This window comes from Aythya ferina (genome assembly GCF_964211825.1).
Source record: "Aythya ferina genome assembly, chromosome: 21".
NCBI lineage: Eukaryota > Metazoa > Chordata > Aves > Anseriformes > Anatidae > Aythya > Aythya ferina.
In genome coordinates, this window is record NC_140319.1 from 2,409,020 (window position 1) to 2,538,296 (window position 129,277).

Consider the following 129,277-nt stretch of genomic DNA (forward strand, 5'->3'; position numbering starts at 1 on the left):
GCATCATCATATAGATAAATGTGACAAGGTTTAGAAGGCGTGCTCTGCTGATCCCCATTAAGGTACAAAAGGTACATACATGTACTTCATTTGTGACTTAGGTAACTGCATAACACCATGGACAAGCTGCAAATAGTTCACAACAAGCAAAAAAATCCTCTGGACACAAATCTGTGCTCTCAGACCAAAATCTGCAAATTAGTTTCTTGTAGATTTGACAGCAGTGCATTTGAGGACCAAAAGTTGTCTTTGTACAGCATCTGAGTGATGTTGAAGTGTGAAATACACTATTTATTCCATGTTTATTTTTGCCTGTTTATATCTGTGTGATAATGCAGAAGAGCTGTTCAAAGTAGTTCAAAACAGGAGTGGAATGATAATTAATCATGGGTTTTATCAGATGTTGTAAACTTGGGATCTTATTATATAGTTTAATAATAACCAAAGGCAACATGATTATTGATAATTTAAGGTTCTGTAGATAAAGCTGGACTTCTGTAGTTAACAATGATTTAGAACACCTACGCTCACATTTTTTAAGGCACCCGTCTCCCTCACATAATTAGCTGTGGTGGGTGACCGGTGCTGTTTGTTGATAAGAAACCTGAAAATGATTTGGGATGGGGAAGGTTTGTAAAACATAGTTCTGATGTATTCATGCAGTACGTTGGCTGCTGCTTTGGCCCGTTTGTCACTATGAACCTCTCTTTGTCAGACTACAGTTTGTTATTTAATCACTGCATGAAATCAGGAGCCAGCTAGGTATGGTAAGCAGGGCAAGGTCATTTGGAGCTGAGACTTTATTGTCAAAAAAATTGGTGTGAAGAAGAACTGGATGCAAACAGATCCTTTAACATTTTAGAATACAAATGGGAATATTTTGACATTTTCACTGTAAACTTAATTGCTGCTTCAGAGGTTTACGTTATCATTGATCCTTATCTTGTCAGATGGGAATTAGCAGCTGTTATAAAAGATTTCAGCTTATAGGAGGTAATGACTTCCACCAACATCCATGAACTCTGGATCAGATAATTGTTACTGGCTCTAAAGACCAAAGAATCATTTCAGTTGAATGCTGAACACAGGCTTGGCAAGTGTTAGCACAAAGCAGCAGGGGTGGAAATCAGGACATCTGTGGCTGGTGATCTCACCGCGTGGCTCCACAGAGTTCACAGAATGTTAGGAATTGAAAGGGACCTTGAAAGATTACCTAGTCCAATGCCCCTGCCGGAGCAGGAACACCCGGATCACGTCACACAGGAGTGCTTCCAGGTGGGTTTTGAATGTCTCCAGAGAAGGAGACTCCAGAACCCCATGGAAAGCCTGTCCCAGTGCTCCATCACCCTCACCATGAAAAAGTTTCTTCTCATATTTAACTGGAACCTCCTACGTTCCAGCTTGCACCCACTGCCCCTCGTCTTACCAAGCTCTCTCAGTGTGTCAGTCTCTCACTGGTAATTGCACTGGTGTCCTACATTGTGTTAGAAATTCTATTTGTATCTTCAATGCGGATACAAACCTTTGGTGCTCTGCCCTTATACCTGGGAACGGGATGGCTATTTTCAGGGGAAACATTTATTTCCCTTCAAATCCTTTGTGGTTTGGTTGTTTGTTTCTTTTTGTGCTATGAGCATCAGTTCAAATCACCGTGATTCACATGTCCTGTTCTTCCTTTGCACATCAGGGCAGTGGCATACGCTGCCTTCAGGGAAGCCTTTTTCCATTGGCCTTTTTTGCCACTGTGGAAATTAGTGTTAGAAAATTGAATGCGAGACCCTTTTTGGTCTGTAGCAAACTGATTTTTTTCCTGTTCACGCTTATTTTCAGACGTCATTTGTTGACACCCATGTACTGAGAAGCACAGAGAGGTGAACCCACACATCGTGTGATACGGAGGATGAGGGACACTGCCTCTTGGTATCTTCAGGTCATCTCCTGACTGATGATAGCAAACTCTTACTGGGTGTGACTTGAATGCCCTTCTGGAGTGGGTGTTGTTTGGTATCGGTCTCACTTGGGAAGAGACCAAGTGTCTTGGGCAAAACTGCCCATCTTTTTTCCTTTGTAATTGGGGTATGTCATGGCTCCCGTCCAGTTCATCTTTGCCATCTTATCTTTAGGACAGCCTGTTCTTTCCTCGCTATCTGGTCGTTTGAATGAGAACAGAGTGCTGCGCAATTAGTGCACACTTTTCCTTTAACCCTTCTACCTTACTTTGATGCGTTCATGCACAGCATGTCAAGGCCAATATGACTTGTTACATGCCTCTGGAGTGCAAGTCATCCACCAGTGTGGGCAAAGAGCTCAACTGGAAAATTGTCCACGAGCTGAAAGACTTGGCGTGATTTTCTGAGACGGCTTTCAGGTGAATACCCGGGCCATCCTTTGTGTCTGAAATAATATCATTGAAGAAGATATTTGTGTTTAAAACTTCCTGCCTTTTCCCCATTGAAAAGCTTTCCTTGGTTTGGCTGTTGGTGGGTGTTATTACATACGTACTCTGCAATTGCTGTACAAATCTATGAGAAGAAACAAAGCATTTGTTCTCCTTGAAGGTTCCTGTTCTTAGGTAGAAAATGGACCTGTTTTTTCCGAGGCACAGGGGGACAACAGCTCCTTACCCTCTTCATCTAATCCGTTTTATCTGCTGGTGGGACACACTGTCCATATATATAGAGAAATGCATATGTATAGTGAGCAACTGGGGTCCAAAAGTTTCCCTTCTTAACGAGCGCAAATATTTACTACAGCCCTGATCCAAAGTCTGCTGAGACCTGTGGTACTCTTAAAAACCTAACGTAGCTAAAGCAAGCTCCTAATTTTTTCCAGTTTTATTTTAGTTGAGTTGTAGGGTATTTTCTTTGCAACTAAGTTAGTTTTTCTTTTAAATCAAGGAAAAAAAGCCCAGCACATTACTTTTCTGCTTTCCTCACTGACTCACTTGTACAGACTCCCTAAAATGCTTTCCCAGCTGTAGTTCCTGTTGGGAAGCTGTGAAATATTTTGATGGCAATTATTGGAGAGGAATTAAAACACAGAGTCAGTGAGCAATTAGCATTATTCAGCTTTAATGGACACGTTCCATATATTAAAAAAAAAAAAAAAAAAATCGTGTGTGGTATAGCAGAACAACTGACAGATTCCTTTTTATCTTTGGAAGGAGAATTTGTGGGCATCTCCAACGGGCAATGTTGCACGTAATGTGAAGAGAGCAAGAAGAGAGGTGGTACAGGCAGCCAGATAAAGGGGTTCAGCTGAGAGAAACTATTTCTGTGCTCCATAAGATGGGGCACTTGGAGTGTCATCAGCTTTTCAGAGCCTTGCACTTTGCAAGTTGTGAATGTAACAATTAGAAATGTTGATTTTGCCTCTTCCTCTCTAGTTTCAAGTGCAACGTGAGATGACATCAACTGATGTTCCCTTTTCCCGTTCCCACCCCTGCTAACAACCTTCTGGTCAGGGATCCAGATTAATGTGATAAACTCTGTTAAAACTACCCTCTCGCATTAAGGCTAGGCATCCAGCCCCAGATTTAGCAGTCTAATTCCCCACGTTGTCACAAGGAAAGATATACCTGTGTTAGGAGTGGGAAAACACAGTGACAGCTACAGATTTTCACAGGGTACAAATGTCACACGTTTCAGCTAATGTTCTGCAGTAGAAATTGGAGAGAGGATGTGAGCAGGACTAAAATGACGAAAGCAAAACAACAACTATTCATCTGGGATAAAAACCGGCTTACAATTTTATCTTACAAATATCAGCATACAAGTATTTTCCCGTTTTCAGTAATAAAATTAAACAACACTGCATTGCCTTTGAGGCTTAGTGGGATAAGTTCAACACTTCGAGGTTCTGATGTGAATGTTTGCTTTCAAAGTCCAGTAACTGCCTAGTGCTCCTGATACTCGGCTGTGCAGGTGGAACCAGTCATTATCTCGAGGCAGCTTGTGCTGTTTCAGGCAATAGCAGCGACGTGGGTCTCCTTGTGGCAGGCTGTGAGTGAGTTGCCATTACAGCTCCAGTAGAATTTAGGAGTGCAGCAAAGCACCATAGACATGAGCAACCCCAAAGTAAGCATGACAGAAATTACCCATTTTATCGTCCCCGAGTATATGAACGGGAGGATGAGGATCGTGAGAATCACCAAAAGCAGCAGGAGCAGCACAAGTCTCTGGATAGCCAGCCTGTTGTCTGCTGGAACATTTTGGTCTCTGTATAAAACATCTTGGCTGCTCTGAGCCCAGCTGCTGCTGTCCAGCCCCGGGGGAGAGATGTGTACCTCGAGAGCTGTGTCAGGATGTTCCAACTGGTCCATGATTTCTTCTTTGTTTGGAAGCGTGCGGATAAATCCTCCTGACACAGGCGTGTTTTTTCTGCACAGGGGGCAGGTGATTATCCAGGTATCGTCTTCTTTCCTGAGGATAAGCTTGAGGCAAACTGCACAGAAAGCATGCTGGCAGTCGAGGAGCTTTGGGACTCTGTACACGTTGTACTTGTTGAAGCAGACCAGGCAGTCCATGTCTGCAATAGATGGTGTGGGTGAAGGCTGGTAGCTTCTTTTGGAACCGTACACTTCAGGAGAGCTTGAGTTTATCACCATAACAAGCGGCTTTGTGTTTGGATAGTCACTTTCCAAAAATGCTGGCTTAAAGGTATCAGGACCGTCTGGCTCTGTGTCCAGAGATCTCTCCATTTCTTTCAGATGTTCTTCAGCAAACGCCAGTCCCTTCGCATCGGCAGCGTTTTCTGTGAGGGGTCCTGCCCCGCTCATTTCTGCAGCACCTTCTGCAAAGGGCGCAGGACCAGTCTTCTCAGCCTGGGGTATCCCAGAAGCTGTCGCTCTGTTTTCGCTGCTTGGCTTGTCCGTGGGTTTCTCCATGGAGATAAACCTCGGTGCGGTTTGTCTTCCCGTAGCTGAAGGGTCTGCGGAGTTTCTGGCTCCTTTTATGTGCTCCTTTATTCCTGTTGTGTGCATGATCGAATGACAGCTTTAAGCGTGTTGTGCTCTTACAATGTGATGTTTTTATGAGGTGGTGACCTGAGTTAACGATTAACTCCGTGGCTAAGACACTTTACAACGGCTGATATCACTGAGCAATTCCTGTCCAGAAGCAGATCCCGTGGCGTTAAGAGTCTGCAGCTTTGTTCACTGTGACAGCCAAAGGGACAGAATGGCACTACCATTATTACCAAATTAGTACTTAATTTCTTAAAAGTGATTTCTCTGTGCCCTAAACACAGCCTTGTTGGACAGTGGCACATCCAAAAGAATTATCTGGTATGAAGTGGTGTACGCAGTGCTTTGATTAGAGAGAGCATGGGACAGAAAGGCAGGAGAAGTGTCCTGCTTCTCTCTTGCACTGGCTTTCTGCATGGCCTGGGTAAGTTGTTTCATTCTCCTCTTAGCTGTTGGCATAACCATGGCGAGGAACGTGTCATCTCGTGCTGCGTCGCAGAGCCTTTTACCTTGGATTGACAGGAGAACCCAACATCTGTTAGCCAGGCATGGCAGAGCTGTCACAGCAGTGCTGAACCCTCCAGGTAGGAGCTCTGCTCTTGCTTTAGCACTGCTTGCTGCACCCGAGCTGCTCCCTTACAGCATAAATATGTTAATGTTGAGTGTTAAATGTCGGATTATTATCAATTCCTTATTGTAGGAACGTTCCTGTTGGTTTTAGTCATCAGAGGGCTTCAGGCACTAACTGAAGCGTGGTTTGGGATCCCCGAGGTTCTTACAGAGTCCATGGGAGAGATCTGTTGGTAGGGCTCCTCCTTTTCTTGCTGTTCACAGGACAAGCTCATGCACTCCCAGGAATGCACTTCTGTTAGGTGGTTTTGTGAATATTCAGCTCATCTAAAAAAAAAAATAAAATAAAATGCACAAACACAATCCCTCATTCTCTAACTTCTTTCTGCCTTTCTTGAGGTATAAAATACAGGTTGTTTTCACAGCAAGAATCCCATGGAAGGAAGGAAGGTAGAAAAGGAAGGATTGCCAATACCGGAAGGCTAGACTAGGTCAGAATTCCTGGGAGAAGACATGCAGTACCGATTCTGTAGCCTCAAGTGCACCTGAGTGCTGGAGCAATCTGTGCTACCGAGTCCCAGCCCCTCTCTCCAACAGAGCAGCAGCAGAAAGAACTGAAACAGCCGCAATTAGAAGGGGAAGGAATTCAGGAGGGCTCTAATCTCATGAACTGCTGGCAGGGGGATGAGGTGAGAAGGTTCTTTGCTGAGAAATAGTAAAAGGTTTGTTGTTAGCAAACTTCATAGAAGTGTCTGGGTGTTCCTGCTGTACTGCTGCTGACACAGGATATAGCAGTGTTTGACAGACTTCGAGGTGACCCCAGATTTTAGGGAGCGTGAAGATTTGCAGAAGTGAGACTCATAACTCATATCTGAAGTGCAAGAATGTTTGGAATTGGGCTTGGTGCACTGCAAGGCTTAGTTATGTTTAAAAATTGGATAATTTTTCTATTGCATTTCACATACCTTTTAGTAAGTTAATTCTGTTAAAAAAGAAAAGATATGGGGGGAAAAAAAGACCATTTTTAAAATGCTTTTCAAGTTCATATTTAGACTGTTAATTCCTTTCTTAGTGTCTTAAAACGTAGAGATTCTCAGTGAATCAGTGGACAATATGAAACAGTTTTGCATTGCAGATGTTGGGAAACTGGAACAGACACCAATGGGGGCAGCTACACTGCAAACTTAAAAACTCAGTGGGATGAATCCATGCCTTTGCTGTTGCTCTGTCTTCAGCAGCGGCCGGGAGTGACTTTCCCTTTGAGCACATGTCCTGGAAACCCAGCTGTTGGAGAGGTGTTGTTACTTTGCTACTGATGCACGTCAGCAGCAAGGACGACTCACTCGAAGGAAGGGAAAACAGAGCTCGTCACAGCTTGGCGAGGCCCTGCACTTCTCCAGCCTGAGCTGGTTTTGGCTGGTCAGGCAGCGGGTGAGCTCTCCGCCCAGTTTTATTGGTGATATTTAATTAAAGATGCCTCTTCATTGTTGTCCTCCACTGGTGACGTTTTCAGCCACGTGTTCAAAGGACCTGTCCAAATTTTGTCTCTGTTTTGTCTTTGGCTGCATGTGTGATGTTCACTGGCTTGTAGATATGTTATAGTGAGCTGAGCTGACTATAGCTCTATAATGCTTCGTATGCTAGTTACCATTTCATTAATCATTTGCAGTCAGTTTGCAGACACATCCTGTTTTCCTGCTTTTAGAATATTTGCATACGAAAATGTTTTTCCTTGGAATGTCTCCTCTCATGGATTTGTTTATGGCAGGAAATGGATACAGAAGAGTAGTCACATCATTCCAGGTTAATCTCGGAGTGAGACACCAGCTTGCTATCACAGAATCATTCAGGTTGGAGAAGACCTCTAAGATTATCTAGTCAGCCCATCAAAGCTATAGAGCCTTCAGCACAGTAATCTTCAAAATATTCTAGGAGATAATGTTTCTAGTCCCTCGAGCTTCTTCCTGCTCTCAAGTTATATTACAGCTTCTTGTGACTGGACAAAAGGAACTTATAGATATATACGATATTAAATATTATCTTGATGTGGAGCCTCGTATGGTATCACCCGTTAATGGGCATAAGCGTGAGTAAGAGCAGAGAGCTGCAGTGCCTGGGCAGTCGCCTTCAGACTTGCAGCACATCTTCTGGCGTGGCAGGGAGCTTCTTACACAGGGGTTGAAAAGCAGCTTGGAAGCAGCCTTTTTACCTGATCCTAACCAAGGCCTGTTTGACCTCACAAATGTGACCTGAGAGCCTCTCAGGGGAATCCAATGTGGCTATTTGGTCTTGCCTTGTTTGTCTGCGATGTGCTCTTGTATCACACCCGTAATGCTTGTGCCTGGGAAGTTGACTCACTCTGTACGTCTGGGTCTGTTTCCACCTTGGGAGTGTTTTTTCAGCTTTCACCAGGAAGCTGTTTGGATGCACTGCCTGAACAGAGCTAGGAACTGGGATCTGACAGCATCAGGCAAACTGTCTTGTCATACCTGCAGGGCAAAGTAGGGCAAGAAAAAAAATAAATGGGTAACCACAGATGGGTTAAAATGGACCCAGTGATCGGGGGCAGCACTGGATGGTGTTAATGGTGGGCTGGTTTTGTTGCTCGCTGCCAGAAGGGTGGCAGAGCTTGAGGCTAACAGATCTCCTGGTGCTGAGCCTTCAGCTGCAGCTGTGGTCTCAGTTTGGGGCTCGTAACCAAGCTCTGGAGCTGCCCCAGATGTCTTACAGCTGCAGCACCAGGCTCGGTGGTGGTGCTCCCTATGGTTTAGCAGCTCCCCATCCACTTTGTGCCCAGAAAATGGGTGAAGAAGCACTTTTCCTAACACACCTGAGGTTCACTCCCAACTGGGCAAACCGGGAGCGGGTCCCAGCGGGTCCCAGCAGGTCCCAGCGGGTCCCTTCTCCCTGCCTGCTCCTGGCTCAGACACAAGCTCCCCGTGCAGCCTGAGGAAGAGGAGGGAGGCACCGAATCGGGCTCTTTCCAACCCTTTCCAGGCTGCACTCGCAGGACGCACCCTCACAGGGATTTCCTGACAGAAACTCGCCCTGGCCTTTCCCTTCTGCAGAGCTGCCTCAGCACATCCCTTGGCGGCGCTGCTCCGCTGCTCCCCGAGTGCCACCTCGCGGGCTCCTCTTCTCCTCCTCTTCCTCTTCCTCCTCCTCCTCCTCCTCCTCCGGAGGCAGGGAGCGGGGATGTCCCGCAAGCAGGCGGCCAGGGCCCGGCCCTCCGGCCGCAGGAGAGCCCCGAGCCCCTCGGCGGGCGGAGGCGGCCTCGCCAGGCAGCTCCGAGCCCTCGGCCTCAAGCTGCGGGAGGTGCCGGGCGATGGGTGAGTGCCGGGGCCGGCCTTGGGTCCCCGACCCCGGGGGGGGTCGCTCCTTGCTCGTCCCGAGTCCCCCAAAGGCTGTGAGGGGGTCGTGGGTCCCCCCCCGCCTGGCACCCGCTGCGCCCAATCTCGTCTCCTGCTGCCCAGGCTGTGTTTTTTCCACTTGTACACAAAGGTCATTGGTTTAATGTTGCTCTCTGTATAGCAGCACTTCAGAAACGCTAACATTTAGTTTCTCTCCCCTTAGCAATTGTTTGTTCCGGGCCCTTGGTGACCAGCTTGAGGGACACTCCCGAAACCACCTCAGACATCGCCAGGAGACGGTGGACTACATGGTAAAGCAGCGGGAGGAGTTCGAGCCCTTTGTGGAAGATGATGTGCCCTTTGACAAACACGGTACAGACTCTGCAGACGCTAATAGAAGGGGTTGTTCCAAAATGAGGTTACATCTCCTTTGAGTACCTCTCCACTAAACCGTTTCTCATCCCTGAGCTATGCTGTGGCCACTCTCTAGATTTTAGAAACAGCAGTGAGTTTGCCTTTCTCTTTGTTATCTTTCTGTAGAAAGATGAGCTATTAAACTTCTCCTGGAACTTGTTTGAATGTAGGAAGAACTCAGAGAAGGAAAGAAAAAGAAAGTCTAGAAGTAATAATTTAGTGTTTCTAAAAGGAACTTGTGAAAATGAAGTTTTCTCAAAACTTCAAGGGTGAGCAGTGGGTGTTGCGTGGCTGATTTCCTTGTATTTCTTTTTCTCCTTGACGCTTGTTTTTTCGTAGTGTTAACCCAGGGGAAGATGGAAAGCAGAGACCAGCGCAGCCTTTGTTCTAACAGCTTTGGGTATGTGCCAGCTGACATGCAGGTGCTGCATGAAAGTAGCCTGGTCGTTCAGCACATGGCACCTACCTTCAGAGCTTTACACAGAACTGATGGCTTTGCATAATGAAAGGGTGTACTGTGCTTTTGGAGGTTTATGTGGCCATTTAAGACTTAGTAACCTCCGTTGCTACCAGATTGTTGCCTCTACGGTTACCATTTAATAGCTGGGATTTCCTTTCCAAAATTTCTTGGGCCCTTGTTGAAATTTATTTACTTGCTAAACGTCCGGTGCTTTTTGAAGTCTCAGAAACCAGTTCTTCATCTCTTCTGAATGTTTGTTTTCCTTTAGTTACCAACTTGGCAAAGCCGGGTACCTTTGCTGGCAACGATGCTATTGTGGCCTTTGCAAGGAACAATCAAATGAATGTGGTTATTCATCAGCTTAATGCTCCACTGTGGCAGGTGAGAAACAAAACTTCCATATTTTGGCCTAATTTTCAGCTGATGGATACAAACAGTGTTGAAACTTCCTGATCTGTTCACAGAAAACAAATATAGTGGTTGGCAGCCATAGTTACCTTGGCTCTTGCTTTTTGAGCGTTGAAGGAAACCTCAAGTTCTCTGTGGGATTTGGAATGAGGAGTTGGTGGTTCTGACAACTGGAAAAATGAGGTTCTAGACTGGGCAGGAGAGGGAAAAAAAGGTTTTAAAATCTTAAAGTGGTGTTTAATCAGCTTCTGGAAAAGACTGTGCACTGTGGATTCCTCTTGCAGCTGGGGACTGGAAGAAGTAATTCATTGGGTCTCTCCTGCTTTCTTTTTTGTTGTTGTTTTCCTGTGGCAGATCCACACTGGCATGGGTCCGTACTTGATCTCTGCCTGTTCATCAAGCAAGTGAGAGCCTACATCCAAGCCAGGATTGTTTCTTGACATTTTTAATGAGGGTAGTAGAGGGTTTAAGTGCTAAGCTGAATTCACAGAGTACCAATGAAGTATGTAGGTGAAACAGGGCAGTAAAGAAAAAAGACCAGGTAAAAGCTGTAGGTGGTGTCTTTGGAAACATTTGAAACAGTGTTAGATGGATTCTGAACCCAAATAAGTTTAAACCTGTATCTATGTGGCAGCAATGTGCAGTAAGACAGCTCACCTATGTATAAAAAAAAAAAATCAACTGCTTGACCTGCGAGAGAGAACAGAGGTAATGGAGGTAATGACCCTGCAGGAGAGGTCATGGAGGTGCTGTTCATGTGTTGTTGCTGTTTTGAACCAAATACTTTCCTCAGTGCACTGAACTCTTATCGATCTTTTTGCACATCCTCTCAGAAAACTCAATCTCCTTTTTCCCATTCATTGACCTTTCCTGGGCTGTAAATACCACGTTTATGATGAGGTTCCATTTTGTGTGCCTGAGTGGAGTTTTGTTAGTGAGGGTGTGTCACGAAAATGGCATAAGTAGAGAGAGCTGTCAATAATTGTAATGTACGGAGTCCCCTGCCCACACAGAGGAGATCACAACATGGGGACAGTCTTACCGAGTTGCTAATTTTCCATATTCTACATCCTTTTTTTTTTTGAGCCCCACCAGCATTTTGGAAAGACTAGATTACAAAGAGAGCATTTCCAGAGAAGCAGATCAGCAAGATGCTTTAAGCAGATGGTGTGAATCTCTCTGTTGGTCTCAACTCTAAAGCAGATGGTGCATTATCCTTTAACTTTAAGAGAGCCACTGGCATGTGCTGAAGCTAAGGTGGAGAAATGTGAGCAGGAGAAGTGTTCGGGACCTCCAGCTGTTTCTCAGACTGTTGGAGCTGGGCATTTCTATGCTGACTTCTTAAGGCTTTAAGCACCCTTTACCTTTTTTTTTTTTTTTTTTAATATATATTTTGATAGTGACCGCAAATATAGAGATAGAAGTTAGCATAGATGTATAAGTTATTTTGTTGGCTTTTGGGGTTACTATTCACCTTTTCCCTGTGTTTTTGCTTTTTTTTTTTTTTTTTTAACTGCAACTACCTTTTACTTACAATTTCAGTGTATTTTGGAAAGAGCACACACAAAGAAGCTTCGGTTTCTTTGTCAGTAGTTGCCAAATTTCAGAACCTTTCAAGAGCTTCAGCATTTGTTAGATACCTATTTTGACTCTGGCAAATGAAAAATATTGATGACAGATCTTACTGAAATCCAACGCAGCGAACAACTTAATAAGATAAAAGGCAGGAGTTAAGTATAACCAGGCACCGAGTTGGAATTTACAGGTGAGCAAGTGTAAAATAGATGAATGAAGAATATCTATTGTGAAATCTGAAGTTGTTAATGTAACTCAGAGTGCAGACGTAGTCGAAAGGTGACTTGGTGTAAATTCTATAAGTTGGGAAAAGACGTAAAAGGATTGGGAAACTCTGGAGCCCTAAAGCAAACTTTTTTGTTGTTTGCTTACTGTCATCTTCTCCAGCAAGGGTGTCAGATCTTTGAACTCTGGCTCGACAGGTAAGCAAAGGAGATTTGCAGGTGTGTAATTTTCTGCATTCCTTGCAGGAGTTGAAATGCTGCTGGCTTTTAGCTAATAGCTTGAGACCCTTATGATCGGGGTAGGAATTGTTCTTGCATCAGTATAGATAATACCACAGCGAGAATTATCTTACGGAAGCTGCTGTAATTGATGCTGACAAAGCAAAGGAACATCTGTGCTCCTAAGTGGAGTTAATAAATTTTCATGGTTTGGCTTTATTGGTCTTTCTTTTAAAAGCAAAAAATGTCAGCTTCGAATGTGAATCATTAAAACACCATCTTGTCACAACAGCAGAACAAAGCTTACTCTGGGTGAGGGTTTTCACTGTGGTCCTGATGTGACCAGACTCATGTTCCTCATATTTGAGGGGAAAAAGGCATCGTTTATTGAATGGAGGCTGTTGCTGAAAATGGGGCTGGAAGAGATGATCAGAAAATTGTAGAAAACTTAGGAAATCGCTTTGAGCTTAGCCCTGAAGTATTTTCATATCATGTTTTGTTTGTAATGATGTAACTTCTGTGAACTGACCCCATGCTGTTTATCTTATCCTTGAGACAGAAGTTCTGTTGATACTGTAGGCACATCTGGATTATTAGGTCAACACTTCCTGTGTAAAGATACTCCAGTAGCTACGTACTTTGCTTCCTAGCACAGTGTTTCTCATTGCTTCAAAAAATAATACTAAGAAAAATCCGATGCTGAAGTTAAGGCCAAATCCTCATTTGTGGTCTGCTTGGTTCAATTAGATTCGAGGCACAGACAAAAACAACGCGAGGGAGCTGCACATTGCATATCGGTATGGAGAGCACTATGACAGCGTGAGGAGAATCAACGATGACTCAGAAGCTCCAGCATATCTTCAGATGGAGGTTGGTTACGACAGAATGACCTGAGATGGCTGTGGGGATAAATAACAGCTGACTGTTACTGGTTGATTTGCTTTCTCACTTGCATTGCGATCGAGAGAAGAATTTGGTCCCTGTCTCATGTGGGGATAGAAAAATTCCTAACGTGATTGTAATTAGTACTGCCTGATCTCTTGAGACCGTATGTGAAGTGCTTAAATTACTGGGCTGGAAATCAGCCTTGAATGTGGTGCAGTGATACGGGCTGTAGGAGTCTTGAAGCAACCCCATCTAAATTACGTACTCATCACCTCAAATGCAAAAACAAACGGGAGGGAGGAAACGGATGGAAAGGCAACAGCCAGATACAATAATTCTCTTAATATCTCACTTTTTCCTGTTAAGGAATAAGCTGTGCTGTCTTCAGAGTTCTATGCACACATTTCTATGATGTGTGATATTGTAAGAAAATGAATACTTCATTTAAAAAGCCAGTGATTGTTGGTGTACATGATCTCGTACTACGAGAGTTTGCTTGACAGTGTATGAATTGTGGGAAATGGTTCCAGAGCAAACAGACGTTACACAATATCCAGGACTCTTTGATACAGGATGTTTCTGAGAAATTTGTGCCAAAATTAAATCTATGTTAATGGCAGATTTTTTTTAAAATTGTGTATGATGAAATAACGGTACACTTTACTTTTCCTTTAGATGCTTTCCAAAAGTGAGGCAAATGAGGAGGAAATGAACCCAGAGAAGAGTGGCTCTGAAGATGAGACTGAAGATGAAAAGGAAGCTGCTATACAAAAAGTGTGCAGTGCAACTGGATGTTCAGTAAGTATTGAGTACCCTTTCTTCCTTAAGAAAAATTCCAGAGAGTGTTTGTCCTGGACAATTTAATTACTACAGTCACAAATTGGAATGCATTTTGTCCTAGACTCAAATGCATACTGTGTGTGAACATTGAACAGTTTTGTAAGGTTTGTCTTGCAGTCTCTCAAGAAAATTTACTTTGAAATTTTACAGAGTTTGTTTCACAAACTGTCTAGTCATTCAGGATGTTCGGTTTTAGCTGTGGTCACTAGATAACCTGTGTACTTACTGCAGGTTGTACTGTGCAAATGCAGAGAATGAAAAGGATCAAGAGTGAAACAGTTATACTGAAATAGTATAGTCCTTTTTCCTGGGATCTTTGAGATTTTGAAGTTTTTTTCCCTCACTTTCTTGAGAAATGGAGTATGGGCTGATTGGAGGTCATGAAAGCAGACAGCAGCCCCCTCCTAGTGGTGCAAATGGTTGCTGAAGAGGTGTCTGTATGTCACTGGTTGGAACTCTCTTTAACGTTATCTTTCTCTCGGACAGGACATTGAGTTAGTAAGCCAGGTTCTGAAAGTGGAAGACTACAACGTAGATTCTGCAATATTTGCCATCCTTCAAGTGAAGGAAATGGAAGGAATTGGTAAGTACGTGGACTTTGTCACTTGCTAACTTCAGACAGCATTCTTCTGAGGCATCGTTCACTGTAAACAGCAGTTCAACAGGGACAGTAGCAGTGGAAGCTTCCTGTTGGCTGTGCTGCTGCCTCAGCCTTTTTGTGTTCGGGAAGGTTATGAGGGCAGATTTTGTGCACCTGTGGAGCCTTTCAGTAACAGTGCGTGTTGTGAGACTGACCTGGCACTGTTGAAGGCACTGAGCTAAGTTCATATGAGCCACTGAGCATACCATATCCTAATTGATCTGTTTTGCATTTGTTCTGCTCTACAGTCTTGAAAACTCCATGTAAGCTTAGTAATCCCTGGAGCCGTTCTGCGGCCTCCTCACCAGATAACTCAGGTTTACCAGTATCTCAGAGCATGTTCCATCCTAGATCTGTTCTCTGGAGAACCTGAAGTACAGGTGTAGCCTAGTTCTTGAGCACTAGAGTCCCTGGCTTTTGTGACATAGGGTCCTCTCTGTGAAGTTACAAGCAGACATTACTAGACCTTTACACTGAAGTTCTGTAAAATAACAGCATGCCACTGGATTAGTGTGGAGTGTCCCCTTTCCACATTCCAGCAGATGAAGAATATGTTGTCCTATGTGAGCAGACAGAAGAGGCTACTGAACTTTGTCTTTTTCCCTACTCAATCCAGCTTCCAAAAAAAACAGTTGCAGAAAGCCTGGAAGAAGGAATTGGCTGACACAGAGACAGCTTCTGTGTATAGAGTGTCTGAGAAAAAACTCTGTTGTTGGTAGGTGCTGAGGAGCAGCGCGATCCTCAGAGCAAAGGTCAGAAATTGTGCACCTCAGCCCTGTGGGAAGATAACAGAAGTGGTTCAAGAATCTTCGGAAATCAGAGTTCTCATCAAGATGAAATAGAAAACCACAAAGGACTGGCTAAATCTAGTGAAAATAGTCGATCCAGCAAAAACCCAAAGGTATGTGAAGGGTCGTTTGACAGTGATATGTGGACATCCTTTAAAGATTAGAGCAGTTCTTAACCAGCAATTGTTCTCTTGTTTGAAGTAAAAAGTGCTTCCACTTACTGGATTTTGTAGCTGCTACAGTTGTGACTTTTCTCCAAGTCAAGTGTTTATTAGTGACGTACAGCACTTTTTCTAAAGTGCACAAAGTTCAGATAGTCTGGAATAAAAATTTTCTGGCAGCTGCTTTGGTATCTGCTTGTCTCCCTTCCAGTGTGCTATTTTTCCCCAGCTGGGCAGTAAATGGCTGTTTTCAACTTTGTTTTCATTCTTCCCTTTTCAGGTATCAAAAAAACAAAAGAAGGAACAGCAACGGCTGGAGAAAAAGAAGAGACAGGAAGAAAGGCACCGACAAAAGGTCTTGGCCAACAAAAGTAACTGTGCAGATAGCAACAGGAGAGAGACAGACTCGGATAACCAGATCACCTTGGTGAAGGCCATGACAGCTCTAAACATATGACTGATTGTTCTGAGCATTCTGGAGAGAAAAGGAAAGGAAACTGATCGAGACAAAACTCCTCTTAAGCAAATTTCCAAGCACCCGCTGTCATCTGGAAATCAATTTCTGCAGAAATCTCTGAGCACATAAGAACTTTGTTTCTTCAATTGCAGGGCAGTTACTCAATAATTCTACGTCAACTTGTGTGAGAGAAGAGAGCTTTAAACTTAACAAATAAGTAGAGGTTTATTTTTGTTCTTATGGAGTTAGGTTAAGGTGAGAACCTTTTCCTCACACAGCAATGCCAGACTTGCTTTGAGATCTCTTTATATGCTTAGATTTGTTATAGCAACTTTGTGCTTAGTTATGCTTAGAGGAGATTTATTTTACCTTACTGTCAGGGAAAGCGTTAACAGTTCTCAACTCAGGAACACACTTTTTTTTTTTTCTATTTAAATTTGAAAAGCAAGGGAACAGAGGAACAGAATCCTTCCGAAAACTAAGTGTTAGCCAACACTATCAAACATAATATTCCTGTTTTCTTTCTCATCCAAGAGAATTAAACAAGTGGGCTCCTGGGACTGCAGAGCCATTTCTTCTGATCTATAAAGTCTACTGAGGTAGCAATATGATACACTATAAGCAGGCATGGGATTTCTGCCGAGTGCTGTTACTCGAACATCTGGAATCTCATCTCCTTTGCCATACTTTGGAGCTGTAGGACCACTGCAGAGCTTTAGTCCAAGCCAGGAACTTGATAGTTGATAGTCTCTAAATGAAATTTGTATAGCCAACGGATTGAGAGTTCTGGGAACAAGCTTCCAAGCAGCAGTGATCACTGGGATCCCTGCCTGCTTCACTCTTCATAAATCAAGCTTTTTCCAGAATAGGATTTTCATCTTAAATTCCTCTCGCATATGCTCACCAGGTACTGTGGAATGTATAGCTTGAATGCTGTGGTACTTTTATAGGGAATTTAGACTGAAGTGTAAGGACTGCAGGATTTGGCCCTAGGTTTGTGGCTTGCAGTATTTCAGCCTCACTCAGGTTTTGGACTTGTATCAAGCACTAAGCTTTAAGAAACCATGTGCACTTACACACAGTAAACAACAGGAGGCACTTCATAAGCAAGGGCAGAGATGAAATACATTTTTACAAAGTAAGGAATGTTGTTGTTTTTCTTCAGTACGTTGTTTGAAGCTTCCAAATCGATCTGGACATGTAAATGCCTTTTTTGACTGAAATGCCAAAACCTGAGGTAGTATTTCTTCATATGCTCTGCTACTGCTCTTAATAGAGCATTTGAACAACAAAAAGGAAGGAGCTGTGCTTTAAATACTGAAGGTGTAGGCAAACAGGCTTGAATGCTTGTTAAAAAGTTACTTTGGTTCCTGTAAAGAGCTTGGCAGAAATAAAAAGAAATATAAAATAGCTCTTATGCTTTATGGAGGGACAGTGTCTGGGAAGTGAAGAAGCATTTTACTGCTGCTGTAAGTGCCTGTGGTAGGCATTAGAAATTACTGCAGAGGGAAATCTGAATAGTATTTGGTAGGTAGGAGAACATGGATGAGCCTTGAATTTTCAGTGTTGTTTCAAAATCAGTAAAATCCATTTTATGCTAACCATTAGATGACCTGTTAGCAATGGTACTTCTGGAATTCTCTTTCCCACCTGACTTTTACAAAAGTGGAAAGAATGGAAAGCTTCAGTGGGACAAAGTGCAAGTCACTTCACTGGTGTGATGAGACTGGAAGGCAGCAGGCATGTCAAGGTAGTTCAGGTAAATGTATCACCTTTGTTTTACCCAGGCATGGAGGGATGTTTTGTTTTTTTTTTTTTTGGTTATTTACCAACAGTCGTGCCTCATCTGCAATACTTGAACAGCAAAGAAAGTCATCCGTGGTATCCACATGTGCAGCAGCATTCTGGAAGGTGGCTTCATTTTCTGTTGGGTTCTGCTGAAACTACACAAGAGTTTTCTTTCCCTTTCCTTTTTTAAATGCTCAGTGGGGCATACACTTCTGTTACCAAACCAAATCCCCAGTTTTGGGTATTGAGTGCAATAAAGGTTTTAAAGAACATAGAATAATCCTAGAATCATTAATGTTGGAAAAGCCCTCCAAGATCATCTGGTCCAGCCATCCCCCTACCACCAATGTCACCCACCAAACCCTGTCCCCAAGCACCACGTCCAACCTTTCCTTAAACACCCCCAGGGACGGTGACTCCACCACCTCCCTGGGCTACCCATTCCAGTGTCTGACTGCTCTTTCTGAGCAGAAATGTCTCCTCATTTCCAACCTGAACCTCCCCTGGCACAACTTGAGGCCATTCCCTCTGGTCCTATCACTAGTTAGCTGTGAGAAGAGGCCGACCCCCAGCTCCCCACACCTTCCTTTCAGGCAGTTGCAGAGAGCAATAAGGTCCCCCCGAGCCTCCTCTTCTCCAAACCAACCAGGATGCCGTTGGCCTTCTTGGCCACCTGGGCACACTGCTGGCTTGTGTTCAGCTGAGCATCAACCAACACCCCCAGGTTCCTTTCCCTGCACAGCTTTCGAGTCACTCTGCCCCCAGCCTGTAGCACTGCATGGGGTTGCTGTGCCCCAAGCGCAGGACCCGGCCCTTGGCCATGTTGAACCTCATCCCATGGCCTCTGCCCATCGACCCGTCCTGCCCAGGTCCCTCTGCACCCTCGGGTGTGCCAGCCAAGCTGGGTGAATGGTGTTTTGGGGAAAGTGTGGGTTAAAAGCAAAACTTCCAGATTATTTTAATGCATCTGCATCTCTTCATTTTGTTAATAGGCAGGAAAGGCTGGGCATTGAGTGGTCGTGACCAGAACCATTTCTGTGGATGCCCTCTGGCTACTGCGGCACACGCTCACCTGTCAGCTTTCGTGGTGTTTGGAAACTTTGACAAAGGTGGGCAAATTGGGTCATTCTTAATACAATCTTATTAAGGCGATGTGTGCACGTGTCACTCTGTGCGTGTGTGGCTGAGCCTTGCTGGTGCCTGGAGCACAGCCTGTTTGCACACACAAACCTTAGAGGGCAGCATTGACTTAATCAGCTCTATCCCAGCTCATTTCTCTCTCATCTTTCCTTTTTGATAGAAATGTTTGGTTCACATTTCTGACTGAGGAGAAGCTTAGATATAACTTGAAGAAATCCTCTCTCTAACAGTGGAAAGCCATTGAGTGACCCTAGGAGAAAAAAACAAATATATATATTTGTTTATATACAATAATTTATATATATATATATTTGTTTATATTTTAATATAATATATATTTGTTTATATTTTGTTTTAATATATATATTAAAACAACAACCTTGTAGAAAAATTATTAAAATTATAACCTTGTAGAATCACAGAACCATCTAGGTTGGAAAAGACCTTCGAGATCAAGTCTAACCATCAGCCTGACCCACCAAGTCCCACCACCAAACTGCGTCCCACAGTGCCCCTACAGAGTTCTGCACCCCACAGAGGGTGCAACCCCACAGACGGGTGCCAAACTGAGCACAGTCTTTGAGGCCAAAGGCAGCATGGAGGCACTTCCACCTCCCAGGTGTGATGAGCAGCTCTTCATTAGGGCTAATTGCTGCTGCCATGCACCTCCTGGGGGACCTGCCTCATTCCAGAACCCTGTGAGGAGCTACTCAAAGATGGGGGTGCAAGAAGAAGCCACTCCGAAACCCCTGTGATGCTGGAGGAGCTGCTGGCAGTGCCCTGTGCCCTAGTAAGTACTAATTGCTTAAGGAGTCAATTTGTGAGCAGGATGGGGCCAGTTTGCACCCGTGGTCTGGTCGCCCTGGGGTGCTGGACTCATCAGGTCTCTGGGGAGAGCTACAGGTTTCCCACCCACCCAGGCACTGAGCCTTGAAACAAGAAAACACATTAGATGCATTTAGAAATTGTCTTTGAAACTTATTTTTATTTGAAGAAATCTTTTTTTTTTTTTTTTTTTTTCCATGATGTATTGAGTTACAAGGAGTGGGTGGGCTTTCCTTGCGCGCAGGTTCAGGGTCTGGCCTCCGAATGACATTTTGGTGCAGCGGGGGCCAGAGCTGTGCCTTACTCCATCTCACTGCAGGAGAAGAAATCAATTTAGAGCATTTCCATTTGATTTCAAGGCTAGCTTCTGTAGCAGCTGGGACTTGAGCCCTTGCACCGAAGGTTTGAGTAATTGCTGTAGCGTTTGTTGTAGGTCCTGAGGGTCCTCTTGAAGCACTCTGCTGCTGCCTTGTCACACTCACAGGCTGTTGTTTGGCAGGTAGTCCCACCTCCTGGGGGGGGGGAAAAGGAGCAAGAGTTGGAGGTTATCTTTTGAATCATTCCCACTGGCATACGTAGCCGTCAACTCCGGGTAGTCAGCCCTCCTGCCACCATCCTACCCCAGTGCACAGAGTGGCTACAAACCAAGCATGACCCCAGGGGGAGCTTTTAATTTCCTTTACATCTAGCTCTGTATAGATACTTGTCCTGGTCATGAGGACGTGCTTCTTTTTGATTTGCCCCCCCCCCCAAATGGCAGTGTTTGTTCTGGGTGGACGGAAGGATGATCAGGAAATTGGGGTGACAGCACCACGTCCCCGTCCAAGTCAGGTCACCTCAAGTGTTCTGCATCCAGCTTGGTCACGTCGTTATCTACCCCCTACAGAAGGGCAACCCCCATCCTTTGGGAGGTCTCCTAGCTCTAAACTTCACCATTATTTGCATTATTCCTGGCACCTTTCCCCTCTTTCCACCCCCTCCAGGTTGATCTAAAGGACACCAAGGAAAAGAGGTTCCCCGAGAGCGTGGCTTTGGCCTCGCGCTGTCTCTTACCGCAGACAATCTGGCTTCCCCGGGTAGAGTATTTGTAACTGACCAGGACAGGATTACAGCCAGGGGATAACAATTTCAACCTGCCGTAGCAGCAGTCGTGGGCATGGCAGCACCTGGTATCACAAAAGGCACCATGCCATCAGGGGAACAGCGGGGAGATCACTGCAGCGGCTACCACCCGGTGGCTCCTGCAGTGCCTGCTCCAGCTGCACCCTGGTTTGAGCTTTGGGAGGAGAAGAGGGCTGGGAGCATCCTCTCCATCTCCCCCAGCTCCTCACTCACCAGTCCGTCGCATCCAGAGGTTGCTTGCCTCCCCCCAAGCCGCAGTAGCAGCCGTAGCCATTGTACGCCAGCGGGTTCTTACCCGTCTTCAGCTTGATCATCTCACCAAACTGAAACGCGTTGCCATCCACGTCCACGGGGACCAGCCCTACGACTGGAGACCTGCCGTTAGGAGCACCAGAACAAAGCCCCCACCCGACCATCCGCCCCAAAACCGCCCGAATTATGGTGGATTTAGGGAAGCTGTTATCACCCTGCTGCCTCCAGGGGGTACTTACGGCAGACGAGGAGCACCAAGAGCTTCATGGCTGGCGGCGAGCAGCTCCGGAGTGGGGTGAGCCTTCGGGTCCTGCACCTTAGGGTGCGCTCAGCTGCACCTCTTATAGCCAACGCGTGCCCGCTCAGCCTGGCTCCTCCTCTGTTGTCTCCACAGCGGGCAAATATTGACAGTCCTCGCCACATCGGTCCCGTTACGTGTGCAAGCTGCTCTCCTCTTTGATGGGGGCCTGCTCGGATGCAAATCCCTTTCTCGGAAAAGTCGGGGCGCCCTTTGATGGGAGGTTTGGGTGGACTGGGATGAGTTGGGTCAAGCCTGTGCACGGCTCTGGGTATCTCAGCACCCTGAACAAAATGGGAAAACTCAAGGGAAAAGAGCAGCAATATGGTTCCTGGATGGCTGTTAGTTTTTTTTTTTTGATGTCTTGGTTAGAAAGCTCCATGCTGTGTCTTACTGGTTGCCATAATTACTCGCTTGGGCAGGGAAAAAACACAACCAGTGCAAAGCATCCCCCTCCCCTGTTTTTTTGTGCAACTGAGGGCTTGCTGGTGCCCAGATGCCCCTTGCCAGATCAGCCTCCAGGCAAGGAAAAAAAAAATGTGAGTGGTATATAATGGAAGGCTGATAAAGGGGGTGATGGTGTCATTGGCTTGGAGGGCATCTCTAATGAGGTGATGCCCAAAGACCATTTTAGCCATTTTGTCTGGCGCAGAGGTCGCAGATGCCCAGTGTCGTGTGCCTCGCGGAGCACTTTGCCAGAAACCCCGGCACTGAGACAGGGAGAGGAAATCCCCTGTCACCGAAACTGAGACAGGGAACGAGGATGTGGCTGCGTGGATATCAGAGGGATGGTGAGAAAAAGGAACTGGGCTCAGGGCCTCAGCAAGTCTCTCTTCCCCGCCTGGCACTTGTCTTCCCCCCCAAATGAGGCTGGGCCTTGCTCATGGGGTTTTTGCCCCTCCAGCAGCACCACAGCCTCGGCTTTTGCTGAATTTACACACACGTTTACACAAAGTTGCCTCTTTTCACACCGTGCACCAACTCCAGCGCTGCCTCCAGCGCTTTTGCAGCCCCATTTATTGCACCTGAGGTAACAGAGCAGCCCCTGGAGCCCGAAATGAGCTGATCTGTACAGCCAGATGTCCGAGCAGAAAAATACATAGAAAGTTAAAATTAATCCAGAATTTAAATAGAGAGCGAGCGTGTTTCGGCTCATCCTGGTGTGCAATCTGTCTGCTCGAGCACCCCTGTCCCATCTCGGCAAGGATTTGATCCTTGATTTATGCCCTGCAAACAGCAGCTGCTCGGCACGGGGCTGTGCTCTCCTTCCTGGTGGGTGCTCGTCCACCCCCCAGGCTAAACACCGGGCGCCTGGTTCACAGCTGGAGGGAAACCTTTCTGGTTTGAGGGACACTTCCTTATTCGAGGGGTGCTTCCCGATTTAAGGGATACTTCCTAGTGCGATCGAGGTCAGCTCTGGGGCAAGCCGGGGTGGGAATTGCAGCTGCCAATGGCCAGGGCACAGCAGAGCATCCTCCAGCCCCGGAGAAACCCCCTTTTTGTCCCCATTTTTGGGGTTGTGTTTCACTGCAGAGCCCCGTGGCAGCTTGCAGTGCTCTCCAAGTCCTCGGAGGAGGTGAGACCAGCAGAAAACCTGCACCACTGGGATGCTTGAGGCAGGAGGAAGCAGCCACAGCCTAAGCTGCCTTTTCCTAGGGGACGTTCTGGGGGTTGTTGCAAAATAAGGCCGAAACATTCTTTTCTGGTGAGAAAGATGTTTTGCTCTGTTCTGAGAGTTAGGCAAGCGTGAGCTCCCTGGCTGTCCCAGGGCAGCAAAGCTCATCGGCACCCAGCCCTCCTGCGTCTTTGTGCCTGTCCCCAGCCTTTCACAGCAGCTTCCAGCCCTTCTGCCTGGAGGCAACTGCAAATTTCGGGAGCCTGGAGGCTGGGACCGAAGCCATGTGGTTGCTGTTGAAGTAACCTTCACCTGGCAGAAATTGGCACGTGTTTTATTCCAGCAGTGCCTAAACCCTCGTGCAATGCCTCACCTGGGGAGACCAGGCACAAGCCAGGCAAAGGCGAGCTCTGAGCCGTTTGGAAACGCTGCTGCAGGATGCAAGAACCTCCTGCTGTCAGTGTTAAATCGGGCTCCAGGCATCGGGGGTGATGTTTGACACAGGCTCTGGGCTCTGCTGCTCGGCTCCACTTTTAGGGTTTGGGTATTTCAGCAGGAAGCCCTGCACACAGGTGAGTTTCTCCCTGGTGCCAGGCGTTGTCACTGGGTACAGCGGAGTCACAGCACAAATAGGACCAAAGCTTTTTGCTCTCTGGCTTTATTTTGGAATATTTATTCTGGAATACTTGGAATATTCAAAAATATTTTATATCTTTTATTTGGAATATTTATTTTAGTTTCATTCTGCAATGAAGCAAAGAGCTGGGGGAGCCACGACGTTTCCGTGCAGCGACTTGCGCGTGGGGAGCTGGAGCCAAAGGGGACAAATTGCCAGCTCGTGCTGGCTTCCATCATCTCGCCCTTCACTGAGACAAGGCGCAGGTGTCCCGCTCCTCCCTTGTTTTTCTGAGCAGAAATATCGCATCTGTGCAGCTCTCCCTCCCCGGATCCAGTGTCTGATGACGCAGCTTCGCACAAGGGCGGCTTTCCTCCTGTCGAAGCCAAAACAAAGCCCCGAGGAAGAGGGTTGGGAAGGGCTCCTGGCGCCGTGCTGAGCCCCGCTCTGCTTACCAGCACGGAGGTGGGTTCGTGAAGGGCCTCACTCCATCAGCAGCGCCTGCCTCGGCCCTGGCACCTGAGCAGCGCCCGGCTGCGCGCCCAGCAGAGCCGCGTCGCCCGCTCGCATTTGCAGGCTCCTCGCTGGCACCGGGTCCCCGAGCCTGCGGGGAGCGAGAGGAAGAACAGCGCGGGGATGGTGCTTGGGGGATGGCTCCAGGGTGATCCCAAAGCTCAGCCAGGGGACTTACTGCAGGCAGGACCCCCCACTTGGGGGGCGGCGAGGCGCTGGCTCTGTCCCACACGGCAGCGGCGCGCGGCCAGCCGGGCGTAGCAGCAGGCACGGAGCCGGCAGCACCTGCAGCGAGAAGGAGAGCCTGGCCGCAGGCGAAACGCAGCCGTGGCTGCTCTCTAACCCGTCCACAAAAGTCTCTTCAAGCAGGGCTTTGCATCCCCTCCTGCACCAAGGCACCCAGGAGCTGCTCTGGGATGCTCTCCAGCCCCATCCTGCTTTTCCCCTGTCCTACACCGAGCCTCTTCTCAGCCCTGTGCCACCCAGAGAGCCTTTGTGCATCCCGGCTTTGGGACCACTCCTGCCCCTCTGCTGCCATCCCAGCAGTTTCAACTGCTTGTCTCTGCCTCTCCAGGGCTGCCTCGCTTCCCCAAAAACCTGCTGTTGCTGTACCGGTGCGCTGAAGCCTTCGCTGCGTGCCCGCGGCCCCATCCCGAGTCGCAGATGTGCGCAGTCAGGTTTCCCACCGTGCTGCCCTCCAGCCCTGGGGCGAATGCAGGTGGGAGCTTTCCGTGAGCAGCAAGCATGCCTGGAGCGACCAGAAAGTGGGATTTTATGAGTTAGGTACAGAAATCTGCCTCGGACAGCTGGAGCAGGGGATGTTTTGCAGCCTGGCCGCACTCACCACAAGCAAGCAGCAGGGCGAGGACCACCAGCAGGATCTTCATCTTCCTCTTACCCGGACCAGGGAGGAGAAACGACACCGCTCAGCAAACTTTCTTCTGAAATGAGGTCAAATCTCAAAATTTGGAGGGAGAAAGGCAGGGGTGCCTCCTTACACCAAGGGTGTAAACACATCCCGGTGCTGCCCCGCCGCCCAGACCTCTCCCTGCTCCCATACCGCCGCTCCTGGCACCCAGGCAGCACTGGGCAGCCACAAGCCGTGCCTGCAGCCCCTCCGCCGAGCTTCTCCCTTTAAATAACAGAGCGAGACGCAGCGTGCTGCCGCCTCCTTCCAGCACCCCCACCCTATTTTTGTCCCTCCAGCAGCCCCACGGGTGCCGGCGGTGGGCTGAGGCTGGGGGCTGCTCACCGGGGGACGGTGACGGCTCCGGATCCTCGCTGGCTGCCGAGTGCTGCCCTCCAGCTCCCGGCTGGAAGCCCCAAAATGCTTCCTCCAGCCCCGCACGCCGTCCTGCTACGCCCCTTGGCTCTCTGGCCAAACCCATCCTCTCCTCGCAGCCCGGCCTTACGCAGCCCAGAGCCCCCCAAGCACCCTCCCGGTGCCACCCCGGGGCTCTCAGCAGCCTCCTGGTGCACTCCCGGTGCTGTCTGCAGCTTATCAGTGCTTCCCAGGACACCCCAGTGCCCTCCCACTGTCCCCCAGTACCGTCCAGAGCTTTCCAGTAAACTCGCAGTGACCCCCGGTGCTGGCTAGGGACTGCCAGGCACCCTCCTGCTGATAGTGGCTCAATAATTTCCTGGGGCTCCCCAGTTCCCTCCAGAGCCCCCGAGGACCTTCCCAGTGCCCCCAGTGCTCTTTAGAGCCCCCGTTGCCTTCCTGCTGCCCCCCAGTGCTGTCTGAAGGCTCCCAGTACTCCCCCCAGTTCTATCTGGGAGGGCACTGGAGTGCTCCAGACAGCACAGGGTTGTGGTAGGGGGTGTGCAGGGGTGTTATTGCAGGTGCTATAAAGCACTGGGGGCATACTGGGGGGTACTGGGTAGTACTGAGGTCCACATACAACGTACTGGGAGGCTTTAGACAGTGCTGGGAGGCATCAGGAGGGGATTGAGGGGCACTGGGGGGCACTGGGAGCACACTGCCAGGTTGTAGATGGCACTGGTAAAGGTATTGAGGGGCTCCAGGCAGCACCTGGGGACACTGGGGGTGTGCTGGGGGGGTCTCCAGCCAGCACTGGGAAGCACTGGGCGGTTGGTGAGTGGTTCTGTAAAGCCCAGGGTGGTACTGGATGTGTGCTCAGAGGATCTGGAATGTACTGGGGGGCACTGGGAGGCCACGGGGGGGTCTTTAGGCAGCACTAGGGGGGAACCAGGAGGGTGCTAGGAGGCTCTAGAAAGATCTGAGGAATGCTGGGGGGAGCACTGGTGAGCCCTATACAGCACTGAGGTGTTACTGGGAGCACTGGGAGCGTGCTGTAAGGGACCCAGTGGTGTGCAGGGCGCCCTCCCAGTGCCCAATGAGTGTCCACAGAGCCTGCGACGTGCTCAGGGAGGGCAACACTGGGCATTTACAGGGCTTGTGCCCTGCCCAGCAGCAGCTCACCAAGGAAACGGGGATGTTTTAAGCCCAGGATTTATTTTCACACCGATACAAACTCAACGCCGACGTGGCCCAGGCGGGTAGGAGCGCAGCTCAGCCCGGGCGTGCGGCTCCAGGCCCAAAACCCCGTTGGGAGCAGAGGGCAAACCCGAAGCATCTCCTCCTCCTCGTGCTGTCCCCAGCCCCTGTCACCTGCACCTGTAGCGGGGGTACAGGCGGTAGCGCTTGCTGTAGCTCCGCAGGCTGCTCCTCAGGCACAGCCCCAGGCTGCGGTCGCACTCACAGGAGAGCTGGGCGCACCAGGAGTCCCGACCTGCAGGGGATCAGCTCCAATTCTCATTTTATTGTATTTGAGGGGGGGGGGAAACCCCTTTTCAATGCCCCCACTTACGGCAGGTGGGGCTGCCGCCGTGCCAGCTGTAGCGGTAGCGCTGCTTCTTGGCATCGCAGCCGTGGCGCAGGAGGCCGTCGTAGCAGGTGTCGTGCAGCTGGCAGCACCTGTGTAAGATTTTTCGGCTTTTGGTGGTGTTTTTTTTCTTCCCTGCTTCCCCTATTCCCCAGGTTTGCAGCCAAAGGTGCCCGCAGGATGGTAAAATTTTGGGCAGAGTGATTTTGTGTAGGTGCTCACCTGTCTGTGGCGTCCTTGGGCCGTCCGCGGCCACCCAGGCCACAGTAGCAGCCGTAGAAGGAGTAGTACAGGATGGCGTTTCTCCCAGTCACCTTCGTGAGCATCTTCTGCAGATCCCAGAGGTTCCCACCAGCCAGGGATGAGCCTGGGGGAAAATCAGCGGGGCTGACACCACTCCTGTCCCCCCCCCTGTTAAAGCAGCAGCAACGAGGACGCCGCCTCTTTGCCATCCTCCTGGTACCCCTGCGTGGGGTCTTCTGCTGCAGCCTCAGCTTCTGTGACAGGGGTGACTTGTTCCCAGGGTGGGAGGGACATTTTTTAGGGGGTTGTAATGAGTTTCAGAGAGGTGGTGACAAAGGGAAAAGGGAAAGGAGGAAAACCCAGCAGGGCTGGCCCCCAGCGCGGTGTCGGATGCTTCTGGAGCCACCCTGAGAGCCAGGACACCTACCCCAGGCAGACAGCACGGCCAGCACGAGGAGGGAGTTCATCTTTTTGGTGATTCTGGACGAAGAAACCAAGCCCACATCATTTCCCCGCTGCATCAGCAAGGCTCTCGTGGCGGGTGGCCTCTCCTCTCTGCTCCCTCACCCAGGAGCAGCGGCGGTGCCTGGCTGGGGACGGAGCAGGGAGGCTGGGCCCGGTGCTGCCCAGACTTTGGTGGCGAAGAAAGGGGAAAAAAAAAAGCAAAATGAAGAGAAAGCAGAAAAAGTTGGAGCCCTCGAGGGATACGGCCCCAGCCTGGTGTCTCAAAGAGCCTCTCTGCTGCTCGGCCCTGATTTTTCTACCTGTGCCTCCATCCCTGCTCGCAGCACAGCTTTTGGTTAAGGTAGGAAAGGGGGAAAGGGAATAAATGAAAGCGTTCCTGCATCCCTGCTTACCTTGGGGAAGCCTCTGCCGCTCACAGGGCAGTGGTCAGCCTGGATCCCTTTATATAGGGCTTGCTCCCCCCTCTGCTGACCCGCTGCCGGGCGGTCAGCTCGCCCCGATTTTGCTGATGGGACTTTTCAGGAAAGGAGAAGGCGCCGTCCTTCCCCTTTACAGGAATGCAACCACCCCTGGCCCCCTGGTCGGTGCTGGCAGCGATGCTGGGGAAGCAGCAGGGTTTCCCTGCACAGGGCCAGCAGGGGGAAGGCAATCCTTAAATGCTGGCAAAAAAAAAAAAAAAAAAAAAAAAAAAGGGCTTGCCTGTGGAAAGTACGGCGTGGTGACGGCAGCTGAAAGGGAGAATCCCCTGGTCAACAGAACTGTCAAATTTTCTTAGCGAGTAAACATCAGAGGAGGGTCTCAAACCTTCTCCCACATTTTCCCACTTCTTTTTCCTCCTCTAAAAGCACCTTTCTGCCACACCTTGCCTGCCCTTCAATGCATCGTTGTGGTTTGGCTCTGGCTTTGGCTTTGGGAGCAGCCTTTTTGGCTGAACCAGGTGAAGCAGGCTCACCAGAAGGAAATTATTTCGTTGGTAGACCCCGGGGAGGTTTGCTTGGTGGTGTGGATTTGTCCCCATTTCTGAACGCAGAGCGCTGGGATTCGAGCAGCTCCACGGTGGGATAGACCCAGCTGAGAGGGGAGTAGCTGAATTTTGCAGTCTGCATCACACCTCCGGCTTTTTGGGACTGCTTTTGGTACCACGGAGCATCGGGCAGCTGGTGCAACAAGGTCAGGAGGTGCAAGAGCTCTCACCAAGTGCCACAGCCTGGGTGCTGCTGCTGCTGCTCCGTGGTATGACAGAAACACACCACAGAGCACTTCTCGTATCTTTTATTCACATTTTTATTTTACATTTTTTTTTCTGGGAAATTAGGTCAGAGGAGGAAGAAACTGAAAACAAACGGCGATGTGTTTTTTGGGGAGCTGGGGGACCTCCTCATCCCACACAGCCTTGCAGAGCGGAGGGCTCCAGCTCCACTCAGTGCCCAGATCACCCTCTCCTTTCCATGGTAATGAGGAAAACCACTTAAAACCCACAAACACTCTGCTCCCCCCGCCCCCTTCAGCACTGGAGCTTGCTCCCTCGGCATCTCAGCTTGAAGTAGAAGCGGTAGGACGGATTGTAGGATGGCAGAGCGCCAGCGAAGCACAACGCCACCGCCTTGTCGCACAGGCAGGTCTCTCTCTTGCACCAGCTCTGCTCGTTACCTGCGGGGGACAAATGCAAAGTTCAGCCGTGGCTTTTCCAGCCCCCAAAGCTGCTGTCGGCTGTGGGAGATGCTGCGGTGGCAGGGGGGGTCTGTGGGCAGCCCCAGCACCCTGCAGGGCATCACCCCTGCCCACTGAACCCTGCTGGCCACTGCCACGCTGGGGAATGCTGCAAAACGCCTGCTGATACTCACTGCAGGTGATGTCCCCATCGGTGACCTCAAATTGGTAGGGGGTTATCAGGGGGCTGCACTTATTCTCTCGCAGCCTCCTGTAGCAGCAGTCATGGGCACGGCAGCAGCTGCGGGAGACACCGTGTCAGCGTCAGAGCCCTGCCCGGGCAAGGGAAGGAGCAAACGGCTTGGCAGCAGCACAAAGTGACTCCAGAATTGTGCCAAAACCCCTCTTGGAGCTGCCAGCGAGGAGCTTTTGCAGGGCACTCACCTGTCGGTGGCGTCCACCGGGGTGCCCCTGCCCCCGATGCCGCAGAAGCAGCCGTACCAGCTGTAGGAGAGCAGCGCGCTCTTCCCCGTGACTGCCTTGATCATGCGCTCCAGCTCCAGAACGCTGCCACGCGCTGGCTGTAGCCCTGTGGAGGGACAGAGGGACAGGGGGACAGGGGGACAGGGGGACATGCTCACACCGGCACAGTGTTCCCCGTGCAGCACCCGCACCGTGTTGCACACCAAGCAGAGCAGTGAGTCTCACGGTGCTGCTCCCGTGCACGTGAACTCTTCTCAGGGTGCCAGCACAAGACCCTGAGTATCCCCCAGACCACCTCTGGATTTTGTTTGCTTTTCGCAGTGATCGAATTTGGCCTCGCAGGAGGTAACAGCGGTCTCCTCACAGGCCCTGTCTCACTCGCATCCCTTGGCCGTCAGTGCCACATCGCCAGCATCAGCCTGGGGTTTGGCAGGTGACAACGGGCCCCAGCACCTCTTGAAATAAATATCAGCCCTATGCCAGGCATTGTGGAGAAACGGCAATATTCAGCCAACACCTGCACGCCCCAAAATGTGCCCAAAGCCTGTGGGTTTGGGTGATATTCATGCCAGGTGGACGAGACCCCAACCTCACCACCCAACTCACCGCAAGCCAGCAGCAGGGCGAGCAGCAGATTCCTCATCCTGGCAGAGAAGGGAGCCGAGGCAGCGGGCAGCAAGCAGCTCCCTGGGGCTGTTGAAGTAAGAAGGCAATAAAATCCCACCCTCCTTACCCTGAGGAGCCGAGGCTTCACGGGTTTGCTTTATATAGATGGAGAGGGGAGAGGTCCACCCCCTCCTCAGTCCGTGCATCGCTCAGAGGCTCCTTGTCCTCCCCCCTTACACAAAACCCAGACAGCCGCAGTGCTCCCTCTGAAATGATGCTTCTGCTCTCCCGGCAGGCACGAAGATCACCACTGTGGGGTTAGGTGGCTGGAGAGACAGGACACAAGTGATTTATGCCCAGAAGGTGAATATCTGGCAGGGCAGAGGTGGTTTTTTTTGAGTTTGGTTTTTTTTTTACGGTTTTCCTGTCCTGACATCAGGGCGCAGGAGACCCTCGGGCTTCCCATGCATGGGCAAAGGGTCTGTGAAATGAGATCATCAGCCAAGCAGGCTGGGAGCGCCATGAAAGCCCCATCTGAGATGCCTTTCGAGCACAGGTCATTGAATCACCGCGCCTGAGACATGATGCAAAGGGAGGCAGAGCGCCGGAGGAGATAACGAACAAAGGCGGCTATCACTTCGGAGAAGCCATGGGGCCCAGAGCAAACAGACATACAAGCGGGCGCTATCGGCATGTGTATGCACAGCTCCACCCTTGGTAATTAAACGTGCTTCTAAGGAAATTTGGACATAAAAGAAAAAAAGGGTCACATGTTTTGTATTCAGAGGATCACAGAATAGAGGAGGATGGAGGCACCCTCGGTCCAAGCCCTGTTAATGCACCAGCACCCGCGCGGCACCACGAGGGCTTCCTGGTGCTGGGACACTGGGACACGGGGACACCCGATAAATGAAGCCCGTATCAGACCCACACCATCATTTTGGGCCACTTTGTGCCCATTTGTGTCCCGCACGGCCCCATGTGACGTGTCCCAAGGCAGTTTCTGTATTATCCCCTCGTTTATTGCCCATTTCTTGCTTTCCTGAAAGGAGACCTGCCCGCTGCCATTGGCAGGCTGGCTCTGCCAGCTCTCAGCCAAAAAGCCTCTGGTGTGTTGCTTTAACTCTGTTAGGGTGTTTTTTGTTTATTTTTATTTATTTTTTTTAAGGGGGCTCGTGGGAGTTTGGTGTTTATTCGCCTGGTTTTACTCAGGTGAGGCTGCTGGATTGCAGTGCTCTGAGGCTACTGCCAAGAAGGAAGGGGGTTAAAACCCGATCCCGAGCACCAACAGGGAGGGTTCAGCGCCGCGCTCTCAACCGCGGGCCGCTTTTTGGGTTCAAACAGCGCGGTTTCGGGGACATGGCGCCGGGAGGATCGCGGCCGGCGGCGCTTTGCCCAGAGCGGCCGCTCCTCTCTGTGGTAGCGGGGCGGGGCCCGGCGTGCGGCCGGAAGTGGGGCGGTCGCCTTGGCAACGCGGCCGTGTTGGGCGGCGGGCGGCAGGTGAGGGGCGGGCGGCCCGGGGGGCTTTTATGGGGCCCTTTTGGGGCTTTTTTGGGGTCTCTTTGAGGCCTTGGGTCCTTTTAGAGCCCTTTTGCGACCTCTTGGGGCCTCTTGGGGTCATTGGGGCCCTTTAGGGGGCTCTTGGGGCCCTTTTCGGGTCTTGTGGGGGCCTCGGGCCTCTTGGTGGGGGCCTTTTAGGGCCCCTTGGGGCCTTTTGGGGCCCTTTCATGGCCTTTTGGGGGCCTCTTGGGGCTCTTTTGGGACCTTGAGGCCAGGCTACACACCTGGGGCTGGGGCTTGACCCCCCTCAGGGCCCGCTGCTCACTCCCCGTGCTGTGGGACTGCAGCATTTTGCACCCCCTCCCCCACCTTCCCCTTCCATGGGCTCTGTGGTTTCCCCATCCCAGCCTCTCACAGCAGCACCCAAAGGTGACGCGTGCCGTGTTGGCACCACGGTGAGCCTCTGGCACGTGCAGTGCTGAGGGGGTCGAAGAGCCTCGCTCAGGAGAATCCCACCATGTTGGCTTTGGGTGGGTTGGGGGTTTGTTCTTTAGGCTGCCAGCACAACAGGGGATGTGCGGTAAGCTCTGCAGCGCATTCAGGCATTCCTCTTCGCTGCCTCGGGGCTTTTGTGTCAGCGTTTAGTAAACCAAACCCCCCCGTGTGGGTGCGAGGAGGCTGCGGTCAGTTGCCTGGGTGAGAGTCAGTGCTGCTGTGTGGGAGCCCTGGCTGGGGAGGGCACTGAACGGCCAAACAAACCAGCCACGGCTGCAGTGTTCCCACAGAGCTTGTTCCCTCCCTCCTGCATGTCATCAGACCATCAGGGATTTTTTTTTAAATGCCCAAAGCAGTCAGTCGTAACCAGAAAGTCCAGAGCAGGAACTTAATTTTTCGTCACAGGAGGAGCAAAAGGGCCAGGTGCGTGCTTAGCTCATTCATCTCCCATTTTCACTTCGTCTCTAGTTTCGACACCAAATGTTTCTGCTCTTTCCATCACAAACTTCCTTTGTGAGGGGAAGGGCGCAGCTTTCTGATGCCCTCAGCCTCAAAAACTTGAGGCGATTTGTGACCAGGCGTTATCACACCGCAGGACGCAGACAACACCCCCGGATTTTTGCTGTTGTTGGATGGCACCCGGCATAAAAGCCGCAGGGAGGTTAAATTCTATAGGTTTCGGGTCAGTTCCTGTAACTTTTCCTTCCGCTGCCCTCCCTGCAGGTGTCCTGGGAAGCAATGGCCACAGCAGCTCTTCTGAACTCAGCACCAGCTCACTGCTACGTCCCTCCGAGCACCGCAGCCCCTTTCTTTCAGCCAGTTGCCGCCGCCATGCACGTCACCCGGCCAAAATCTGCCAAGGGACGCACGAGGTCGGCCTTCAGTTACTCCGGAGCCTTCCCCTGCAGAGTGCCATCGTCACCAGCAGCTCCCCACGAGTTCGGGAGCAGCCCCAGAGCCTCGTCCACGCACCCGCCGTTCCCACCCGGCCACGTGTCGCCGGAGGAGATCCCCGAGCTCCTGCAGCAAGTGCCTCTGAGGAGCTCCTCCTCGCTCAACAAGTACCGGGTGCTCCCCTCCATCGGCAGAAAGGACGCGGCAGCAGAGCCCAGCGGCCAGCACGAGGTGAGCTGGGGACAGGAGGGTGCTCAGCAAAGCCCAGCTCCTTCTGGGGAACGAGGATCTGCCAGCGGGCTGGCAGGAATTCACATCCCTGGTGAAGGAAGCTCGTGTGCTCAGCGTCCCCCTGAGAAGCCGGGAGGGCAAACGAGACAGGAGAGCCCCTCGTTGTCACCCCAAAGTTTGGAAGAAGCGCTGCAAAAACAGCCCCAGCTGCTGCTTGCCGTTCGGTCCCCCTCCGGTCAGAGATTTGAGCACTGCTTCAAGCCCACAGACAGCCTCCAGACCGTGCTGAGCGTGGCGGAACAGAAAACGGCGGCCAAATACGAGCGCTGCAGCATCGAGACCACGGAGGTGCCGCGCCGCAGCTTCCCTGACCTCAGCCGGACCCTGCAGGAGTGCGGGATCCTCCCCAGGTCCGTGCTGTGCATCCGCCAGGCCGAGCGGCACGAGGCAGAGCTGTAAGTGCTCTGTGTGGCGGGATGCCTCGTGTCTCAGCCACCGCAGCATCTTCTGGAGCTTGCTGAGTTCCAGAAGCTTCCCTGGGAGCTGCCTCGTGTACATTAAAGGCCGTGTGTTGAAATCCCACCTCGCGTGTACGTACCCGCTGCCCATTGACGGATCTTTTTTTTTTTTTTTTCCATGCGTGTGATTACAAGTTCCTTCAACAGCCGCCAGCCTTTGGCCTTTTTGGTTTCTGAAACTGCTGATTTTTCGTCTCTGGAGGTTGTTCTCTTCTCAGAGCAGGAGGCCTCTTCCGTGTCCTTTTCATTTGTTTCAGGAAGGTGCCACTTCCCAGCGGGGATGGCGTATCTGGGAAGACAGAAACAGAACTGGTTTGCCCTGTGGTCGTCTCCAGCAGCTTCAGCGACAGCCTCGGCAGCCTCCGACGCCTCAAGAGAGGCTGTAGCTGAGGTCAAACCCCTAAAACCACCTGAAAATAACAGCAAGGATGCACTGGGGCTAGCAGATGATTGCCAAGTATTAAAACATGCCTGTGAGGGCTCGGCTACTGATGGAAAAACTCCGCGCAGCTTTTAAGTGTGGCTACGTCACCCTTTTAAGAACAAATAGCTGCTTTTTGGTTGCGTTGACTGAGCAGCAGGGCCTCCTCCTTAGTTTTTCTTCTCTCATTCAGCTCCTGTGACCTGTAGCTAAGAGCAAGTGGGATGTCAGGATGGGATGATGCAGAATACTCCATTTTCACTGAAATGAGGTGGTCTCCAAGTCTAGCAGGTGCTGCTCTGCGGGTGTTTGCTCATTCAAAGTATTAATTGGTTTTGACCAAGGACTTTGCTCACCCAGCAGACCGTGTTGTTACCAAACCGCTGTGGCTCTCGCAGAGGGGGTTCATCAAAGGCTGCCAGGGTAACTCGGCAGGTTTGGGGGTAAATACAACGTGTGTGTGCTGAAAAAATGGGTTTCTGTTGGAAATTTTGATGGTTAAAGGCAATAATTACAAAAATAAATGGGCAGCTTGCCACATGGTTTGAATATTGCAAGGTAAAGCCACGTTTTTTTTACATCAGTATATGTACATCAGTACAATCACCACTCTTGCTGTCAGGAAGAGGACTGTTTTGCAGGAAAGCTGAGCAGCCACTACGTCACCACACTTAAACCAGCCTTAAAAATGTGGATTTCCCGGTACCGGCACCTGATTTTATGTATGTTTATTGTTTCTGCTTTCAGAATATTTTCATAGCGTGTGAGTAAAACTAATAAAACCTTTTTGGCTAAAAGTTGAACTGAAAGTGATTTCTCTGGAACTGAAAATGCTTTTTTCTGGACGTTTAGCATCGTCTTAAACAAGGAATGCCCGGCGGCTGCATGCAAACACCTCGGAGGGCGCCGAGGTCAGCCAGTCACATCGTGGCTGCAGCCCCCAGCCCAGCAGTTTGCACCTCCAGCCTCTTGCTGCATGCCAGCTCGCAGCCCTGCGCCATCCCCCTGCTGCTGCAGCCCCAAAAACCAGCGAGCACCACCCCGCTCTGCAGACAGCACTGAAGGAGGGAGAGCAGCGTGGCCTCCTGGCTGCGCCCCTCCTCACCCGAGGCTTCGAAGCAAGAAAAAGGCGTCCAAGCAAGAAAGGAGCTGAGGCAGCGCTCGGTTCGTGTTCTTTATTCCAATTAAAAGTACATTAGAAACAGCACACAGGACCAGCAGCAGCTTCCGTGACAATTCAACCCGATGCACTGCTGTCGCCAGGTCATTCAGCTGTACTACCAAAGTAGGTGATTGAAACGTGTCTTCCACTCTGCACGCAAGCACTCACTCACCTGCCACTTTAAATAGGTTTCCAACAGAATAAAAATAGATACACCCCAGAATACAAAAAGTTTAATTTTAACAGTTTTTTTTTTTTTTTCCCGCTAAAGCCTTTATACAAATTGATAAAAGGGTGCACAATTTCCTAAAATTTTAGGTACATTTTAAATGAGCCTTTTTTTACTTGGTAAAAGGATCCATGTTCCTGTCTTTGAACAGAATATGATGGCCAAAATTGCAAAGTAAATTCCTAGTTAAATTTACAATTTGTACATTTGTTTTGAAGTGATTCCTGCACTGAGTAGCAGGCCCATGGCTGCTCACGCATGTCCCATTTTCCCCCCCCAAGAGCTGTGCACCACTAAGTTCTAGGTCAGGAGCCTCCTTCTCCTGGAAACCAGGCTGGGGCAGCAACCCGCAGGCTTTCAGCTGTGCACGCTAAAATGGTCCCAACCGAACTAAAAGCCACAGAAATCGCAAAGAATTCCTTCTCTGGTGAGGATCACCTTAGGGCGAGAGACTGATGACCTGCCTGTCTGCACTACGAGCACAACGAAAGCGGAGGCGCTTCCCCCCCTGAAATTTGGCTGAGCAATTTAACTCAAAACTCTGATACTGAAACATCCTGTAAAGGTAAATTTGGTGTTCTAAAGGTATTTTTTTTTTGGTCATTACATGCTATTACGATTTTATTATTTTTTTTTTAAGCCAGACAAATAATTCTGTTACTGGTCAGTGAAGTCCAGCAGTTCTGTACATGATTCACCCAGAGCTTCGCAGCAGCATCTCAGAACCGGCACTGCCTGCCTGAAGGTGACCAACCCCCACCCCAGCGGACACTATCATTGTACGGAGGTGAATTTATTCAGCAAATCAATTAGTACAGTTCCCTTCACACCGTCCCTCCCTCCCCATCTACCCACCTATAGTTTGGCAAGGTTAAACGCTTCAGATGAACTTCTAGAGTACTTACTTCAGCACTGCCACCACCGCCCCGCTTTACGCGCAGCGGCCATTCTAACAAGTCGAGGACAAAGTAAAACAAAATACCGCCCAGCAAAAGCAACACGGCACCTGTGTTAGAGAGTCTGACCTACTGGAGACATCCTTTGGACAATTTACTTAACAAAAAGCTGGGCAAATCCATCAGGAAGCCAGAAATGAGTCTTAAGAGCTCAGAGGAATGCCAAAGAGAATGACATCCTATTTTGTACAGGTTGAGTTTCTAGCCAAAAAACAGCTGCCTTGGTTTTGCTTTTCTTTGTTGTTTTTTTTTTCTCTTAACCCATGTCCATTATTTTTTTGGCTGCTGAATTTTAACTGATCGCATTTAGGCTGAACTTTACTCCAATTAAAAGCAATAAAGCTTTTTTTTTTCCCAGATTAGTTTTTGATAATTACATATTGCCTAATTTTGGCAAGTCTATTTCTTAGAATTCAAAAGATCTTTCCATTTTAAGGCTAGACTAAGAAATGTTAAAAGCTTCTGTAAACATTTCCTCCCCATAGTTGCACGTTTTGAAGTCCAACTGTAATTTTTAAAATGAGGTAATTTTTGTGTACTCATATCTTAGGAGTCCTTTTCGGGACTAGCTGAGAGGCATGCCAATCTGAACGCTGATCCAATTGTAGTGGGAGAGCTTCCACAGCAGGGTACACACCAGTTCCAGCAGCTGTACTTCAGTTAGTTATCTTCTCGATTTCATCCAAGTCGTCAGTGTCCAATTTGTTTATCTTTTTGTCTGTGAAAGAGGAGAAATAAGTCACGCACCGTACCACAGAGTAGGGGAGGGAAAGATGCTTTCTTCAGGTCGTCCTGAGTGCAGATTCATCCACGAAACATTCATTCAGGTTTTAAAACCACAACATAATACTTTTTGTCTTTTCTCAAAGGCCCAGCAGGATATTCATACGTTACCAGCTCCACACGTCCACTTTACGGACTACCCAGGTAACCAGCAAACAGATAACTTAGTTCTACTCACCCTGCATGCAGCAGCTCAAAATTCTGAAAGTAACATTTAGGTACTCGAGAGGCACCTATTGCATGCTGCTCTACAAAATCTGTGGCTCTCACAAAGAGCATTACGTGGTAACAGCCCATTATCCTCTTGTATGAGGACAAGTACTGCTTGTTGTGCAGTTTCTTTTCCAAACATTTCTTTTGGAGCCAACTGCAACGCAAAAACGCAGCTCGTGCTCTTCTGCATTCAGTTTAAGGCTCAACAAACATTCATGAGGCAGACCTGCTCAGTATACAGCAAGCCAAAATTCTGCAGGAACATCTAATTTGAGAGAAATAAGCCTGAGGGTACGTACTGAAGTGTTCCTGGATTCTGTTGAGAATATTCATGCTGTGCTTGCTGTCCACCATGTTGATAGCCAGTCCTCGCTTGCCAAAGCGACCTGTGCGCCCGATCCGGTGCAGGTAAGTCTCGTTATCAGGATTTCCATCTTTATCCACAGGAAGGTCAAAATTGATAACAACAGAGACCTGCTCTACATCGATCCCTGGTAAAAGAAAGCATCGGATGCCATTTAAACCATTTCATAGCAGGAACAGCCTCCTCTGGCCCAACCTGCGTGCGTTTTTATCAAGTATCTAGGTTACTCAACAGCTGAACTTCCAGCTGCTTTCACATAGCTGCTGCGTCGTTGTCTCCAACCTGTGCAAAGACTTAAAAACCAGTCTCACACTCTGAGGCCACACCAAAAGTGGCAAAGGAACACAGAGCCTACAAGTGCTAACTGTAAACAGATCTTCCCCCCGGGGTAATTACGGGGTGGTTTGACATCTAGCCATCTAGTGACCACACCAGAGAATCCCACTGAAGTGGTGAACAGAAAAACAGCCTGAGCTGCTCAGGTTTATCCAGCGCTTGAGGATTCCTCCTCCTTTCAGCAGCTTTGCTTTTTCACATATTGTGTTGTCTTAACTGTTCTAAGACGCTGAACTGCAATACGAATTCCTAGTGGAGTTAAGTAGCTTTCAGATTTCCCTGGTTTGGAACATTTTTATTTTAAACACTTAGGGTCAGCGAGTACAAGCTAGGCATGGCACCAGAGACATAAAAATGTCACGGGATGGACATCTTCATTTCAAGCTGCAGGAAGCCTACAAGGAGCCCTGTGTTTGCCCACAGCCATCTTTCCATGCACGGACCCAGGCAGCAGCCCAAAAGTCCAGGAATTGCTTTAAGGAACCTTGCTTGTCCACACTGGAACACTTTGATACAAATTCTTTCTGCAAGCTGCTCGGCAATATTTAATCTTAATAAAACCCTGCTCCTGCCCCCCCGCGCAGCTCTGCCATGCCCTACCTCTGGCACAGACGTTCGTGGTCACCAGCACCTTCTCTTTGCCCTCTCGGAAGCGCTCTATGACGGCAGCTCGCTGCTCCACCATCATTTCCCCACTGAGCAATGCCACCTGGTGGCCTTCCTTTGACAGCTCTGCCGCCAGCCAGCCAGCCGTCTTCCGAGTCTGAAACACAGAGAGAGAGGAAGTTTTAATGCTGTAGGACATGAAAAAGCCTCTCCTGGCTAGACTGCAAGTTCCACGGCTGCTCAGTTTTGATGTTTCACAAGGAAATGGCTCCTGAATGCTGTGCCAACCCCTCCCCATCCCAGTCTGGGCTCCCAGCTCTCGTATCAGACATAGGGAAACAGGCATCTGCCACCGCAGGGACCCCTGTACATGTTTTTTTTGGTGCTCTGCTCCTCAGTTTTCACTCTATGAGGAGACTGGCATGACATATGTGCACTAAAGTCTCAGGACCATTGTCAAGAAAACAAAACAACTCAGCTTGGAAATCAACAGGGTTTGGGCAGAATGAAGCTGTGAAGCCCCAGAGGCTCTACACCATGATACATTAAACTGTTTCCAGTGATGTTGTTTTTCCAAGCTCTGTGTCTGACATCCCAAGATAGCGTAAGAGCAAACTGTTGCAGCAGTCCCCAGATACAGGTTTTATCCTATCTGAGCAAGCTTTATGGGGCTCAGCTGGTGCTATCTGCACTGTTTTTCTAAGATCAGCGCCTTCCATAAAAAAGAAAAAGCCTCGGTGTAATTCCTGGAGAGATCCCAGCTGTGTAACAGCCCATTACCAGAGGGAAATGGGGTCCCAGGAAAAACTGTATCAGATGAACCTCAAGACCTTCCCATCCCTCACTCTGCCCTGGTTTTATCCACCTGCCAACTTCACTTTTTTTTCTGTAGTTTTAACCAATGTTGTCTTGGAAAATGTTGCATTACTCTGATCTTTGCTTCAGAAGACTTCAAGAATAAAAATGGCCATTGTGGATTGGCCATTTCTTTGAGTGAAATCAGGATATCACTCAAAGAAGCAGCCAGAAAAGCCAAAGAAAAGAGCAATCTGTCTCCTTGGTTACCTTTTGAAAAAAAAGAACAAAAAAAGGCAACATTTTTAGCACCGACAGATACTAACAGGGTTCTTGGGACTAACATTCCCCAAAGGGACTCACGTGGCAGAAGATCATGGCCTGGGCAATGGTGATAGCGCCATAGATATTGCAGAGAGCCTGGAACTTCTCATCTCTGTTATTGCACAGAACATAATACTGCTTAATAGTGTCCAGCGTCTCCTCTTCTCGCTTCAGCTTGATAATGTTTGGGTCAGGAACAACTTTTTGAGCAAACTTCCACACGGAATCCTCAAAAGTTGCTGAAAACAGAAGCATCTGGCAGTCCCTGGGGAGCATCCTGCAAGAGAAGGCAAAATGGGCAGGGTCCCCACGTAACAACACCGTGGCCCTGTGACACCCTGATGGGATTCATGCCCCGGGCGAGGCAGAACAATATCCTCAGAGCCATTTCTACGGCTGCCAAGGCTCGTGCTTTTCTCACCAACACCTGATCATTTCCCCGTGGAAGGGAGGCATCCAGACCCATATTCTTATAAATGAATAAGCCTTACTCCAGGGACAGACGTTTTATTCTCTGAGAAAATTAAACTGCTTGTCATCCCCTGACATTCCGCCTCCACTAGCCATTAGGATTACAGCTAAATATATCGTTTTAATCTTGTTGCTTTCTCAGGAAAGACACCAGGCAAGAACACAGCCCCACTGTCCCGAAGTTACAAACCAGCTATCATTCAGAGGAAGAAATAGTTGCCTCCCTACCCGAGGCAACATTCACCAAGTCCTTACCTCTGAATGCGAATGCTCTGATCCTGATGGCCCTGGGTTGCTATCATCACATCAGCCTCATCTAAGACGAACACCTTGATTTTCTTGGGGTCTATGAATTTCAGCTTGGAGCACCAGTCCAGCACAGTGCCAGGCGTGCCGATTACAATCTGCTCAGAGATCTTCTGACCTCTCTCCACTGCCAACACACAAAGGGAATCGTTCACAAGGTGGCTGTGCAAAGAGTGAAAAGCTCTGCCCCCTCTCTCCCTCTCTGAACTAGCCTATTTCACCATTTCACTGGTACACGTAGCTGAAAGGCCAGCTGTCCTAGTGCTGTGTGTCCCTTCACAGGTGAGAAAGTGAGTGTGTGAAGCATACAGGCCCCACTGCTTCATTCTGGTTTGAGAGATGTAACAGTCAGCACAATTCTTTTAATTCAGCTGTTAGACTGCATCTCCAGACTGCACGAGCAGCTCAGTACAACTCCTCATATTTAGCTGAGGTTGCGGTAAGGAAGAAATCGTGGTAAAGCCAAAAATATTCAGCACTGCCCCAGTGCCCCCCTCTAGGTGAATTCCCATTGCTTCAAATTTGTATTCAGTACAGACCTGATACTGGTGAGAACAGGACTTGGTAGTGCTCACCTCTAATACAGAGCCCAGCAGGCTGATTTGCATGTTTTAAAAGCGTTACGTTCCCGTGCTGTATTGCAGCCCCGTTTTTACATTTGCAGCCTGTTGGTGGTGTTCCACCTTACTCACATTTATTGCCTCGCACAGCATACGCGAGCTTCAGCTCCGGGTAAAACTTTCCCATCTGTTCGATCACTTTTCCCGTCTGAAGTGCCAGCTCGTATGTTGGGGAAAGGCACAAACACTGGAGGGACAGAGGAATAACGAGTGTGAGACAACCACTGCCCTCGGCAACACTACAGCACCTGCTTTTAAAAACCCTACTTGGAATTCTACAGAGGGCAAACATGCGAGGAGCTGACCTGTTTGTGAAAACCTATCCAGTTCTGCGTTCTGAAACTACGGCAAGGAGTTTATGGGCTACAAGACCTGAGAAAATAGATTGGCTGCTAGGGGACAAGCATGGCTAGTAGTGACAAGGAATCTACCACCTATAAGAACAGCATTTTTTAAGGAAAGAATCCTGGCCTTGGTAACAGTGCTCAACTATCTTCTAAGGATATTGGGTTTAAAAAGTCCCTTTCCAGGCACTGTCTGCCCTACTGTCACAGCTCTCTTCTCTTCTATCCCAAATTACACTTCCTCAACTCCTCTCAGCATGCAGATTTTCTCTGATTTACTTCCTCACAGGACAATGGCATCCAGAGCAACAAAAGGGAGGGAGCGTCAGGAGGAAGCTGTCAGCTAAATCCACACCTAAAGGCTGCCCGCGCTGCCAGTCCCTGCTGAGCTGTTTACAGAAAGAGCACTGCAGGGACAGGTTCAGCAAGCCAAGAATTTGCTCTCCGAGGCCTCAGGAGAAGCCCAGCCTCCTCACGAGGCGACCCTGCACCACCTCAAGGCCCCACAGAACCAGAGGAGTTACCTGTGGGTACTTGTTCCCGGGTTCGACGCGGCTGAGCATGGCGAGGACGAAGGCAGCCGTCTTGCCAGTACCGGACTGAGACTGCGCGATCAGATTCTGCGGGCTGCAGCAACACAGGGCAGAGTTAAACACCAGCCTGATAAACACCAACCCAACCAAACGAGCCACCCAGCAATGCTGGACGACAAAGAAGACGCAGCAAGTGCAGGCTTAACCACTTCAACAGCTGTTAGATGCATCGCCGCGCTGCGTGGGTGCCCACCGTGGGGCAGAAGTTGGTCTCTGCCCTCTACCAACTCTCTTTCAGCCCAAGTGACCTCCCAGTGATGGAGATTTTGGAGGAAAACTGCTGTTCTGCTGTTCTCTGGCAGGACTTTTCCATTATGCACATCTTCCCCTGGTGTTTCAGTACTTCCCACCTTGCAGCTCAGGGAAAGCTTGCCCAGCAGACGATGCAGCACCTCAACTAACCCACCCAGCCCAGATTGCTGGAGCCGTGCTCTCTAGCAGCTTTATTTCTCCCTGGATTTACCGGCAGCAGCCCCAGGCAAAGGAAAAACCCAAGGCAGCTGTCACACCAGAAACACTGGGGCTGGGGAGCCCTTCCCCACCCTCCCATCCCACGGCACGTGAGGCCTTTCAACTCCTTCCTCTGCTGACAGGCAGCAGCACACACGCGTACGTACGGTTCGGCAAGCATCATGGGCAGGGCGTTCTCTTGTATTTTTGATGGTCTGTTGAAGCCCATGGCATAAACTCCTTGCAGGAGCTGCGGTTTCCTGAAAACAGAGAAAACAGAGGTTTTCTTTTAAGCTTTGCCTTTGAACCCCTTCCAGCAGGCAGGATTGGGGTAGAATCAAACAAGGGTCGCTCGGCGTTCATCTCATCAAGGTCAGCACAACACCACAGCTAGCCAGGGGCCTCTAAAGAGATCATATGGCTGGAATAATGCTTATTTTTGTTTATTTTTGAGAAAGTTACCTTCTTAACTGCTGTGAAGCTGTGGGCGTATCAGAAAAAACTGCCCTGTTCACACCTTGTTACCCGTGGAAATCTAGGTGTTTCTCCAGCTGAGCAGAAATGCCAAAAAAGCTCACGTTTCCCACTCAGATACAGAAGCAGCACCACGCTGCTATTCTGCTGCAGGCTATCAAAATCCACTCGGATTTCATTTGTGGACAAAAAATGCGAGAAAAACCCTTACAGCTGGACCCAGAGGTGCCAGGCTCTGCGGGCCCGTTGCGATCCCACTGGTGAGTGACTGCGACAGGCACCAGGAAGCTGCAGCAGCAAGGGAGAGCACAGCGCTGCTTGGAACAGAAGCTTCAAAAAAACCCTAAACCAGCTCAGTTTAGTACGTCAAGCTGCACACCTGCCTTTCACACTGCAGGGAAAACTTTGTTTCGCAGCTCCAGAGGCTTCTGCTGGGCTTCTCGCATGTTCTAAAGCAGCTTTTCAGACAAGCCCAGGGATTGTGGGGTAGAGACCATTAATCCTGGCCTTTAGGGCAATCCCTCCTCCTCAGACCTCAGCACCAAAACGGTCGCTCCTTCAAGACCTGAGTATTCGGCCACGCAGCCTCTGTCGCTACAACCCAGGGGTGTAGCAACACCGCCAGTCCTCAAACACTCACACTGATCTTTCTTCAGGGGAGCTTTCTAGTCTCAGCAGGTGCTTGTGTAGCCAAGGGGATTCGAGAACAACCCAAAATTCAGCTCATGGTGTCAGCAGACTCACCACCAACCTCCAGGCGCTCACTGAAGCGCTGTCAAGAAGTGAGCGCTTTCCATTCCAGGCAGGTTACTCTTTTCCTGCCCGCCGTTTCCTCCTGTTGAGCGCTCCCCACTCAGCTCAACACGCTTTTTAAAAAGCCCGTATTACTTTCAGGGGATGGCTCGAACAAAAGCCCTTTGAAACATAACCTTGTGCTGCTCAGCAGCAAGGACAGAGCCCGGCTCCGCCACAGTTGCCAAGGATACACCGCCTCGTAACGCGACGACTCAATTAGTCTGCTTGCCCCTGTCATTAACTCCCCGGGATTGTTTGCCTTCTGAGAGATGGGAATGAGTCTAAAGGGCACCACAGGCTCTCAGGTTTTTGGGAGACGTTCAGCCACGAACGTCCCTGAGATCGTTGGAAACCCAGAGCTGTGGCAGAGGAAAGGCAAGCACCCTGGTGCTGTTTGCTGCTGGATCTCCCCAAATAACCCAAGAACGGGAACAGGAGCTGGTTCAGAGAATATTCTGTATTTCTTAAATACAAATTTGCAGGAACTTAAACCAGAAGCCTGTGCACTTTTCAGTGGTCTGAGGCAGCCAGGAAATCTAACAGGGCACAAGGAGAGCCCACAACCATCTGGTGGGCTCCAGACTCGCATCTGTTCTCACAGGCTCCTCAGAGCTGCCCCTGCTGAGCTCAACAACACTCCCCCCAACCGTGGAGGCCGAATAACGAGCTGCAAAACAGCCACAGGGGAGCCCGTTCAACCCTTCTGCTCTTCAGCTCGGTGCAGAGGAGCTCCTGGCACCACCACCAGCCCCACAGCCCCCAGCTGACGGCACTTACAGGCGCAGCTCCTCGAAAGACTTGACGGAGTAGAGCGGCGAGGTGGGGTCCCTCTGCAGCACCTCCACCTGGTTGGTGGTGTCCACCAGGTTGCTGCGGATCAGCTTGTTGAGCAACGACTGTGTGGCTCTGTCCTCTGTCAAAAAAAAAAAGGAGGTGGGAAAACGGTCAGGGCCTGTTTCAGCCGCTGCTCCCGCTGAAACGCGGCACGGCCGGTCGGAAAGGATGCGCTGCACCCAGCCCCAGAAATACCCAAACTCCCTGGTAGGGAGCAAAACCGTGACAGAGCCCCAATTTCCCCAATGAAACGTCTGTCGAGGCACCCCCCACGATAACCAGGAAGGCAAAGAAAAGCAGGCTCAGTTTTAAGGCCAAGGGGGAAGCTGAACACACACGAGCTCTGCTCGTTAAGCTGCAGGTTTCAGATCCCGCAGCTCAGCACCTAACTGCAAGGTGGGACAGGGCCAAAAGCCCCGCTGCCACCTGTGGGCAGACACCTTTTAGTTTTTATTTTCTTTTCCTTTTAAAGAAGGTTTGAGGACAAACGGCATTTCAAGATTCCAGGGCTGGAACACTCTAAGGGCTGAGGATAAGGGAGATCAAAACAGAAGGCGAAGTTGCTGCACTTTGAGGTTTTCCTCACGAGTCTGTCTTCTCAAGTGAGCTTCTCATAAGGCACCTTCTGAAGGATTTAGGGCCGTTGCCCACCCCTTAACAGCCATTTCAGAAATGCAATGTCTTGGTTGCTTCTGAAGTTCCAGCTCTGGGTTATCCAACAGCTCCTGCACCCAGCCCTGCCTGAGGACACTGCTGTCCCCTCACCTCTCTCCACTCTAACCCAGGATTCCCCCAAGTTATTACAGGACCCAACGGCTTTAAAATTTATGACTAGGTCCTTGGGGCAGGAGCCAAGATCATCCACCCTGGGACATAAGGTGGACTCACTTTAGGTACACAGGAAACAAATCTCTCTTTCCACGTGCCTTGCCATGGCATTGACCCGACCAGCACCCACCTTTCTCCTCATCCTCTGTCTTCTCAACGTTGTCGTCCACCTTGACGACAGCACCTGAATTCAAAGAGAGGGGAGTGGGATTTAGGGGATTTAGGTTTGGAATTCTGCAGAAAAGCTGCAGAGCAGCTCAGCAAACAGCCCTGTGGCTGTGCAGCAAGAAAACCGAGCAGAGCTTGCTCCGTGCAGCCAAATTGATGCTGGTGCCTGGTCCAAGCCAAACACACCACAAAATTTTGCCATCGAGACCCAGGCAGAAAGACTTAGCCCAGCAGGACAAGCTCAAGAGGTGGAAAGTTAAATCATTGTGACTGGCTGAGCAATCTTAGCTTTCTGGTTTGTTTTTTTTTCCTGCAGTTTCTTGACTGCACGGTGTTGCTTGGCTCAGACTCCACCATCTTCAGGGTCGTCCCTTCTGTCCCCGAGGGGGTTTTGCTCCAAACAGGAACGTGGTGAGACCGCCACAGGGAGTGTAACTCACCGTTGGAATCCGGCTTGGCTTTCTCCTCCTTCAGGTGCAAGCTACTGAGCTGTGGGCGAGGAAAAACAGCGGGGTCAGGACCCTGGTGGGGACAGGGGTGTTGAAACCCCAAATCCAAGGGGCTGAGGATGGGGATAGGGGACGAGGATGGGGACAGAGGATGAGGATGGGAATGGGGGATGAGGATGGGGCTGAGCGTCCCCAGCACAGGGTTTGTTCTGCTGCTGGGATGGCGTGAAGACAGGGCACAGAAATGGGGGCAAAAAAGGCGTTTGTGGGGCAGGAGAGGCAGCAGGACCCTGAGCTGAGGCAGCGCCTGGATGCGCCTTGAGGGGAAAGAATGGAGGGGAAGAAGAGAAAAGAGGAAAAAATATATTGATATATATCACCCCCACAACCTGAGGAGCCGGCCCCACGACCGAACGACCCGAAAAATGGGGGCAAAAAGGGGAGAATCGGGTCCCTGCAGCGCTGCCTGCGAGGAGGCGGCGGCCGCCCCCCAGCGCTGCCGGGCCCCGTTCCCGGCCCTGTTCCCGTTCCCATTCCCATTCCCGTTCCCGTTCCCATTCCCCGGTCCCGGTCGCCTCTCACCGACTCCGCCGCCGCCTCCTGCTCGTCCACGGCCAGGGCCCACGAGTCGGTGGCCATGGCCGGGCCGGGCCGGGGCCTCGCCGCCAGCAGCCGCAATGGCGCCGGGCGCGGGGAGGGCGCCTGCGCCGCGCTCCTCAGGGCCGGCGGCTGCACGGGCAGGGCGGGCGGCGTTCCGCCACCGCGGGTTCCGGGGGATTTGGGGGGGGAAAAGGGGGAAAATAAGGGGGAAATAGGGGAGAATAGGGGGATATGGGGCTGACAGGGTGCGGTGTGGGGCTGGGGTGAGGCTGAGGGTGATGTATGGGAAAAGTGCTGGTCCCTGTGTGGTGTGGGGCTGGGTTCTGGTCCCCTATGTGGGGCTGGGGTCAGCCTGAGCATCCCTATGTGGGAAGGGTCCTTGTCCCTGTGTGGGGTTGGGGTCACCCTAAGCCTCCGTGTATGGGCTGAGTCCTGGCCCCTTGTGTGGTGTGGGGCTGGGGTCAGCCTGAGCCTCTTGTGTGGGAAGGGTCCTGGTCCCTGTGTGGGGCTGGGGTCAGCCCAAGCCTCCTGTATGGGCAGTGTCCTGGTCCCTCTGTGTGGGGCTGGGGTCAGCCCGAGCATCCCTGTGTGGGAAGGGTCCTGGACCCCTGTGTGGTGTGGGACTGGGGTCAGCTGAGCCTCCTTTATGGGAAGGGTCCTGAACCCCTGTGTGGGGCTGGGGTCAGCCTGAGCCTTCTGTATGGGAAGGGTCCTGGTCCCGTGTGGGGCTAGGGTCAGCCCAAGCCTCCTGTATGGAGAGTGTCCTGGTCCCTCTGTGTGGGGATGGGGTCAGCCCGAACATCCCTGTGTGGGAAGGGTCTTGGTCCCCTGTATGGTGTGGGGCTGGAGTCAGTCTCAGCCACCCTGTATGGGCTTGGTCCCGGCTCCCTGTGTAGTATGGGGCTGGGGTCAGCCCAAGCATCCCTGTAAGGGAAGGGTCCTGGCCCCCTGCATGGTGTGGGACTGAGGTCAGCTGAGCCTCCTTTATGGGAAGGGTCCTGAACCCCTGTGTGGGGCTGGGGTCTCCCTGAGCCTTCTGTATGGGAAGGGTCCTGGTCCCGTGTGGGACTGGGGTCAGCCCAAGCCTCCTGTACGGGCAGTGTCCTGGTCCCTCTGTGTGGGGCTGGGGTCAGCCCAAGCATCACTGTATGGGCTGGATCCTGGTCCCTGTGTGGGGCTGGGGTCAGTCTGAGTCCCCTTTGTATGGGAAGGCTCCTGGTCCCATGTGCAGTGTGGGGCTAGGGTCAATCTGAGCCTTCTGTATGGGCTCGGTCCTGGCCCCGCTGTGTGGAGCTGGGGTCAGCCCAAGCATCCCTATGTGGGAAGGGTCCTGGCCCCCTGTATGGTGTGGGGCTGGGGTCAGGGCCTGCCTCACTGCACGGTATGGGGACCAGCCCTGTGGGATGGGACTGGCAGCCAGCCCTCCCTGCTGCGTTTTGTAGGGCCCAGCCCTATGCCATGATCTGGGGCTGGGGCCAGGCCCTGTCCTGCTGCATGAGGCGGGGTCCCTCGGTCAGGCGAGCCCTTCTCCTAGGGTCTGGGGAGCAGCTGCTGGAGCTGCTGACACCTCCCAAGGCTCGAGAGACCAAAATGAGGCAAGTTTTTACAACTTTGGGATCATTTACTTTGTCCTGGAGCTGCCGAGCCTCTGTAGGCCACGTCTGGAAGGTTTTCCCCCAGGTTTGGAGGTGCAGAGGGGGGTTCTGAGCCCCTCTGGGAACGGAGGCTCGGGGCAGAGCAGGGGCTGTGACATTGCCAGGGGGACTGCAGCTCCTTCTGCCTCTGAAACAGAGAGGCAAGGAAAAAAAAAAAACAAGTTTGCAGCGTGAATCAGTGACTCTTCTAACATCATCCCATTAGTGACACAAGGCCTGGCCCTTCACACAGCTCTCTGTGATTTTTTCCTTCCCAATAAATCCAGGAAAGTCCCTCTGGTCCCTTTCCATGCAGGTACCCTGCAGAGGCTCCGTGTCACCAAAACCTCCTCAGGACACCAAGCAGAGGGGCCGGGAGCCCCGTGCTGTGCTCCTGGTGTGTGAGCAGCCCTCAGGTGGGTCCCACAGCTCGCCGGTAAAGCAAATAACCCTGCCTTGGCTACGTGTGCTGGTAGGAATCCGGGGATTTTCCCCAATAAATGTTCTTTTCTTCGGCAGAGCCACAGTGAGCAAACACGGAGCAGCCAGCCGGCTACGTGGGCTACTCTGCGGCTGATTTATTTGTCTGATCAGGACTGTAAATCCTCCAGCTTCGGGGCTGAAGTCAGCTTCTGGGGAAGGGAGGGGACTCGGCTGGGGTCTGCTGGCAGGGTTTGTGGATTTTCCTCTGAAAACAGGTCCTAGGTGGGGCCGAGGTGGTTCTCGGTCTGCTCACCCATCCCACAAGAAGGACTTGTGCTGGAAAACCTCAGCCCTGCTGCACGTCCCCTCCCTGGGGAGCCGTGCAGCCCCGTCCCCGCTGCCTCAGTTTCCCCTTGACCATTCTCCCCATTTTTAAGCCTCAGCCGCCCCGTGTGGTGCTAGTGTCCGGCACCAGCACATCCTGCTGGAGCATCCTCACTTGTGGGGCGGCCCCATGGGTGTCCCGTGTGCCCCACAGCAGCGAGCAGGGGGCGAGGAGCTGCGTGTGGGGCTTTGATTTCCCCCATGAGGGAAGCAGACGAGCAAAGTGCCGTTTCCCTTCCCGCTGGGCTCCATGCTCGTCCTCCATCCCTTCCCCATACCCCCGGGAGCAGGAGGGGGCCGCGGGAGGCGATTGTCATGGTTACCTCTCCCCGACAGACACAAATGGCTCCAGCTGACCATGGGCACCCACGGGGCTCCTCCAAGGCTCCAGCCACGCACCGGGGGCAGCCGGCGAGCCGGGACCCAACCTCGGCGTGCTCGCACGTGTGTGTCCACCGAGGTAAGCCCCGTCCCCATCCGCACCCCACCGAGCCCCAGTGGGTGGCCAGGAGGGAGAGGGTCAGGTTTTTTTTAATTATTTTTTTATTTTTTATTATTTTTTCTTTGGGGGGGGAGGCCGCTGTGCGGCTCCCCCCACCCCGAGCCCTGGCGCGCCGTCTCTCCCTCCCGTGCTCTCTCTCCCTCCTCATCTCCTGTCTCTCTCCGTGCCTTTCAGAGACAAAAGCAGGGCTGAAGCAGTGCCGGCCGCCCTCCGACAGCCCTCCGGCCGCCTTCCAGACCCCCCCAGCCCAGCTGCAGCAGCTTGCAGGAGGGGGGGGGAAGTTGCTCCAGCACCCCTCAACCCCCCCAGCCACCCACCCACCCCCTCTCCCAAGGCAAGGTAAGGAAAAGAAAGCAGCCGATGCTCTCCACTTGCTCCTGCACCTTTTTGGCTGGGCGTGGGGGGGGGGGGGAGGTTGGTTTGGGGCGGGGGTGCGTGCTGCTGCTTCGCCAGGCGGTGCAGGATCCCTGTCACAATATTTTTCTGCAGGCAACAAGCCCACACTTGGCAGAGCTGCTGCTTCCCTGCCTCGGCCCTTTCTCAGCCGGTTGGGGAGCCCCTGGCCCTGTGTCCCCCCCCCATTCCACTGGCTCCCCAAAACGATGCCCCCCCGTCGATGGGGCTGCAGGCAGGGGGCAAGGGAAGGGGGCTGGATGGTGGTGCTGCAAAGCTGGGGGTGACAGTCTGCTCTCCTGGGCAGAAGGAGGGAGAGGACACGCTGCTTTGGGGGAAAAGGGCACCGAGCCCACCCCAGTGACCTCAGTGGGTTTGGGGAGCCCTCTGCTCCCCCCACGTGAAGGCTCACAGCACCAGGGGCTGGTGTGCGTGCTCGGCCGGGCAGCTCTGTGCTGGGACGAGGAGGAGGATGGAGCAGGGTCACTCCTTGACCATGTCCACATCCCCTCTGGCTTGGCTGCCTTCATTGGGGGCTTGAAAAGTTTGCTCGTAGGCGAGGTGCGATGGTAACACCCAAAATTTGCCCTGCCACCTTCCCCCTTGCCCCCCTTCTGGCTGGAGGGGTAGCAACCCCTGCTTTTGGAGGTGCTCCCACAGCAGGGATGCGAGTGGCAGCTCCAGGAACCCAAATCCAGCCCCAGAACCCAAATCCAGCCCCAGAACCTGGGGCAAGAGCTACAGCCCAGCCCCTGCTTGGGGCACAACCTGCCTGAAATCCATCCCTGGGGAGGTGAGGACAGCCTCGGGGTGCCCTTTGGGGCCACACCAGCCTCTCCCACGGGGGCAGAAATCTGCTCCAGCTGGGAGCAGAGGCACAGGGTGGGGAGCAGCAGCGGTTCTGCTGTTTTTTTCAGGGCAGGCAGGGAACTGAGCACTTGTATTTTGGGGCAGGAGAGGGTAGGGCGATGCCCGGAGCTGGGAGAGGCTCCCACACAGACAGCACCGCTCGCGTTCTCGCTCAGGGAACGCGTTCCCAAAAGCTCAGGGAACGCAGGGGCTTGTTTTTTTTGGCTCTGCAGGCAGGTGGGGTGTTGCTTTCCCTGTGTGGCTGCCGGGAACCTTCCCGAGGTGCTGCTGGGTTCCCACACCGCAGCAACAGGCGCTCCCGTGCCCGTCTCCGCCAGGCACGGCGGCTGTACCCAGCCTGGAGAGCCACTGGATGTCAGTGTTGATTGATACAAATGAAGCCGAAGGAATATCTGTGTTTTTTTTTCCAACCAGTTGCACAACAACAGGCACCCTCCGAGCGGGGTGGATTTAGGTGGGACCTGGAGGTGACGTTGCCGGGGTGCGAGCGGAGCTGCTCCCAAAACCCTGCTCCCAAAACCCCCTCTGGGGAGAGGCACGGGCTGAGAGCTCGGCTCTGAGGCTCGCTGGTCCCTGTTCGGCCGTGGTGCCAGCGTGAGATATCTGCAGGGAGTTACCAGGGGGGTTCCTTCTCCACGGCAGATAATGTGGGGTGGGGTGAAGGGGAAGCAAGAAGGAGGAAAAATCTGGGGTTTGTCGTGGCACGGGATGAAAGCACAGCTCGTGGTCAAATGGCAGGGGGCTTTCCAGCCAGCAGGGGCCACGGGGACGTTTTCTGCCTGGTTATGGGACCGACACTGAGGATGGGGTGGGAGTGAGATCTCTGAGGGCACAGCTGGCCTGTGCTCGGCACGAGTGGCTGCGTTCTCACCTCTCCTCACTCCCTCCTCACCCTCCGCCACCTTTTGGACACGGGGCCATGCCATGGGTGCGCTGTGGGTGCTGGGGACCCCGTGGTCCCTTTTTGGGTGGTGTCACTGCCGGGACCCCGGCGCTCTTTTGGGGGCCAGGCTACCTGCATACAGCAGTCAGGGTTTTCTTTTCTCCTCGATGCATGAAAACAAACCTCAGCAGAGCATTTTTCTGCCTCTGCCTTGAGCACACCTGCTCCAGAGCCAGGTTTTTTGGCGGCACCAAAGCCTTTAGGGGCACGGATATCACCTGAGCAGCCCTCTGGGTTTCACACCCTGCTTCCAGGCACGTAATTACCCTTTACCTGAGCTTAAAATCCAGCTCCCAGCCTGCCCGTGGCGATCACACCCGTGCTGTGCAGCAGAGCCCCTCTCTCTGCACGTCACAGCGACCATCCTCCGACGTCGGCGCAGCAGCAGCAGCCGCACCAGCCCCGTGCGTGGCGCACCGAATTCAGCCGGGCTGAGCTCCCAGCTCCCTCCCCGGCGGCCCGGGAAAGATCATTTGCAAAGCAAGGGGAAAATAAAGCCTGAGCGTGGCCAGCCGAGTGACGACTGACGTCCAAAGCCCTGTTTTGCCGCTCCCCTGGCGGGCAGGATTACGGGCACGGCTGGTTTTGCTGATGCAGCGAGCACAGGGCGGCCGCGCTGATCTGTCCTGCTGAGGCCGGGCCAGCGGCTGTGACGCTGCAGCAAGCGGTGTCCGAGGCTGGGAGGATGCGGGGATGCTCCACACGGCCAGCAGAAATCGCTGGGGAGCGAGGGTGCTGCCGGCTGGGAGCTTGGGGTGGGCTCCTGGGGGGCACAGGGAGTGTCCTGGGGGTCCTCGTGCCCGCTCCCTCCTCTCCCCGCTCCGTGCTGCAGTCACTGAATGGTGTCGGATCCTCCAGCCCTGTCCTGGGGCAGGGAATGGAGCCCCCCTGAGCCCTCCCCATCTTTTCGGGCAGTTTTGGGGCAGGGCTCGGGCTCACCTGGGGTGGGATCTGGCACCCCGGCCCTTGGGGAGAGGAGCTGGCACCGAGGAAAGCTGCAGGGAGAGGGCTGAAATGTGCTTGGCAGGAGCGGCCGCTTTGCATCCGAATGGCTCTGCCGTGCCAGGATGAGTCACCCTGTGCAGGAGATGGGGAACGTGTCCCCTGGGGGGGACGAGGACAGCCTGGAAGGCCACAGCCACCCCCTTCTGCCCCTGCTCCAGAAGTAACGGGGGGCTGGCGAGGTGTGCTGCTCACCCCCACGATGTCCTGCTGCTGCCTGGCCCCATAGGGTCCTGCATCCCCCATCGGTGTCTTATGGGGTCTCACCTCCATCCCCACTTCTGCCAGCAGGACAATCACCCCAGAACTTGTCCCACGGGGATTTCCTGCCCTCTGTCCTGCCCACAGGGCTGCAAAAAACCCAGGAGCCGCTAGCGAGACCGCTGCGGGGAGCGAGCGAGGAAAACCGCGGGCACAGCAGGGCCACCGAAGACACCAGGAGGTGGCGGGGACGTGCGGGTCCCCCGGGGCTCTTCCTTGCGTCCCCCAGCTCGCCACCGGGCTCCCCGTGACCGGGGGAGATGCCGGGGGGGCTGCTCAACCGCGGCACCCGGCGCCCGCTGCCACTCGCCGCCTCCGAGGTGACCTCGTGCGTCAGCGGCTACGCCTGCGGGCTGACGGCCTCGCTCACCTACCACAACCCGGAGGCGCAGCCGTGTGAAGGCAAGTGTCTGCACGGGGTTTCGGGAGCACGCTGCTCCGGGAGCTGCCTCCCCTTGGTCGTTGTGAACCCAAAGTTACGCGGGTGTTTGTGCATCAAGGGCGCGCTGCTGGCTCGCCTTGGTGCCCACCGGGATCCCCAAGTCCTTTTTGGCCAGCCCATTTCCCAGCCCGTCGTGGTGCCCGGGGTTGTTCCTCCGTGCCTTCCTCCCCTGGAGGCTCTCACCAGCCCCATTTCTCCACCCGCACGCCCCTCTGCCACCTCTTCCCCTAGGAAAAACCCACGTGGGGAGCGCAGAGCGGGGAGAAGCAGCCCCCTGAGGTGGGTCTGGGTGAGGGCTTGTTGGGCTAACACCCCGCTGGCCACCAGGGCTCTTTGTCTTCCCCCTGGACGAGCACACAACCGTGGTGGGGTTCGAGGCGGCGGTGTGCCGGCGCGCCGTCACCGTGCAGATCAAGGACAAGGCCAAGATCGACGCCGCCTATTTCGACGGCTGCGGCCTCCCCGACGGACGAGCTCACGACAGGAGCGGTGAGAGGGTTTTGGGGGGGAGCACGGGGGAAGGAAAGATGAAAAAGTGTTGAAAAGATGAGGCTGTGGGGCTCGTATCCCTACGGTGTGTGCCAAAAGGGATGGTCCCATCCCTCTTGGAAAGCGCTATTGCTGCTGGAGAGCCAAAAGGGCGATGCAGGGGGCCGTGGGTTGGGCTCTCGGGAGGAATCTCTGCAGCAGAGGTTGCTTCGAGCATCTGGCCCAGGGCTGGGGTGGTGGTGGAGGCCTGAGGAGCAGTTCCTGTGGCTGACACCACGTCTCGTGGCGTGGCCATCTCTGCAGGAAGGATTGTGCTGGACGAGGACTTGGAGAGGATCGCTTTTGTGGCTAGCCTGGGCACGATTCCTCCCCTGGAAAGCATCTCCGTCTTCATCAGCACCTCCTCGGAGCTGCAGACGCTGCCCAGCGGGGCCGTGAGGGTCCTGCTGCCAGCTGTGTGCGTCCCCAGGGTCCCGCAGCACAGCTCGGAGAGCTCCAGCACCCTTCCTGCACACCAGCTCCGGACGTACGAAGCCACGGGATGGGACCGGGGAGCGGGAGGGGGACTGGGGACAACACCCCAGAGCACACGGGCTGCGGATGCTCGGTCCCTGGGGACGCAGCACACGTGGCCAGCATTAACCGGGGCTCATCTCACCCACAGAGCCAAGCCCTGCTGCGGATCGGGGAGCCCGGAGCAGGGCAGCAGCTCCTGGCTGGCCCAGCTGCTGGAGAGCGAGGCCACCAACCCCTCCGAGTACGAGTTCAGCTTCCACCTGGAGATCCGGGGGCCATGCTTGCTGGCAGGTAGGGCGTGCTGCGGGGTTCTCATCACCTCTAGGCAACGCCTCCCCTCATCATCCTCCTCCTGGCGTGGGGTCCTCCCCGACCTCCCCGCGGTTCCCCCGGGCAGGCGTCGAGAGCCCCACGCACAAAATCCGCGCGGACGCCGACCCCTCGGCTCGCTCGGCGAGGAGCATCGTCATCACGCTGGCCGACAAGCACACCTTTGACAGGCCCGTGGAGATCCTGATCCACCCCAGCGGTACGTGGGCTCTGCTTTCCCTCCACCACCGCAGCCCCTACCCACAGCCCTGTCCCGTAGCGCTGGTGTTGGGGTCAGGGGCTCTCCGTGAGATAATCCCGGAGCCTCTCGGGGCTGCCCCTGTATCTCTGCGCTTGAGGGTGTCTGTATTTCGTGCCGAGCTGACGTTCAGCTCAAGCGGTTCTGCGTTTCCAGAGCCCCACATGCCTCACGTCTTGATGGAAGGAGGCGATATGACGCCCGCGGAGTACGAGCGGCACCTGAAGGGGAAGAACGATTTCATCAAAGGCACCAAGAAGGACCCCAGCGCCCAAAAAAAGGTGAGGAGCACGAGCTGCCGAGCGTCAGCCCGGGCGTTCCTTGGCGCTGGAGCTGCGCAAGAAGCCGCTTGCTTTGCTTGCTTGCATCACGCCGGCCCAATAACTGCAGCATCCTCCCGCGGAGAGGGCTTGGCGTGGAGGAAGAGGGGAAAATTCTGCACTGCTTCTGATACAGCGAGTGTGGAAGAAGCTCTGCGAGGGTTATTGTGTGTGTAATTAGTGCTATTCTAGCACGGCGTAATTAGGTAGGTGCGTTATTATAGCATTAAGGGTATTATTGCAGTGACATAGAATAAAATATTCTTTTAATTGCTTGGTAAATGTTTACCCTTTCTGGATAGCTGTCAGGAAGACAGAAGCGATCGGGCTCGGCATAATGAGCTAAAGCGGAGACAAAGGTAGCAGAAACTTCTCTTTGTTCTCTTGACGAGCAAATGGAGCAATGTCTGCTCTGGGATTTCTGCCTCATCTTCTGGCAGCTCTGACGCGCTGAGTGACAGCTCCAGCGCCCCGAGCTGCTGCGGCGGCGTGCGGGGCTGAGCGGAGAGGAGGGGACCGGGGGCAGCGGCCGAGTTTATGGGGCGGGGGTCTCCCCCGGAGCTCGTTTCCCCGAGAGAAGCATCGCCCGCCTGCCCTGCTGCCTCCCCCTGGGCTTTCTCTCGCAGCACGGCGCAGGGATGAGGACGGCGCTCGCTCTGCTCGGCAGGCGCCTCCTCTAATTGCCTCGGCTGTGCGGCAGGTGGAACGAAACGCAACTCCCACGCTCCGGCTCGGATGGCTCCCTAATTATTTCGGTGTCTTTAGCACGTCAAATTGGTTTTTGAGGGGGGAGAGGGGATCGTTCCGGAGACGTTTCCCCGCAGGAAGCCCCCCGCTGTGCCCCAGGCGCCCCCCTCCTGGACAAAAAGCCTTCCTCCCTAAAGGCCTCGGGGTGGATTTGGGGTGAGAACCAACGCCACGCAGCACCTCTGGCCTGCAGTGAGTCAGCCCAGAAATTTTGGCATTAAATGGTCTTTTATTTCCATCCCTCGGGGGGTTATGCAGAAGCCTCGGGTGCCCGTCAGCTGGCAGGGTGGTGGGGACGATCCAGGTGCTCCTGGATCCCCAGGAGCATCCCAGGGAGCGCTGTGCTTGGGTCCAGGGGCACAGCTCAGCGCCTGGGCAGGGTCCCAGCAGGGTTCCCAGTCTGAAATGGGACGGACGTCCATGCTGGGAAAGATCCTGACGAAAATAACGTTGTTGAGAGCAGGAAAAGGGGAACGGAGCGCACCCCTCCAGCTCCTGGTGGCCGGTTCATTTATTTCCCGAAGCTCAAGAGGGAAATGCAGGAGAAAACCAGCCCTTTGGGGTCTGGTTTCTTTCTCGTGAAGTCAGCAAGAGCTTGCAGCCTCTGAAAGCAAGGGAAAAGGATAAAAAAAGGCACAAAAAAAAGCCTGTGGGGCCGGGGCAGCTCGCTGCACAGCCTCCCGTAGCCCCATGGAGCTGGGGGAGCAGGTGAGGCGTGACGGAGCCACCTGGAAACCACGGTGGGTGGCAGAACCAGCTCGAGAGGGTTTGTCCTGGTTTAATTTTATCACGTCTCCAACGGAGATTGATCCTTGAAATAAAAGCAGGCACAAAGCAGAGAGCCGGAGACGTGCGGCAGGCGGGCTCCTATTGAAATTCTGCCCTGAGCGACGGGCTGGGCTCTCTGAAGCCCTTCGGTTCCCACAAAGGGAAGCGGTGGAAGGGAAGGGGCAGGGGCAGGAGCAGGGCAGAGGTGGCAGGAGGGAAGCCAAGCAGCCAACACGATGTGCTGAGCGCCGCATCCTGCGCTCTGTCACCAAGTGGCCGCGCACAAATCCTTGGGTAGCTCTGTGCCTCGTGTCACGCCAAGCAGTGCTAACGAACCACGTTACCCGAGGGCAATAATGACGATTTAATAATCATTTTGGCGAGGTGTTTTCATCAGCAGGGCCAGAAGGAGCGTCTCCACCCGTAGGCACGCTGTGAACCCCCTCCAGGTGGAGCGGGGCCGCAGGATGCCGCCCCCGCCGCCTTCCCTCTTCTTCTTCCCTGCAGACAGAAATCATCAGGAAGCGCCTGAACAAGGACATCCCCCACCACCCTGTCGTCATGCTGAACTTCTGCCCGGACCTGCGGACGGCCCAGGAGGATCTCCGCAAAGCCCCCGGCGAGTTTATCTTCCTGGTGGACCGCAGCAGGAGCATGAGCGGCGGCAGCATCGCCCGCGTCAAGGTACGGCACGGGACGGGGGCACCTGAACCATATCATAAAGGGTTCTCAATGCCTTCATTAAGAGGGGATGGGGGTAATTATACACCGTGGCTTTAGTCATGGTGCCTGTGCTGCTCGTTAGGTACATGCATTGATGCTTCCAAGCCCCCTCACTGCCCCTGCTCCTTTCCTTCCCATCCGTGCACCAAGCACAAAGGGATTTCCCTCTCCCCATTGCTGGTTTCCCATCTCCCGTGACCCTTCTCCATCTCTCCCCGTGCCCGGGGCCTGGTCGCTGCCTCAGTGGGAAACCTCTGAGAAGGACAAAGGATGCTTCGGGGCTTTGTGCTGGTCTTAGGAGCCGCGTTGCTGATGGGCAGTGCACCTGGAGAAGTTGTTAGAGCATGAGGCAGCCCCTTCTCAAACACCACTTGTCTCCTGCGGTCTGGTGGGGGGTTGTGAGCGGCGTGCTGAGCGCTCTGGGTAAAAAAGGGGCCATGGAAAGGTTTTTCCATGGTGTTATGGGGCTCTGGGGCCTGGCTCAGCTCTGTGCCACTGCTCATGGACTCTAGGGAGGTTCCTACACTGGTGGTTGTTCCCTTATCCTTGGCCCTTAACGCGTTTTGGGGCAGGCTGGTGTCCACCAGCTGGCACATCTCAGGGAGCAGCTCTGGCAAAAGCTCTCCTTGGAAAGTTCCCCTTGTTTTTTGGGGCCAGATGAGCCCCGACACCTCAAAACATTACATCCTCCTGAGCAGGTGCAGGGGCAGGCTTCCCCTTGGGGCTTCAATTGCAGCCAGGGGCATCCCGCTCACCCCCGTCCCTAACACGGGCGACTGCTGGATTTGGGGCACAAAAGTGCCCCCACAAAAAGTCTCCCCAGTGCCACCGTGTCCCCACCTCCGGCAGAGCAGCTCTGCCCGCAGCCGGAGGCGGGTGGCGGGGAGCATCTCGAAGCCATCTCCCTCCCCATCCGCCTCTCGTTTCCATGGGAACTTGCCGAGGATGGCAAAAAGGAGCAAAAAGGAGCAAAAAGGAGCGTGCGGTGCCACCGCAGGCAGCAGGGAGCCCGAGGGGGGCTGTGGGGGTCCTCTGGGGAGCCCTGGCTGTGTCCTGTCCCGGTGTTATCTCCACGGTGCCTTTGCTGGTGCCACACAGGGTCCCCCCCCTCCTTCCTTCACCACATTTTGGAGCCTGGGAATCAGGAGGCGTCCCCACTCCGGGCCAGGCTTCTGCTTTCTGGCTCGCTGCGTGGTCTCAGGTCCATCCCCTGGGGATATGGGGACACTGCGGGGACAGAGCCCCCATCCAGGTCAGCTGAAATGATAGGGGTGGGAGGTTCAGGGCATCCCCTTCTGTGTGGGGCAGCGGGGCCAGGCTCTTTTGGAGGGGGTAGAAGAGGTGGTGCGTGCGTCGGCACCAGCCAGGCTGCCAAAATAACTGGGAATTGACTTCTCCGGAGGCAAACATCTCTCCGTATTGAGCCGCGGTATTGATACCGAGTGCAGCAGGATCAGGATCAATATTTACCACAAGAAGCAATAAATCCTTCTGCTCGCTCGAACAGAAGGCAGGCTCTGGTAGCCCACTTTGGGAAGTGCTTCAAGAGAAATATTTGGAGATCTGCTTTTTGTTGTTGTTGTTTATTTTTGCGTGTCTTTTTTTTTTTTTTTTTTAATCCTTGCAACGAGTTCCAAGGCGGGGATGTCAGCGCTGAGATTTGCAGGAGCCAGCACCCCCGGAGCCTGCCGGGAAGCGGCGATATAAATACATCCTCGTAGGTTTGAGCTAACAGCTTGGTGTAAAGTCCTCGGGAGCCTGCTAAAGGGCAGCAGCCCCGCTCACGTACGGTACCTCGTGGCTCTGCTGCGTGGCTGCCTCTCCGCGGGGCCAGCCCGGATCCCGTGGCCGCGAGGAGGCTGCGTGCCCTTGGCGGCTCCTCTCCTAGGGCTGGCGCGAGGTTTTCTGCTGCCCTCGGCAGAAGTTTGCCTTTATCAGCACATAAACAGCGAGTGCAGGGGCGCTCCCGGCGCTGCCAGCACTCTGCTTTTGGATTGTCCTCCCTCTCCTGCAGCGCTGAGTGCTGGAGCTGCCCTGCACAGCTCCATCCACGCGCCTCTGAGGCCGTGCTGGCGGCCCCTTATGTAAAAGCCCAGGAATAGGCAGGTTAGATAACAGCTTCTGGTGGAGAGAAGCGCTCGGAGCAGCCCCTCCCTGTTATTTCCATCGGTGCCAGCTAAGGGAGAGAGTTGGGGCTGGGGGAGGCTTTTCCTCGTGTGCAGCTTTGGGCTGTGTGTTTCTTCCTGCAGGTCTGGGCACGGCGATGCGCCGCGTCGCCGCTCCGCGCTTCACACCCGGCTCCTCATCACCCAGCAGCTGGGTGCTGCACTGCAAGCACGGCATCCACCGGTTAAAAAATAGATAAATAAATAAATAAAAGAGATTTTGCTCCGCTCTTCAAAAGCTCCCCTTTCTGCTTTGGTCCCAAATATCGTGAAGGAGCTTGTGCAAGGAGCAGAGGAGCGTGCGGTGCTTTCTCAGTGCAGGGAGCCACGTGCAAGGAGCTGTTGTTGCATCACGTGCAGGCGGGAAAAGGGCATGAACGAAGGCAGGAGGGGACGAGCCGTGGTCTGCCTGACCCCTTTGCTTTTGTTCCCCCCCCAGGACGCCCTGCTGGTTCTCCTGAAGAGCCTGACGCCCGCCTGCCTCTTCAACATCGTGGGCTTCGGCTCCGCTTTCAAGGCGCTGTTCCCTGCCAGCAGGAGCTACTGCGAGGTGGGTGAGGGGCTGGGCGAGCTGCTGCAGGGCACCAGCCCCTCGAGGCTGCTGGCTCTGCTGCTCCTTTGGCAGGAGAGCCTGGCCATCGCCTGCGAGAGCCTCAGGAGGATGCGAGCTGACATGGGTAGCACCAACATCTTGTCGCCCCTGAGGTGGGTCGTGCGGCAGCCGATCCCCAGGGGCCACCCCCGGCTGCTCTTCCTGCTGACGGCCGGGGCCGTGGGCGACACGGGGAAGGTCCTCGAGGTGCTGAGGAACCACTCGTCCTCCACCAGGTACTGGGGGCTGGCCGCCAGGAGGGCAAAAAGCCTGGCATGAGCAGGGTGGGCTGCTCCTCGAGCGCGGGGGGCCGCGGGTCTCCGTGGCACAGAACATCCCCGCGTCAGGAACCGAGGCAGGAGAGCGAGCTGCTGCCAGCCACGGGAGAAACCTCAAAGGGTTTGGAACGGATCCCAGAAGTTCAGATGCTTTTTAAACAATCAAAAGCAGGATAATTGGGCTGACAACTTCACAGGCTCTCGTCGGATGCTTCCTGCTAGGAGAGATTGACACACGAACAATCTTCCTTGCCGTTTTTTTTTTTTTTTTTTTTTTTTTTTCTAAAGCACATCTGGGTCCAGACCCAGCTGCTTCCAGGATGGGGCTGCACAGAAATGAATAGGCTGAAAAAGAGCAGTGGGGGAAGCAGCAAATTTGCTCCTAGCCTGTTCCTCAGCCCTGACAGTCTGGTTTCTCCTCTGTCTCCTTAAGGGAGATGAAACATCAGAAAAATGCGAGAAAAACCTTACTCCTCTCCCATCCCTCAGAGGTCAGGGCCGATCAGGGAAGCGGCTCTGCCCTTTTTCTCTCCTATATGGAGGGATTATCGGGGGTACAGGACTACCCACCCCTCGCTCCTGGAGGTGTGCCAGTGAGCTGGACGCAGCCAGTGCTGGAGCTTGGCCCTGGAGGGCTCCGCGCAGCGCGTGTCTGAGTCGTGCCCGGCCTCCGAAGGAGATCAGAGCCCCGTGTAAGAGGCTGCGAATCTCCGTAAGACCTGCAGCCATCTGGAGATTAAAACCTCCAGAAGAAAAGCCCCTGCTGCAGCCGCAGACTGCTGCCAAAGGTGTTTTCATCCCAGCCCTGGCCGTACGCTGCACCCTCTGCCTCCCTATGGGGTTTGCAGCCCTTTGCCAACCCCCAGCTCGCTGAGCATGGATCAAGGGCAGTGATCTTCCCTGGCTGGTTCCCCTTTCCTTGAGAAAACGTTTATTTTAATTGCGAGCAGAGATAATTGCTGGGTCTGTAATGCTGCTGACCACAGGCAGGGAGAAGAGCTGACTGGGCAGCTTGCTCGCGCTCAGGGAGGAGGCAGGGATGGGGGGGGGGGGATCCTCCAAATGAGAGGGTCGCAGCCAAAAATCTTGGAGCCCTGCTCGGGCAGAGAGGCCAGCAGGGAAACCGGGAGCTGCTGGATGTGTCTAACACTCTCCATCCCATCCCCGTGCAGGTGCTACAGCTTCGGCATCGGCCCCAGTGCCTGCAGGAGGCTGGTGCAGGGACTGGCCGCCGTGTCCAGGGGCAGCGCCGAGTTCCTGGCCGAGGGCGAGCGGCTGCAGCCCAAGGTACGGCCACCCTCTGTGCTGCGGGGAGATGGGGAGCCCAGGGCCACTGGTGTGTCCCCCAGGGCCACCAGTGTGTCCCCCAGGGCCACCGCATCGCTCTCCAACGCTGCCACATGGGCGCAGCGAGGGGGAGGCAGCGGCTCAGCCTCCGGCCCCGCTCCCTCTCCCGGTGCTGCCTTCGCGCCTCCCACTCGGCAGCAGGTGGGTGAGCAGGAGGGGATGGAGGAGCAGCCTCATCTCCGGCTGTCGGAGGGAGTGGGAGCGTGTTTACCCCGCGTGGGGAAGGGGAGAGGCGAGAGCCTCCATCCGGCAGCTCCAGCTTCAAAGGGAGCTGCTGTGGCAGGTGCAGGCAGGGGCAGGAGAGCCGGCATCAAAAGCAGCCAATTAGTTTTGAAGTCAGGCTCAGCCCTCGCGCCGCTCAGGCAAGAGGTACCCGGGGTTGGAGGGAGGGGAACGGGCGGCGATGGCTTTGCCTATTAAGCCAGCTTGAAAGCAAACAAGGGCGCTTCATTTCCACTCTCCCCATAAAGACCGGGGCTGGTGACTCAGATGTGCCGGCAGAACGGCCCTACGTGGGCTCTGTCCCCTGGTAAAAGCACGGTGTCATCTGCCGAGTGACCAAACCCCAAGGGAATCAGGTCTTCAGGCCCTAAATATCTTTAAAAAGCTGCCTCCTGCATGCTTGATCTCAAACAGCCCTCCGCAGCCCTTCCCTCTGCAGGAACCTGTAGCACGCAGAACAGCATCAGCATTTCTGATCTAAATTAAAAACAAAACCAGTGAAGAGAGGTGGGATTTTTTTTGTCTTTTTTTTTTTTGTTGTTTGTTTTTAATAGAGCTATTAATAAAGAGCTTTGCGGGCTGTGCAGCTCGGTGCCTTCAGCAGTCTGAGGTGCCAATTAACAGCTGGATAAACCACAGCCTGGTGCGTCGCCCGGAGCCTGTGAACAAGCAGCGGGAACACCAGGGGAGGGTTGAGGTGCTCTGCCTGGAAATCTGGGGCTGACTCCTCCTGGAGTGCAGGGAAATGCCCGCGGGCTCCCTGCTAGGTCTGCCCAGGAGATGTTCACAGATTTGGGCTCTCCCCTGGGTCGGGGCATGGGGCTGTCGGAGACCCCTGCGCCTTTTGGGGTGCTCTGCAGAAGCAGGGGAGGGTCTGCCTTCTGTATGACCGCTCCTCTCTCCTTCCCCAGATGATCAGGTCGCTGAAGAAGGCGATGGCACCGGTCCTGAGCGACGTGTCCGTGGAGTGGGTCTTTCCCGAAAGCACCGAGGTCTTGGTGTCCCCGGTCAGCACCAGCTGCCTCTTCCCCGGTGACCGCCTGGTTGGCTACGGCGTCGTCTGCGACACCTCGCTGTACCTCTCCAACCCCCGATCCGTGAGTCCACCCCCAACCCAAAGGCTTTTTTTTTCCCTTTTTCTTTTTCTCCCCTTGCAAACCTGTGGTCGTGACTGTTTATGGCTCTCTGGGTGGGAAGGGAAGCAGCAGGTGAGCCACCGGGGAGCCCAATGGGTGGCCAAGGGGATGGAGAGAGGCAAAAAGGGCACCGGGGTGCAAACCCACATGGGAGCTGCAGCCTTGGGACTTTCTTCTCCGCTCTCCCCAGGACAAGAGGCGGCGGTACAGCATGATGCGCTCCCAGGAGTCGAGCAGCTCAGTTTTCTTGCACTCCCAGGAAGAGGGAGCCAGCACGGAGAGCTGGAGCTACCCGGAGGGCTGCTGCCCAGCCGAGCGTGCCCCGGATCAGCTGGCGGTGGGCAGGGACCCCGGCGGAGAATCGGACACGGACACGGGTCAGGTTTCCTGTTGTGCAAGCATGGGGGTGATGCCCCCATCCTCCTAACCAGCTTTCTTCCCTGCTCTTCCGATTTCCTTCCCTGACAGCTAAGCTTTCCCAGCTCTACCTCTGCAAAGTGTCAGGGGGTTTGCAGGAGCGGTGACGGATCTCCCGAGGCTCGAGCGAGTCTGTTCGCTTGGGCTGTTTTACCCCAACGTGTCAGGAAATGAAGGGAAGCCCCGGAGACCTGGCTTCCCCGGAGGTTTGCAGAGCAGCTCCAGCTTTGGCCACGTGTAATTATTTACAAGCTGCCCGAGCTGCCTGCGGTGTGGCTGGAGCAGGTCGGTAGCCCAGCCAGGCCATGCAAAGCAGCTGCTTCTTGCAGCAAGCCCCAAAGTTGGAGTTAAAGGGGAAGAAAAGGGGAAAATTGGCCCCAAAGCCCTGGTCGGGGCCGCGTTTCCGTGCTGCAAGGGAAACCTCCGCCACTCGCGGGGTGTTCTGTGCTTGTAATCAGAGAAGAGCTGTGCTGTGCATCCTCTCAACCTTGTCAAAAGTAATGAGAAATCGTGCATTTCCAAATGAAATCCTCCTCTCGCTCTGACAGGAAAATGTGGGCACTAATGAAATTTCATTAGCGAACACTTTGTCTTCTCCAAGGAGGTTTGGGTAAACGCAGACAGGTTTTTGTTGTGTGTTTTTTTTTTCCTGGCTGAAAATCTCTCAGACAAAACCTCCCAGCCTGCTCCCCTGGCATCCCCCCGGGGGACTGAGTGCTCTCGTTTCCTTCTGTGGTTTTGTCACTTGTCTTCCGACCGAGCAGGGCCGAGAGCATCCCCCTGCTCCCCAGGGGGACCGGAGCCCATCCTCTCTCCCTCCGTGCAGGAACTGATGCCAAGACGTCCTCCAGGAGACGGGCGTTCAGTGCCAACCAGGTCGCCAGCCACGAGCCCCTCCGCAAGGAGCCCACGGCCAGCGATCCGGGCAGCGCCCTGCTGAGGAATCCCCTGCGCAAAGCCCACCTGCAGGACCTGCAGCAGCTCAGCCCCGAGCCGTGCCCGCTGGATTTCCAGGTGGGTGCCCCCCGAGGGGCTCCGCGTGCGGCTGAGGCCAGCCTGAAGCACCGGGGACGTCTCAGGTGTGGAAGGGAAGGAGCCCGGGTCACGCCAGCCCTGCCGGGTGCACTTTGTGCCGAGGTGTGCCCCAAGCACGGAGGAAACGAGGGCAGGATCCTGCTCCCCGCTTCTGGTTGCTGAGTGCCTCTCCTTCTCCTCCTTCGCTTTGCTCTTTGGCTCACCCCCAAGCTTCTCCCTGCCCATCTGTACTTTGGCCACGCCATACAAACTCTGCCTGGGGCGTATCCATGCCCTGCAGGGTCCCAGGATCAGTCCCAAAGCAGATTCCCCTGCTTCCCCTGGAAGCTGCAACCCCTGCAGAGCTTTGGGCTGGCACCCGGACACTTGTGGTGCTGCCCACTACATCCAGCAGCGGGTGAAAGGCGGCAGCCCCGGGGACAACTTCAGGCCTCTAGAAGGCTGGGGCTGGGTTTTCTCCCCTCCTCAGCATCGCCGCAGTGCTCAGCTCCGAAATCAGGGCCGGGAGGATGTGCAGCAGCTGCTGCTGCCACACTTTTGTTCCCATGGAAACACGGAGAGGGATGGCTGGGCTGCCACGCGGCTTCAGCTGGTGCTGGGGCGCAGGGGGTCCGCAGGGGGATGCAGGGGATGAAGGGGATGAAGGGTCCCTGCTCCGTGGAGAGGAACGAAGCCTCTACCCTCCGGCTGAAAAGCACCTCGTGGCAGGCAAGCGCTGGTGTTTTGGGTGATGCCCTCATCCTCCCTCACCTTGCCAAGGCCCAGCACAGCACCTGGCCCTGTGTGCGAGAGGTAGAAAGGACCGGAGGGCACTCAGTGCTTAACAGAGTGCATCCTGCTCCTAATTAATTGCAGCCTGGTTTCGCTGCCCCGAGGGCTCCCAGCAACTCTCCCAGCTCCGAGGTTGGCCGCCAGGGCTTGACGTTTTTGGGGCTGTGAATGTGAGCCCTCGGCTCGTCCCCACACACACACGGCTGGGATGGAAAGGTCAGGGCTGGCGGCGGGCAGCGCAAAGCCCCGGCTCCTCGCCCTGCCTGGGAGGAGAGCCCAAATTTTGAGTGGGAAAGGGCTTCTTGGCTTGTAAGCAGCTCCCTCCTCTCTTGGTGAGCCTCTCCCGCTTCGGGTTGCCCCCTTCCCAGCTGCCTGCCTCCCCTTTTTGCTGCTGGGCTCATCCAAAAGCTGGGTGGTGCTGGAGGCTGGGTTCCTGCCTGCCATCCGCACGGGGTCTGGTGCTGCAGATGCCACGGGGGGGGATTTGTGTCTCCTGAAAGTGGAGAAACGGCCTCGTTAAAAATAAAATAAAATAAAATCCCGTCTCCCCATCCCTTGTGCCCCCCCCTCCTCCCGTTACCAAGCAACTGGTGCTTGATCTTTCTGCCTCTCTTCTTCCCTTTGGCTCCTGAGCAAAGTCATTACAATGCCTGGAGGGCTGAAACCCCAATTTCACCTCCTGCAAGTCTGGGGAAAGAGCTCCTGGGGTTTCGGGCGCCTCGGGGATGCTGTGTGGATGCGTCCCAGTGGGGAAAGCTTGCTGTGTTTGCATTTCCCAGCCCTTCACCACCAGGATCCGTGGCGCGGCTGCCCGCCGGCCGTCCCTGCTGCATGGGAGCTGCGTGTCCTCCTGCCAGCACCCCGAATCCCCACCAGCACCCGAGGCTGCTGCTGGACAGGGCTTGGGGCCCCTGGATGCCAGCAGCAGCCTGAGGTCCTCATCCGACAGCCGAAGCCCCGGCGAGCCGGGTAAGGTGGCAGAGGAGGCCCAGCAACCTCACCAAAATTTTGGTGCTGTGGCATCGCCCGTGAGAAAGCTGTGCTGAAAAGTAGGAAGGGTTAATTACGGTTTCTGGGGGACAGAGGGGAACTGGGTGGTTAACCCCGTGGTTGTCCCTCTGCAGAAGGCGCCCAGCATCCGTCCTTCACCTTCGAGACAGAGACCTCCTCCGACTGGGAGCCCCAGGACTGGGATTTCGGCACCGCCCGGGGCTCCCCGTGCTCGCCCCGTGCCTCCTGCAAGGCGGTGGTGAAGGGGCTGCGGGGCGGCGAGCCCGTGCAGTGGGAGGTCGCCTTCGACATCCGCCCGCTCCTCCGCGAGCGGGGCAGCCGGGAGGAGGGCGACGAGGACCTGTGGAGTGAGACCTTCCACCACCTGGCAGCCAAATCCGTCATCCGGGACCTGGAGCAGCTGGCTGAGAGGGAGTGTGAAATCGAGCACGGTAATTAACGCCCGGTAACGCACGCCGGCACGCTCCCTGCTCCGGCTCCTCTCCTCCACGCGTGGGGTTTGAGCATTTAGTGCTGGGGGGGTGGCGTCGAATTCGGAGGGTCCAGCAGCAGCCAGGTGTCCCCGCCCTGAGCTGCACACCGAGCATCTTCTCGAGCTCCGTGAAATAATCTCTGTGCGTGTTAAAGCAGAGGAGAAGCAGCGTGAGGCATCGCTCGGAGGGATGCCCTCGCTGCCGGGCAGGAGCTGGGGCAGGGAGCTGGGTCCGGCGCTGACTCTGCCACCTCTCCCACGGCAGGGTCAGGCCGGCGGCACCAGCTCAGCGCTGTGCACACCAGCAAGGCCTGCAACGTCATCAGCAAGTACACGGCGTTCGTGCCCGTGGACCTGAGCACCAACACCTACCTGCCCCCCGGCGTCGCCTTCACCCGCGCGGGTAACGCGGAGCTGCAGGCAGAGGGCCCGGCCTCAGCTCCAGGTGGCCGAGCTCGCCAGCCCGTGGGTTTTGTGGCTCCAAATCCCTCGCTCAACGCTGGAAATTCCCTTCTCTCCTGCCAAGGGCCAGCGGCCAGGCAAGGCAGCCCGAGGAGCCTCAGCTCGGGACACAGGAGGCACCGCGGTGTTTCTGCGGCGCGTCCCCTGTCACCCTGCGGCCAGGACGGGGATGATGGATTTCATGGCACGGGTAAGGCTCCTTGGCTTTTTTTTTTTGGTCTCCTTCCTCTTAGTGGTGTAGTCCATTAAGGTGTTTATTTATTTATTTATTTATTAAGGAGTATTTTCTCTTTGTTTTTTTTTTTTTTTTTTTCTTCTGCCTTCTTCTTTTAATACGGTGCTCGGAGGTGATGCAGCTTCCCGTGGCTGCCAGGCATGAAATCCATCCTCCAAGCCTTGGAGATGGCATTTCCAACGCCACAGCCTGCTGCCGTCACATGCACGACCCCCCAAAAAAAAGCCCAGGCATTTGCTCTGGATAATTAATCCTGCATCTGCCTGGAATCCATCTCCTTAAGCAAGGCAAAAGCTGCAATTTACCCTAAAACTCCCCAGCCGCAGGCAGCGCCTGCTGACCGTGCTTGGCAGTTAATTGGCAGCCGCGGCGCAGAGAGCACGAGGGATGAAGCGGGGCGTAATTAGAGGCGAGGGGGATGCGAGGCACTTGCCTGTCACCAAATCCTCTGCTAATGAAGACAAGCTGGGCTGGGACCGCGGCAGGCATTGCCGGAGCTGCGGCTGAATTAAAATTGCCTCCGTGCTCAGGGGTTTGCGTGGCGGGGAGGTGAGGGGTGAGGCAGCCCGTGGCGGCCTCCTCCTGCCCCAGCAGCGGGGAGGAGGTGGGCAGGAGGGGTTGGGGATTTCGGGTGGGTGATGCTGATGCCGTAAATCCCTTGCAGATGCAGACGAGGCCGGGCCGTCGCCCTGCAGCACCCCGCTGTCCTCCAGCTGCCGTCCCCCAGAAGGTAGGGGAAGGTGCTCGTGCCTTTTCCCAGGGTGTGGGTGCCCAAATGTTGGGGTGGCCCCAGCTAAAATCCCAGAGCTGCTTCAGGATGGGCCACACCGCTCCCCATGGCCGCAGCCCTCCTGAGAGCCGCTCTCCAGAGCCACGCTGGGGCATGGGAGCTTGCAGGGAAATGGCTCCAGGCTGCTTGGACATAACTGCTGGAAATCGAGTCAGTGATTTGGGCTCCTCACCCGATTTTCTGCTGAGTGTTCTTTTTTTAGACCTTCTTGCCTACAATTAGGCCTGGGAGCGCAAGGCCTGGCTCTCTCCAGAGGTGCAAGGCACAGAGCCCTGGGGGCATTTCGTACAGACCTTCCCACACTCATTTTCAAGATGCATGGGGATTTCATTGTCCCAGAACGTATGCAGGGAAGGGGAGAGGCAGGATTTTGGTGGAGCCTCAGCAGCCCAGCGAGGCACCCCACACCCCAATGTCGTGGATTTTGCTCCCTGAGCTCTGAAATTTGCTCTCCTGCAGCACTCACCTGACTCCTGCCTTTATGTTTCTTCCCAGCGCCGTCCCAGAGCCTGGCTGCCTCTTCTGCACATTCCCCAAAACCCATCGAGAGCCTCTTTGCTGCGAGGTAGGGCCCAGCTCCTCCTTTCTCTGCTGCCAGCTGCAGGTCCTGCGGGTCCAGCACAGACCCGAGCACAGGGACAAGCAGCGAACGTGATGCTGGTGGCTGTGGAGCGGGGAGGTGGGCACTTGGGGGGGGGACACAGGCAGGTGACAGCCACCCCCCTGTCCTCCCGCAGGCTGACCCTCCACAAAACCAGGCTGCTGACTCGAGCTGCCAAAGGTTTCATGAGCAAATCCCCGGGCAGAACGAGCGAGGCCAGCTCGGAGAGCGACAGCGAGAGCATCGACTACCTTCCTCTGGTGAGCAGCTCCCGGCTCCGGCCGTGGCTGCGCGGGTGCTGTGGGGCACCGGGGACCCCCAAATCATCCCGATGGGCTCTCGCTGTCTGACAGAGACAGGAGCTGCTCCATCCGTGCAGTTTCTCCCCAAATTCCCCAGCAGAGGTTAGTATCTCAGAGCTCTCACCGCTCCTTGCAGGCGTCCCTGCAGCTGGCCTGCGGCGCCTTCCTCCTCAACTCGGCCTTCTGCGAGGCGCTGGGCATCCCCATGGAGAAGCTGAAGCGCACCTCGCCTTTCTCCTGCCACCGCCTGGCGCTCAGCCCCTCCGGCTCCAGCAGCTCCAGGAGGGCCGTGCCCGGCGGGGAGCGCGCAAACCTCGGGCACGACGGGCAGCTCCCGATCCCTGACAGCACCCACGGGGCCGTCAGCCCCTCCGAGGACGCAGCCGGCCGCCCTCGCCACTTCTCGGGGAGCGCCGTGGAGAGCATCTCCAAATCCCTGCGAGCTGAGAGCGAGCTGTCCCCGACGGCCATCACCATCCGCCGCTTCTCCTCCCCGGAGCAGCACGGCCCCGAGGTGCAGGCTCTGCTGGCCGACATCGAGCTGCGGAGGCAGACGGAGCCCGAGGGGATGCTGTGGGCCACGGCCGTGGCGCTGGCCTGGCTGGAGCACAGCTCGGCCTCCTACTTCGTCGAGTGGGAGCTGGTGGCGGCCAAGGCCAGCCTGTGGCTGGGGGAGCAGCGCTTCCCGCAGGGCTGCAGCCTGGCGGCGGTGAAGGCGGCGGCCCAGCAGCTCTTCGTCTTGCTCAGGCACTGGGAGGAGAAGCTGGAGTTCAACCTGCTGTGCTACAACCCCAGCAGCGTGTAGGGAGCTTGGGGAGGACGAGAGGAGAGGTTCGGGGACCTGTCCCCAAGGGAGCAGCCGGCGCTGTGCCTTAGGAGCTGGAGGCGCAGAGCGCGGCCCCCTCCGATCAGGAGCACCCTGCGTGAAAACAGCAAAAGGAAATTGAATTCCCTGCCAAAATGCCAAAATTTTCCATCCTCCTTTCCACCCAGGAGCCTGCTGTGCCCTCCTGGGGGGCTCTGCCCTCCCCAGCCACAAGTGACACCCCCCCGTCTCCACTCCTTGCTCCCTGCTGCTGAGAGAACATTTTCCAGCCCAAAGCTCACTTGTTACTAGAAGTCAGTGGCGTTCCCGACTTCAGTTCAGCTTTCAGGCATTATTTTTTATTTATATATTTATTTTCGTTAGCTTTCTGCTGGAGAAAGGCCCTGGTTCTGTTTCAGCTGCACTGGTTTTGTCTGGGGGGGGGGGGGTGCTTGGAAAAAAAACGAAGGAAGCGCAGCTGAACGACGGGCACGCAGGTTTTGGCTCCTCCGCTGAGCAGGGATGGGTAGGAAGGGGAGTGTGAGAGGAAGAGATGAAAACTGCAGCTGGAGAGTGTTGGAAAACAGCGGGAAAATGTGGAAATATTGGCAAGGCTGTTCCCTTTGAGACAAAGCATCTTCTCTTTTAAACCTCCCCACATGGGAAAGCCTCCTCTCGGCTCCCCAGCAGAGCACCGGGAGCCGGGAGGGGCTTTGCAGGAAACCTTTTGCTTTTTCTGACCGGAGCTGGTGGAGGTGGGCATCTTCACGGCTCTGTTAGCACTGGGGTTGTTGCCTCTTCTTGCTCCCAAAGGAACGAGTCCCAGCTCCAGCCCGCTTTTTGCTGTAAAAAAGCATCAGGGAGAGCTGCCACGGGGCTGTTTTGGTGCCAAACAGCCTGGTTTGCGGCATGATGCAGCTCGTGAGCAAAACCTACCTCTGGTTCCCTGCCTTCCCCTGCCCACTGCCACCCCTCTGCTCCCCAGGACTTCCCCAGCAGGGTTTATCCCCGGGCACAGCATCCCAAGCCCTGCCCGCCTCACCGCTTGCTGGCTTCCCGACCTCTTCGTCTCCCCAAAATCCCAGCATCTCTCCTGGAGGCTGCCTCAGCGCTCTGCTCACCCGCAGCCACCGGCAAAATGAGCTCCTGCCCCAACACGGGGGCTGCTGGAGCCGGCAGCTCCCCTGTGCTGGGTTTGGGCTGCGTGCTCAGGGTGTTGGCACAGCCCTTCCTGCGTCCTCTTTTTGGGGAGAGGGGCCAAAAGGGGCTGGTGCTGCTCTCACTGCTCTCCAGCATCCCACAGAGAGCCTCTTGGTGCTGGGGGATGCTCCAGAATGGTCCACGCCAGGGCACCAAGGCTTCAGCGGGTGAGCATCCTTCGGCACCTTGCCTTCTCCCCTCGGTGTGCTGCAGCCTTGCCGCGTCTCAGTAGGTTCCTGGTGTCCGTGTGTGTCTGTCCAGGGGGTCCCCGAGTGTCCCTGCCCTGTGTCACCTCGCTGGGGTCCCCATCTCCGCCGGGGGCTCCTCGGCGCCGTCGCGTTCTCCGTCGCAGCCGTGTCGTTGTCCCGGTGAATCAGAGCCCGCTTGGTTTGTCCGCCGTGGGTGTGCCATTTTGGGGTCTCTGTGCGCAGTGTGGTGTGAGTTGTGTAGGAAAACAACAAAAAAAAAGCAAACAAAATACACAAAAACCCACCTCCTGCCTGCATGTGTGAATTACAGCCGGGGTTCAGAGGGGAAGGAGCCACCGAGCTTCCAGCAGGCCGTGACAAAAGGATGGCAAAAGCCACCTTAGCGCCACCGACCGAGCTGGTGGCGACCACCACGTGCTGGAAAAGCGCCCGCCCGCCCTGCTCTGGGTTCCTCAGCTGCCTTTGCTTGGCTAATTGGGCTGCTAATGAGAGCAGGGGGGTGCTGGGGTCTCCCCAGCGTGGGGCCGGGTCCCCGTGGCCGCAGCCCCTGCCGCGTCCCCCCCTTGTCCTGGGGGCTTTGCCCTGGTTCAGCCTCGGTCCGCAGCCCGGGTGCTGCGGTGCTGTCGCCAAGGTGACGGCGAGCACCTCATTAGGAGAAATTCATTTGGTTGCCGTTGTCAGTCGGGGCTTAATGAATAAACTCCTTCCGCGCCGTGGCAATAAATATTTGCCTGCAGCTTCTCCACGGCGAGAGAACGGCTCCCGCTCCCCGGGGAGCCAGCACCGGGCAGGATTGCTCTGTGCTTTCCGCAGAGGGGTGGTTTTGGGGTGAGAAACGGCCCAATTGGGGCAGCCCCAGTGCAAAACCGCAGTCCTAACCCAGGGCTTGGAGCCCAAACCCTGCTGTGCTGCAAGGCATCGGTGCCGGCCACCGCTGCGTCCCCCCCGGGTCCCCCGGCAGGGGTTCATCAGCCGGCACCGAGGGGGAGCCTTCGCTCGCCTGGGAGGGTTACGAAACCCGCGGGAGAGGGGGAGGACAGCAGAGCTTAAAAAAGAGCCCTCGCCACCCCCCAGCCCCGCCGGTGCCTGCTGGAAGGGCTGCAAGCACGCCGGCAGCGCTCCAAGCACAGATTGCGCCTCTGCCCCCGTCCGCCCGCCAACCCGCCGCCGACGGGCGCTGCGGCGAGCAGAGCTCCACATATTGCTGGAAAACGGGCTTTTTAGCAGCGTTTCTGTGCTTCGTAACCCCCCCCTCGCCTCCTCCTCCCGCTGCCCAGGCCGGGGTGCGGGTAGCGGCGATGCAGCGCGGCCGCAGCCACCCAAAATTGGGGTGGTTTTGGTGCCATTTCTTAAAACAGGTGCAGCGGAGCATCATCCACCCGCGGTGCTCGGCGGGGTGTCGGCACCACCAAAACGAGCCCTGGCCCCAAAAATCCCAGGGCAGGGCTGGCTCGGGTCAGCCTCGGCGTGGTCCTGCCCGAGGGATGCTTCTCCCCAGGGTTTTTGGCATCCCGGGGGATGCGGCCGCTCGGTGCCGTGGGCTTCAGCGCTCCCGAAATAGAGCCCGGGGCAGGTTTGGGTGTCGGAGGCATCTGAGCGCAGTCATGTGGATGTTATGCAAGACTTGATGATGGGTTGTAAACAGCTATTAAAATGATTGACGGGCCCGGGATGAAGTATTAGGGGGGAGGAAGGGAAAGATGAGTAATAATGATTAAAATAATTAACAAACCGAGACGTTCCGTAAATTAGGGGGGGAAAAAAAAAAAAAAAAAAAAAAAAAAGGCTTTGTGAGGCTGGAGGAAGGTGCTGGGAAGGAATCGTGGCCCGAGCGTGCCCCGAGCCAGCGGGAGTGAGGATGGGGAGGGTGCCGGCGTTGATAAGAGGCACGTGGATTTGGGGAATGAGGTTTTTTTCCTTCCCCCTCACCTCGGCATCCACTTCCCTGCGCCATCCGAAAGGGCATCGGGTGCCCCAAATGGGCTCCATCACCCTCCTGCTGGAGCCCTCACGCCTTGGAACCCCCAAGGGAATGGCTTAAAAAAGTGAATTTGGAGGAAAACGGGTGGATCCGGGCCCAACGAGTGCCACCGGGTCCCGGCAAACCCCGAAGCAGAGCCTGGACTCGGCGCTGAGCAAAGCGGTGGGCCCGGCCCTGAGCTAACGAGGAGAAACGAGCAGATTATGGGGAAGACAGCTTCTATTTATACATAAATACTGCAGTAATCAGCAGCGCGGGGCAAGGGAAATCCAATAGAAATATGTGACTGTTTAAGAAGCTTTTGGAGCACAACATTACACAAGCGGTTGCGTTCGGCTTGGCCGGGTCCCCAAACCCCAGGAAACGGAGCCAAAACCAGGAGCGACCCCGGGTGCCAAGGGGAAGGTGAGGAGGACCCCAGGGGCTTCCGACCATCGGGTACAGGGGGATGAGGCCCCCTAAATGCAGACCCCGGGAGGGGAAGGCAGTGCTGTGGCGTTGAACCCCGACTCCTCGCACCCCAAATGGGTGCGGAGCGCGCCCGCGGTCCCCCCCACCAGCAGCCCCTGGTGCTTCGGAGCCGCCTGGCAGAAATCCATCAGTGCCAGCGTCCTATATATAAAAGCACATATGGATTTCAGGGGCGCTCGCGCCCGTGCGTGCAGCAGCGAGCTGCCAGGGCTGTCAGTGGGTGCTGACATCTCCCGTAAATAGCTGCCGGCCGCCCCGCACCTTCGCGCGCCGCCAACGCCTCGACCCCGCTCCCGTCCTCCCGCAGGCAGCCTGAGTGGGAAAACGGGGCGTTTTGGGGCTTTTTTTTTTTGGGGGGGGGGGTTTACTGAGGTGGGCAGCTTTGTAACAGGCTCCCGTATCAGCCTGGACAAGGGGTTCAGCACCTGGCTTTAATGCCATTTTTTTTTTCTTTATTTTTTTGGTCTGTGCAAAGAGTGGTACCGACACCGGGGTCAGCTGTACCGGGTTGCTGTGGTTTGGGTTTCCTGCAGGGAAAGGGTCCTGGGGGGGAAAGGAAATTGTTCTGTCCAGGTTCCCTGTCCCTAGGTTCTTCTCCCGTGCAGGGGGATGGTGGAAATTCGGTCCTTTGTGCCGAGCTGCTGCATCCCTGCTAAGCACCGGGGCTGCCGGTTGCTTTGCAGTGTTGCTTCTGAGGTTTAAATCAGAAAAAAAAATAGAATATTAGAAAAGAAAAGAACAGAAGCTTGCACTGACGGTGCTGTCCCCGTGACCCTCTCTGGTCCTCCTTTCTGTGTCCCCCCCCACTCCCCGAACCACCTTTCCCAGGCTGAGCGCAGCCGTGAGCACGGCTCTGCCTGGCTCCCGGGGGGCTCTGTTAATTGCTCACCTCATTAAGTGCAGGGATGTCGTGCTGCAGGTGGGCAAGAACAGCAAAGCTGGGGGCCCGAGAGCTTCCCCTCCCTCCCCGTCACACCGCAGGGCTGTGGGCTTCGTGGTTAACCCACCCCAAGAGGTGCTGGTGGCACAGCCAAATCCACCAGGGAGGACCTGGGCGCCACCACCCCCGGGGCACTGGCCTGGGCTGCAACCCCCTTAGGGTTAATTTTGATTTTATTTTATTTATTTTACCTCTAATCCGGTCTCCTACAGGCCCTTGGGATGTCACTGCTGGTCCCCATCCCTCGGGGCGAGGCCTTGCACAGATGCCAGCGCCCGGCGCACCCAGCACCCGGCTCCCCTTTTTGTCTCAACCCCCTGCAGAAGCAAGACCCTCCCGCCCCCTCCCCTCCCCAGACAGACATTACAGATTATATTTATATAATTAGGTACATTTCCATCCCCAAAAGCTCCCAGACCAGGCTGCCTGGTGCTGGTGGAGGTTTGGGGATGGCAGGAGGTGCCGGCACGCTCGGAGCAGCACGGGGGCAAGCGTGGAGCTGAGTCAGAGCCTGGCCCCAGCCCCGCGCCGTGACTAACCACGGGGGTTTTAAGGTGCTAAATCACTTCTTTTTTTCCTTTTATATATCTGTTTGTTGGTTGTTTTGCTTTATTTTCTGTTAGCGCCCCAGCCAAGGGCTGCTGCTCCAGCCCGTGTGCATGGCTCTGGTTTCTTCACTGCAAGCAATTTCATGGGAAGGGGCGAGCAGCCCCAAAACAGCAGCGATGTTCCCCCATCTACCAGCGAGTTTAAATGCCCCCAAACTTCCCAGATGGGAAATGAACCCCCCAAAATCATCATTTTATTCATCATTTCATCATCACCAGGGAGTCTGGTGCCGTGGTTTTTGCTTGGGCTTGGTGCTGGGGGAGCGTCGGCTGCTGCAGGCAGCACCCCAACATCTTGGGGCCGTGCTGTTCTCCTGGAGCAGAGCACAAATCCTACAGGAATGCCCCCCCAAAAACAAAAGAAACCACGACCTCTGAATGCCCTGGAACAGGAGGAAGTGGAGGGCAGCACCCCCAGGGCACGATGTACCCAAAACCCCTTTGGTGTGGGGACACGGGGATGGAGACGGCCCTACTGGCAGGTCGGGGCAGGACCAACGGCACGAGGAGGGCCCCAATGCCATCAGAACGACCGTTTTTGTGTCATTTTTGTGTGTTTTTTACCCACCAAAGGTCACCGAAACCCCCCAGTTCTGAGCAGCTGTGGCTTTTCAGTGAGGAACCTCTGCCACCAGCCCTGCTCCCCCCGCACCGGGGTTTTACCGGGTTTGGATCTGAAACCCCCCGGGAGGCTCCCCTGGTTTTCACCTTTCCCTCTCGATTTTTTGCAGTTTTCACCAAAATGAGGAAAATCTCCCCATTCTTCCAAAGGGCGAAAGGCCCAGCAAACCCTGATAAGATCCTAATATCCCCAACGCCCCCAGGCTGTTTTTGGGGTGGGATGGGACCAGCTCCGTCCCCTGCCTCGGCTGCGTGGCTCTGGCGGCCGCGTCCCACCCCTCGCTCCCCGCACGAGGACTAAAGCACTGGCTTTCGCAGGGAACCGCTGCCCTACTTTGCCGTGCCCTATTTCTGGTGGGGGACGAGGATTTATTTCAGGCGGCACCGTGGGTGCCCGCGCTTTTCTGTGGGGTTTTGCAAGCCGGGGCTTCGCGCGGGGCAGCGTGGCGAGAGCGCTCCGCGGCAGCGCAGCTCCTTTCCTCGGGCATGGGGCTGAGAGGCTTTGTTTTGAGGTTAGAAACGTTTTTTTCCCCATAAATAAATAAGTAAATAAATAAATAAGAGCATGGCCTGCCTCAGTCCTGTCTCAGCTGCTTTGGGAACGGCAGAGCCCGTAGGGGCGTCGTCGCATGAGAAAACCCCGAGGACGGAGCAGCCCCGTTGGCATCCCAGGGAAATCCGAACCCAGGGCGCTCCCGGCGGGATCCCTGCCCCTTCCCAACACCAGGTCTTGAATTCCTGCCCCAGATGCGAGGGGTGATGCTGCCCCAGGTTGCTGCAGTGGGGATTTGGAGCCTGCATTGGGGGCTGGAAAGGACCCCGGCACCTTCCCCAGCCCCAAAACCCCCAGATCCCAAACCCACAGGGACACGGGATGGATGCGCACACCTGGCTGTGGGGCCCCCATCCTGCAGGCACCACAGGGAGCTCAGCACCTCGCCCCCCAGCACCTTGGGGCTGCTTTCCCCAAATCTCTCCGGCCATAAAGCCACAAACCCGCAAACCGCTCGCGTTTCAGCTTTTTCCTTAATTTTTTTTTTTCCTTTCCCCTACCGAGAGCAGCCGGCTGGACCCGGCTTTTATTTGGTGCGGTTTCCATGGGGATGCAGCGCTGGAGCTGCTCCGAGCCAGCTCAAGGAAGGGTCGTGTGTGTGTGTGTGTGGTGTGTGTGGGGTGTGTGTGTGCGTCCCCTTTAGCCCCGTGTCACCGGATCCGTCCTCGCCCCACCAAGGTCACCGGGGAGCCCGCGGGCTGCGCGGGGCCATCTGCTAAATAATGCACGCCATAACCCCCGGCTTAAGCCTTAAATCCTCCTTCGGGGCAGCGTCTCCACGTGGCCGGGGAACCCCAGCGGGCTCCTGCCCGTCACCACCACGCTCCTCTCCTTTTCCCCCCATCCTCCCGGCTGCCTCCGTCCCCCCTGGGGCCCCGCCGTGCGCTCCCACCCCATTATTTATTGAGCACCGCGGCCGGCGCCGCGCATGAAAGATGCATGGGGAAGGTCGGGCTGTAGTTCAGCAGGATTGCCTCTGCTTTCGGCTCCCCCCCTGCTTCAGGCTCCGGTTTTCTCTGCTTCCTTCCCCCCCTCCCAGCTCCTTCTGGGCGTGAGGGGATTTGGGATTTGGGATGGGAGGAAATTGGAGATGTGCCTGGCAATTCCCTGGGCCGCAGGTTGGGTTTTTCATGCGAAACGGAGGGGTTTTGGTGAATCGGAGCGGGTGCTGGTGGCTGCATCCAGCCGTGGTTGGTTTTTCCTGCGGGTGCGGCCTGCTCTGCTTGCACCCAGACACCCCGTGGGTGCTGCCTGGGGCAAAACCCGTTAATTTAGGGGAAAAAACCCTCCTGTGTGCCCACCTCCTGTTCATTAGGGTCACCGGATGGAAATCCCCAGCGCCGAGGGCTGCCCGTCGTGCACGGCCACAACCTCGGCTGAACCCGAGGGGAAAGCACCACGAACAGGTTGAATTTTATTATTTTTTTTAAGGGAATGTTTTAGCCACTCTTCCCAGCCATCCTGTACCCATTACAAGCTGCAAAAAAAAAAAGAGAAATAAGCAGCCACGCTGTCCTGTGTGTGCAGGAGGGTGAGCACTCATGGGGTAAGGCATGCCCAAAAAACCACCCTGCCTCCGAACCCCCAAAATCACGAAAGCTGAGACCAAAACCCACCCCATGGAGCGATCACGGCACCACTTTCGGGCACCTCCTGCTTCTGCAGGGCAGCACCAGCTCTGCCCAGCAGCAGGTTTTGCTGTGGGATGTTTATTCCTAAGAATCCCCCCGTCCCCAATTCCCCCAGCTCCGTGTTCAGGGCTGAGCCGTGGCTTCTTGGAGCACCTGGGGCCCGGGGATGCACCCGCACAATCGGTTTTTTTGGGGGATTTCTGAAATCTGGGGCCTCCCCACCACACCGCCCCAATTTTCCGAATTTTATCAGTGCCTTTGCCAGGGGAGTGCCTGGATCTGTGGGCGCTGAGGGTCAGCGCGAGCTGCTGCGAGCAGCGGGGATGGAGCTGTTTTGGGGTTCCCCGTGCCCCCCCCGTTGGCTGCTTGGGCAGCCTCACAAGGAATTTAACCCCGAATTCCTCCCCCAGAGGTGTTTTCCCATCAAACGAACAAAATAAATAACCCTGCCCCCAATAAATATTAATGGCAATCAATTATTCAGACGTGCTGGCCCCGGTCACGGCGCCGTGCCCCCCCCCCGGCCCCCATCAAAGCACGGCACCTCCGGCTCGCTCTGCTTTTGTCTCATTTTCCTTTTTATTGGTACATTGCAGAAATAGCCCTGTGTAGTGGAGGAGAAGTGCACCATACACGATATTTAAGAAAAGGAGGAAAGGAAACCTGGCTTGAGGTCTGTCATTCAGAGTCGCAAACAGAAAACAATAAAATAGGCCCTCGCACGAGAGGTGCTTGTTTGTTTTTTTTTTTTTTCCGTTTTTTTTTTTTTTTTTGCATGTCATGCAAAAGAGTTAAAAAGAAAGACTAGAAAAGAGAAGTCAAAGAAACCCCACGAGAGACCGACAGAGGCGTAGGAGCCGAGCGAAGCCCCGGCGCTGCCCGCGAGAGCGCAAAGCCTGGGCAGGAAACGCGGCTCCCCGGCACCCAGCGTTTGGCACTCTTGTGATGATTACATCCATCGGGTTAATTTTTGATCGATTTTTTTTTTTTTTTTTTTTTAATACAGTCCATTGAAGAGAAGAAACTGCCACAAGATCAGAAAAAAAAAAATTACCCACACTACAGACTGCATGGTTGTTAAAAAGGCCGAGCATCCCCCCCCCCGTACATATAAAATCTCCGTCTGCACAGAGCCGTTTGCTCACAGCAACCAAGAAGTGCAAGCTTTAAAAAATAAAACCACGATTCTCCCTCCAGTCCGCTCCTTTATAAAAGTTGTGTTTTGTTTTGTTTCCCCCCACCCCCGCCACGCATTCCATTGCGAACCTTAAAACGCGACCGAAATATAGATATCTATATATATTTTATATCATTTCCCAACATCGAAAGACACCAACGGAAAAAAAAAAAAAATACAAAATTAAAAAAATAATAATAATAAAATAAAAATAAACCCCAAACGAAATCGAAGAACAGAACCAGTAGCACGGTACCTCCAAGTGCACGGATTCATTTTTGCAAGGTTAACTCGTGTAAACAAGGCGCCCGCTCGGCGCCACCCCAGGGTCCGAGCCCCGGCGCTGCGCTCGCCGTCCCCGGCGCAGGAACCCCGCAGCGCCTCCGTCCCTCGCGAGCCTTCGTGGACGTGGCTGGGGGGGGGAGGATTTTGGAGCAGGTTTTATTCTTTTTTTTTTTCCCCAATTATTATTAATTTTTTTTTTTTTTTGGGTGTGATTTTGCACCTGACGGGGATCCTGTGCTGTCCTGTCGCCCGCATCCCCTGCGCGGCGTGCTGGCGGTGACGGCGCTCTGAGCCCGGCGCGTTGCTTCTCCCGGTGCTTTTTTTTTTGTTGTTGTTGTTTTTAGTTAATTTTTGCCCAAAACCTGGGATATTGGAAACCGCCCCCCCAGCCCCTGGTTTTCACCGAACGTCCCCGGAGAGGTATTAAACCCCGGGAGGGGCCTTTTCGGAGAGGTTTTGCAGCACGTCATCGATCCGATCGTCTTCGATAACCACTGGAAAGCAGGAAAAAAAAAATATAAAGAAACGGAAAAAAAAAATGAAAACAAAAGCGGGGCTGGGAATGCGGCAGAGCCCGGCGGGGAGACGGTACCAGGGGGGGGGGGGATGCGGATGGTGCTGAGGGTGGGGGACACGGTGCTGGGGGGGGGATGAGGAGGGTGCCCGGGGCATGGGGAGCACCCCAGGGGCACGGTCCTGGGGAGGGGATGCGGAGGGTGCCCGGGGTGGGGGGCACGGTCCTGGGGGGGTGGGGGGGGATGTGGGGCACCCTTGGGATCTCCAGGACAAGGGGGGAGCATCCCCAGAGCACGACCCCAACCCGGAGCAGGTTCACCGAGGGACCCTGGGGGGGGGGGCGCGCCGCACCTTTGGGATCCCCGAGCGCGCAAAAAGCACGGGGCGCGCACCCCGGAGAGGGGGGGTCCCCGGAGCAGGTTCCCGTTTCCCCCCCCCCCCCCCCCCCCAATAATTTCGGTACCCACCTCTCTTGCTGCGCCCGATCTGCCCCAGTTTGGGCGGCCTCTTGCCCTGCCCGGCCGCCAGGAGCCCGTCGGGGCCACGGAGGCGCACGGGGAAAGGCAGCTCCCCCCCCGCCGCGCCCCCCGCCAGCTGCCCCTCGCCGTAGGGCGACCCCTCCTCCGCCATCCCCGGGGAGGTGGGGGGGGGACACCCGGCGGCGGGAGGGGGGGGCCCGTTGGTGCCGCCTCCCCCCCCCGACAGCCTCCCGGGGCTCGGGGGGCCCGCGAACCCCCCCCGGGGCAGCGGCTCGGCGGAGCGGGGCGACCGCCCCGTCACATCCCGGCCCGCTCCCGGCCCGGTTCTGGCGGCTCCGGGGGCTCCGCTCCGGTGGCACCGGCGGCGGCGGCGATAGAGGAGCGAGGGGCGGGCAGCGGGGCGGAGCGGGGAGCGGCCCCCACCCCGGCAACGGGATAAGAGGGAACGCCTCCGGGAGGGGTGGCCCCGGGGGGAGAGGGGATCCCCAGGGGTGCCCCCAAGGCGAGGGGGAGCGCGGAGGGTGAGGGGGTGAGGGGGTGAGACCGCCAGGGTGGCTGGGGGTGTCCCGTAATGGTCTGTGGGGTGAGTGGAGATGCACCGTGATGATCTGTGGGGAGGCAGGAGATGCCCTATAACAGTCTATGGGGAGCCCAAAGCCACCCTATAACAATCTACAGGAAAACTGGAGCCACCCTATAACTATCTACAGGGAGCCTGGAGATGTCCTGTAACAGTCTATGGGGAGACAGGAGATGCCCTATAACAATCTATGGGGAGCCCCGAGATGCCCCATAACAATCTTTGGGGAGCCCGAAGCCACCCTGTAACAATCTACAGGAAAACTGGAGCCACCCTATAGCCATCTGTGGGGAGCCTGGAGCTGCCCCATGACAATCTGTGGGGAGCCTGGAGCCGCCCTGTAACAATCTATGGGGAGCCTGGAGATGTCCTATAACAGTCTATGGGGAGCCCAGAGCTACCCTATAACAATCTATGGAGAGCCTGGAGATTCCCTGTAACAGTGGATGGGGAGCCCAGAGATGCCCTATAACAATCTATAGGGAGCTCAGAGCTGCCCTGTAACAGTCTATAGGGAGTTCAGAGCCACACTATAAAAATCTATGGGGAGCCCAAAGCCACCCTATAACAATCTACAGGAAAACAGGAGCCACCCTATAACCATCTATGGGGAGCCCGAAGCCACCCTATAACAATCTACAGGGAAACTGAAGCCAGCCTATAACAATCTATGGGGAGCCCAGAGCTGCCCCGTAACAATATATGGGGAGCCTGAAGCCACCCTACAACAATCTACAGGGAGCCCAGAGATGCTCCATAATAATCTATGGGGAGCCCAGAGCAGCCCTATAACAATTAATGGGGAGCCTGGAGCCACCCCATAACAATCTACGGGGAGCCCGAAGCCACCCCATAACCAATCTATGGGAGCCCGGAGCTCTGGGTGGCAGCGGGGAAGCGGGGACAAAAAAAAAAATCTATTTGCACAATGCTGGGGCACAGCGGGGCGTTTTGGGGCAGGTGAAGGCCGGGGGAGCGGGGCTGGGGCTCGCTGCCCCCGTCCCTGTCCCTGTCCCCGTCCCCCTGCGCTGGCAGCGCCACGTGCGAACGCCCCCGACACCCCCGAGCTGCCAGCTCCTTACGTAAGGGAGCGGGGAGCAGCTCCAGAACAGGAGGCGAAAGGCAGCGGGGACAGCGCTGCCCCCACCCCAAAAAGCTTATTTTTAGGCTCCCCGCATCCCGGGGGGTGACATCCCCGCGGTCCCCTGGCAGGACAGGGCTGCTTTGGGTGGTTTTTTTTTGGGGTGCTGCCGCTCGCTGCGCAGGAAAGGGGGCAGCTGGGTGGGAAGAGGCTCCTCAGTGGCTGTGGCTATAATCCCTGACCCTAAAAAGAGGGGTCCCAGCTCTGACGCCGAGGTGAGGCGGTTTTAGGGCTGCAGCAGCGTGCGAAGGGCGAGGAGGGGGCAGGAGGCAGCTGCTTTTTTGCTTTTCTGCTTTTTTTTCTGCCTCCTCCTCCCGCAGCAGGCAGGCACTGCCATCTACAGCCCGCCTGCACGCGGCCCTACCCGGCAGTGGGGTCCTGCTCTGCTTTTATGGCCGCCGGAGAAGGGGGTTATTTTTTGGGGGGGGGTTTCTCCTGGCACCAAAACCCCGCCCGCTGCTCGCCCATTTTCCTGGCACAAAGCGTTTCCCTTGAAACGAGCCCGAGAGCAGGGTTCAGGCACGCTGGAAACCAGAGGGCAAAGTACCAGGGAGGGCAGAGCCCTGCCCCGAAACCCCGGGGGGGGTTCCCCTGATCCTACAGGGGGTGGGGAGGCAGAGGCGGTGCCGTCAGGGCCACGGGGAGGTCACGAGCCGAGCCAAACGCTCCTCTCAGCCACTTTTATTATTTTACAGCCCGTCCCAGCTCCCAGCTCAAGCCCGGCGGCAGAAATCCCATTTTCACTTCCTCCTCGTCCCGTCCCGGCGCGCTGAGGAACCCACAAGCGGCAGGAGCGAGGGAAACGCCGCTCCCCTCCTCGCAGAAACCCCAATGCTCGCGCAAAAACCCCCCAGAAGCTCTGCAGAAAGCTGTCCTGCTCAGGGGGGCGGAGGAGCTGCTGCTAGGTGGCAGTGCTGCCCGCCGGCCGCAGCCTCCCAGCAGCTTTTGGGCACCGAATTTTCCCACGTTGGGGGTATTTCAGCTGGGTTTGTGTCTCCGTGCACGCCTTCCACTGCACCCAGCCGAAGCGCCCCGCTCTGCTCAACCCCCTCCCTTTCCCCAGCCAGGATTTTCTCCTAAAGAAAACAAAAAAAAAAAAAAAAAAACCAACACCACCACAAAACCATCCGCCCCGACCGAAGCAGGACCAGCGAGAAAACCCCTTTAGGGGCTTTCATGCCCCCAAAACCTCCCCCAGCCGCGGGGCTTCAGCTGTTGTAGAGCGGCACCACCCTGGCGATGGGCTGCCGGCAGATGGGGCACGCCTTGGGGTCCGGCAGGGCGCGGTAACACTCGGTGCAGGAGCAGACGTGGCCGCACTCCAGGAAGACGCAGGCCTTGGCGTTGCTCAGGCAGATGACGCAGGCGTTTTTGGGCACCTCGGCGGCGGTTTCGTGCCTCAGCCGCAGCTCCTGGGCCTGCCTGAACTCCTCCCGCAGCTGCTGGAGGCGCCTCCTCTCGCGGCGGTGCCGGTACTGCTTGCGCAGGAGGAAGAAGAGGAGGGTGCAGGTGGCGAAACCCGAGAGGAAGGCGAGGATCTTCCAGAGGCGGACGCTGGCCTGCTGCTTCTGCAGCAAGGCGTCGAAATCGGCGCTGCTGAGGTAGTAGCGGAGGCCCTGCTTGGGCGGCTGCAGCTTGACGGTGTCGCTGTCCAGCACCAGCTCCCCCACGCCCGTCAGCAGCGTCCCCACCTTCAGCATCTGCTCGGTCTCCTGGATGCCCTTGGGGCGCTCGCCGCTGATGTAGTGGCCGAGGACGTCGGTGAAGGACTGCACCGAGGGGTGGAATTTCTCGTGCACCGTCTCCAGGCTGAGCTCGGCGGCCTCCAGAGGTTTCATCACCCGCACGGCGACGCCGGCGCCGTCCTCCGGGGGGGCCAGGTCGAAGGGGGCCGTGTTGGTGCGCTGGTGGATCACCTTCTCGTAGTCGTTCCTGGGGGATAAAGCCAGAGTCGGAGGGGAAATCCTCCGGGGTTGGGCCAACAGCGGCATAAAGCGAGGGTTGTCACAGCACATGGGGACAGCTACACCCCGTTAAACCCCCCCCGTCACCCCTGCGGCTGTGACAAAGCGAGCAGCAAGCAGCAGTGCCCACCACACGTAAATTCGAGGCGTTATCCCACGAGCTGAGGCCGTCGGGGCGCGGTGAAATCGCGGATGAGGCCACACGGAGAGGCTGGAAGCACTGACGGACCCCCCCCCTGCACGGGATTCCCTCCTGGGGGTGCGGGCGTCCCATAAAGGGCGGGGGGGGGCACGTACCAGAGGTGTGTGGTTCGGTTCCACACCATCTTGTGCTCCTGCAGCGTCAGCCTCTGCACCACGCCGCGGCAATCCTCCACGAACTGGCTGCTCAGGGTGTCCTTCACCGAGCGCACCACGCCTGCAACACAGCCAGCGCTTATGGGGTCGGGGGGGGCGCAGACACCGATAGGGGGACGGGCACCAAGCCCTCAGCACCGTAAGGCGGCAGCTGGCACCGTGTAGGGTTGGGGTTTTTAGGGAAAAGAGGGGGTTTTTGGTGAAATGCACGGGGTGGGGAGGGGGAACAAGTGGGTTGTGCTCATACGGGGGGGGTACGGACGCTAAGGGGGGGCTGGGGCATCAAGACCTCGCACTGTGTGACAGCCGTGAGGTGAAGGGGTGGGATTTTTAGGAAAAAAGTAGGAATTTGGGGTGAAATGCATGGGGTGGGGGGGAGGGAGGAGTGGTCCTCATAGGGGGAGGGCATGGATACCAAAGGGGGCTGGGGCACCAAGTGCTCGCACTTCAAGGCACCGCCTGACAGCTGGAGAGGTGGGATTTTTAGGCAAAAAGGGGGGTTTTTGGTAAAACGCATGGGCTAGGGAGGGGTAATGGGGGAGGGGGTTGTCCTCATACAGGGGGGAGCACACACACCAAGGGGGGCCGGGGCACCGAGCCCTCCTGCTGCAGGGCACCACCTGACAGCCACGAGGTCTGTGTAGGGTTGGGGTTTTTAGGAAAAAAGTGTGTTTTTTTTGGTGAAATGCAGGGGCTGGGGAGAGGTTATGGGAGCAGGGGGGTCCTCCTCATACAGGGAAGGGGGCACTGACACTGAAGGGGGCCGGGGCACCAAGTGCTCACACTGTGAGGCACCGCCTGAGAGCCGTGAGGTGTGCGTAGGGTTGGGGTTTTTAGGAAAAAAAGTTTCTTTTCGGTGAAATACATTGGCTGAGGAGAGGTTACGGGGATGGGGGGGGGTAGTCCTCATACAGGGAAGGGGGCACAGACACTGAGGGGGGCTGGGTCACCAAGCCCTCACGCTGCGAGGTGGCACCTGACAGCCAGAAGGTGCGTGTAGGACTGGGATTTTGATGAGAAAAATGCTTTTTTCGGGTTGAGGAGGGGAGGAGAGGGGTCAGCAGCCCCTCACCCCCCCAGCCCCTCTCCTACCTTCAATAACCGCATAGGGCACGCAGCGCCCCGGCGCCTCCAGCAGCACGGCCCGCAGCTCCCCGTCCAGCCGCAGCCTCCTGGCACCCTGCGGGACGGGAGGAGGAGGAGGAGGAGGATGAAGGCAACAGGTCGGGGCCTAGCAGCGGCGGCGGAGGAACCAGGCCGCGGCCTAGGCCCGGGCCTGGAATTCGGGGCTCGGGGCTTCGCGTTCAGCCCCGGGGGGTCCCGGTACGCACCTGGAGGCCGCGGGCCTGCCGGGCCTTGTGTCGGTAGGCGGAGCACAGCAGAGCCGTGAGCGCGGCGCTGGCCGCCAGCAGCGCGGCCTGCAGGCCCGAGGGCCGCCCGCCGCCATCCATGGCCGCCGTCACCATGGCAACCGGCCCGGCGCGCCGCGATGACGGCAGCGGGGGCGCTCTAGGGAGAGACCATAGAGAGCGCGGTCCTCCGAGAGGGAGAGGGGAGGGGGCGCGGTCCTCCAAGGGAGGGGGGGGAAACACTGACCCTTTTTTTTGGGTTGTTTTTGCGGGTTTTTTCTTAGGGGAGGATTAGCCCCAGTCTCAGCCTCGCACCCTAAGGGTTTTGGAGGGGGATTAGCCCAAATCCCAGCCCCACTGCGCTTTTTTGGGGGGGATAATAGCCCAAATCCAAGCCTCCCGCCCTCAGAATTTTGGGTTTTTGAGGCTAAATCCCAGCCTCACAGGGCTTTTTGAGGGGATATCATCCCAAATCCCAGTCTCACTGCACTTTTGGGAGAAAGATTAGCCCAAATCCAAGCATCCCACCCCCAGAATTTTGGGATTTTTTGGATTTTTAAGGATAAATCCCAGCCTCACTTATTTATTTATTCATTCATTCATTCATTTATTTATTTATTTTGAATGAGGATTAGCCCAAATCCCACCCCACTGCACTTTTTGGGGGGAGGATTAGCCCAAATCCAAGCCTCCCGCCCTCAGAATTTGGGGTTTTTGAGGCTAAATCCCAGCCTCACACGGATTTGGGGGGGATTAGCCCAAATTTCAGCCACACATCACTTTTTGGGGGAAGATTAGCCCAAATCCAAGCCTCCCACCCTCAGAATTCTGGGATTTTCTGGATTTTTGAGGCTAAATCCCAGCCTCACTTTTTATTTTTATTTTTATTATTATTTTTATTTTTTTTTGAAGGGGGATTAGCCCAAGTCCCACCCCAGTGTGCTTTTTTGGGGGGAGGATTAGCCCAAATCCCAGCCACACATCACTTTTTGGGGGAAGATTAGCACAAAATCCAAGCCTCCCACCCCCAGAATTTGGGGGTTTTTGAGGCTAAATTCCAGCCTCACAGGGCTTTTTGAGGGGATATTATCCCAGTCTCACTGCACTTCTGGGAGAAAGATTAGCCCAAATCCAAGCCTCCCACCCTCAGAATTCTGGGATTTTCCGGATTTTTGAGGCTATATCCCAGCCTCACTTATTTATTTATTCATTTATTTATTTATTTATTTATTTATTTTGAAGGAGGATTAGCCCAAATCCCACCCCACTGCACTTTTTTTTTTTTTTGGGGGGGGGGGGGGGGATTAGCCCAAATCTAAGCCTTCCACCCCCAGAATTTTGTTTTTTATTGTTTTTTTTGTTTGTTTGTTTGTTTGTTTTTTGTTGTTGTTGTTTTTTTTTTATTATTTTTGAGGCTAAATCCCAGCCTCACAGGGCTTTTTGGGGGGATTAGCCCAAATTCCAGCCCCACTGCACTTTTTTGGGGGGAGATTAGCCCAAATCTCAGCCACACATCACTTTCTGGGGGAAGATTAGCCCAAATCCAAGTCTCCCACCCCCAGAATTTGTGGATTTTTGAGGCTAAATCTCAGCCTCACAGTTGTTTTTATTTGAGGGGGGATTGGTCCAAATCCCACCCCACTGCACTTTTTTTTGGAGGGTAAGATTAGCCCAAATCCAAACCCTCTCATCCCCAGAATTTTGGGATTTTTTAGGCTAAATCCCAGCCTCATAGGGCTTTTTGGGGGAAGATTAGCCCAAATCCCAGCCCCACTGCACTTTTTTTTTGGGGGATTAGCCCAAATCGCAGTCCCACAGCACTTTTTTTGGGTGGGGATGAGGCCAAATCCCAGCCATACAGCACTGTTTTGGGGGAGGATTAGTCTAAATCCCAGCCTTACTGGGTTTTCGGGGGAGATTAGACCAAATTCCACCCTCATAGCACTTTTTTGGGGGGGTGGGGGGTTAGCCCAAATCCCATCCTCACAGTACTTGGAGGGGGGGGGTGTTAGCCTAAATCCCAGCCTCACAGTTTTTTGGGGGGGGATTTAGCCAAAATTACAGCCTCACAAAGTTTATTGGATAGGGATTAACCCAAACCCTGGTCCCATAGCCCTTTTTTAGGGGGGTTAACTGAAATCCCAGCCCCACAATGCTTCTTTTTTGAGGGGGGGGATTAATCCAAACCTCAGCCCCATAAGGCCTTTGAGCGGGGCAGCCCAAATCCGCCAGGATTTTGGAGGGGGACAGGCCCACCTCAGCCCCACATTGCTTTTTTTTTTGGCAGGGATTAGCCCAAAACCAAACCCCACAAAACCCTGTGGAAGGGGCAGCCAAATGCCAGGCCCTCCAAAGGTTGGGGGGGACCAGGCCAAACCCCCTTTCCCCCCAGGTGCTGTTTTTTTTGGGGGGGTAAACATCCCAAACCCCATCCCCACGGTGTGGGGACCCCAGACCCATTTCCCCACATCCCTGCAACCCCCTACCCTCACTGCTGCTCCTGCCAGGGTGGGGGGAGCAGTAACTGGGTGAAAAAACAATCATTTTGGGTACAAAACATCATATTTAGGGCCTCAGGGCTGTGCAGGGCCCCATATTTAAAGCCCTGAGTTGCCATGGCTACACGGAGCATCGCGCACAGGAAAAGCACCCAGGACCCCCCCTGCCTCCCCCCGGGGTGGAAATTTTACCCTGGGAAAGGTAAAAAAAATACAAAATAAAAGCGAGTTAAATCCAAATAAACCCCGACAAACCGTCCCGGCCGGGCGCTGCGCTTTTAACTCTTCCTGCCCCATTCCCCAGGCTGTTGAGAGACGAGGCGCCGTCACAGGCAGCGAACGCGCTTTATTTCCACTTTATTTCAGCTGCCAAAATCGGAGGGGGGGGTCCTGGGGTGGCAGCTCCCCCCTGACCCTTTTTTTTTTATTTTCCCAGTGCCACGTTTGCCAGCAAACCCTCTCGTCCAGTGTCCCCGAGGCCCCTTTGGGGCCCCCTCAATGTCCACAAAATGGCGGCGCCGATGGGCTCCTTGTCCTGGGGTGGGGGGGAGGTGGGGGTGGTTTTGGGGGATTTTTGGTGGATTTTGCTCAGCACAAGGGGGGGCGAGGACCACGCAGGCTGCACCCCCGCATCTCCCTGGCCAGCCTCAGCACGGCGGCTCGCTCGCCGAGGCCTTCAGCCCTCGTCCCGCAGCCGGTGCCCATGGCTTCCTCCTCCTCCTCCTCCAGGATGGAGCTGAGGCGTGGGGCGCAGCGGGCGCGCTCGGCCGGCGGGCGGTAGGGACACTTGGCGTTGAGCAGCCTGCGCAGGGGCACCAGGGGGACGATGGCTTCGCCCAGCAGCTGCTGCTGGACGTGGCGGCCGTCGTTCTGCCTCTTGAGCCGCTTGAACTCGTTGAAGGCGGAGGCGGAGGTCTGGAAGAGGAGCAGGGCCATGGCGCGCGCCGTGGCGGCTTTGGGGACCAGGACGGCGTGGCAGCGCAGCACCACCGCCTTGTTCTTCACCTGGTGCCGGTAAACCCAGGCGAAAACCTTGGGGTGCCGCCGGTCGGCGGCGCAGTAGGTGATGCGGTGCAGCAGGTACGCGTGGCCCGGCCGGCGGGCCCCCTTCTCGCCAGGCGCCATGCGGATGCCGTGGGGTCCCAGCGTCAGCTTCATCTTGGCCCCCCCGGCCCCGGCTTCGCTTTTGGCCCAGATCTTGCCCACCGCCTCCTCCGTGCAGCCCTCGCCCTTGGCGTGCAGCGTGACGGCGTTGCCCAGGTAGCGCACGGTGTACGTCGGGTCCTCCTTGTTCAGCTCCACTTTCTGCCGCCGGCCGCCAAAAACGCTGCCCAGGCGCTCCAGCGGGCACTCGGGCAGCAGGTCCGGGCAGGAGCGCAAGAAGCTGGCCAGCAGCGAGGCGTAGCCCAACCCGGGGCCCAAGCTCTTCCCTTTGCACTTACGTTCATTTTCCACCAGCACGAACTTGCTCCGGCGCCAGGGCAGCATCCCCACCGCTCCCCCGCCGTCGTCTCCGGCCGCCGATCGCCTCGCCAGCAAACGGAGGGGCCCCCGATCCCGGCAGCTTGGCTCGGGGGTGTCCCCCCCAGACAGCGGGTGTCCTTTTTTATTCCCCCAGCGGGATCCCTCGGTGGAGGACGAGGCTCCGGGAGCGAGCAGGCGCCGCGAGAGAGCGAGTGGAGAGCGGTGGCTGCAGGGACGCAGCTCTCCGTGGGCTGCTCCACCTCCCCGCGACGCCGCATCGCGCGGGGAGAGCCGCGGCGCGCACTCCCTGCCAAAACCGTGGAGAGGGAAAAAAAAAATAATAATAATGGAGATTTCTCCTAGAGATCAGGAAAAAAAAAAGGACGAAATGCAGCCCACCCCCCAGCTCCACGCAGACCCCGAGCCGTGCCGGCTGCAGCCCCGCAGGGATGCGCCTCACGGGGGGGGGGGAATGGAGGCAGAAGGCATGGGAATGATTTTGGGGAGCTGTGGGCACGGCTCCTGAGCCTGTTGCAGGGAAAAAGTGATTTTTTTGTTGTTGTTGTTGTTGTTGTCTTTTCTTTCTTTTTTTCAACAGATCTGGATGTTTAGAGAGGAGTGGGTGCAGGATGAAGGCAGCAGCACGGGGGACACGGCCACCCCCAGGGTGACATGGTCACAGCAGGGCAGTCTGCAGGCAGCGTGCCAGCTTTTTTAGCCCTGCACCCCCTTTTTTTCTGTCTCTCTCTCTCTTTTTTTTTTTTTTTTTTTTTTTTTCTCCCCATTTTTTCCCAGTAAGCCAGCCCAGCCTCCTTGCTGCCGCTCCTGGGTGGAGATTTGGGCTGTTCACCTGTTGCATTTCCCCCCAGCGGAGGCCTGGGGAAAACTTCTGTCCACAGGATAACACAAAATGGGGTTCAGGGGGGCTTTTTGGGGACGTTTTGTCTCTGCAGGAGGGTTTGAGGGGTTTGGGGATTCATCTCTCACCATTTGTGCTGTGCCTTCTGTCTGATTTTGACCCCACAGTGCTCCTGGTGGGGGTGCAGCGGGGAGAACCCCGGGGCTGGGGGACCCCCAAAAGTCCTCTGCTCACCTTGGGAGCAAAAACGGGGAGGAAAAGGGGGAAAACAGCAGCACACACCTCCCTTTTTTGCCCACTTCCACTGCCCAGGGAAGCCATTTCCCGGCAGCTTTGCAGCTTTCCTGCGGTGTGAGAGGAAAGCAGCCTTAAAATAGCTGCCTGGCAGGCAGCGCCAGCCCCGTAGCCGTGGAAGCCTCGGAGGTTTTGCAGCCAAAATAATCAAAAATGCATGACTTTGTGTCATTTTTTCTTATTATTTTTTGTTTCAGATGCCGGGGCTGCAGGTCAGTGCGTGCGGTTTGCTCCCAGCGTGAGGATGCTGTTGAGGGCAGGGTAATTAATGAATCGGTGAAAGAAATAGGAATATATAATCCTATATCATTTAGGAAGCAGCTTTCCCCTCCCCGTGCTGCTCCCACGCTGCCTCCACAAGCTGCTGATGGTTTTCCTTTGATCCACAAGATTTTGGGGATCCCAGTGCCCCCCACACACCTCATAATGGGGCAAATGCCCCGGGGCCAAGGCACGGAGCAGAGGAGGAACCCCGCATCTGGCTGCTCAGTGCCTCGACCGACCGGCCCTACAAACAGCCAGGAGCCATCAGTAGGCTTCAGAGTGAACAAGCGCCCACGGAAAGGGGACTTGGCCGGTTTGCCCCATTTTCGGGGGGGATTCGGGCACGGGAAGAGGGGCTCAGCCACTCGTGGGGGCGCAAATCCTTCCGGATCGCTGGAAAAAGGGGGAAAAAATCGGGTTTTATCAGCAGGAGGCAGCGGGGAGGCTCTGCGGCAGCGGGGCCGGGAGCGCCGGGGAGGCAGACAGGCGGAGGAGATGAAAGCAGCTATTTTAAGCTGCCTTTGGCTGGCGGCCTGGAACACGCCGCCTTGGCGTCTTCTCCCCCAAATCTCCCTTTTTTTTTGCACAGGGAAGGAGGCGACGTCCTCGGTGCCTCTCGAGGGGAGCGAGCGGCGCTGGGTTTGTTTGTGTTTGGTTGGGTTTTGTTTTTTTTCCCCCTCCACGGGTGTCCAAATCACGATGTTTTCAGCTTGTTGCGTGCATAACTCCTGGTTTGAAGATGCATTCGGCAGGTTTGGGGATTTTTGCTTCCCAGGAGGGACATCAGGCTCGGGCATCTGGTTTTTGGTCTCCTTCCCACCACCATCATCTCCTGCTGGTGGCTTTGCAGGAGGATGGGCGACGCTCACACGAGCCCCTGTGGCTTGGGGCAGCAAATGTTGTGATGAGGCATTACTCCTTTTGGGGAGAAAGAGCTAAAAATCCCATTTTTGGCTTTAGAGAGGGTCAGGAATGCATGGGGTTTCTTAGCTTGGGTTTCCTTGCAGCTCTCAGTGCTCCTGCCACCCTCTGCTCTGATCTCTTTTTTTTTTTTTTTTTCTCCTGCATCAAAACCCGCAGGGAATTCAGGTGCTGTGCCCCACCCTGGCAAAACGAGTCAGAAACGCTAAATAAGGCCAAAATGCCCCCAAAATCCAGCAAACTGGACAAAAAAAAAACACCATAAATCAGCAGGGGCCCCGACGCCCACCCTTGGAGGTGGAAAACTGGGAATTCAGCTCCTCCAGTACAGATAAAAAAGGAGCTATCTGTAATTAAAGAGCGATTTGCTCACAGCCCCACCACAGCAGGGTCAGGGCTGATTCCCATGAAGGCTCTGGCGTGAAGGTGGCCCCAGCACCCGGCAGCAAATTTGGGTTTGGGGCTCCCAAAGGATGCCACGAGGGCACCCCAACGAGCCACTCGATGGCATCTGTGCGCTTTCCTTCTGCTGCATGTCAGGTGTTAATCAAAAGAGGGGAAAAAAATGGGAGGACAGGGGTAAAAAATGGGGAAACGGGGGAGGACGGACACGATGTTTCAGTTTGCAGCCATTTTTTTTTTATTGTTATTAAAAATTTTTAATTTTTACACCGCAGGAGAGCTTCACAGGACGTCCCCCGTGGGCTCCCGTCACCGGATTCCTGCCGGGGAGGAAGGAAAAGAAGGCGGCGGTGGGAAAACCGCTCGGCGGGAGGAAGGTAGAAAAAAAAACCACTGAAACACGTAGAAAAAGAGGCAGGAATGAGAAAAGGGGCGAAGAGAGGGCTGCGGGCCCCCAGTGCCTCGGGATCGGGGATGCTGCGGGGCGCGGGCAGGGCGCGTGCGGGGCGTTATCCCGTCGGGGCAGGGCACCCCGTGCCGCCTCCCGGGAAATCTTTAACCAGGGCGTGCGGCGCAGGCATGGAGGGCAGCGGGGGGCCCCAGGGCGAGCGCCTGCAGCTGCTGCTGCGCCGCTGCCGGGAGGCCAAGGCCTGCGCCTACTGCCCCTACAGCCGCTTCCCCGTGGGCGCCGCGCTGCTCACCGCCGGCGGGGAGATCTTTTCGGGTAAGGCGCCGCCGCACGACGCTCCGGCGGGTTGGGGTTTTTGGGGTTGGGACAGGGTTTGGGGCGTCCCGTCTCGTTCCCGTCCTGGTGGTGGGTGTCGTTGCCCGTCCCAGCAGGTGGAAGGGGGGAAAAGTGCGGTGGGTGGTGTGGGAAGCGGGGAAAAAAAGGGGAAATATAAAGGAAGGGGAATTGAGGAATGCGTTGGCTGGAGGCCAGGATGGGGCGGGACACGTGGAAAGGCAGGGAAATGGCAACTTTCTGCGTGTTCCTGGCATTAAATTAAAAAAATGAGACTTGAGGGGGTGTCCCTGAGCTGAGGGGGTGTCCCCAAGCCATAGGGGTGTCCCTGAGCTGTAGGGGTGAGCGGTGCCGGGTGCTTCCCCGCAGGGTGCAACGTGGAGAACGCCTGCTACAGCCTGGGGGTGTGCGCCGAGCGCACGGCCATCCAGAAAGCCATCTCGGAGGGGCACACGCACTTCAGGGCCATGGCCATCGCCAGGTGAGGCCGTGATATCCCGTGGTGAGGGGCAAGCGGCAGCCCCATGCTTCCCCCCGCCCCACCTCACCCCGTCCCTGAGCCCTGTGCCCGTTCTCTTCCCGGCAGCGACATGGGGACCGACTTCATCGTGCCCTGCGGCGCCTGCAGGCAGGTGATGAGAGAGGTGAGCGTGCCACCGACCCCACAGGTCCCCCCTCAATTCCCCCCGGGGCTGTAAGCGTGGGCACAGCTGCCCTGGCCCCAAAGAACCCCAAAACGGGGCTTTTCCTACAAAAGCAGAGCCCCCATCCCCCCATCCTCATGGGTAGTTGGTGTTGAACGGGTTTTTGGGGCACCAGCCTTGGGGCGTGGGGGTGAAATGCAGGCTCTGAGCCCCAAATACCCCCCTGGGGCTGCCCCCAAACAGATTATTGGGGCCACTTGAGCACATCCCCCAGGGGGGTGCAGCTTTGGCATCGGGCACCTCTCCCCCCTCTCCTCCTGCAGTTCGGCAAGGACTGGGACGTCTACCTGACCAAACCCGACGGCACCTACATCGTCAAGACACTGGACGAGCTCCTGCCCCTCTCCTTCGGCCCCGAGGACCTGAAGAAGGCGTGAGGCTGCGTTTTCCCCTTCCAGCATCAGGGGAAAGGGGGACGGGGCGGGTTGCTCCCCAGTTTTCCCCTAGGACGATGCGATGCAAAACGCTTTCCTGGTGTTACAAAGCTCTCCTGTCACTCCCTCTTGATTCAGCGCTGATTTGCGGGCGGGGTGCCGGCCCCACCTCGCCCCGGGGTGCACAGACAGCCAAATCAAACAGTAGAAATTCCCTGATTTTTTTTTCTTTCTGGAAAAAATCCCTCACGCTCGTGAGCACCGAGCTCTGCCCGGGCACCGCTCTGGCTCCAGGAGCAGCTCCACGAAAAGGAGGAGGATTTGGATGCAAAACCAGGGACAAAATGCAGCAATTTCAGCTCTAAATGAGAACAGGAAGCAAAAAACTGCTGCCAGTCCCCAACGTCAGCAACAGGCTGTTCGGCGCAGGGGCAGCTCTGGCGGTGCCATGAGTTGTCACCGGTGTCACCACCCTAAGCCTCTCCTCCTGCCTGCTTCTCGCCAGCATGTTTCTGCTTGCTTTTCTTCTCTTTGTGGTGACAAAGAAGGAGTTTTGGGGGAGCTCGCTGATTAATTATGCAATTAAATTATGCAGAATAGAAAAAAAAAGTGTGTTACTTTAACTTTTACTCTGTGCAGCAGTGCCCTCTGCTCTGTGTGTCAATGCACCGGGCACCGATGCACCGCGCACTTTGCACCGTTCACTGTGCAACTGCACACCCAGCACCACCACGTTGTGCACCAGCACATTGTGCACCCATGCACGGTGCACCGTTGTGCTGGGTCTGGCTGGGATGCAGATCACTTTCCCTGCAGCAGCCCATGCAGTGCTGTGCTCTGCACCTGTAGCTAGAGCAGCACTGGGGTCACACCAGCGTTGTGTCTGCTGCTGGGCGGTGCTGGCACAGCATCAGGACGTCCTCCAAGCCAGCAGGCTGCGGGTGGGCAAGGGACAGGGAGGGGATATCAGCAGCACAGCTGATTGAAACCGACCACAGCTGTACAAGCAGCCAGTGCAGCAATGCACCCACCACACTGCACCAAGACATGCACCTATGCACCAACACACCATGCACCAACGCACTGTGCACTAATGCACCATGCAGTAACACGCCGTACAGCAACATACTGTGCACTAATGCACAGTGCACCAACGTCCCATGCACTAAAGCGCTATGCACTACCACCCTGTGCACTAAGGCTCTGTGCAGTAGTGCACCGTGCACCAACACACTGTGAAGGAATGCACCATGTATCATCACACCATGCAATAATGCACCATGCACTGGCACCCCATGCACCAATGCACTGTGCACTACTGCCCTGTTCAGCAACACACCATCACCCTGTGTGCCAACACACTGTGCACTACCACCCTGTGCAGCAATACACCATGCACTAATGCACTATGCACTACCACCCCATGCAGCAATGCACCATGAACTACCACGCTATGCACCAACACACTGTGCACTACTGCCCTGTGCACCAACACACCATGCACTAATGCACTATACACCACCACCCCGTGCACCAAAACACCATGAACTATCACTTCGTGCACCACCACCCTGTGCACCACCACACCATGCACTACGGCCCCATGCACCAGCCCACCATGCACTACCAGTCTGTGCACCAACACACCATGCACTAATGCACCATGCACCATCACCCCGTTCACCAATGCATCATGCACTACCACGCCATGCACCAACACACCATACAATACTGCCCCATGCAGCAATGCACTGTGCAATACCACCCTGTGCACCAACACACTGTGCACTACCACCCTGTGCACCAATGCACCATGCACTACCACGCTGTGCACCAACACAGTGTACTACCACCCCGTGCACCAATGCACTATGCACTATCATCCTGTGCACCACCACCCCATGCACCAATGCACCGTGAACTACCACGCTATGCACCACCACACCATGCACTACCATGCCATGCACCACCACACCATGCACTATCACCCTGTGCACTACTGCCCCATGCAGCAATGCACTGTGCAATACCACCCCGTGCACCAACACACCGTGCACTAATGCACCACGCACCACCACCCCGTGCACCAATGCACCGTGCACTACCACACCATGCACCACCACTGCGTGCACCAACACACCATGCACTATCACGCCATGCACCAACACACCATACAATACTGCCCCATGCAGCAATGCACTGTGGAATACCACCCTATGCACCAACACACTGTGCACTACCACCCTGTGCACCAATCCACCATGCACTACCATGCTGTGCACCAACACACTGTGTACTACCACCCCGTGCACCAATGCACTATGCACTATTATCCTGTGCACCACCACCCCATGCACCAATGCACCGTGAACTACCACGCTATGCACCACCACACCATGCACTATCACCCTGTGCACTACTGCCCCACGCAGCAATGCACTGTGCAATACCAGCCCGTGCACCAACACACCGTGCACTAATGCACCGTGCACCACCACCCCGTGCACCAGTGCACCATGCACTACCACCCTGTGCACCAACACCCCATGCACTACTGCCCCATGCAGCAATGCACTGTGCAATACCACCCTGTGCACCAACACACTGTGCACTACTGCCCTGTGCACCTACACACCATGCACTAATGCACCATGCACCACCAGCCTGTGCACCAATGCACTATGCACTATCGTCCTGTGCACCACCACCCCATGCACCAATGCACCATGAACTACCACACCATGCACCACCACATCGTGCACCACCACACCGTGCACTAATGCACCATGAACTACCACGCTATGCACCAACACACCATGCACTATCGCCCTGTGCACTATCACCCCGTGCACCAACACACCATGCACAAATGCACTATGCACCACCACCCTGTGCAGCAATGCACCATGCACTACCACGCTATGCACCAACACACCATGCACTAATGCACCATGCACCACCACCCCGTGCACCAACGCAATGTGCACTAATGTACTGTGCACTACCACCCCGTGCACCACCACCCCGTGCAGCACCGCCCCTTGCAGCACCACCCCCTGCACCTCCCCGTTGCCGCCCCCCGTTCCCGCCCGTTCCCGCCATGGCGCTGCGGTTGCTCCTCGCCCGCGCCCTGCGCCTGCTGCCCCGCGGCGTTGCCGCCGCCGCCCCTCACCGCCCTCCCCCGGCCCCGGCCGGTCCCTGGGCACCCCCCCGGCCTCCCTCTGCCCTTTTTTCGTCTTTCTCCTTCTCCTCCTTCCTCCGTCGCCCCGTCGCCGGGCTGGCGGCCGCGGCTCGGCGGGGCCGCCGCGGTCCCTGCCTGGCCCTGGCGCTGGGGTTGGCGCTGGCCGAGCCGCGGCTGGAGGAGCGGCGCCGGGCTGAGGCGGCCTGCGGCAGCATCCAGGTGGGACGGGGACATTTTTTGGGGGGGATCGGGGCCTTCCTGAGGGGCTGGGGGTTGAGGGGAGCCAGCTCGGGGGGTTTGGGGTTGGGGGGAGCCCTCGGAGTCCTTCTGGAGGCTTCAGGGTTGGGGGGAGCCTCCTGGGGGCTTCCTGAGGGGCTGGGGGTCAGGGGGAGCCCTCAGGAGCCCCTCAGGGCTGGGGGGAGCCCTTGGGGCCCTCCTGGTGGCCTTGGGGCTGGGGGGAGCCCCCTGAGGCCCTCCTGAGGGGCTTGGTGCTGTGGGGAGCCCCTCAGGGCCCTCAGGAAGGGCTGGAGATCAGGGGAGCCCTCAGAGCCCTCCTGGAGGCTTCAGGGTTGGGGGGAGCCCCCTGAGGGCTTCCTGAGGGGCTTGGGGTCATGAGGAGCCCTCAGGAGCCCCTCAGGGCTGGGGGAAGCCTTTGGGGCCCTCATGGAGGCTTTAGGGTTGGGGGGAGCCCTCAGGAGCCCCCCAGGGCCCTTAGGAGGGGTTGGGGGTAGGGGGGAGCCCTCGGAGTCCTCCTGGAGGCTTTAGGGATGGGGGGAGCCCCCCGAGGCCCTCCTGAGGGGCTTAGGGCTCTGAGGGCTCCCCCCTGACCCCCAGGAGCCCCTCACGGCTGGGGGGAGCCCTCAGGACCCTCTTGGAGGCTTCAGGGTTTTGGGGAGCCCCCTGAGGGGCTCGGGGCCAGGACCTGGTGGTGTGTGTGTGTGGGGGGGGAGGGGGCTGGTGCTGTCCAGCCAGCTGTCAGCTCACTTTGGGGTTTTCCAGGGGTAGAAGCAGTCCTGTGGCCTCCCCACAGCCTGGTTGCATCCCGCCTTCCTCCACGGGTGCTGCTTTTCTTTGAGGTGCCCCCCTCCACAGCCCCATTCCCCAGCAGGGCCAGGCAGGTGTCAGGGGTGCTCAGGGGCCATATAGCAGCGAGTCTCGCTTTGGGAGCATTCAGTGAGACGTCAGCAAACACTGTTGGTGTTCCAGCCCCGTGAGTGGCTCCTCCTCCCCATTCCTCTTCCCCTGTACCTGCAGCACCCTTGGGAGGGGCCCCTTTGGTAATGTTTTTTTAAAGGATATCTTGTTTCAGACAAAACCACGCTGTCTGCTGAGCATTTCCCCTGTAGTTACAGAGGTTTGTAGTGACCCACTGGGTGTAGATCAGCCCGTGGTCTCCTCGCCCTGAGGTCAGAGATGACATTTAGTGGATTTACCATGTTACAGCTGGGCTGGCAGCTCGGAGAGTCCCAGCCCGCTCAGGTTGAGCACGAGGTGTCACGAAATGCCTGCTTTGTGCTGTAACCCCAAGGATATTTCTCCAAGCCCCTGTGCTGGCCCTTGCTGCCTCTCTTCTAAAAAAAAAAAAACTTAATTACTGTCCTTTTCGTGCTTTCCAGACGGTGTTCATCAGGAAGAACAAGGCGCAGAAAAATCCGCTGAGCTCGTTCCGCTGGCGAGGCTTCAGGCTGGAGGAATATCTCATCGGGCAGCCCCTGGGGAAGGGCTGCAGCGCGGCCGTGTACGAGGCAGCTATTCCCTCGCCTCCCACCGGCCAGGGGAGCGGCCGCCTCGCCGGAGAGGGGCCAGCCCTGGGAGAGCAGCCCGCAGACAAACCCCAGCAGAAGGAGGCTTTCCCGTTAGCCATCAAAATGATGTGGAACATCTCGGTAAGGAGCTAGTTCGTAATCTCCTCGGCTGTCACCTGGGCGAAACGTTTAAGGCTTGAAGCTTTGAAAGCTCTGATTATGTAACTCGGGACGAAGGGGTCAAAACAAAGCTGCTGGTGCTGTGACGCCGGTGGCTGGGGAATGCTCACGGAGCACGTAATTAACGGCTGTTATCCTTCTGGACTCTGTCTCCGTGGTGTTTGAGCTGCTCTTGGGGCAGTTGGTGGTCACGGAGGCAGTTCTGCTGGCAGAAAATGCCTTCTGGAAGCTGGCTGTCGTGAGCTAGGAGGCACTGGAAAAAAAACAAAGACTGCTACCAGTGCCCTGGGAGTCTGCTTCCCTGTCAGCAGCAGGACAGAAATAGATTTTCTGTCACGGAGCAGGTGGGAAGTTCAGCACTTGCCAGGCCCCTGTGGTGAGGTCAGGCAGGAGCTGTGTCAGTGTTTCCCAGCCCAGGTGACCCACGCCCTCGTCCCCACTATTCCCCACATAAAATAAACACGTGTGTCTTTCACTAAAGGGTGTTTGTGGTGTTGGATGCGATGGGTGGATGTTCTCAAAGAGTTTTCCACAACGCCAACAAGTGGAATCCTGTGGGCTTTGTAACTTCAGGCACAGCACCAGCAGGATGATCTGCTCTCCCTCTGCGCTGGGGCGGGGTGATTTGGGAGCCGAGGCTTTGCCCCCAGCGTGCTGTGACCTTGTCGTTGCAGGCTGGTTCTTCGAGTGAAGCCATCCTCGATGCCATGGGCCGCGAGCTCGTTCCTGCCACCCGGACTGCCTTAGCCGGAGAGTATGGAGCTGTCTCGTGCCGCAGGTAGGGTAGCTGTGGATGTGGCAGCAGTGCTCACAGCTCAGCGTGCTCATTTCACCCGCCTTCCTCCGTCAGTTTCCCTTGCAGCACCTCAGTACTGGGGAGGAGGCAGCCAGAGGTTTCTGTAATAATTCTTGGGAATCAGTGAGCACGAAGGTTTGGGGTTATTTGGTGCACGTGTTTGTTTTTATCCACGTGGTGATGCTTTCACAAGTGCCTCAGACAAATGGCAGGCAGGAGCGTGCTTCTGGCTGTCCTGGAGGTTTCCCTCTGGCACGGTGAGGGAACAGAATAGCAGTGCTGCCATTCAAAGAGTAATTTCACAGCCTGGTTTGTTCTGAGGAGCAGTGCTGTGTCACGGCTCTGCGCTTCCTTCCAGGCTTGATGGCTTAGGCTAGAAGGGTGTCGAAAGGGTTGGCGTTTGTGAAGACACAACCACAAAGGGATTGCATGAAGGTGCTTCTGTTTGGCGCCGAAGTTAGGGGTATCTGCCCAAATCTAACTCGGTTTGATTTGCTCACACAAACATTTGTACAATGCAGACACACATTTGCATAATATACTTGTAATCATCAGGTATCTTCATATTCATTGGGTAAAGGTGTATTCCATCTTATAATCACAGCCCCTTTATTCAGCTGATTGGTCCCTTTACTAATCTCCAGTTACCTTTTTCAGTCACTTCAGATACTTTACTGATTACACTGGATTTCAATGGTATTTCCCTTAGTTTCCAAACTGTTCACCTAGCAAAAATCTCCCAAATACCCATAATATTTATCCAAACTATCTTTTGTTTAGATCAAATAAGCATTTATGGTTTGCATTACCAGTAGCAGTGCTGGTTTCACTACCAAGCCACCTGTTGCTGTGTTAACATTGACCACCAAAAGGATGGGGGTGGGCAGGGCCCTGGCTGCTTTGGGTCCTGGAAGTGCTCTGACGGGACCACAGCCTTCAAGGAGCTTCTGTGCCTTTGTTTTCCTGAGTGTAAAATGCACAGAACCTTTTGGTATCTGCAAGTGTTACCTTTTTTTTTTTTTTTTTTTTTTAAATAGCTTTTTAATTACAAAAGTAAACAGCCACGATCTGCACTAATTTGGCACTGTGTTAAAACTGGGCCTGCCCCTGCTTGGGTTCGAAACTGGGTGCAGGAGAGGGAGGCAGGAGCTGCTGGTCACTAAATGGGCAAAGCAAATAAAAGCTGGAAAACGACTGCATTACCCCTCCTTCACCTGCGTGAGAGGTGGGCAAACACCATAAAGGTGGCAAACTGCACAGGAACTTTTAAATTATCCTGAGTTTAACCATCTTTTTGTTCAAAAATGTGCTTTTTTTTTTTTTTCTCCAAACGGAAACAATGCAGTCTGCAGTCCAGATTGTCTGATTTACATTTCAAATACGTCTCAGCTGCCAATACAAATGAATAATGAATGCTGCTTGCTGCGTTGCTAGCCTGAGGACGCAACAGGCAAGCCAAAGAGATGTTTGACATTCAGGGGAGGAGAGGGAGGAGAGTTCTGTTCTGCAGCGTGTGGAGGTAACCTGCCTTCGTGGCACTGAATGCTTCCCGCCTGTGCCATGGAACAGAGGGTCTGAGGTGATGTGGCTAGTGAGAATGTGACCTCTTTTTGCCTAGCAAAGCTTTTTTTTTAGTTGTTATTATTTATTTTTCCTTTCTCAGAAGCTCCTTTTTGATCCAGGAAGCAGCCTGTGACTAACCCACCTTTGTCAGGAGCATGAAAAGGCAGCTGGGGCTTGACTGAAATGACAGGCTGCCTGTTGCCAGTCAGCATTTCCTTCAGAGCTTCCTTGGCAGCGCGGGTGCGGTACCAGTATATCCTGTTCTTCCCTCAGTGTGGGAAACCCAGTTACAGCGGGATCTTCCTGACAGCCAGGGGTGAAGTATCAGCCCGAGTACCCCCTGCAGGAGCTCTGCGCTGGGGATGACAGCTGGGTTTGCTCTGGGAACTGCCAGGGTGCAAAAAAACAAACAAACAAACAAAAAAACACAAAACGGGTGTTTGAAACTGTGCAGAAGCTGCTGGGACCTGCCCACCGCTGCGGTTGGCCTGCTGGAGCTGGGGCTGCTCTGCAGCGCCGTGGAAGATGTTGGCAGAGGTGGAGGGTTGGAATTTGGCCACGAGGGCGGTGAGGGTGCTGTCAGTGCTCTTTGTAACCCTGAGGTTTCCAGGAATGTGGGTATTTGGCTCAGTGTGCGGGCCTGTAACCTGCACCTGGCAGCCCCGGTGCTCCCCGCCTGTTCTGCACTGGAGCCTGTTGTTGGAGGGCTGATTTTTCATCAGCTCTGCACCAAAATTAGTGGAGGGAGTAATGAAAAAGAATCTTTGAAGGAACAGAGCTGCACCTGTGCTAAATGAAAACCGAACAGGAGATGAGTGTAACTCTTGGTACGTCCACTTCTGCGCAGGAAACCTGTCCTCAGGAGGAAGAAGCTGCAGCCTCATCCAAACATAATCCAGGTGATCCGAGCCTTCACGTCCTCTGTCCCGCTGCTGCCCGGAGCCTTCACGGACTATCCCGATGTTCTTCCACTGAGCCTGAACCCCAGAGGCATCGGCCACAGCCGCACGCTCTTCTTGGTGATGAAGAAGTAGGTGGGGGCTGTGTGAGCCTGTGCACGCTGCTGTGTGGGGTCCTTGTAAGGATTCGGCCTGGGCTGCTGCCAGGAACCATGTGCATGCTTAGGAACGTGCTTCCTGAGGCCTGCTCCAAGTTTTGGAGGTTTTAGATCATGTTTGACATCAAGACAAGCTGTCCTTTTGGACAACTGCCCCAAAGTGACGTAAGGAATGCTGCACTTGTCCCCGTTCGTCTGCCCTTTGAAGTCTGAGCTTTGCCCCTAGCTGGAGACGGGGCAGAATCAGTAATGAGATTCGTTAGTGCTTCGTTAGGGTGTCTCGTTTGGGTTCTGCCCTTACTGGGTATGGCTGTGGCATCGACACAAACCCACCTTGCATTTCCCACTCTCGTGTTCTGCCCTCAGGTGGAGAAGCACTCTGTCCTCTGTATTTCAAGAGCGTGTTCTTTCTCCTGCCTTGTGCATCTCCTTGTTATGCTCATACAGTCTGCGTTATTAATCTGGCCCCTCTCATGCACAGCATAAAACCTGTACAGAAGGACCTGGGAGACCCTCACCCTGCTGAGAGGAGATTTAATTGCAGCCGTAGGGTTGTGCAGGAGCCTGAAAAGCCCAGTGGTGGATGTTGTAAAGCAGGATTTGAGATCAGTGAGCAGGGGAGAGGTGAGAAGTTGACACTAGGAGGTGGGAAGGCATCGCAGAGTGCAGGAGGAGCGTGGCATGGGTCAGGGTGCTGTGTCCCCAGCCCGCCAGCACCGAGGCTGAGCTGGAAGCAGGAGGATTGCAGGGCACTGACGCAGATGTTCTGCTCGTTCTCACTAGTTATCCCTGCACCCTGCGCCAGTATTTGAGGGACAACAGTCCGGATGCTCGTCTCTCCACCATGATGATTTTACAGCTGTTGGAGGGCGTGGACCATCTTGTTCGCCACGGGATAGCGCACAGAGACCTCAAGTCTGACAACATCCTGGTGGAACTCGATTCAGGTAGGTACAGCGCCGGGTCTGGGCGATGGTGAAGTCAGAGGCAGAAGTGGTGCCAGCGGAGGCGCTCAGGGAAGTTCTAACCCTTTACTTTAGGGATAAAAGGAGCATCAGAGCTTTTCAGGGATCTCCGGATTGCTTGTTAGTTTTGCTCTTGCTGTCACTGCAGCAGCGTGGATGTCATTTATCGCGTGTGTGCCTCAGGTTTTGGGTCATTAAAACAGATTTTAATGGGCCGTGGTGCTGTAATCAGAGGGAGAGATGCACCAAGCCCTCATTGCATGAGCAAAGCCATGTTGGCTTGGCACAGAGACGTTCACTACCACCACATTCATGGGGGTGGAGGTGCCTTGGCTGCAGGCTCTTGGAGTCTTTCCTCACTAGCAGAACACCGCAGAGTGCTTCTAAAAACCCCACCTCGCTGTCAGGCTGGTGGTGCTGCACCCTGCACTGATTAAATGTCGGTTGGAAGGAAGGAGGACTGGCAGTGTGAAAGCCAAAAGCAACATTTTCATCATCTCGTTCTCCTGTCGTCCAGTTCAACTGAGATTTTAATTACCTGAGCTCTTTTTCAGCGTGATTGAGATTCATATGGGCAGGAAACAATAGCAGGCAGCCAGACCTGTGTAATTAAAGGTCTTGGTACAGCAGCACTGGAAGATTTTCAGCGATATTAATGCCTTCTTTCTCTTCTTGAAGGAAAAGCTTCTCTGGAGCTCTGCTGAATGTGGTTAGGAATGATTTAAAGCATTGATTTTTCCATACCAGACTCTGGAGAAGTAATGATTCTACTTTGCAATGTTTGACTTATCACTGGGACAAGAATTGTTGACCAGTGTAAAATTGATAACTACGCCCCAGCCTTTTTTGCTAGAGTTAAGTGTGTGTCTTTGTCTGTGGCTTTTGCTATAGGTAAAAACAAAAGTGGAAAAATGAAAAGATTCCTCTGTCATTTATCAGTTAATTTTACGTGCCCTTGTTACGACACCTGCAGCGCTTTGTCAGGCACACGCTCCGTGCAGAGAAATGAAGCCCTCTGACGGGGAAATGGAAGAACACGTTTTGTTTCAATAAAGCCAATTTTTCTCCTCATAATACAGAGGAGAAGCAGGAGAACAGCGTGTGGTCATGCTGAACCATACACTAACCCTGCTGCCCTCTGTCCTTTGCAGCTGGCTGCCCCTGGCTGGTGATCACAGACTTCGGTTGCTGCCTGGCAGACGACAGCGTCGGCCTGAGGCTGCCTTTCACCAGCTCGTACGTGGATCGGGGTGGCAACGGCTGTCTTATGGCACCCGAGGTAAGTCCTCCTGCAGTAACTTGGCGTCGCTGGCTGCGGGATTGTGCTGCTGGGGGTAAAAGTTTCAGCAGCGGGCTGTGGAGGCTGTGATCAGAACATGGAAAAGGGCGGGGTTAGGTCTAGGAGTGAATAGTGGAGGGGCTGAGTGCACAGCACTTCGCTGCTATTTGTGCCTGAACTTCCCCTCTATGCACATGCCAACAAATTAAAATTCTTCTGTGGTCTTTTGTGATCTGATGTCCACTGCAATCAAGTCAGGGATTTTGGTAGCTGTTTGTGCTGACTGACTGACCTGTCTGTGCAGTGCGTTACCTCTAGCGTGTTGCTGTGGCAGTGTTCTCATCCCTCTCTCCCCTTGGAGAGCCGTGACTGTAAAGCAGCACGTTCTACCTTGAGCTGCTGTTGTTAAACACCTGGGCGTTAACAAAACACATCCTGCTTGGCCCCATGCTGAGCATTTGTTGGCAAAATCATCCACGTCTCCTGCCTCTTAAACCCCAAATGAAACATCCCTAGGGATCTGGTGTGAATGTCAGTCAGAGGGAACAGCTAAAGCCAGGATGCAATGGCCAAAAATCTCCCCAATGTCCTGGCGGGCTGAGCAGTGCTGAAGGCCAGGAGCATTCCCCGAGGAAATATTTATTCAGAGCTCTTTATTTTGGCTTCCCCATCTCTGGGGATTTCTCACGCAGGTGATCACGGCGTCGCCAGGTCCAGGCACGGTGATCAACTACAGCAAAGCTGACGCCTGGGCCGTGGGAGCAATCGCCTACGAAATCCTCGGCCTGGCAAATCCTTTCTACGGCCACGGGGACTCGACCCTGGAAAGCAGAAGTTACCGTGAGGATCAGCTGCCGAGCCTGCCCGATCGCGTGCCCCTGGAGGTGAAGCAAGTGGTAAAGCTGCTGCTTCAGAGGGATCCCAACAAGGTGAGGAGCTCTTTTACCTGGATGGAAGACAAGTGCAGGTTTCTGCAGGCAGTTCCCTGAATAGTTGCAGGGCTTTCTGCAGATGTTTGCATCGGTGACTGGGCCTAGAATTGGGGTTTACATGCAGCTGCCTGGTGATAATGTTAACAAAGAGCTTTTTTTGTTCACGGGACCATGCAGTGCCTCGGAGGAGGTACTTCTGGCACAGTAAACGTGACGTGGTTTGTCCTGAGCGCAGCTGGATGAGCTAATTTTCCCTCTCACTCCTTTTGCAGAGACTGTCTGCTAGAGTTGCTGCTAACGTGCTTCACTTAAGCCTCTGGGGTGAAAGTGTCCTAGCACCCAAGACCCTGAAACCCGACCAGATGGTTGCCTGGCTTCTGTGCCAGTCCGCAGCCACTTTGCTTCTGGACGGACTGGTGGATAAAAGCCGGGTGGAAACCAAAATGAAGATGTGCTTCTTCGCAAACCTCGACTACGAAGACCTCTGGGCAGCAATTTTCTTGTTGCTGGCCTTGAGAAACCAGGCTGGGTGAGGAGTACAACACGGGGCGTGACCGCGCAGGAGATAAATGGCACCTTCTAAAAGCACATAGGAATTTGTCTTCTCTGTCTGCGCGGAATCCTGTAGTACTTCAGGGGGAAAATCTGCAGGCCTGTGTTTAAGAGGTCGAGTGTTACCTGTAGCAAGTGTTAGCGCACTAATACGCTGCTAGGGGCTGTGTCCTTGCCTCCTTACTCCTTCAGTGAGGGTTTGCAGAACGTGCAGGTGTCCTGGGGTAAGTGGATGGTTTTGCTTCCATTTGGGAACTCACAGTTGACTTGGAAGTCACGAGCTGAGTGAAGCGAGTTGTGTGGAAGGAGGTAAGGTGTAGCTGCTCTCCACACGGAAGCATCATGGAGTTAAACAACATGTGAAGAAAGCTGGGAAACTCTTGTGAGCCTTGCTTCTCTTCAGATCATACTCCTCTGCAGCCACAGACACCTCTTGCTATATTTATAGTCATATCTCTAACATAATGGCAGCCTCAAAGCCTCCTGCAGAGGTGCTGAGCAGTGCAGTTTAACAAGTCTCTTGTGATGCTGGTCTGTTTGACATGCTCGTTTTTTCTGATGAACAAGGAGCTAACACCCTTGGGTTGGGGAGCACAGAGACCCCAGCGCAGGGACACTAACGGCCGTGTTAATGAGAACATCCTTTGAGTTCATGTCTGTAACGGTGTTCAGAGGAACTGGGGGAGGAGGTTGTTGATGCTGGTTGCACAATAAATGGGTGATTAAGCTCTGATGCTGAGTGGATTCTCTAAATCTCGTCTGTCTCCGTTCACCAGATCCAGATCTTGGACTGGAGGCCTGTGAGGCAGGCAGTGGTGTCTTAAAAAATCATCCAACTTTTCCAGTCCAGCCTAGAACGAGTTCCTTTATTCTCCCAAAGGAGTTTCCTGCCAAGTGAGCTCTCTCCTGCCTGAGGAGCAGCCCCTGCCTCATCCATGTGCGTATTTGTGCCCCTCTCACTGCTCTTGCAGTCTCTGGTTCAGTGGCGGTGCAAAACCACCTGCCAGGGACTGGCCCTGCTCATTTTATGACCTAGCAAGAGAAAGCCGCGTGCTGGCCCAGCAAACATGCCGGGAAGTCAACTGGCAGCACAGTGAAGTCACCGAACGCCCGATTTAGAAACATGGCAAGAGCACAGCACGCTGCCGGGCCTGTAACGAAGGCTCAGCAAAGAGCACGGATCCTTGGCAAGCATGGAAAGTGACCCCTTGGGTGGGAAAAATAAAGTTTCAGGAAAAAAAGAACTTGTAAATCTTGGTCGGAAGCCAACCTGAGTGAGTGTCACCAGTGCAGAGCCGCGAGTGGGCGTGCAGAGCTGTGCTGCTCTCCCGTGGCCCCCAGCCAGCACCTGCTCTGATTTCAGGATGTTGTTAGGCCAGCTGAGGTTTGATCTGCGCCATCTATCACGCATTTGCTGTGCGAGCTGCAGAGAGAGGAGACCTGCTTCCCCTTGGAAGTATCTCATTTCATCTCAGTCCTTACAAATGGCCAAAAACACATGCTGTGCTGCACCGCCTCTCGTTCTTAAATTCCTATTTCTGCTGCTCGTTTGCCTCTTGTGCACCTACAATTTTCCAGAGTTCAGACTTTTCTGTTTCATTTTCGTCCACGTGACGTTTCCCTGCACGTTTCCAGTTTCCCAGTCGTGCTAATCCCCCAACACCACCATCTTTGCGGGAGGCAAAGCTGCTTGCTGCCCAGCTCCTCTTGGGGAGGGTCAGAAAGAGGATTGTGGGGACATGAGGGCTGTGCCAGCAGCAGCAGCAGCCCCTCCTGCTGCACTTTGAACCCCAGGAGGGCGACAGGGCCCAGCCGCTTGGCTCCTGGCCCAGCTGTGACAGTCGAGCCAGGACGGGGCTGGGCTCCGTGCGTGGGGCAGAGGGTGGCTGGGAGCTGTGGGGGCAGGATGAGGCTCCTGCTCGCTGCTCCACGGCTTCTCGCATCCCCTGCAGCAGCCCCCTTGTGCCATGGTCCCCGCCTGCCACCCACGGCTCCATGCAGGGGAGCCCCTCGCCGCTGGGGCTCGAGCTTCAACGTGCCCCCCAGCGCCGAGTTCGTGGCCCGGCCTGTGGGGATCTGCTCCATGCTGAGGCTTCCCGTCCGCGCCTCCGCAGAGGGGCTGGATGCAGCTTTCGTCGGCGTCCCCCTGGACACGGGCACGTCCAACCGGCCAGGAGCCAGGTAAGGACGAGGTGCGGTGTCGAAGAAGCTGGAGCTTTGCTCCTCCTGCCCTCCCTCCTTTGCTCCTCCTGCTCCTGTCTCTGTTTGCCCACCCAGGTTCGGTCCGCGCCAGATCCGTGCCGAGTCGGCGATGGTGAGGAGGCACAACGCCAGCACCGGGGCGGCGCCTTTCGACTCCCTGCTGGTGGCTGACGTGGGAGACGTGAACGTCAACCTCTACAACCTGCCCGCCAGCTGCCGCCTCATCCGCGAGGCCTTCCAGAAGATCGTGGCCTCGGGCTGCGTGCCCCTCACCTTGGGTAAGGACCCTCGGGGACCTCAGTCCCCCCCTCGCGCCACAGGGGCAGTCGGGAGGCAGCTGAGCCGTCAGCCACGTGCGTTTGGTGCCCTGCTGAGTGCGACCCAGGGCGTCCCTCTGCAGTTTCCAGCCCAAACGAGCCACCTGCAGCGTGCTGATTTGCACGAGGCGTGATTTACGCCTGTGCTGAAGCAGTCACAGCTCTGCATCACTGAAGGAAGCCGGTGTGTAGGGTAACAAGGGGCAAGTTATGGGTTACAGGTTCCTTGGGAGTGAATCATTTATTTATAACCCGTGCCAAGGGTCCCACTCCATGAGATTCCTGTGCCAACGCAGTCACACATCTCCAGGCCTCCTGTTCCTCCTGTTTTCCCAAGGAGGACAGAGGAGAGGAAGCAACCTGCACCACGGAGCCTCAGGTTTCCCCGAGGAAATGCAGCCCTGCCTCTCTGGGGGGTATAAATGAGTGCAGTATAAATGCAAGGGGGGAATAAAAATCACCAGAGAACAAATACAACGAGGGTGAGCTCCTCTTGCCATGTGTTGCATCCCCTTCCTCATCCTCCCGCAGGTGGAGATCACACCATCACGTACCCGATCCTGCAGGCCGTGGCAGAAAAGTGAGTTTCTGACCTGGAAATGGGGAATACGGGCCCGTGGTGGATTTGGGGCCGCGAGGTGTGGGATGGGTGCTAACGGGCCCGCCCTGTCTCGCCTAGACACGGCCCCGTGGGGCTGGTGCACGTGGATGCTCACACCGACACCGGCGACAAGGCCCTGGGGGAGAAGATCTACCACGGGACCCCGTTCCGGCGCTGCGTGGACGAAGGGCTGCTGGACTGCAGCCGCGTGGTTCAGATCGGCATCCGCGGCTCCTCCTACGCCCCCGACCCTTACAAATACTGCCGGGAGCAGGTGAGCTCAGCCGTGGCTGCTTTCGCTCCCCAGCAGCTCCGAGAGCTGGGAAATCACCAGCTGGAAGCTGCTCGGGGTTAATAGGGGTGCAAAAATGGGGAGGGTTCCTGCCTCCTGGCCTCATTTCCATAAATCCTCGCTGGGGCTGCACCTTGCCGGGGGGCGAATGCTGATCTCGTGCATCCTGCAGGGATTTCGGGTGGTGCTGGCCGAGGATTGCTGGTTCAAGTCCCTGGTGCCACTGATGGCAGAGGTGAGGCAGCAGCTGGGGGCCAAGCCGGTCTACATCAGCTTCGATATCGACGGGCTGGACCCTGCCTACGCCCCGGGAACTGGGACGCCAGAGATAGCCGGGCTCACGCCCTCACAGGTGAGAGGTGCTCAGCTGCCTTTCTCAGGGCGAAGGGGACGCTTGTGTCACCCCCAAATGTCCCCCTGCCTCCTCTAGGGGATGTTTGTCTCCCGTTAGAGGTCATAGGTAGGAAATAAGCGAATTTTGTCCGTGTACGCTGGGTCCTCGGCAGCTTCCCTCTTCTGTGCAAGGGGGAAGCAGAGCCCAAAGCAAGCTGCTAGGTCAGACGCGTTCCTTCAGCCCAAGTCTGTTTTCTTCCCAGGCTTTGGAGATTATTCGTGGCTGCAAGGGGCTGAATATAGTGGGATGCGACCTTGTGGAAGTTGCACCGATGTACGATGTCTCCGGTGAGTCCAAAGAAGCCTCGTTTGGGTCTGTGCAAAGCGTCCTGGGGGCTGGGAAAGGGCTTGTGCCCCTCTTTCATTTTCGCTAGGTGCCACCTAGTGTTGAAACCCAAGCAGCGGGCGCTGGGTGATGCCCTGAACAGCGTGCTAGGAGCTGTCGGGACTTGTTATTGTCATCCCACGTCAGTGGGGCAAAAAGGCAAGCGTTGGGAGCTGCTTGCTGCATCAGGACGCTGAAGGAAATGCAAAGGAGCGATGGGCTTTGGGGGCTGAATGTCCCCCATCCCCTGGTCACAGCCCTGGGAAATGCTTTGCCAGCAGAGGTTGGGCAGCTCGGCCAGGCTGAGGGTTGCCAGCGTGGCACCGGCAGTGTTAAGCTGCAGCAGTCTCAAAGGGGGCAGATAAAGAAGTAAAGAAAACAAAAACTGGGCAAGTGAAGAAAAATCAATGTTGAAAAATCAATTCGGTACATAAAGCCGGCGGGTAAAGTGCTTCTGCAGGGTGACAGCGGCGGTGCATCCCCTCTGTTCCACGGCGTTGGTGAACAAAACCAGAGGTTTCAGCAGCCAGCAGCGCCGTGGGCAGGGTTGTGCAGGGACAGGCAGAGCTGGGAGGGCTGCAGGACGGGGCAAAGGAGCACGGTGACATCCTGCCAGCGTTAGGAATGGGCCAAGAATGGGAAATGCCAGAGGTGGCTGAGTGCTGTGGGTGAACGCAGTCAGCATTCATAGCCTCGTTTTTATTTATTTAGTTATTTATTGTCTCTCTGTCTTTCTGTAGGTAACACGGCCCTCTTAGGGGCCAACCTGCTGTTTGAAATGTTGTGCGTCCTTCCCGGAGTGAAAACAATGTGAGGGCAGCTCCTGCCCGGCCCAGGGCTCCTCTGCAGGTTGTGAAGGTAAAGCAGCACCACCAGAGACACCGTAAGAGCCCTCAGTCCTTCAACATCCTGCTCTCTCCTCCACTTGCAGCAAACGCGTGCTTTTCAGTACGGAATAAATGCCATTTCCTGCTAGAAGAGGTAATTTCAAGCTCCTAAACTGCAGATGGGTTTTGAACAGCACATTTACTGGTGTCTGTAGGGTCTGAGTTTGCTTGGGAAGGAAAAAGACGAGGCTAATGGCACTGCTGCTGCTGTGGGAACAACCCACCTGGCAGCTCTGCGCGTCCAGGACCATTACAAACCCGTCACTGGTAAAAGGATTTTCCCAGTAAGAGACAGAAGCAGGACAACTAACGCAGAGCTCTAGAGGGTGGCTGCGTGAGCAGCACCTGCGGCTCGTTCTGGCAGCTGGGGCTGTTCTGAGCTGGTGAGGACACGAGGTCGGGTTGCAGACAGAAACACGGAGCCACCTCATCACACATTAAAATAGTTTATTTTGGTTGCGAATCCGTAATCGCCTTAAATCAAAATGACATCAGTGCCTGGTCACAAATACAAAAAAAAAAAAAAAGAAAAAAAGAAAAAAGAAAATAAAACAAACGAGACAAGTTTGCCAAATAAGTTAATTTCCCTCCCTCCCCAGTATCAAAAGTGCAAAATATGAACTTTGTTTTCAGTCCCACTTCTCAGGCTGTGTTCGCGTCCTGGTTCTGGCAGGCTCTCAGAGAGCAGAGGAGTGGAGTCGCTGCTCCTGCCACGCTCAGCCAAGGGAAGAGTTGTGCACGACCTTCAGACTCAGGGCCTGCTTCCCTTTGCTGTAAGGATGTTTTGCTTCGGTTTCTGAGTGGGGTGTTTGCTTGGGCGTCACCAAATAGTGCGGTAGGACTGAATTCCCTCAATCTTTGGGTTACGAACTACCATGTGCATAACAATAGCCAGTGCATTTTGCTGAGGACACGTTAGGATGCGGGGTGGGTGGCAGGTTAGAAAAGTCTTGGGGAGGGGGAGGTCACGGCTTGCACTTGCTGGGAGAGGGTGGACAGCTCTCAGGTGTGAGCAGCAGCTGAGAGGCCTCTGACCACACTCCTCTACCAGAAAGCAAGCACCCAGTGCTCCGTGACAGTTGCCACAACTACCTAAATGGATGATTTTAGACCAGTTTGGCACGTGCTGCAGCCCCTGAAAGATTTTCTGCTAAAGAGCAACACGTGGGTGCTGTACACCTGCAGCCGAGTTAATATGGGCTGGCCGAAAGCAGCGAGGGGCAGAGTTACAGCAGCGGTCGCAGCTACAGAGGAGCTGTAGTCCCGGCTGGCTTGGGGGGGCTGCTGCAAGTGCTCAGTCAACAAAACTCAGGCAGACAGGGCTGCTCAGCTGTGCTAAAACAAAAATAAAAGGGTTCCAGCATGCGTGCATCACAGAAATTGTATCCTGAAGGCCATAAGGCCATAGCTTTTTCTTACTTGGGGCAGAGGTGATTCCCTTGCTGTAGTACAACTAGGCACTTTTTTTTTTTCCTAAATTAAGTGTCGAGTTTTCTTCAGGTTCCTGACTAGCTGAAGAGCTGGCAGATGGATTTGTTGATGCTCATTCCCTACCCAAATAGTGTGTGTGTGTGTGTATACATGATTCTATTTGCTTTTACAAGCATTTAAAAGTTACGTGGAGCCTTCCCCTTGGTAGCTGTCCACTTGGCTACGACCTCCTTCCAGCTACCTCCTTGCACAGCGACTTGGGGAGAAGCACGAGCGCACTACAGCGATCGTTCCAGCCCAAATGCCATCAGGCCTCCCAACGGCAGGCTGATGCAGCACTACGTGTGCACCTCGTAGCTTCCTTCCTTCCTTCCCCCTCCCTATTTCTAACATCTCATTCATGCGACAGCACAAGCTGCAGCCCAGAGGCCGCCGAGCTAAAATTAAGTAGCCTCACGTCAGGTCGGGGGGTAGCACGGGCAGCGCTGGGGTCACCCGCTCGGGTGCGGTGGTAACTAAGAAGGCAAGGGTGGAGTGAGCTTTTAGCCAACGCCACGTGCTTGACGAAGTGTTTTAGGATCAGGGGCAGAGCCTCACACAAAGGGCACCCCGCTCCCAGCCTCGTGGTTCGGCAGCCCGGTGACCTGATGCTCTGCAAGCTACTCCCGCAGCAGGTTTTGGGTTCCTGCACTGTGCAGCTGGGGGAGACACCGCAAGGATGTGCCCCGGAGCGGTGTGAAGGGAACACAAAGCCTGCAGGATTTCAGCCCTGGCTGTAGGAAGAAACCCTTTGGCTTTGCTGCATCATCTGAAGAGCTGAAAGCCACTGGGAGCCTGCTGCTGCCGTCCCCTGCCTTACAACCGGGCGGCCTCCTTCCCCCTCGATGCTGGAAGTGGCTGTCGGAGCATTGCTCGAGCAAAGCATAAACCAAGCTGTGCTTTGCAGCTGTTCTAGCTGTACACAGACCTATGTGTTCAAGAAGGAAAAACAAAACAAAAAGCAACAAAAATAAAAGAAAAAAAACAACAAAACCAAGGCAGCCTGCATGTTGAGAAACACAAGTTTGTGGCAGGACCGAAACGGGCGAGATGCTGAAGCATCTTAAACCCGCACCTGAAACAAAACGAGCCTCGCACGTCAGCGACGGTCTGGTGAGATAACAGCACTGCTGGGGCAACGTTTCAAGAACGCGGTCACCGACGAGTTAGGTTCCTCGATACAACGAAAGGTCGGTTTGTACTACGGACGTAAGGGTGTTGGAAAGGAGCCCGAAGCGGCTCCCTAGCAGCTAGGTAGAGTTTCTTTTACACATCTACTGGCTCACAGCAGCGTATGCCTACAATCTGAGGACACAGGTAAAGTTATGGCTCTAAGATACATAAGTCTAAAACCGACAGAAGCAGAAAGGCATCCGGGAAACGATGTGACATTTAAATGGCTCAACACCTTTACAGTATTTACGGCTGTGCAAAACCCCTTCCCCTCCCTGGTTACGGTTTTAGCTGGTGAAGCTGCACGTGGAACTATTACACAAGGAGCAGGAAACATGCAGAGCGCCTACGAGCCCGCCCCGCAGGTGAGTCCCAGCTACAGGTTTGCTACGAGGGAGCTGCTCCCGGCCACCCTCCAGGCCACTTACCCCGGGAAAGCCGATCGGTACGACTGGTGGGAAGCCTTTTGGAGGAGGGTCTGTAGGGTCTTGCCACTGTTACACCATGCACCATGGGCTAAGCACGTGGGGAAGGGGCAGGGGGAAGAGAACCACGACCCGCGCCGTGGAACTGGCCGCGTTCAGTCCGGACCGAGTCGCTGCGGCCGGGAAGTCGGGGATTTTCTTTGACCGAGGAGAAACGAAAGATGGGGCGAGGGTGGCTCGGGAAGCAGACGTGGCAGGATGAGAAGGGGGAAACGGCCTTCTTGGCTCTGCGGCAGCACGGCATCCAAACGTGAGAACGATTCGGTGGAGGGCGTTTCGGCGCGCTTCGTTGCGCTCCAGGGCTCTGCATACGGGGAGAGATTTGTTTCTGGTCGCCGTCCCTCAGAGAACTCATCTGAAAGGTAAGGTCCGTTCATCACGATTGTGTGTTTGTTCCGGAAAGAGCGGTCCCTCGTCATCTTCATAAAAAGTGTGTTAGAATCTCTTTAAAAGCCCTCAGTCTAGCGCGGGCCACGAGGGGATGTAGAACCTCTGTAAGGAGCCCTCGAGCAGGCGTTCCATCCAAAAGGACAATTTATGCAATTTGTTTTTAATGGATCTAGACCCTGGGCTGCAGGAGGATTTCCCTCTGGCTTCGGTGTGCAGCGGGGAATCGTAGTCCTCACACGACCCCACGGTTCCCCCCTCGTCTCCTGATCTGTGAGGCTTAAAGAGGCAGAAGTATTTCTTGTGGCCGTTCAGGGCCAGGACGTAGCCCGTGTAGTCGCGCTCCAGGAAATGTTTGTCGTACTGGTTGGGGATGGGAGCAGCGTCCTGCGCGAACTCCAGCAGGTACTCCAGCCACTCGCGGTGCTTGTCCAGGCTGAGGAAGGAGAAATGAAGAGAGCTGCTCCTGGGAGAAGAGCAGAGGAGAGAAGCAGGATGAGCATGGCTTCCAAGTCAGGCTGCAGGTCTATGGGACAGGGGAGCTGTGTTTCCATAGCTCCTTTTTTTAACCCGCTTCAGTACGGGTGACAATTACTAGCGTGCAGCACCCCACGAGGGTTGGAATGAGGGTACAGCAGAAGCAGGAGCAGTGCTAGACCCGTCCGTCCACCTTCACTGAGTGAAGGACGAGGAAGGCCACTTGTTTTTTGGTGGCTCATCACTGCTAACGTGCATGGAGGCTGCTTTGTCTGCTCTAACCTTTCCCTCTTGGCGGAGCCCAAACCACTCCCAACTTTTCATCAGAGCAGCATTAGGCAAGGAGTTAAAACAGGACCAGAAACCTGAGAAAGGGCCCAACCTACCCTGTGAATGTGTAGACTTCCAAGGCAAACTTCTGGAGGAGGGCGGTTTTCGTGGAGTTCGAGAGGATCAAGACCACATTCATGTGACCAGGCCTGAGGCGCACCAGGTTGCTGTTATAGTTGATGTCTGTGAGCTCGGTCACCTCCACAAAGCCTTTTTTGGGAACCCTGCTGCAACGAAACAATGACCGAGTGAAAGGGGAACAAAGGAACGGCAGCAAACAAGGTCAGGGAAACTGAACTTGTCCCCCTGCCTTATGACAATCATTCCCCAAGCCAGTTTTTTTGCACCTGCAAAAGCCAGAGCTGGATCTTCCTCAACAAGCGCGTCAGACCTTTGCCTTTCCACAGAGGATCTTGTCTGGGGCAAACTCAAGAGGTTACGAGGGGCACAGAGAGGAAGAACGGCTTCTATGTATGATAGGGAGGAGCAGCTGGATGCAATGAGACCTGCTGTAAAGTCCCATTTTATCCTGGATTGTCAACACAGCTGATTTCTCTCCCGTGGTAGTGGGAATTGCTTAATAACTAAATTTCTGAACCCATGTCCCTGCTGCCCAGGGTCCTGCTAAATGCCACTCCCTTGTGCCTTTCTGTGCCCACACTGCCCCCTGCAATGACTGCTCTACGTCCACACAGCTCTGGCGCTTCTCTGCCTAACGCTCTCTGTGCTCCCTCTTTCCACGGTCACTCCCCAAACAGTAACTCAGCAGAAAACGTTCTGGAGAGAATAGAGAGGGAACCTGTTACTCTCTTTGCTGAAGTTGGTGTCGTTCTTCTCAGTCTTTGTGGTCGCCTCTTCCTTCTCAGAGGGAGGAGAGTCTCTCGTGTCGCTGGAGTCACTGCAAAGGAATTATTTGGGGTTTGTTTAAAGGGCCGCTTTGGACAGAGACGCTGCTGGCTGGACTGTAAGGTCTAGGACGTTTTGGCATGCACTCACCTGAAAGCCTGAACAATAACGGTGCCAAAGAGAATGAAGAGCGCAGAGAAGAGCAAGGACAGCAGGGGCATCATTTCTCGCCTGAGGGAAGATTTGCAAACAGCAATCAGCTCTGTGAGCTGCATGGTTTCTGCTTGAATTTCAGCTGCTGCCTGCCTCAAACAACACCCTGCAGTTTCCCCAGAAACTTGGTTTATGTTCAGGGGTCTTAAATTGTGATGCAGATTTGGAGCACTACCCTGCTCCCCCCCAAAAGGAGGAGGAGGACAAAAATGGATCCATTTTAAAGGAAAGCTAAGGGGAAACGGTGAAAAGCAGCAACAGATAGGGCTGGCCTATTTTCAGAGGTGTAATATCCATGCTGTACCTCAAGGCAAGTGCTTGAGGCAGAAGCTATCGTCACTGTGGTGTCACATCTCTCCACCTTAACCTCAAGAGAATACAGGCACCTGCCTATTTTGGTATGTTCTCCATTCCTGTTAATCTGGGCCTGGTTCTACTACGCGTCTGAACAAGAGAGCAGCAATCCTGCTCCCTGTCGAGACTCGTGAGCACCAAATCCATACCAGTTACTGTGAAACAAACTGTCCCAGCAGTCCAAGACGTAATCCAGTGTGGAATAGAACCATCGGATAAGGAACATCTGTTTGAGAAAAAGGCAAAAAGAAAAAGGCGAGTGACAAAACTGTTATCCACAGCACTGATGTGACTCGTACCCCTCTGAACCGAACCCCAGGCCCAAAGCTGCTTGGGAAGCTCTTCCTTCCCCGAGCAAGTAAACTGCTAAGAATTGTGCCTTGTTATTTTAAGGTGTAGTTCCCACTAACGACTGTAACAGAACTGTCCGAGAAGGTTTCACAGGTGTGAAGCAGATGGAAATGCCAAGCACTTACGGGAGCAAGCTCATCGTGCAAGTCTTCCAGGACGGTCTCTGAGGAGAGCAGGCCAGGGTCCGTCCTCAGCTGGTCCAGGAGGTCCAGGAGGATGAAGTTGTCCTCTTTGCTGCCTTGCCAGGCCTCCTCCAAGGTCTTGTAGGCAACCTTTCCTGCGCTGTTGCGCCTCTCCAGAATGACCACCTGGACAAAGCAATGACACGACAGGTGTCAGACAGGAAGGTACTTCTGTTTGAGACAGATGTTACACTGCAAATCCCTGCCCAGAATTAGGAATTAGCTCAAGGTACAGCACCCTATGCAGAGGGATGCGAGTTAAAACAACAGGAGAAAAGAAGCAGCAGAAGAAAACAAAGGTAACGCTCACGGCCGATTTTCCACGGTACTTCTCCTCGTCCATCAGCAAGGCGTCCGCAAATTCCGGCTGCCGCTCGTTATAGATGTGTGCAAACCTCAGCACGTCTTTCGTGTTGGCCACAGCAAAAGTCAAAAACGCCTCGTAAGCCTCAGCAAACTTATCGCCTTCTCCAGTAAGCAAGACCACGCAGTGCCTGGGCAACACAAGGGAGAGGGCAGAGTAAGAGCTCTCTTTCTGCTAGCCAGAACGATCCTGACGGGACAGAAACCCCACCTGTTAGTCTGGGGCATGCTTTTGAAAGCCTGCCTTCTGTGTGATCAGCTCTCCAGCCTGCCACCCCATCTCTCCTTCCTTCTACCCGCCCTCTGTCCCAAGATGTGCCCAGTAAAGGCACAAAAACTGTCAGACTGCACGGACGCCCAGCACCCACCAATGCAGTCATTTCCCTCCTCCCTCTAGAGGTTTTAGGGGACAAAATGGGTTTTTGAGGAACCTTACTTCCGCTGACGGTGCGACTTCTTCACGGGACACAGCTCCTGAAACAGCCTCTGGTTGGTGAGTCTGGCTGCCATGAGGAACTTATTCTGGGAAAGGAAGTCGTCGATGAGTTGCTTCTTCATATCTCGTGCCTAGCGAGGACAAAGAGCAGAGAGGGTCACTAAGAAGTCTGAGTAGAGTAAAGCTGTTGGAAAAATCACAGTCCTCACTGAAACCCTGCCCTGGGACATTTTGAGGCCCTGAGACAAAGACATTACCTGCAGCTCTCCTCGACAGAAGGTCAGCCACCCATACCTGGCGCTTACCAAGCCACCTCCCTCCTAGGTCTTTGCTTTCTTTGCTAAAGTCACAGGTTCCACGAAGAATTAATACTTCTTACTGTAAAATGTGCCACTGGCCAACTTCTCATCGCGTGCTTGCTGAGAAAACCTCTGCGCCCATTTCACAGCCCTACCTGCACGACATCCGCGGGCTTGTCGATGTGCTCCTTGAAGACCATCATGGTCGGAGTGTAGACGTTGATGTTGTACTGGCTGGACAACTCCTCGGTGCCTCTGAGCCCGACGTACACGTAACCAAAGGACAAGTAATCTCTGTACGCAAAGGCGGTCAGCTGGATGGGAAGAAAGCACCGGCACACGTTTACATCAGAGAGCCAACAATGTTTTTTCCCCCAAGTGCTCACATTAATGTGGCTTCGAGAGCACCTCCTGCTGTTTAGATGCCATCGGGTGTGTGCTGGAAGAGGTAACGGCCGCTCTGTTCCCTAGCTGAGCTGCAGTTTGCGTGCTCTTGGTTACCGCACACACAGCCCTAATGGATCCACAGCTTTTTTTTTTCTTTACAAGCTGACATTTTGCACAGCAGCAGGGGTTTCTTAGGAAACGGCCTTTCCAATAACCCAAATTAGGGTGCTGCAAAAAGCTCTCCTTACTAGGCTAGCGTGCTTCTGTGGCTGGCAGCCCCAAAACCTGCCCACCCCTTTACATCTGCTCAAGCCACACCCGTGTCGGGGCAGCGAAGCCACCTCCTCCTCCTGGCCGTGCTGTGTCCAACCACTGTGAATTAACTCGCCCTCTTAGAACGGGCAATACTGTGCAGAGGCAGCGGTCCAGCCCTGCTCACAACAACCCTGCGTTTTCTTTTTGGACAGCTGGGTTTATCAGCGAGTCAAAATCCAGCCCCAGAAATTGCGTTACCTTGTACAATAACGGCACAACCGGCATGTGATCGAACAGAAGGACGTGGGGCTTGTTTTCCTTCTTCCAGTTGGACAGAAAGCGGATGTAGTTTTTATCTGTAATCTTTAAACAGAGTCAGAACGTTAGTGTAGCCTCACGACAGTTAGACACGTGCAGAGCTGTACGATTAGGGGCCTGAGCCGAGCCTACAAAAGCTGCTCAGGTGTCTCAGAAAGGCTGTTGATTTGTCCTTCCAGCTGTCACAGCTGGGTGACAGGACCGCAGCATTCTTCAATGAGGAGGCAGCAGGTAGCTCGTGTCTAGGTTTATGAGGGCTGCACCACGTTACCCCAAGGGACGGAGGGCAGCTCCTGCCAGCTAACAGCCCAAAATGGTCACAAATGTGCAGCTTTCATGTGGCTCTTTTTAGCCACGGGGTGTTACAGCTGCGAGAGCAGCAGACGCTGCACTGCCAGCCTGCATGGGCAGTAGGGCAAGGAGCCCTGCCACAGAGGGAAGAAGTGACACGGAGCCTGTCGTATGCGTGCTTGAGTCACCTCCAGGGTTTGTAGCTGTAGTTACAGCTCTCAGCACACCTTGCTTCCCCAGCCTTGCTCGGATCCTCTCACAACTTGGGCTGAATTAAATGGATTTGACACTGAAACAGCTGAAGAGAGCTGACTACCCAGACACAAGAACCAACCAGCACGCCGCACGCCCCTCTCGCTGACACCAACCTTTTCCACCAGGTTCCCCGGCAGCAGGTTCTCCACGAACTGCCGCAGGTTCTCCCGAATGACGGCGTTGTGGAAGAAGGTTATCTTCCCGTTCATCAGCCCCAGTATCGACGGCGTGCTGTGAGCCCCTAGGTGATGGGCGAGGCGCCTCTCATACCCGGCGTGGACAACTCCGATGCCCACTCCTGCAATGGGAGAGCAAATCCACGTAAAAGATCACGGAGCCAACCCCCCAGAACAGAAAGCTGAGTTTTAAGACTCCTCCTCTTCTCCAGGCCCCTCCTTGGGAGCTGTTTGGATCACAGCCCCTCCTAACTCTGTACTTCCCTACTGAAGTCCCTTGAAACTCATATATTTAAAATCAGTAGTGTTATCAAGGGAGAGAGGGAACGTGCTGGCCTCTTCTGTTCTGCCCGCTGACGTTGCGTGCCCTACAGGAACACCCGCTGGGGGACAAGCAAGCAGGGACCAGAAGGCCTTTGTGTCCTGCTGCCTGTCAAGCCTACATTTTTGGGAACACACATGCAAGAAAAACAAGCTGGGGACGGAGAGAGCAAGTAGGAAGTCTCTTGCTGGCACCCAGGTACATTTCTGATCTGGCTGCTAAGCCCCCAGGTTTCACTTGCAGCCCTTTCAGGTAATGGATTCCCATCGGGTGCTGTATTCTGCAGGGATCTTTGCTTATCGAAGCCATCCAAGTTCAGGACAGAGCCTGCAGCATTCACAGATCAGCCCTCGGCCACACAGTCATTTCTTAGCGTCAGCCTCTGGCTAAATCGCTCACCACACAGACAGGGTAAAAGCACCTTGCCCTCAACGTCCCTGGGGTGCCTGAGGGAATGACAGTGAAACCTCTGCGTACAGAGAGACAAAACTGTGAGTCAGTAGGAGAGCCTGTTTTCTTCCCTCATTCCTAAGGCTTAGCCTCATCAATTACATTGCTATTAACGCCCCAGAAAGGTTTAGGATGGTGGATAAATCTCTGAGGCATTCTGTGGCCTAAATTTAGCCTTCCAAAGCTGAAGGCGATCGCTGCAGCTGTGGGCAGAAAACTTTTCCCCAGCTTCGTTCCGCCGGGAAGCCTTGCCCGACCCAAACGGCCTCGTCCTTACCCAGCGCCTCCAGTTCCTGAGCAACTTCCTTCCACACGGGCTCGATGTGGATGCAGCTGAAGCACCAGTCTGAGGTGATTTTAATGAGGTAAGGTTTCTTGAAGCTATCTGGCACGATGTCGTTGACGTAATGAGAAAAGTGGAGCAAATACTTCTCGTCGGAGGTGTCGCGTCTCTCCGAATTAAAGGGGAAGTGGAAAAAGGACTCATCGAAATAGAAGCCTTCGTGGAAGTGGTGGAACTGGCGATGCTGGTGCTGGGAGAAGCCCTGGCTTTCCCCGGCATCACCGTAGCGATCGAAGTTTGCCCTCTTTTCCTCGTTGGAGAGAATCTGGGGAGCAGATGACAGAAGAAAAGTTGCCTTACGTAAGGTCTGGGTGGCGACGTGACAACGCTCTCCTCAACCACTGAGGGTTCTTTCAGCACAGCACAAAGTGCTGACACGCTCCCTAAGCAGCAAGAAGTCCTACAGAGAACTTCCACGAGGAATAATTTGAGCTGTCCCAAGCAGGGCAGCAGTGACCGTGGCTTACATCAGCCCCAGGACGCTCCCGTGTCTGTGTGACACAGCTGGGGCTGTGTGGGTGCAGCACAAATGCTCTCCTCCTACCTCGGAGGCTTTTCAGGGAGCACAGGGCTCCGTTTGCAAACCTCTCCACCAGCAGCCTTCTTCTGTGTAAATGTCAAGAGAAAAAGCAAAGCGGCGTGCACCACAGGTCCCTCAGCTTATTAATTAAAGCTTTGATGGGGCTGAACACCGAGAGCGCCTTACCTCGTAGGCCTTGCTGATCTGGATGAATTTGTCCTCTGCTCCCGGGTCCTTGTTTTTGTCGGGGTGCCTGGGGGCAGAACGAGGGACAGGGGCTGTATTCCTGCGGGAAGGGGCTGGCAGCTCCGGGGGGAAGCCCAGAGTCCTGCAGCACCTGCCTGAGCCAGCCTTCCACACTGGGGCCTGGCTTTGACAGTGGGGTCGGTTTCCTCATCCCAACCCCGCACCCGGGGGTGTCCCCAATTCACCAGGTGTTCCCTGCCACACCGGAGAGGTCCTCGGGCCGAACAGAGGGGCCGTCTGGATGGATACCAGGGCCCTGACTGGGTCCTGAGGCTGTTTGACCGGGTACAGAAGCCCTATGGCCGGGTACCGGGGCCGTTTGGATCCATATGGGGGCCCTATGACAGGGTACTGGGGCCCCGTGGCTGGCTACCGGGGCCATTTAGATGGGTACCAAGGCCCAGCGTCCGGGTACAGGGACCCTATAACCAGGTACCGGGACCCTATAACCGGGTACTGGGGCCACTTGGATTCGCACTGGGGCCCTATAACCGAGCACCTTGACCCTATAACCGGGTACCGGGGCCCAATATCCGAGTCCCGGGGCCCTACGGCCGGCTACCGGGGCCATTTAGATTCGCACCGGAGCCCTATAACAGGGTCCCAAGACCCTATAACCGAGCCCCGTGACCCCATAACCGAGCCCCAGGACCCCATAACCGTGCCCCCTCCCCCTCCCCACACCCCCCCCCATATACCACTCCCGCGCCAGCCTCTTGTACGCCTTCTTAATATCAGCCTGGCTGGAGCCTCTCCCCACTCCCAGCACCCGGTAGGGGTCGAACTCGGCCTCTCCGAGCGCCGCCAGCAGCAGCAGCAGGAGGAGGGCGGCGGCGGCGCAGGCCGGGCCCGTGCGGCCCAGCTCCATGGCGGGCCCCGGCCCCCGGCCTAGGCCCCGGCCCCGGCCCCGGCCCCGCGCCGCTTCCGGCGCGCCCGCCCCGCCGTTGCCATGGCAACGGCGGCGCGGGGGATGCCGGGAAGGTGGCGGTGGCGGGGGGGGGGGAGGTGGTGACGGGGCCGCCATGGAGGAGCGGCGGCGGCTGGCGCTGAGGAGGAGCCGGGTGCTGCTGGTGGAGCGCCTGCGGCCGGAGCCGCTCTGGGAGCCCCTGAGGGAGCGCGGGGTGTTCACCGAGGCCATGCTGGAGGAGCTGAGGGTGAGGGGATGGAGGTGGGGAGGTGGGGAGTACCCCCCTCACCCTTGAGGCCTGCCGGTACCGTGAGGTGGTTGGGGTGCCTCAGGGAGGCTGTCAGCCGTGGGAAGGGTCCTGAGGTCCCGCAGCCGGGTATGGGGTGCTGAGGCTGCCTACTGGGACCCTACAGCTGGGCACTGGGGCCCTACAGCCGTGTATGGTGCTCTGCAGCTGGGTACGGGGTGCTAAGGCCGCCTACCAGAACCCTACAGCCAGGTACAGGATCCTATGGCTGCCTACAGGGACCTTAAACCGCCTACGGGGGCCCTGCAGCAGGGTATGGGCCCCTACGGCTGCCTTCAGGGGCCCTACGGCTGGGTATGGGGCCCTATGGCCGCTTTCTGGGGCCCTATGGCTGGGTACAGGGCCCTACAGCTGCCTACTAGAACCCTACAGCCAGGTACGGGTCCCTACAGCCACCTACTGGGACCCTACAGCTGGCTATGGGGTCCTATGGCCACCTACTGGGACCCTACGACTGGGTGCAGGTCCCTACGGCTGCCTACTGGGACCCTATGGCCAAGTATTGGTCCCTATGGCCACTTACTGGGACACTATAGCTGGTTATAGGGCCCCACAGCTGTGTATGGGATCCTACAGCCGGCTACAGGGGTCCTGTGATCAGGGGCATCCCCTTGTCCTGCTCCCCCCTGCAACTTAGGGCCTGTTCCCTGGCTGTTTCTGAGGCACCTGAATGGGGACTGCAGGGGGGCACGGCTGGTGGGGTGCCTCTGAGCCTCATCCTGGTTTTTTTTGCCCCCACAGAGTCACCGCACACGCAGGGAGCAGGTCCGGCAGCTGGTCATCGACCTGGAGAGTCGTGGGCAGCAGGCCTTCCCCGTGTTCCTCTCAATCCTGCGGGACACGGGGCAGGGAGAGCTGGCGGATGCTCTGAGCGAGGCGTGCGGGAGCCTGCCCTCACAGCCCATCAACCTGAGGCCTGTGGAGCTGGAGCCGAGTGGAGAAAAGCGTGGTAAAAGTAAGTACTGAGGTGGTTCTGTGCCTGGTGAGGTGCAGGACAGGGGGTGGCAGCCAGAGCTCCTCGTGCCCTGGAAGTGCAGTGGGCTGGCGAGCAGGCTGTGAGGTCCTGGTTTTGTTATCCTGGAGCATGGAGCATAGAGGGGATGCTGCAGAGCTGCTGGGAGCACGTCATCCTTCCCAGCAGGGGGGATTGTTAAGCTCCAGCTGCCCTCTGGCAGCATCACGAGCCACCTTCCCCTTCTTTTTGCTCTGACCCCTCATTCTACCCCCATTGAAAATGGATTTTGTTTCGTTCTTGCTATTTCTGTCTCATGCTCTGCTGAACCTGTGTGCAGCCCCACAGCTTGTGTGCATCTGTGTGCAGACCCAGCTGGTTTTTGAGCCCAAAAAGGGAAAACTGGAAGCGATGTCATATCACCCCTTTGCAGCAACGTTGCTGCAGGCTCTGGCCCTTTTGGGAAACCGAGGCTGTTTGCTTCTAGTGTGAAGCAGTGGGGGAGGAAAGAGGTGACTGTCCTGTGCTGTTACAGGTGAGAGCACCGTGGAACGCTTGTCCATCCCGGTCCAAGACAAGAACGAACAATTTCGAGCGCCTCCTGCACCAGCCCAGGGTAAGCAACGTCCCAGTAGCCCTTAGGAAGGTCTCAGCACCCCGTCAGTTCCTTGTTCCTCCTGGCACACCGTCAGGAAGCTCGTTACTGCTCCCTTTATGGGAATTTCCAACCATCTCAGAGGAGTGCCAGGCTGGAGGCAGCTCCTCCCAGATAACAGCGCCCTGTTCTGCCCAGGGCATTCTCAGGCAGAGCCAGGCTGGCCCCTGTGCTGCTTTTGGGAAGGGGGAATTCACTCGTGTCACCCCCACCTTACAGCTGACATGTGAAGAAGGGATATAACAACTCCTCGTTAAGTGTTAACTTCTCTGTTGTGTGTTGTAGGTTCAGCTGTCGACAAGAGCGACCACAATCTGGTTGGTATTCTAGATCCTTTTTTGCCTTCTTTCTATTCCAGTTTGTCTGTCATTGCACCTGAGTTCTTTATTGCCATTCGTCTTGGGGGTTCTGTGTGCGTCGTGTGTAGGAGCCCGTGCCCTACGAAGTGAAAAGACACAGCAGGGTTGAAGATAATAATGTTTATCCTCAGAAGACAGAGTCAAACATCAAAAAGTGAGGCTTGTTGAGGCTTAAACTTGTATTTGGACTGAAGGAGTCCCACAGCACAAAGCTCCACAGCTGCTGCAGCTGTGACAGCCACTTCTCACACTCCACGACCCAAGGAATTGCTGTGGGCTGTAACCAGGCCGGGTGGCTCAGGGAGGGTCAATGATTAGCCAGCTCCTCCTTAGGATCACCGTAGCTGTACCACAAATAACCCAACATGGAGCTAAACGTGGCACTTAAACAGTTTCCAGCAAGACAGCTAATAATTTCCTCAGGCACCCAGGCGTGTATTGTCTGTGAGGCAGTGTTGTGACTTGGTAATCACGGTGTTGAAAAATAGAAGCAGGGAGAATAGTAACAAGCACGTGCGGCAGCTTGAGCGCACCAGGAGGCTCGCAGCGAAGCAAGCAGTCAGGGTTTGGAAAGGTGTTTTTTGGGAGCCACCTTCTGAGCACGCAGCTCGCTTGCTCCTGATATGGGGTGGATGGTTTGGCCGCGTGAAGCTCGTGGCTGTGTCAGTGGAAGGGTTTGGGAAGCTCTCCCAAATTACTGCTCTGCTGTAGTTGGTGCACGGTCTGAGTCTCAAGGAAGTTGATCTGCCTGGAGTCTTGGCTCATCGCGTGTGCTCTCTGGGTGAGTGAGCCTAAAAAGCTCCTGGAAACTGACCCACAGAATCATCTAGGTTGGAAGAGGCCTCCAAGATCACCCAGTCCAACCTCTGACCTAACACTAACCACTCCTCCGCTAAACCATATCACCGAGCTCTACATCTAAATGTCTTTTAAAGACTTCCAGGGATGGTGACTCCACCACTTCCCTGGGCGGCCCATCCCAGTGCCTCACAACCCTTTTGGTAAAGAAGTTCTTCCTAATATCCAACCCAAACCTCCCCTGGTGCAACTTAAGCCCACTCCCCCTCATCCTACACTAGCAGAGCTGTGGAAAAACTGTGAGATGAGCTGCTTTAAGACCTCCCATTCTTGTGTCCCACCTGGCTAGCTGCAAACGCTCTGAGTATAAGAGGGTGTTTAAACGTGACTCTTCTAAAAATTCCCTTCTGGGTTTGTGCGTGCCAGGTGTACCAGCTGAAGGCAGACCCGTGCGGACACTGCCTGATCATCAACAACATCACCTTCAGCCCAGACTCCGGTCTGTCGACTAGAACTGGATCTGATGTGGACTGCGAGAGGCTGGAGAAGCGCTTCAAGTCCTTGTGCTTCCGCGTCCAGACCTTGAGGGATCTCAAAGCTCAGGTGAGGGTGGCAGAAAGGAGCCAATTCACCCTGCTGGCTGAGTTTTGGTTCCAGGATGTGATTTATAGGGAAACTGTGAGGCTCTGTTTCCATCGTAGCTCTGACAGCCTCTGTTTTGGGTGTAGCCAGGGGTTTGATTTGCTTATCTGTGTGTGCCTCAATTGCTGCTCAGAGTTGTGAAGGGCAGGCAGGCAGCCAGAGCAGCTGTCAAAAGTAAGGCGAGGTGATTTGCTTGCCAGCCCACCTCCTAATCAGGAGCAGTGCATCTCAGCAGGTGAGTTGTGTAGAACAATATTTCTGTACGTTGCTGCACTGTGAAGGATGCAGCGAGGAAAGAAATCTCTTTACCTAAAGCGAGCGATGTGAAGTGACAGAACTACAGAAATACTCTGCTTTGGGGCACGTGTGTGGGGTCTGTGTCATCCCACTTCTGGACAGAAAGCAGCAGAGAGATCGACTGGATCCTTCTGAGCAGCACAGCTGGGACAGGCCAATAGGGCAGAGCCCAGGTAGTAATCTGTGGCCAGCGTGTGGTTTGCAAACCCTTACTGTGATGTTTTTGTTGTAGGAAATCAATGCAAAGCTGCGCAGTCTGGCGCAGCAGGACCACAGTGCCCTGGACTGCTGCCTGGTGGTCATCCTGTCCCACGGCTGTCAGGTAGGTTTGCCTCTCTTCCGAAGCAGCAGGGAGTTAACGCTTTCATATTTGGGGGAGAGAAAACCTCAAAAAAAAAACATGTAAAAACTGCAGCCCGAGCCAGCGGTGCTGTTCCAAAGGTCAGGCAGCCTTTGGACAAGTGCTCTCAGCTTCTGAAGGCAGCTCCTGCAATTCAGAACCAGATGGTGGGCATAGAGCAGAGGGAGGTGGTGCTGACCTTTGTGCCGTAGTTCCTGAGCCCTTCCTGGTTCTCCAGCTCTACTAAAGGCCCAAATATCCCAAGTTGTAGGCCTCGAAGCGAGAGGAGAGCAGCTGTTCGCAAAAATGTTGTACGTTGTGTGCCCTTTGTCCCAGAGGGTAAAGAAGCCCCTTGCAGGAGGAGGTGGAATAGGAGCTGGATAATCAGGGAGGTCGAATTTCTGGGATTTAGGATGTTTTAGATGCCTTCTGGGCATCC

At 55.0% G+C, this 129,277-nt stretch overlaps 17 protein-coding genes and 2 long non-coding RNA genes across 26 annotated transcripts in view; 9 read left to right on the forward strand and 10 right to left on the reverse strand.

Moving 5' to 3' along the window:
- Positions 1–3,725: 3,725 nt before the first annotated feature.
- RNF186 (ring finger protein 186) lies at positions 3,726–5,025 on the reverse strand. The gene has a single exon (XM_084494753.1). It carries the CDS (start codon positions 4,979–4,981, stop codon positions 3,962–3,964), a length of 1,020 nt encoding a protein of 339 aa, XP_084350879.1. The 5' UTR covers positions 4,982–5,025; the 3' UTR covers positions 3,726–3,961.
- Positions 5,026–5,129: 104 nt separating this feature from the next.
- LOC311422340 lies at positions 5,130–5,896 on the forward strand. Its single transcript, XR_014685286.1, has 2 exons — positions 5,130–5,284; positions 5,413–5,896. It is a non-coding gene; the product is annotated as an uncharacterized lncRNA (long non-coding RNA).
- A 2,785-nt stretch (positions 5,897–8,681) lies between these two features.
- On the forward strand, positions 8,682–18,013 carry OTUD3 (OTU deubiquitinase 3). Its single transcript, XM_084495161.1, has 8 exons — positions 8,682–8,862; positions 9,107–9,255; positions 10,026–10,138; positions 12,931–13,053; positions 13,744–13,866; positions 14,395–14,491; positions 15,268–15,449; positions 15,778–18,013. Exons 1-8 carry the CDS (start codon positions 8,729–8,731, stop codon positions 15,952–15,954), a joined length of 1,098 nt encoding a protein of 365 aa, XP_084351287.1. The 5' UTR covers positions 8,682–8,728; the 3' UTR covers positions 15,955–18,013.
- Positions 18,014–19,847: 1,834 nt separating this feature from the next.
- LOC311422283 (group IIE secretory phospholipase A2-like) lies at positions 19,848–21,459 on the reverse strand. Its single transcript, XM_084495167.1, has 4 exons — positions 21,321–21,459; positions 21,043–21,196; positions 20,761–20,873; positions 19,848–20,219 (listed from the first exon to the last, which is right to left on the reverse strand). Exons 1-4 carry the CDS (start codon positions 21,346–21,348, stop codon positions 20,068–20,070), a joined length of 447 nt encoding a protein of 148 aa, XP_084351293.1. The 5' UTR covers positions 21,349–21,459; the 3' UTR covers positions 19,848–20,067.
- Positions 21,460–23,634: 2,175 nt separating this feature from the next.
- On the reverse strand, positions 23,635–25,518 carry LOC311422286 (uncharacterized protein). Of its 3 annotated transcripts, none has more exons than XM_084495170.1 (6): positions 25,376–25,518; positions 24,968–25,064; positions 24,736–24,871; positions 24,302–24,408; positions 24,066–24,214; positions 23,635–23,986 (listed from the first exon to the last, which is right to left on the reverse strand). In XM_084495170.1, the coding sequence occupies exons 2-5, from the start codon at positions 25,008–25,010 to the stop codon at positions 24,102–24,104; spliced, it is 399 nt and encodes a 132-aa protein (XP_084351296.1). In that variant the 5' UTR covers positions 25,011–25,064; positions 25,376–25,518; the 3' UTR covers positions 23,635–23,986; positions 24,066–24,101. The 3 variants fall into 3 exon arrangements, with proteins under 3 accessions (XP_084351296.1, XP_084351297.1, XP_084351298.1); XM_084495171.1 differs by having other exon boundaries at positions 24,968–25,061; positions 25,376–25,447; XM_084495172.1 differs by lacking the exon at positions 25,376–25,518 and adding an exon at positions 25,184–25,203.
- Positions 25,519–26,580: 1,062 nt separating this feature from the next.
- Positions 26,581–28,129, reverse strand: LOC311422284 (basic phospholipase A2 homolog). The gene is made up of 5 exons (XM_084495168.1): positions 28,070–28,129; positions 27,640–27,843; positions 27,192–27,336; positions 26,955–27,061; positions 26,581–26,876 (listed from the first exon to the last, which is right to left on the reverse strand). The coding sequence occupies exons 2-5, from the start codon at positions 27,731–27,733 to the stop codon at positions 26,752–26,754; spliced, it is 471 nt and encodes a 156-aa protein (XP_084351294.1). The 5' UTR covers positions 27,734–27,843; positions 28,070–28,129; the 3' UTR covers positions 26,581–26,751.
- Positions 28,130–28,954: 825 nt separating this feature from the next.
- LOC311422285 (group IID secretory phospholipase A2-like) lies at positions 28,955–31,763 on the reverse strand. Its single transcript, XM_084495169.1, has 5 exons — positions 31,706–31,763; positions 30,417–30,503; positions 29,772–29,916; positions 29,522–29,628; positions 28,955–29,327 (listed from the first exon to the last, which is right to left on the reverse strand). Exons 2-5 carry the CDS (start codon positions 30,451–30,453, stop codon positions 29,182–29,184), a joined length of 435 nt encoding a protein of 144 aa, XP_084351295.1. The 5' UTR covers positions 30,454–30,503; positions 31,706–31,763; the 3' UTR covers positions 28,955–29,181.
- On the forward strand, positions 31,113–36,564 carry UBXN10 (UBX domain protein 10). 3 transcript variants are annotated; one of them, XM_084495165.1, is made up of 2 exons: positions 31,113–31,133; positions 33,135–36,564. In XM_084495165.1, the coding sequence occupies exon 2, from the start codon at positions 33,150–33,152 to the stop codon at positions 33,993–33,995; it is 846 nt and encodes a 281-aa protein (XP_084351291.1). In that variant the 5' UTR covers positions 31,113–31,133; positions 33,135–33,149; the 3' UTR covers positions 33,996–36,564. The 3 variants fall into 3 exon arrangements, with proteins under 3 accessions (XP_084351291.1, XP_084351290.1, XP_084351289.1); XM_084495164.1 differs by lacking the exon at positions 31,113–31,133 and adding an exon at positions 31,871–31,916; XM_084495163.1 differs by lacking the exon at positions 31,113–31,133 and adding an exon at positions 32,003–32,371.
- Positions 35,637–47,278, reverse strand: LOC311422280 (ATP-dependent RNA helicase DDX19B). The gene is made up of 12 exons (XM_084495162.1): positions 47,158–47,278; positions 46,567–46,615; positions 46,089–46,142; positions 45,074–45,209; positions 43,195–43,287; positions 42,509–42,611; positions 41,713–41,827; positions 40,970–41,147; positions 40,283–40,520; positions 39,119–39,281; positions 38,118–38,309; positions 35,637–37,540 (listed from the first exon to the last, which is right to left on the reverse strand). The coding sequence occupies exons 1-12, from the start codon at positions 47,212–47,214 to the stop codon at positions 37,479–37,481; spliced, it is 1,440 nt and encodes a 479-aa protein (XP_084351288.1). The 5' UTR covers positions 47,215–47,278; the 3' UTR covers positions 35,637–37,478.
- Positions 47,279–49,013: 1,735 nt separating this feature from the next.
- Positions 49,014–53,802, forward strand: LOC311422407. Its single transcript, XR_014685321.1, has 4 exons — positions 49,014–49,225; positions 49,329–50,076; positions 50,293–50,457; positions 53,675–53,802. It is a non-coding gene; the product is annotated as an uncharacterized lncRNA (long non-coding RNA).
- A 45-nt stretch (positions 53,803–53,847) lies between these two features.
- VWA5B1 (von Willebrand factor A domain containing 5B1) lies at positions 53,848–72,469 on the forward strand (the record flags this gene model as incomplete). Its single annotated transcript, XM_084494777.1, has 21 exons — positions 53,848–53,989; positions 54,357–54,518; positions 54,822–55,044; positions 55,183–55,325; positions 55,432–55,563; positions 55,759–55,883; positions 57,945–58,121; positions 60,765–60,875; positions 60,951–61,153; positions 62,368–62,482; positions 63,676–63,861; positions 64,091–64,277; positions 65,144–65,331; positions 66,903–67,092; positions 67,248–67,565; positions 67,872–68,009; positions 68,133–68,258; positions 68,968–69,033; positions 69,589–69,658; positions 69,831–69,954; positions 70,133–72,469. The coding sequence occupies 21 exons, from the start codon at positions 53,848–53,850 to the stop codon at positions 70,799–70,801; spliced, it is 3,795 nt and encodes a 1,264-aa protein (XP_084350903.1). The 3' UTR covers positions 70,802–72,469.
- An 8,197-nt stretch (positions 72,470–80,666) lies between these two features.
- CAMK2N1 (calcium/calmodulin dependent protein kinase II inhibitor 1) lies at positions 80,667–81,807 on the reverse strand. The gene is made up of 2 exons (XM_084495173.1): positions 81,461–81,807; positions 80,667–80,971 (listed from the first exon to the last, which is right to left on the reverse strand). The coding sequence occupies exons 1-2, from the start codon at positions 81,621–81,623 to the stop codon at positions 80,901–80,903; spliced, it is 234 nt and encodes a 77-aa protein (XP_084351299.1). The 5' UTR covers positions 81,624–81,807; the 3' UTR covers positions 80,667–80,900.
- A 2,052-nt stretch (positions 81,808–83,859) lies between these two features.
- On the reverse strand, positions 83,860–86,974 carry MUL1 (mitochondrial E3 ubiquitin protein ligase 1). The gene is made up of 4 exons (XM_084495174.1): positions 86,846–86,974; positions 86,607–86,694; positions 85,455–85,575; positions 83,860–85,125 (listed from the first exon to the last, which is right to left on the reverse strand). Exons 1-4 carry the CDS (start codon positions 86,963–86,965, stop codon positions 84,402–84,404), a joined length of 1,053 nt encoding a protein of 350 aa, XP_084351300.1. The 5' UTR covers positions 86,966–86,974; the 3' UTR covers positions 83,860–84,401.
- Positions 86,975–89,689: 2,715 nt separating this feature from the next.
- Positions 89,690–91,260, reverse strand: FAM43B (family with sequence similarity 43 member B). Its single transcript, XM_084495175.1, has one exon. It carries the CDS (start codon positions 90,847–90,849, stop codon positions 89,950–89,952), a length of 900 nt encoding a protein of 299 aa, XP_084351301.1. The 5' UTR covers positions 90,850–91,260; the 3' UTR covers positions 89,690–89,949.
- A 1,678-nt stretch (positions 91,261–92,938) lies between these two features.
- CDA (cytidine deaminase) lies at positions 92,939–95,994 on the forward strand. 3 transcript variants are annotated; one of them, XM_084495178.1, is made up of 5 exons: positions 92,939–92,994; positions 93,841–93,942; positions 94,677–94,788; positions 94,894–94,951; positions 95,275–95,994. In XM_084495178.1, exons 1-5 carry the CDS (start codon positions 92,982–92,984, stop codon positions 95,386–95,388), a joined length of 399 nt encoding a protein of 132 aa, XP_084351304.1. In that variant the 5' UTR covers positions 92,939–92,981; the 3' UTR covers positions 95,389–95,994. The 3 variants fall into 3 exon arrangements, with proteins under 3 accessions (XP_084351304.1, XP_084351303.1, XP_084351302.1); XM_084495177.1 differs by lacking the exon at positions 92,939–92,994 and adding an exon at positions 93,682–93,703; XM_084495176.1 differs by lacking the exons at positions 92,939–92,994; positions 93,841–93,942 and adding an exon at positions 93,960–94,289.
- Positions 95,995–98,468: 2,474 nt separating this feature from the next.
- On the forward strand, positions 98,469–108,368 carry PINK1 (PTEN induced kinase 1). Its single transcript, XM_084495179.1, has 8 exons — positions 98,469–98,785; positions 100,183–100,452; positions 101,166–101,269; positions 103,698–103,880; positions 104,691–104,854; positions 106,024–106,151; positions 106,844–107,080; positions 107,356–108,368. Exons 1-8 carry the CDS (start codon positions 98,486–98,488, stop codon positions 107,614–107,616), a joined length of 1,647 nt encoding a protein of 548 aa, XP_084351305.1. The 5' UTR covers positions 98,469–98,485; the 3' UTR covers positions 107,617–108,368.
- A 1,053-nt stretch (positions 108,369–109,421) lies between these two features.
- AGMAT (agmatinase (putative)) lies at positions 109,422–112,743 on the forward strand. Its single transcript, XM_084495182.1, has 7 exons — positions 109,422–109,816; positions 109,913–110,115; positions 110,686–110,734; positions 110,834–111,029; positions 111,220–111,399; positions 111,644–111,728; positions 112,506–112,743. Exons 1-7 carry the CDS (start codon positions 109,542–109,544, stop codon positions 112,577–112,579), a joined length of 1,062 nt encoding a protein of 353 aa, XP_084351308.1. The 5' UTR covers positions 109,422–109,541; the 3' UTR covers positions 112,580–112,743.
- Positions 112,744–113,082: 339 nt separating this feature from the next.
- Positions 113,083–124,730, reverse strand: DNAJC16 (DnaJ heat shock protein family (Hsp40) member C16). Of its 2 annotated transcripts, none has more exons than XM_084495181.1 (14): positions 124,280–124,730; positions 123,522–123,588; positions 122,750–123,080; positions 121,638–121,822; positions 120,919–121,023; positions 120,174–120,332; positions 119,720–119,850; positions 119,231–119,414; positions 118,864–119,046; positions 118,537–118,613; positions 117,971–118,051; positions 117,774–117,872; positions 117,031–117,198; positions 113,083–116,633 (listed from the first exon to the last, which is right to left on the reverse strand). In XM_084495181.1, the coding sequence occupies exons 1-14, from the start codon at positions 124,717–124,719 to the stop codon at positions 116,237–116,239; spliced, it is 2,607 nt and encodes an 868-aa protein (XP_084351307.1). In that variant the 5' UTR covers positions 124,720–124,730; the 3' UTR covers positions 113,083–116,236. The 2 variants fall into 2 exon arrangements, with proteins under 2 accessions (XP_084351307.1, XP_084351306.1); XM_084495180.1 differs by having other exon boundaries at positions 117,031–117,201.
- Positions 124,731–124,999: 269 nt separating this feature from the next.
- Positions 125,000–129,277, forward strand: part of CASP9 (caspase 9) — a gene marked incomplete at both ends in the record, with an annotated part of 6,230 nt that continues 1,952 nt past the window's right edge. Inside the window, 7 exons of the mRNA XM_084494778.1 lie at positions 125,000–125,089; positions 125,537–125,750; positions 126,283–126,363; positions 126,688–126,719; positions 127,986–128,162; positions 128,731–128,820; positions 129,175–129,177. Coding sequence (XP_084350904.1) covers positions 125,000–125,089; positions 125,537–125,750; positions 126,283–126,363; positions 126,688–126,719; positions 127,986–128,162; positions 128,731–128,820; positions 129,175–129,177 — 687 coding nt within the window. The remainder of the gene's footprint in view (positions 125,090–125,536; positions 125,751–126,282; positions 126,364–126,687; positions 126,720–127,985; positions 128,163–128,730; positions 128,821–129,174; positions 129,178–129,277) is intronic.

Bases quoted from the DNA above. Each gene is read 5' to 3' on its own strand.
- RNF186 (XM_084494753.1), bottom strand. From the start codon at position 4,981: ATGCACACAACAGGAATAAAGGAGCACATAAAAGGAGCCAGAAACTCC.
- MUL1 (XM_084495174.1), bottom strand. From the start codon at position 86,965: ATGGATGGCGGCGGGCGGCCCTCGGGCCTGCAGGCCGCGCTGCTGGCG. The intron at 86,695-86,845 runs GTGCGTACCGGG...CCCGTCCCGCAG, and splicing joins GGCAGGCCCGCGGCCTCCAG to GGTGCCAGGAGGCTGCGGCT. The intron at 85,126-85,454 runs GTACGTGCCCCC...TTTATCCCCCAG, and splicing joins AACCGAACCACACACCTCTG to GAACGACTACGAGAAGGTGA.
- LOC311422285 (XM_084495169.1), bottom strand. From the start codon at position 30,453: ATGAGGAATCTGCTGCTCGCCCTGCTGCTGGCTTGCG. The intron at 29,917-30,416 runs GTGAGTTGGGTG...GTCCCTCCACAG, and splicing joins CGCCCTGCTGCTGGCTTGCG to GGCTACAGCCAGCGCGTGGC. The intron at 29,328-29,521 runs GTGAGTATCAGC...TGTCCCCCGCAG, and splicing joins CGATGGGGACATCACCTGCA to GTAACGAGCAGAGCTGGTGC.
- PINK1 (XM_084495179.1), top strand. From the start codon at position 98,486: ATGGCGCTGCGGTTGCTCCTCGCCCGCGCCCTGCGCCTGCTGCCCCGC. The intron at 100,453-101,165 runs GTAAGGAGCTAG...TTGTCGTTGCAG, and splicing joins AAATGATGTGGAACATCTCG to GCTGGTTCTTCGAGTGAAGC. The intron at 101,270-103,697 runs GTAGGGTAGCTG...ACTTCTGCGCAG, and splicing joins GGAGCTGTCTCGTGCCGCAG to GAAACCTGTCCTCAGGAGGA.
- OTUD3 (XM_084495161.1), top strand. From the start codon at position 8,729: ATGTCCCGCAAGCAGGCGGCCAGGGCCCGGCCCTCCGGCCGCAGGAGA. The intron at 9,256-10,025 runs GTACAGACTCTG...GTTTTCCTTTAG, and splicing joins TGTGCCCTTTGACAAACACG to TTACCAACTTGGCAAAGCCG. The intron at 10,139-12,930 runs GTGAGAAACAAA...TGGTTCAATTAG, and splicing joins TTAATGCTCCACTGTGGCAG to ATTCGAGGCACAGACAAAAA.
- FAM43B (XM_084495175.1), bottom strand. From the start codon at position 90,849: ATGCTGCCCTGGCGCCGGAGCAAGTTCGTGCTGGTGGAAAATGAACGT.
- LOC311422283 (XM_084495167.1), bottom strand. From the start codon at position 21,348: ATGAAGCTCTTGGTGCTCCTCGTCTGCC. The intron at 21,197-21,320 runs GTAAGTACCCCC...GCAGGTCTCCAG, and splicing joins CTTGGTGCTCCTCGTCTGCC to TCGTAGGGCTGGTCCCCGTG. The intron at 20,220-20,760 runs GTAAGAGACAGC...CCCCCCCCCCAG, and splicing joins GGGAAGCCAGATTGTCTGCG to GAGGTGGGACTACCTGCCAA.
- UBXN10 (XM_084495163.1), top strand. From the start codon at position 32,297: ATGGGCTCTGTGGTTTCCCCATCCCAGCCTCTCACAGCAGCACCCAAA. The intron at 32,372-33,134 runs GTGAGCCTCTGG...CCCTCCCTGCAG, and splicing joins CGTGCCGTGTTGGCACCACG to GTGTCCTGGGAAGCAATGGC.
- CAMK2N1 (XM_084495173.1), bottom strand. From the start codon at position 81,623: ATGGCGGAGGAGGGGTCGCCCTACGGCGAGGGGCAGCTGGCGGGGGGC. The intron at 80,972-81,460 runs GTGGGTACCGAA...CCTGCTTTCCAG, and splicing joins GATCGGGCGCAGCAAGAGAG to TGGTTATCGAAGACGATCGG.
- LOC311422280 (XM_084495162.1), bottom strand. From the start codon at position 47,214: ATGGCCACCGACTCGTGGGCCCTGGCCGTGGACGAGCAGGAGGCGGCG. The intron at 45,210-46,088 runs GTGGGTGCTGGT...TTTTTTTGACAG, and splicing joins GACAGAGGATGAGGAGAAAG to AGGACAGAGCCACACAGTCG. The intron at 43,288-45,073 runs GTAAGTGCCGTC...CTCTGTTTTCAG, and splicing joins TCTTTCGAGGAGCTGCGCCT to GAAACCGCAGCTCCTGCAAG.
- CDA (XM_084495176.1), top strand. From the start codon at position 93,986: ATGAGAAAAGGGGCGAAGAGAGGGCTGCGGGCCCCCAGTGCCTCGGGA. The intron at 94,789-94,893 runs GTGAGGCCGTGA...TCTTCCCGGCAG, and splicing joins AGGGCCATGGCCATCGCCAG to CGACATGGGGACCGACTTCA. The intron at 94,952-95,274 runs GTGAGCGTGCCA...CTCCTCCTGCAG, and splicing joins GCAGGCAGGTGATGAGAGAG to TTCGGCAAGGACTGGGACGT.
- DNAJC16 (XM_084495180.1), bottom strand. From the start codon at position 124,719: ATGGCCTCGGTGAACACCCCGCGCTCCCTCAGGGGCTCCCAGAGCGGC. The intron at 123,589-124,279 runs GTATATGGGGGG...TTCTGCCCCCAG, and splicing joins AAGAGGCTGGCGCGGGAGTG to GCACCCCGACAAAAACAAGG. The intron at 121,024-121,637 runs GTTGGTGTCAGC...CTCTGTTTAAAG, and splicing joins CGGGGAACCTGGTGGAAAAG to ATTACAGATAAAAACTACAT.
- LOC311422286 (XM_084495170.1), bottom strand. From the start codon at position 25,010: ATGAAGATCCTGCTGGTGGTCCTCGCCCTGCTGCTTGCTTGTG. The intron at 24,872-24,967 runs GTGAGTGCGGCC...TGGTCGCTCCAG, and splicing joins CGCCCTGCTGCTTGCTTGTG to GCATGCTTGCTGCTCACGGA. The intron at 24,215-24,301 runs GTAAGTCCCCTG...CGCTCCCCGCAG, and splicing joins AGTGGGGGGTCCTGCCTGCA to GCTCGGGGACCCGGTGCCAG.
- LOC311422284 (XM_084495168.1), bottom strand. From the start codon at position 27,733: ATGCAGCGGGGAAATGATGTGGGCTTGGTTTCTTCGTCCAGAATCACC. The intron at 27,337-27,639 runs GTAGGTGTCCTG...ATTTTCCCCCAG, and splicing joins GGCCGTGCTGTCTGCCTGGG to GCTCATCCCTGGCTGGTGGG. The intron at 27,062-27,191 runs GTGAGCACCTAC...AATCTTACACAG, and splicing joins CCCAAGGACGCCACAGACAG to GTGCTGCCAGCTGCACGACA.
- AGMAT (XM_084495182.1), top strand. From the start codon at position 109,542: ATGAGGCTCCTGCTCGCTGCTCCACGGCTTCTCGCATCCCCTGCAGCA. The intron at 110,735-110,833 runs GTGAGTTTCTGA...TGTCTCGCCTAG, and splicing joins CTGCAGGCCGTGGCAGAAAA to ACACGGCCCCGTGGGGCTGG. The intron at 111,729-112,505 runs GTGAGTCCAAAG...GTCTTTCTGTAG, and splicing joins ACCGATGTACGATGTCTCCG to GTAACACGGCCCTCTTAGGG.